Genomic DNA, 144,179 nt, shown 5'->3' on the forward strand with positions numbered 1-144,179 from the left:
ATAAGTGTAGGGTGTACAGAATAATGACTTAACAGACACATATTGCAAAATGATTACTACGGGTAAGTTGAGTTAGCATCCATCACCTCTTACAGTCACTGCTTTTTTCCTTGTGATGAGAACTTTTAAGAGTTACATTCTTAGCCACTTTCAAATGTACCATGCAGCAGTGTTAACTACAGTCATCATGTTGTGCGTTACATTCCCAGCACTTATTTATCTTAGAACTGGAAGTCAAAAGGTACCAACTCCCATTACAAGGCAAGTAGTTTTGATGGGTTTCAATAAAAACATCATGGCATAAAGCCCAACAGACTCAGAACTGAAAACTAATTCCAAATGCCATATGATCCCACTCATATGTGGAATCCACTGAAGAAAATTAGCTGACGGACAAAATAAGTAGAGGCACGGGTGCATGGAACAGACTGACAGATGTCAGAGGGAGGGTGAGTAGGGGGGACTGGAAGGGATTCGCTAAAGAACACATGTGCATATGTGAGCATCCCAGGGACACAGACAACAATGTGGGGAAGGCCAAGGGGGCTGTGGGCTGTGTAGAGGGGCCCAAAGGGGGGAAGATGTGGACATCTGTAATAGTGTTAACAATAAAAACAAGAAAGAAAAACTAATTCCATCACTACCCAGCAGTGAAGTTTGAGCAAGTGTGTTAAGCCCTCGGTTTACTCGCCTTGTGAAGATCAGCTATCTTTAAACTACTAATTGGTAGGTGGCAAAACTTCCCTTTTTTTAGCAATACCTTACAAGGTTACAATATTCCCACAATCTGTGCAATGTTACAATGTCATCCAGCCCCGATGATGTTTCAGATCTAGAGTAGTGTGGTTAAGGGAAAAGATTCCTATTACTAGTATTTTATAAATGTGGAAGCCAGAGAGTAATGGCCAAGAGGCAGATGTGCTGTTGACATAGGGGGACAAGGGGGGACGTCATAACCCAGAATTCAGAAACAAGGGGAGTTAGGTTGCTCTCTAAGGTTATGCTACAATATCAGAGCAGAGATATCTAAAGTTATTTTCAGGAATAAGACTACTTCCCCCATCTGTAAAACATCTAGTTTTGACTAAAGGTATTATAAAAGCTACAGACAGCCCTGGCTGGTGTGGCTCAGTGGATTGAGCACCGGCCTGCGAACCAAAGGGTCTCAGGTTCAATTTCCAGTGAGAGCACATGCCTGGGTCGTGGGCCAGGTCCCCAGTAGGGTTGTGCGAGAGGCAACCACACAATGGTGTTTCTCTCCCTCTCTTTCTCCCTCCCTTCCCCTCTCTAAAAGCATAAATAAATAAAATCTTTAACAAAAAAGCTACAGATAGAATTTGTCAGTCTGATGGAGGACGGTTGGTCACTCCTGGAATACAACCTGGCTAATACTCGACCAAGCATTTTCAAGGGACGAGTAAACATAGGCCTAGGGATGTTGAATTTTGTACTTTCAGTGGTTAAGCTTTTTGGCCTGCTGCCATCAGACACGTTAAACGACATGTGAACCAGATGTTAGCTCTCCCCACCCTCATCCGTTTCTGTGTTACCACATGTGACCGAGTGTTTTTACTGTTGTCAGCCTGACTGTAGAAATGAACTCTCCTTCATATATGCACACATACCCCACAACACATTTTCTCACATGAGCGCCCTGTTTTGTGCAGTGGACAATGGGGTTGACGCCCCCATGTCCATGTCACTGCAGAGTCATTCACTGAAGCAAGTCAAGGTAATGCCATTCTTACTGTCAGTGACTAGTGCATGTCCGAATGACATTTAAAATGTTTTGTAGACGTTACCATGTTTCCACATCTTAAAAAGCCATTTGGCTGCCTCTCACGGGAAAACTGATCAATCCAGGGCCTATGCCTGACCCTCGTTCCCCAGGACAATATCCCTCTGCCTTAATCAATCCCAGAGCCAGGTGTCGGGCAAGTAAGGACCACCCCTATAACACAAAGCCCACAGAAACTATTCAAACTAGCCAGTCCCAAGCTGTGTACTTTCCTACAGGGAGCCGGTCCATGCGGCAGTGGCGAACGGAGCTCAGCCCTGGTTTGGAAAACCAACAGGCACACCGCAGCTCACGGGACCCACGCCCATGGATAGGTTCTCCCATGGGGAACCAGGCCTGCATTATACCTAGGCTGCTTTGAGGCTTGCTTTGGCTAAAACTCTCTCACCCCGAACGGAGGCGGCAAATGTTTACTGCATATCTTTAAAGTAGCTTCCTAAAGTCTGTGCTAATCCTCCCAAGGATGGAGTGTAACCAGTTTGACCGCCCTTCCCCCTGCATTTGTAACATCCTTTTCTTTGTTATCTGTAAGAAGTAAACAGCAGCATCCTTTTCTGTGCATAATGAGTGGGGACCTTCCTTGATGTGATGCTCCCAGGAAAACAAGAAAAGCCTGTCCAGGCAGGGGTCGGGGCGCTCCCTCACTCAGAGAGTGACCATGCCGTCCACGTTCTCCACAGGACTTCTGCAGTCCCTGTGAATTTGTTGGTCGCATCCACAACACCGCGGACACCCCTGGTCGAAGTCCACATCACTTCACCCTGCCTTTCCTTTTCCCCGAGAAACCCCCATAAAGGCTTTTGGCCTAAGCCTCTCTCCTTGTTCCCTCTGCTTCCTGACCGAAACTTGGAGTTCCTTGCGTGGTCCTGCATGGTGAGCCGTGCCTCTTGTTTCTAGGGGAACTCTGAGTAACATTAAATTTTTCTCCCAACGACATTGAGCCTTCCATGTTGTCACTCAGTCACTTTAACTTAAGTATAACTTAAGACCTGGCACAGAACAGTTCAGGAATGAGTGTGTGACCCATCACTGCCCAATGCGCCGATGGGTGGTATCTCCTTGAGGGGTTACTGCCGGAAAAGTTTCCTTCCCCACGAAAAAGAGAACCAGGAAGACATGGTCCTTTCTGTGCCTGAACATTACCTTACCTGGCCTGGATATGAAGGCTGGATCTGGGACAGCCACTTGGGGACCAGCCTGAAGAGGAGGCTACCACTGTGGATGGCAGGCAGAGCATGGAGACAGAGGAGACATGGGCCCTTGATACCATTCCTGATGCACTTTATAACCAACTTGCCTGGACCTCACCCTACCACTGGAATGCCTGGTATACAAGATTATGTTAGTTTGAATCAAAGTGTTGTGTTGTTTAGGGCCAAAAGCATCTTAGCAAATGCAATAAATGACGTAGATTTCTCTGAGGGAGGTAGCTGGTCTCTGGATCATAGGACAGACACTTTGCCACTTACAAGCTGTGTCATCTTGGAGAAAGGACTAATTCTCTCTACGTCTCAGTTTCCTCATCTGTGAAGCGAGGTCAGTACCTGTACTTCCCATTATTGCTCTTGAAAGCTATAAAGAAGGTAATGCATGTCCAGCTCTTGATGACTATAAAAGGTATTCTGGACACAAAAAACAGCATCAGGTCGGTTGTATATTTGTATCCTCTGTTATTTCCAAGTTTTTACCCTTCTACAGTGTCTCACACATGCAGCAACCCCCTCACCTGGCTCCCAACCCCTCCTTCCATAAGAATAAGGGTACTCTTTTCCATAACTACAGTGTAATTATAAAATTCAGAAACTTCCACAATGACACACTACCAGATATAAATCCCATACTCATATTTTGCCAATTGTCTTCCTGTTGTCCTTTGTATCACCTTTATTGTCCCATCCAAGATCACATATAGCATTGCGATATCACGTGCTTTTAGTCACCTTTAATCTGGAACAGTTTCTCAGCCTTTCCTAGCCTCCGATTCATTGAATTGTTTTAAAGAATATGGGCCCTTTATTTTGTAATGTGTCCATAAATTGGGATTTGTCTGATTCTTTTCCTCCCTCCCTCCCCTCTCCCATTGTATTGACAAAATACAATGTTTTGGTCGATTATGTCTTAATAAAACTGAAAACTTTCTGTCTTTTGTTTCTTTCTTTCTTTCTTTACGAAACCACAGAATTGTAGGCAAAGTTGGACAACAGCACAACAGCCAGGCCAGTGGCTGTGATCTGGTGGCGGAAGTGAGTAGGCGGCCCCCTGGAGCTCTGCTGAGGACATGACTCAGCTTCTCTATTTTTCTCCCTGTGACTTTCAGGAACCCAGTGGGCAATGGGGCTGGCTTCATGGGCATGCAACTATGCACTGAGAGCCCCCGACTTGTTTTAATGCACTACTCTTGCCATCCCTAAATTATTTTTTAAGAGTTTCATTGTATTGTCTATTGGAAAGTTGCTAAGAGCATAGATCTTACAAGTTCTCATCACCAGAAAAACAATGGTAACTATAGAAGGTGATGGGTGTTAACTTGTAGTGCTTATGCTCATATACCTATATCAATCATTATGTTGTATACCTTAAACTAATACAATGTTTTTGTCAATTGTGTCTTAATAAAACTAAAAACTTTTTCTTAATTTTCAAATTAAAAAACTGACTGCCACAAATGTACATTAAAAGGTGCTTAGTAAATGTTATCACTCTTTCAAATTAAGAAAACTGAAGGTAAAGTTACTTAAAAAGTAAATAAAGATTTTCATTTCATTTATTTTTAGACAGGGGGAAGGGAGGGACAAAGAGAGGGAGAGAAACATCACTGTGTGGTTGCCTCTCACACGCCCCCTACTGTGGACCCGGGGCACAACCCAGGCATGTGCCCTGACTGGGAATCGAGCTGGTGGCCCTTTGGTTCACAGGCCAGCCCTCAATCCACTGAGCCACACAGCCAGGGCTCAAAATTACTAGTAATCTTCAACCTTGCATTTTCATTTTACTAAGACTTTAGTTTGTTTTAGAGCTGTTTTAGGTTCACTGCAAAATGGAGGACCAAGTGCAGAGATTTCCCATATACCCCTGTCCCCACACATACATAGCCTACCTCTAAGTGGCACATTTTTGGAAGGAACACCAGGGAACTAATGATGTATCTCTCTTGGTGCATTTCCCCAAAAGACATGTGATATTAATTTGTTGTTATTGTGCATGTGAATGTTGATCATTTGATTAAGCCCACATGTTTTCCCTTGAAAGTCGACCTTCCCACTCTTGTAATTAGTAAGATTCTACAAGCGATATTTTGAGACTGAAACGGTTTCTCAAGAACTGTTCCCCAAGTTTTTATCCAATGGTTTTAGCATCCATTCATGAGTCATGTCTGAATTAAATATTGTTTGATAGTTGTACGATGATGACTTTCAAAATCTATTGTCATGTAGTTTTGCCTTGTTTTTCTTTTTTTAAAATATATTCTATTGATTATGCTATTATAGTTAACCTAATTTTTACTCCTTTCCCCCCCCTCCATCCAATACCCCCATTCCCTCCAGCAAACCCCCTCTTAGTTCATGTCCATGGGTCATGCATATAAGTTCTTTGACTACTCCATTTTTACACAGTTCTTAACACCACCCCATCTATTTTGTACCTATGAATTTGGGCTTCTGAATTCCTGCGCTTTCCCCCCATTTTCCTCCTCCCCCCTCCCAAATGATAGCCCTCCAAATGATCTCCATATCTATGATTCTTTCTCTGTTCTGCTTGTTTGCTTGTGTGTTATTTAGATTCAATTATTGATAGTTGTGAATTTATTGCCATTTTAATGTTTATCCTGTTGATCTTCTTTTTCTTACGTAAGTCCCTTTAACGTTTCATATAATAAGGGCTTCATGATGATGAACTCCTTTAACTTAACCTTGTCTGGGAAGCACTTTATTTGCCCTTCCATTCTAAATGATAGCGTTGCTGGCTAGAGTAATCTTGGGCGTAGGTCCTTGCCTTTCATCACTTTGAATACTTCTTGCCAGTCCCTTCTAGCCTGCAAGGTTTCTTTTGAGAAAGCACCTGAGTCTTATGGGAACTCCTTTGTAGGTCACTGTCTGCTTTTCTCTTGCTGCTTTTAAGATTCTTTCTTTTTAACCTTTGGCATTTTTAATTATGATGTGTCTTGGTGTGGTCCTCTTTGGGTCCATGTTGTTTGGGACGCTCTGTGCTTCCTGGACTTGCATGTCAGTTTCACTCACCAAATTAGGGCAGTTTCTTTTCATTATTTTCTCAAATAAGTTTTCTTTTTTCAAAAAAGATGGTATTCATTTACTTTTAGGGAGAGGAAGGGAGGGAAACAGAGAGGGAGAGAAACATCAATGTGTGGTTGCTTCTTGTACACCGCCCCCCCCGCTCCGCCACAACTGGGTTCCTAGTCTACAACCCAGGCGTGTGCCATTACTGGGTATTGAACTGGTGACCCTCTGGTTCGCAGGCCGGCACTCAATCCACTGAGCCACACCAGCCAGGGCTCAAATAAGTTTTCAGCCTCTTGCTGTTCCTTTTCTCCTTCTGGCACCCCTATGATTTGGATGTTGGTTGTTTAAAGATACCCCAGAGGTTCCTGAGGCTCTCCTTGTTTTTTTTTTTATAATTTTTTTTATCCTTGCTATTCTGATTGAATGCTTTTTCCTCCTTTGTGTTCCAAATCGATGATTTGACTCTTGGCTTTATCCTGTCCACTATTGGTTCCCTGTAGAGTTTTCTTTATTTCACTTAATGCAACCTTCATTTCTGCTTGGGTCTTTTTACGGCACTGAAGTACCCAATGAGTTTCTGATGGCTGTTGTTTTGAACTGTGCATATGACTGGTTGCTTATCTCCGTTTCATTTAGTTCGTTTTCTGCAGTTTTTTTCTGTTCTTTCATCGGGGCCATATTTCTTTGCTGCACATTTTGGCAGGCTCCCTGTGTTTGTTTCTGTCAATGAGGTGGAGCTGCTTTGACTCCCTGTCCTAGTGCACCTGTCAAGTTGTATGGGGCAGAGCCTTAGGATATTGCCAGGATGGGACAATCCATGCCACCTCTCTGTGTGTGTGTGGAGGAGGGCTTACAGAGGGGACAATACCACCGCCTGGCCTCTGGAGTTTTCCTCGGAGGAAGCTGTCTCCCCACTTGCACTTCACTTTCTCCCCAGATGCCACTGGTGCCCTCCCCACTGTTGCCCTGGTGCTGCATCCCAGAGGGGGGGTGCCTATGGGAATCTTAAGTGTGTTGGAGGCCCTTTAAGAGGACGCAGTTTCTTCCACTGCCCCAACCCCCACTGGTTTTTACAGCCAGAAGTTACAGGGACTTATCTTCCTGGTGCTGGGACCCCTCACCGGCGGTGTCCCTCCCATTTTTATCCACCCATGTGGATGTGGGGCCCCCGTTCCCATCTCCACACCTCCCTGCACCACTCCACGCCTCCACGCCTCTACGCATCTCCGCCCCTCCTATGCTTCTGGATGAATTAGGCTTCTTTAACTCCTTGGCTGTTGGACTTCCATACTGCTTGATTTTCTGACAATTCTGGCTGATATTTGTTTGTAGTGTAGCTTTATTTTTTGCTATAGTTGTGCACAGAGGCGAGGCGTGTTCACCTCCGCCTGCATCTATTGTTATGTATTCTTTTGTTAAGTATATCTTATTGATTTTTCTATTCCAGTTTTCCCAACTTTTCCCCCTTTGTCCCCTGTTATCATGTATTTCTAACCCTCCACTATTTTATTGTTATATTACACGTAAACATACAATAATTTTATGTGTTACATGCATTCATTTTATTTACATTCATTTATGTCTATAATGTTATATTTAGAACATATATAAACCTATACAACTTTATGTATTTATAAAATATAAACATATATAACTTTATATATAACTCTATTGTGTGATATATTGTTTATTGTTATACATAACAAGCATTAGAAAGTCATTTTGCAACTATCAAAATATATTACATATATCTACTTCTACCTCAACATCTAGATCCGTATCTACTTTTCCGCACCTCCACTCCCATTTGAGTTACAGTCCATCACTGTTATTCGTGTTGATTTTCAAATTGCCCCACGTTTGGCCAGTGAGAGCCTCTTTAAACTGTTCCTGTGCCATTTTGATATATTCTCCTTCAGCTTTCTGTACTTCATAACTTTCTAGCACAGCAATCTGTTCCAGGCTCATCTTACAGTTTCCCTCTCTCAGTCCTGGAATCAGCTTTTCTCCAAGAAGTTCTGGTTCTTTTTATTGGGACGAGGTATTTGGAAATGACAATCTGGGTGCTCTATTTGATTATTTGTGCCAAGATGGCACTGATTTCTAGACCCTCTTTAGTGGACAGACCTACGACGCAGACTTTTGCTGATAATACTGGAAGAGGGTTTCTTGTTGCGTCTCACCTGCTTCCATACTCCTCTCCAGCACCTCAATGTTCACACGAAGTTACACTGACATGAATTCACTGTGTAGCTGTCATGCCTTGTCTTTGTCACCAATGCTCCTGCGTGGAATTCCCTTACTTCACGGCAAACACATAACTGGGTTTCAAATCTCAGTTTCAGCATCACCTACTCTGTGAAGTTGGTTGCAATTCTCTAATTCAAATTGAGTATGTCCTTCTGCGATCTCCTTATTGTACCTAAAAAAGACACTGCCACGGCATATAGGAAACTTTATTGCACTCATTCATTTACATGCCTATCTCCTCCAGTAAACTGAGGGCAGGAATCAAATATTACCATTTTATGAAAGCCAACAGTTAGTGAAGGAAAGAAGAGTGGAAAGAATAACTAAACAAGTGATAATTTTACGATTGTGTTTTCTTTACCTGCTTGCTGGTGCTTGATGTCACCCAGCTTATAGAACACACACACACTCACAACCCGCAAGAAGGCCATACTACAACTTTCCAGGACACACCCAGCCCCCAAAACTTTTCTCCAAGTACTGGGCCACAGCCAGGGTCAGGTGGTCATTAAAGGGTCCAGCCACGACCTGGATCCCTAGAGGAAGTCCTTTGGCATTCAGACCCAAGGGGCACTGGGTCACAGGCAAACCCAGGGCATTGAAGACACCTGAATGAAACAAACGAGAATAATGTGAGAAGCCAAGACATGTTCTTTAAAACTTATTTTCTCCCCTCAATTGTACCATGGTGATGATAATACTTGCACACCTGTAGAGTTTCCTATCTGCTAAAGACTCCTCTAGGGACTTGACGTGTTTCATAAACATTTGAATTATCACAACAAAACCCTTGAGACAGAAACTGCTAATTATTCCTACTGTACAGATCAAGTAACTGAAGAACAGAGGGAGTTAGACAACATACCTACAGTTGCTGGGCAAGTAAAGTTCAAATTAGGATCTAAATGCAGAAAATGGGAGCGAGAGCTAGCACTGTTTTCTGATATGGTACTCCTAATTTGCCCTGTGTAATACTTTCAGAAAAAAAAAATAGAGTAAATGCTTAGTGGGGGCAATATCTTCTTGCATTATGAATTTTCTTTTCACGTATGAGCCTTTGTAATAGAACTGTGTGGTAGTCTAGATTTGTAAATTTTAATTCTTTGCCATATTCATAGAGTATGTTTATAGTTCATGTGTGAAAAGAGTATGATTTAATTCTTTTGCATGCAGGCATCCACTTATCACAGCCCTATCCATGGCAGAGCCTGTTATTTCCCCATCGAATTGTCTTTGAAACTTGGTAAAAAGTCAATTGAACATAAGTATAAATATAGGGACTTGTATTTGCACTCTGAATTCTCTTCCACTGATTATATATATATATATATATTATATATATATATGGATATTCATATATCCTTATACCAGTACCACAATTTATTGAATACTGTAGCTTTGTTAACTGAGAAGTGTGTGTACTCCAACTTTTTCCCTGTTTAAAAAGGCCTTATACTCTCTGATCTTGTTGATTTACTGGTTTCGGGTTTTTTGAAAAATTTCTTAAGATTTTTAATACTAATTATGTATTTAGTGAATAAAGATAATTTTACTTGCTCTTTTAAAACCTGGATGCCTTTTATTTCTTTTTCCTTGGTTACATGTACTCACAGTGTTGAACACATGTGGTAAAAGTGAAAATCCTTGTCTTGTTCCAGATCTTAGGGAGGAAACCTGTCTTTCACTAATATGTATGAAGTTATCTGTGGGTTTTTTGCATATTGCATATCTTGAGGAAGTCCCATCTATTCTTTAATTTGTTGAAAGCTTTTTAAAGATTTTATTTATTTATCTTCAAAGAGAGGGGAAGGGAGGGAGAAAGATGGAGAGAAACATCAATGTATGGTTGCCTCTCACGTGTGTGTCCCCCTACTGGGGACCTGGCCTGCAACCCAGGCATGTGCCCTGACTGGGAATCGAACCAGCGACCCTTTGGTTCTCAGGCCAGTGCTCAATCTGTTGAGCCACACCAGCCAGGGCTGTTGAAAGTTTTTGGTTCTGGTTTTGTTTGCCATGAATGGGTTTTCAATGTTCTCCAAAGCTTTTTTTTTTTTTTTTTGCATCTGTTGTGATTTTAATGTGTTTTTCCAATTCCTAGAATAAATCCCACTTGTTGGTGGTGCATAATAGTTACTTTCACACTGAATTTGATTCACTAATTTTTTTTAGGATTTTTACATCTATATCAATGATGGATATTGATTTATAGTTTTCTTTTCTTGTGATGTCTTCATGAGTTTTGGTATAACAGGTACTGGCCTCACAAAATGAATTAATGAATGAATAGACAAACAAAGGCCCTACCAATCAAAACAATGTGGTACTGACATAAAAGCAGACACATAGATCAATGGAACAGATAGACAACCCAGGAATAAGCTCGTGGCTTTGTAGTAAATTAACATGTGACGAATGAGGCAAGAATATACAATGGGGTAAACATAGTTCATCCAGTAAATGGTGTCGGGAAAATAGAACAGATATTGTGCAAAAAGTGAAAGTAGACCACCTTCTTACATCATACACAAGAATAAACTCAAAAAAAGAGTAGAGACTTAAATGTTACACTTGATCCCACAAAATTACTAGAAGAAAATATAGGCAGTAAAACCTCGAACATTCCTGGTAGCAGTATTTTTGCCGATACATCTATGGCAAGGGAAACAAAGGAAAAACAAATGGGACTGCCTCAAACTAAAAAGTTTTTGCACAGCAAGGGAAACCATCGACAAAATGAAAAGACAACCCACCGAATGCACTGAATGGGAGGACATATTGGCAAATGATATATCTGAGAAGCGGTTAATATCCAAAATATATAAAGAACATATACAACTAACACAACACCAGAAAGGGAAAAAAAAAAGAACCCCACCAACAGTGCAATTAAAAAATGGACAAAGAACCTGAACACACACTTCTCCAAGGAGGACATACAGATGCCAATAGGCATATGAAAAGATGCTCAAGAACACTAATCATCAAAGAATTGCAAATTAAACAACATGAAACCTCATGGCTGTGAGAATGACAATTAAACCTCATGCCTGTGAACATAGGTATCATCGATAATTCGACAAACAACAAGTGCTGGGAGGATGTGGGACAGGAGAACCATAGTGCACTGTTGGTGGGAATGCAGACTGGTGCAGCCACTGTGGAAAGCAGTGTGGAAAGTCCTCAAAAAATTAAAAATGGAACTGCCTTCTCACCCAGTGATTGCACTTCTGGGAATTTATCCGAAGAAACCCAAAATACTAATTGAAAAGAATAGATGCACCCTTTTGTTCATAGCAGTATGATTTACAATACCTGAGATTTAGAAGCTGCCCAAGTGCCCATCAGTAGATGAGTGGATAAAAATGCTGTGGTATATTTACACAGTAGAATACCACTATGCCATATAAAGAAGGGGCGAATGGTACCCTTTGCAACGATGGCATGGTTGGACCTGGAGAACACTGTGCTAAGTGAAATAAGCCAGCCAGAGAAAAACAAGCATCACATGGCTTCACTCATACGTGGAGTCTAATGAAGAAAATGGGCTAACAAGCAAAACAGAGACAGACTCATAGACAGAGAGCAGGCTGACAGCTCTTGGGGGGTGCTGGGTGGAGATATTGAACTGAAAATAAAAAAGAGAAAGAACTCATGGACATGGGCACCAGTGTGGTGCTTGCTGGAGAAAGGGGGTTGTGGGGGACATGGGGGGGATAAATGGTGATGAACAGAGACTTGGCTTCAGGTGGCGAGCACACAACACAACCTACAGAAGTTTGTAGAATTGTGCACCTAGAGCCTGCACAATTTTGTTAGGCAGTGTCACCCCAATAAATTTAATAAAAAAGGAAATAAAGATGCTGGATCTCATAGTCTTTTCTGTCTGCTCACAATAGAACTTTTGCAAGACGGGGCTGGGATGGATGGGAGCTGTCCATCTTTAGGTTCTGTCCTGCCTATGCAGAGTGGAATCTGGGCGACTCGGAGCTGGAGCTTAAGAGGAAAGGATGGGAACAGCCTCCAGCTTAAACGCCACAGACAGCAACCATTCCAATCAAGAATCAGTAGATTTTTTCCATATATGCTTCTCAAATGGCACTATGCCCTTTGATCAAATTTCAAACTTGCAACACTTTTATTGGGTTATTTTGTCCAGTTTCATTGCTGCGTTTTTTGAAGAGAGGTTTTGCCAAGCTTTTCACACCGTCCTTTTGGAAAGCCCATTGTTACTAATTTATATTTGTTTATATGTTCAGAACTGCAATGTGCTAGTCAGTAGGGATTGCATAGGTGGACAGGAAGGTTGCACAAACTGCAGCCTCCATAGAGCTTGTAATACAGCAGCAGGGTTATGTAGAATCTATGTTCAGAGTGCACGAAAGTTTCATCTCTGTGCTTAGCTTACCAATGAGTGAAATGACCAAGCTCACTGTATGGAAACGTCCTGAGACCAAATTTGTTCTGAGAGGGAAGAATGTCATGATCGATTATTGTGGCTGCTGTGAGTACACGAAGGGCCCCGGATGATGGTGCACTACGCTTTTGCCAAAACTGATGCATGAAATCTTGAGGTTTAGCCTGATGTCAGATGCTGTGAAAGTCAGAGAATCTCTGGGAAGAATCAAAAGGCAAAAGCAGTGGTCTTCCTACAGGAGGTCTGTAAATGCTGACTGCCCAATGCTGCTCATCTGGAGATGTAAATGGCCCTAGAGGTACATGAGGACAGACACCTAAAGTCAACTGGGGTGCAGGGGGAAAGCCAGTAGAAGGCCACTTCTGTAAGCTGTTTCCTCCCCTCTCTCCTGGTCATCGCCTCTCCCGCTTAATATGGCATGTAGGTGTTGCGGTAAGTGTGGTGAAGCTTAAGTGGGAGATGTGTAAATGAATCTATTGAGATAAGACTTAAACTGTAACATCATCGATCCTTATTGTCACCAGAGAATACAATAAGGATAACAAAACATTCCAAGATTCTGCAGACTACATTATCTTTTATGACTGTTACTGCACTGGCACCATAGAAAGAATGAGGGATATGGGTATGGTTCCAGGACAGGTAGCATGATCTATGTTTGATGCAGTTTTTGGCATGACTCTTGAGGTTCTCCATGACAGGCTTACGTCTCCAAACTCATGTCCACTCTCCACCCTCATTACCAATTCACGCGCTGCAGACAGTATACTGTTTCACTTTCCCATTCTCACGGTTCCCAATGTACTTTTTCTGTACCATTTCTCATGGGGTTTCTACTGCCTGGATTACTTTCTTCCTTTCCCTACTCCGCTACCTGGATAATTACTAATCCTCTCTCAGGACCCAGGTCCCATTTCAATTTCCCCCGAAATTCTTTCTTTGCCTTAGTATTTGGTGCCTTTCTTTTGAACCCTCTGGTCTTATTCGTATCTCCTACTAGGCCAGGCATGAAGTATCGGAATCATCTCTCTAACCCCGGTGCATGCAGTCTGGTCTCGGCGAATGGTTAATAAAGATCTGGTTATTCTGGAGTGTCAGTGAAACATAGTAGTAAAGGTGCTACCATTTCCTGAACAGCAAGTGGGGCTGGAGAACAGGGAAGGAGGGCAGCTGCAGTCAAGCAGACCTGTGTTTGAACCATTACCCTCTTTCCTGCACAGCTGAGGAGCCCTGGCAAGCCTCTTTTTCCTCCTCTGTGTAGTGAACTAACGTACAAACTCTGAGAGGTGGGGGCCTGGGTTCCATTTCCATTTCCAATACCACCTTAGCTATGTGCCTGTGGAAGTGTGTTTGAAGTTCTTTGTGTTTGAATTCTTTCATCTCTGAAATGAGGGTGATGATAGTTTCTTGTTTTCAGAACTGCTGTGAGTATGATATTGGACGAGGCCTATACAGCTATTGGTACAATGCATGGAACAGATAAATCAAGGGGAAAATATATAGCGATTGTTATGAAGTAAAACAGAAATATTAATATTGCCTAAAGTCAACATATACGTATGCATGGGTTCAATAGATTGTAATATTACCATTATTATTAAAACTTGTAAAGCATTTGATACACATGCTCACATTTAAGCATTCTTCCAATGGTGCTGCAAAATACATGGGGCGTCTTCATCATCACCATAAAAAAATCACAGTGCAGAAATTAAATATCTGACTGAATTTACCCATCCTGGAAGTATCAGGCAAGTATAAAAATCTTCTACTTGCTTGTGTAGAAACTAACAAGAGTATTGCCTCATAGAAAAAAATAAAAACACAGCTAAACACTCAAGCTATTTGGCGTCCGACAATTCTATGTCATTGACGGAAGGCCTCCCAAACTGGTCAGTTTTCAGCTTCAGTGGCGGAAATAAAAGCAAAACAATACTAAGTATCATCGACCCATGTGTGGGGTGGAAATCACACTGGCTTTGAAGTCAGACAATTCACAGTTGGATTCCAGTCCTGACTCTGACCCTGAAGTCACTGTTTCTTTGTCTCTTTCACAGGCCTACCTGTACCTGCTGTGGAGGGTTTCTGGGAGCCTTAAATGACAAAATGGATAGCATTCCTAGCTCCTAGTACCTGGCACATAATAGATACTTAATCAATACTGCTCTTATCTATCATGGATCTCGTATCCACATTACCTGGTTCACAAGACTTAATTAACTACAGGGAAAAGTTCCCAGCGGTGGCTAACTTCAATCAGAGGAAGATCCCTCCAAAAAGCTGTAAGTTTGTTGTTCCACATAAAAATTAAATGCAGTGGCCTATGTGGTAGTTAATTTCACATTCTTGGGGTGTCCAAGCAGAAATGAATGAACACTCCATCAGCAAATTATAGAAAGGGATTTAAACAACATATGAATAGATGACTTCTAATGTATAACCTTGGCATTCAGTATACAATGGATAGGATATGAAAACACAGAAGAAATCTTTAGACGGAATAGTTTGAGGCTAATTTTGTACAAAATCATCCTTCACGTGGTTTCAGCTTACTGAATAACCCCTGAATGGTCCAATATTGGCTGGTCCATGAACTGAGACTGACAAAGCCGTTATAGGAGGTAGGGTAAGTTTTTTAGGTAACTCTAGTTAGGACACAAGAGGAGTTCTGGAATAAAAACTGGGAAGTGGGGCTGTGATTTTTGGTGTGAGAATTGACCTTACAGTGTCCTTAACTATAGAACAGGAGTCAACTTCTTGTATTCATTCTTGGAAGCTTTGCGTTACACGTTGTGCTTCAAACAGCCCCCGGGCACAGATAAAGTAAACTATAGAAACACTTTGTGGAACTGTGATGTGTATTATCAAGGAGGAGTTCCTTCTGAGCTTGAGTTCCTTAGTTGAACAGATTTCTGGATGAATACAAATAATTGTTATTAGATAGGAGGCTGCCAGTCGCCTTGCCTCACCAAGAAAACACACTCCTCCCACATCCCCTTATTTTCTTCCTGGGAATTTTGCCAGAAGGGCCGGGAGCAAGTGTTCAGGTTAGCAAGTAGATAGCAAGTGTTATCTACTTCGGTAAGGCCCTGCAGCATGTTTCGGTTCTCTGACATCTGTAACATCAAACGAGCGTGAGTCGAACAGACCGAACAGACCGAGATAAATAAACTATGCAGTGCCACGTCTCCTGAGCTGTCTCTGTGGGTGGGGAGGCCAATGAGATTAAATAGGCAAGAGCATTCGCACCATCAAGAGTGGGAGGTTTCTGGGACTCCTGCCTGTGGAGGCTGTCGGAAGGGGCAAACATCAAAGCGAGGAACACATGGGAGACCACAGTCTGTCCTTTTCTGTTCTTATGCTATTAGACACATACCCAGGGATCTCTGCCACTGCCATGATTTCGGCTATCGCCTAGGAGCAAAGGACCTTCCCATCTACAGTCCCTGACCCACGTTTCGGACCTACATAACCAAATTCCTATTTGACATCTCCATATGGATATCACAGGGAAACCTCAAGGTACAAAAAAAAAAAGTAAGAAATAAAATGGCCTGGCAAAATGACCTCTTTCCTCATGGAATGCAGTCTAGACAGAGTTAAGACACACACATGAAAAGATTGCTAGTAAAACAAGAAGTGTTCTCAGGAACAACAAAATAGTGATTTAGATAAAAAGTGGTAGAGAATCTCAAAAGATGGATCTTTCACTGTGGGCTGAATAAGGGAGTGGTCAGAGTTGAGATATGAACCAGGTTTCCAAAGGTGAGCTGGTCTTGGTCTAAAATGCAGGCTGAGTCACCCTTGTTAATCTCAGGGAACATCGGACTAGACTCATCTCTGCTGTTAATAATTAAAAATTAGTGAGCAAGCTAATAAATGACATATAAATCTTTATAAAGGCATATTACATAAAAATGAAAAGAAAAGCAGAACAAAACAAAATCAAAAAGCTTTAAGTAGCCACTTTCTCTTTCGGTTCTTTCCTGTAGACAACTACATTTCCTTGCCTTCACAACTTGAGTAGCTAGGTGAGAGAAACTTAGGCAGGAACGTGTTTCAAAGATTCAAGGAATTGGGAGTAACTGACCAAAGACAAGAATTAGAGTAAAGATGAGAAAATGATGGATAAAAACTATTATTTGTACCCTCTCCCCCTCATCCTCCACAACCCTAATGCCAAGTACTTTACATGCATTATTCAATTTAACCTTTTCTTGACTGTTGAAAACAATTATTATTTTTTTTTTGGTTAAAAACATTCAAAGGTAATATATGCTCCTAATATTCTGAAAAGAAAAAATAAATCAATATGAAATTATAGAAAATAAAAAAACCAAAATCCCTTACCCTCCCTCCCAATCCTATTCTCAGGCAGTAACCAGATTTAACAATTTGCTGTGTTGTGAACATGACTTTCCTTAAAAAGTTTTTAAAAGATTTTATTTATTTATTTTTAGAGAGAGGGGAAAGGAGGGATAAAGAGAGGGAGAGAAACATCAATGTGTGGTTTCCTGCCACGTGCCTCCCACGATCCCCCCCACGTGGACCTGGCCCGCAACCCAGGCATGTGCCCTGACTAGAATCGATCCTTTGGTTCACAGGCCAGCACTCAATCCACTGAGCCACACCAGCCAGGGCTGAACGTGCCTTTTGACAGCAAAAGAGCAAGATACAGATTACCCTTTATTCCTAGAGGAGGAACAAGATTCAGAAACATTCAATATCTTGCTCCAGGAAACACAGGTAGAAAATAATAGAGACAAGTATTTGAACTCAAATAAACCAAGCTCCAAATTCTAAGTTAAAGTGGACCACGGGATTATAGAGCAAGAAAATATACAGTAACCCTGGAGAAACTATAGAAACTGACCTAGTATTAATACATTTCCAGGGGCCTTTGACCTCACCTGACCATGGCCCAGACACAGCTCCCAAACCCGCTGAAACTGAAACAAATTAATTGGGTGAATACTAGGCTGAACGGAACGCAGGAAAGATGACAGCTAAGGCAAAGAAATGGGTATCCTGGAGAATTATATTTTGTACTAGCATTTTGGGGGAAGCCACACACCCTGGGGAAAAAGCTGACTTGGCTTTAGCGTGATCAGAACAGCCAAGGCAGCCTTTGGATTCAGTTAGTTCACACTGTGTTACTGAAGACGTCACGGAACCTCCCTGAAGCTCAGTGCTCTAAAATGTGATACTCATGCTCACCTGCAGGGTTCTAGGGCAGGATGCAGATACTAGCAAATTATCATCCACATGTGACAATAGAAACTGCTTTCTGGAATTTTCTTAAAGTACACATTATTTTTGGACATGCATATATCAAACTTGTCCAACAGCAAAAGGAAATTACACTTTTCTTGGAAAATACCTCTATTTCTTTAAGATTAAAGACTAAAAGAAGTACAGTTAGTTACCTGTGTAAGCAAAGTTGAAAGGCCTTGTCAGAGGAACATGATGCTTGGGAGCCACTGTGGGATGGGAGGGGTATAAGAAGACACCATCATCACCGAGCATCTCCACCAATTCTTTATGCAGGCTTTCTTTCACTGCTGTAAACTTTCTGTATTTCTCACTGCTGTATTTGAGTTTTTCTTCCAATAAGGCCAGTCCTACAGAATGATAACAGGCAACAAGTTAAGGTATGACATTTCATTTCCAGTTTTAGTGTTCTAAAAAAGTAAATAAATTCTAGTGCTCTTTAATTTATCTTTTCTTACTGTAGAACATCGAGGAAGTAAGAAAGTGGTGAAGAAACCTTATCACCTTGCCACCCATACATGAATATTGTTGACCATTCAGTGCCGAGTCTTAGTCTTTTCCGACAATGCTGCCCATGGAGTTCTTGCTTCTCCCACAGAGCGTTACCTCATAAGGGTTTACGACTGTGAAATGTATCATAGCTTTTTCTTGAACTAGCCCATGACTGTCGGGCATATGAACTTTTCCAAAAAAAAATTTTTTTTAAGATTTTATTTATTTATTTTTAGAGAGGGAAGGGAGGGAGAAAGAGAGAGAGAGAGAAACATCAATGTGCGGTTGCTGGGGGTCATGGCCTACAACCTAGGCATGTACCCTGACTGGGAATCGAACCTGTGGCACTTTGGTTCGCAGCCTGCGCTCAATCCACTGAGCTACGCCAGCCAGGGCCCTTTTCCAAAATTTTAATGTCGTCATAAACACCTTCGTGCATGGAATTCTTAGAAAAACTTTGTAATAGAGTTATAGTTTTAGAGGATTCTATCCAATGTATCTTCCAGTTTTAAATTGTTTTAGGAAAAGATCATTAACACATGCACATGTACACATATTTTGCACATCAGTCAACTATGCATCATATGTGCTTACTAGATCATAGTCAGTATTTAATACTAGTATTTATTTTAGTAGAGTTTACTGACTTATTTAAAAATAAGTTTATTGCTCCTATTATGAAAGGAGCACATAAGTCTAATAGAAAATAAAAAAAAAATTCAAAAGATTACAATGGAATAAACTACTCACCCCAAAATATCGTGCCCCAGGGGAAATAGTTGCAAATGTGTTAGTACACTTAGTTCATGTACTTTTCTGTGCAAATATTATGTCTTTGCTCACCCTGTATGTAAAACTTTCCACATTTTCCACTCACCATTTTAACTACATTGATACACACGTTATAAATATATCTTTGTTAACTTGGCCTTAAGTGCCAGCATAAAATTTATCCTATATGTGAATGTGAATTCACTACCTATCCCTCTGTTGTTAAACCTTTAGGATGCTGATAATTTGTTGTAAAACATACTGCAATGTACATCTCTATAATTTTTGTACTATGGTTTCATATATTTTTATCTGAAGAGTCTAGCTTCTGGCCAAAATCCACTTGAAGTTCCCAGTATGTGCATGGTTAGGTTCTATCTCACGTGCTTTAGATGCATAATTCATTTGACTAGTCAAACAATGCAAGGCAGCACATAATCCACTCAATCACACAGTCAATACATACTTTCATTAATTCCTTTTTATAGAGGAGAAAAATGAATCACTGACAGGATAAACAACTGAATGAAGGTTAAGCAAGTAGTATCTATAAAAGTGAAGACTGGACTCCAGTTTGAAACAAATAACCAATCTCTATTTGCCTCAGTTTCTCACTATAAAGAGGTAACAGTACTTATATATACTATCAGACTGTCTTAAATGCTTAAAGGGACAACACATACAAAATACCAAAAACCTAATATTTGGCACGTAGGTACTCAATGAGCATTTGTTTGTAGTAACAGCAATGTCCAACTCTGCAACAAGGGTACACAGCTGCATTAACTTCTTTGGAGAGGTGCTTCAACTAAACTTACTCTACAGGACCAATAATTAACATTTTATCAGGTTAATTCACCAGAATAGTCCTGTACGGGCCAACACCTGAAGTCAAATATTTTGCCCAAATGTTCCATTTTGTATTTAAATACAATACATGACACGAGAAAGCATCCTAGGTATTTGAGTCTGTGAGATAAACATTTCAAGAGCACCCTTTAACTTGGTACCCATCCAACCTTTATGAATTGAGGTTTCTAAGCCTATAAAATGGGCATTGTAACAGACACACTGCAAATCAATGAGATAAAATGCACAGGACTCACTAAGCGCTTGGCACATAGTGAGATGTCAGCAAATGATGAGCGCTAATTCATTATTAATATTTCCGCTTTCCCAAAGTGTTGCGAGTGGTTCTTATATTCTTGGTAAGATGTTCTTCCCTCCCCTAAAGACATCAAAACAGAGAAAAGATGATTTCTATACCAATGGCAGGGATGGTGTGCACTGATAGGCCCAGGCACCATTTGACCAATTCCCACAGAGGGTTGATAGGCTTCCCACGGTCACTAAGCAGATCCACAAATTTCAGAGGTTCCTGAGATGAAACAAAACTTTATTAACCGATGTCACATCAATAAGTCTGATTTTTAAAAAGAGCTGGGAAAGGAAGAGATTAAATGTAAATGTGAAAATAAACATCTCAAACTGCTAAAACAAGAGATACAAGTATTCTCTCAAAAAGGTATGTTTAGGACAATATGAATGAGAATGTTCACAGCAGCACAGTAAATAATAGCCACATAACAATCAGCTGATGAACAGATAAACAAATTATATCAATTCAATAGAATATTGTTCAGCCATAAAAAGAAATAAGGTACTGACATAAGGTACAACATGGATGAAATGCAAGAAATATTAAGGTAAGTGAAAGAAGACCATAACAAAACACCACACAATGTACAATCTCACCTATTTGAAATGTCCAGAATCAGCAAATCAAGAGATACAGAAAGCAGGTTAGTTTTTGCTAAGGCTGTGGATCGGGGCAGTGAGGATATTGAACGTGACTGATCATGAGTATGGGTCTCTTTTTGTGGTGATCTCAGGAAAATGTTCCAAAATTGATTGCCATGATGACTGCACAATTCTGTGTTTTAAAAACCATTTAATTGTATGCTTTAGATGAGTGATATGCATGATGTATAAATTATAATTCAAGAAATCTCTTATAATAAAGCAACAAAATGACCATAAACAAGTATGGCTGAGGAAATGGCCACATCCTTTTTCCATAGTAAAAGCTTCAAGTACCAACCATATAATGTACTTGTTCCGAAGAGATGAACCATTACTGAGCTACACGGTAGAGCCTATGAATACTAGATCTGAGTCAGGCTTCACAATTCAAGCTGAGAGGACACCAGTTCTTTTCACCCTCTTTGTCTTCTTTCCAGTTTTTAAATTTAGGACCAACTTTCAAAATCAGCACCTATGTTAGGAGTTTCTCCAAGTTACTCAGTATAAGAGACTATCTCCTGCAAGTGCTAAGAATAAAAGGTTTGTTACTGATCTTTGATTTAGCATTGTTCTCACACTCTGATTAGGAACCTATATCTCAGAGTCTAACATCTAAGCTTGTGGATTTACATGGACTTCCTAGTCTGAGATATTTCCAAGGTGCTTATATAAAAGAAAAAGTGTATGTGTTTCTTAAACATGGGTATAGTGGCTGGTAATTTATTTTCCTGGAGGTAGAAAGGGATTGTGAAAGTGCTCCTTTATTGAAGGGCTACTAAATGTCACATACTTTACTACATATATTCTGAATCCAGAAAATAATCTTGTAACGCAGGTATCAATAGCTTCATTTCACAGATGAGTAGAGCGATGAATAAACAAGAACTCTCTCACCGAAAAGAAAAAAGAGCTGAAAGTGGCTTGCAACTTGTATTTGGGTCTATCATACTCCAACATACACATTCTTAATGGCCACCATATGTACAAAAGTTAAAAGACTTGAAAAGGGCTGCCTATTTCTTCATAATGTCAAATGCAACTTATTATTCTTAAATAATTCATATTTAAAACTTTCAGTGAGCCTGAAGAAATCATAAGTAAAGTATCTTTCACAAGTACCCACATCAACTTCTAAACTTAGCCAATAACACCAGGGTGAAATACATTGCAGAAAAGCGGATAATTGTGTGTGTATCTGTAAACACCTCTGATGGGGGAGGCAAGCTGTGATCTTGACCACTGGAATTACCTGAACACTTCATGCTTTACTGAAGCCTAAATGCTCTGATACCCAGCACACGCTTTACCGGGATAAACCTCATGCCACTGTACCCGTGTTCATAATGTCACCTCTGCTTGGAACACCTTGTATAACTTCTTTACTTAGTGAAGGCCTCCAAATTATTCAAGCATTGGTAAAGAGCAATCTTACACCAGGAAGCTTTTCCTGACTTCCACCTAGAGATGGGTCCTCCCTCTGTGATCACACAATCATATATGCTTATACCACTAGAGCACTCACCAAACTGTATAATCCCGAAGTATTTAACTATGTCAACTATTTGCTCATGAACTTCATTCCTACATATCTAGAACATATGGCCCACAATAGAGGGCCAATAAATCTTTGCAAAAGGAAAGAAGAAAGGAGGAAAAGTACTGAACATACCTTCCCATCATATGCTCTTGCTGACATCATTGTGACCCATAACTGAAAAGAATACTTCATTTGCTTCAGTTTAACGTGTTGAACGGAGGCTCCTAGCGTATTTTCCAGGTGAGTCACAACCTTAGGAAATGAAGATAGAATGACAGATAAACATGTGTAGGAAAAAGAGAAATCATTGGAGAGTGCTGTCAGCAAGATGGCTTACAAGGAAGCTCCAGGCCCTCATTGCTTCATGGAAATACCAACATACAGACCAAGTAGCTCGGTGAGACCTCTGAAAACCAGTTAAGAAACTGCAGCAATAAAACAAATGACCAAAAAAGAAAAGCTGCCCTCAAAATGCTAAGAAATCTCATGGGACCTTTGCTCATTCTTGTCCCACCCCCTTCCTGGCACAGCGCAGAAAGATTGGGAGGAAGCCACCTACCTAACTACTAACTTCTACCTTAGGGTGGAAGGAAAAGAGTGGAATTTGCTTGCAGAGTTCTGGCTAATACAGGGGCAGCCTGGAGCACTGGTTTATCTCTTGCTTGTCAGGGAACACTGATGGGCGGAATTGAGTTATAGTTTGTCTATCAGGTCGGAAACCATCAAAAGCAGTGGTTGGAGCTGTGGCATGAGAGAGTTGCATGGTTACTGTAGACCTGCGGGTACCTGGATATAAGATATTACAGACAGAGCTACCATATAGAACAACTAAGGGTTTGAGAAGAAACAGGATGAGACACTTAAGGAAATGAAGACATTAAGGAGTGGTTATATGTACAGAGGAAATGGAATTTTAAAATGTGCAGGCTCAAAAAAGACCCAACTCCAAAGGTTTTGACAGAACACTAAATCTTTAGGCTAGGTTAATTAGTAAAGGACTTCCTCTGCACAAAGGCAGTCCACAAAGATGAGGAGAGGTTGATATGATTTTAAATACCTAATTTTTAAAAAGATAACAAGGCATACTTGTTTCCCTGTAAAGAAGGCCCTCTTTCTTTAAAAAGAAACAGGGAAACATAGCCATTCAAAGGAACAAAATAAGTCTCTAGATACCAACCCCCTTGGCTTACTTTACAAAGCTTTTAAAACAACAGTCTTAAAAATGTTAGTGGGTTAAAAGACATCATGGACAAACAAAAATCAAAAAACGATATGAACGAAATTACAATATAAACACAAAGATGTAAATTGTAATAAAGACACAACCAGAAAATCCTGGAACGAAAAATATAATGAGTGAACTGAAATGTTCACCGAAAGGGTTCTGCAGAAGGCGGAGACCTGCAGAATAATAAATCAACGAAACAAGCCTATAAACAGATCATCGGAAAATATTGGGTCTCGGGGCAAAAAGAAATAATGAAAACATGTGAAAAGAGAGCAAGGTATTCATAGGATGCCATCAAGTGGAATAATACATACATTATAAGAATCCCAGGAAAAGAGAGAGAAAAGGAGACATAGATGTTATTTGAAGAAATAGTGGCTGAAAACCCCCCAACTTGAAAAAAGGAACTTGATACACAAATACAAAAGGGTGAACAAACTCCAAATAAGCTAAACCCAAAGAACCCCATAGTGAGAACTATTTTTACCACAATCTTGAAAATCAAACACAGCCCTGGCTGGTGTGCCTCAGTGGATTAAGCACCGTTCTGTGAACCAAAGGGTCACAGGTGCGATTCCCAGACAGGGTACATGCCCGGGTTGTGGGCCACATCCCCAGCAGGGGGCGGGTGAGAGGCAACCACACATTGATGTTCCTCTCCTCTTTCTCCCTCTCTTTTACTCTGTTAATAGATAAATAAAATTTTTTTTTAAAGAATCAAACACAAAAGAAGAGTTTTCAAAGCAAGGGAAAAGTGACATATCATATACACGAGAGCTTCTACAAGGATGAATGGTTTTCTTAGCTGAAATCTTACAGAACCAAAGGAAAAAAATAACTGTGAACCAAGAATAAATGTGTGGCAAAACTGTCCTTCAAAAATGAAGGCCGTGAGTGACATCAGCATTATGCAATGTAAGTAATTGCTCTTTTTCTGAATTTATAAAACAAATTTGACATCCATAGCTGAACAAATGTGGCTCTGCCCATTACACCAAGGGATCCAAGAGGCTGCCAATATGCTGGTGCATTCAAAACCAACAAATGGAACTTAGGTAGGGCCTTCAGATCCAAGGGAGTCCACAGAGTTGCCACATACCCACTCTCAAGTATTGGGAAGAAGAAACCCGGAAAGTGCAAAACTGGGTAGATATATGTGAGTGAGATTATTCACTCACCTGGAGATTATTCACTCCAGCCTGCCTGAAGGGAGATTCAAGCATGGCATTGGAGAGACAGACAAATTAGAAAGCAGAGGAGAAGGAGGAATTTACCAAGGCAGTCCTGCTCCCCAGGGGGACACTGCAAGTGCTGAGGCTTTTGACAGCAGCAACAGCAACCTCCTGGTATGTTGGAATTGAGCCATAGTCTTTATCAAATGCACTTAACAGACACACATAGAACATTCCATCCATCAACAGCAGAGTACACATTCTTTCTAGTGCACATGCAGCATTCTCTGGCAGAGATCGTATGATAAGATACAAAACAAGTCTGAGCAAACTTAAGAAGACTGAAATGTTAGCTGTCTTTTCTGAACACAGTGGTATGAAGCTAGAAAACAAGAACATAAAGAAAGCTGGGGAAATTTACAAATATGTATAAACAACACATATGTGAAGAACAAATGTATCAAAGAGAAATTAAAAGGAAAATAAAAATTGTCTCAAAACAAATAAAGAATCCCACAACATATAAAATTCCATGGGATGCTGCTAAAGCTTACTTAAACAACGTTATAGACCACAAAAACCCGAGCCAAATTCAGAACATTCTAACAGCAGTATATGCATCTTCTCGGTGCATATGGAACATTTTCCAGTATAGATTATTTGTTAGACCACAGAATAAAGCTTGAGAACTTCAACAGGGTAAAAAGCATGCCAAATATCTTCTCTGATCACAATGCTATAAAACTGGAAATCAACAACAGAAGAAAAACTAAAATACAAATACATGGAATTAATAGCCAGTAGATTAAAGAAAAATTTAAAGAGCAAATAAAAAAATCATGTGATAAACAAAAGGGAAACATATTACACCAAAAGTAATGGGACGCAGCAAAAAGAGTTCTAAAAGGTAAGTTCATAGCAATGAAAACATATACTAATAAATAAAAAGATCTAAAATAAACAACCAAATTATAACCCTAAAATAACCAGAAAAAGAAAACAAAGTGACCTCAAAGTTAGGAAAAAAAGGAAATAAAGATTGGAAACATACAATTCACCAAGACTGAATCAAGAAAAAAGAAAATCTGAACAGATGAATGCTCCTAAGAAGACTTAACTGGTGGTCAAAAATCTCCCAGCAACACCGAGAAATACAGAAGATTGTAAACAAATATAATTAGCAAATATATACCAACAAATTGGACAACCTGGGTGAAATAGATACATTTTTAGAAACATACAATCTTCCAAAACAGAATCAGGAAAAATAAAATCTGAAAACACCAACAACATGACAGAAAAACAATAATTAAAGAAGTCCCAGAAAACAAAAGTCCTGGACTGGAAGGCTTCACAGGCAAATTTTACCAAACACTGAAAGTAGAACTAACACATATTCTTCTCAAACTATTCCCCAAAATGCAAGAGAATGGAATACTTCCAAGCTATTTTTATGAAGCCAGAATTATTCTAATTCCAAAACCAAGTAAAGACACCATAAAGAGAAAATTATAGGTCAATGTCCTTGATGAACATAGATGTTAAAAATCTCCACAAAATATCAGCAAAACAGATCCAGCAATACATTAAAAAGATCCTACGCCATGATCAAGTGGGATTTCTTCTGGGGATGCAGGGTTGGTACAATATATGCAAATCAATAAGCATGGTATATCACATAAGCATGGTATATCACATAAACAGAATGAAGGAAAAAAATCACATGATCATGTCAATACATGCGGAAAAAGCATTTGATAAAACTAGCATTTATGATAAAAAACTTTAAACAAAGTAGGAATAGGGGGATTATACCTCAACATAATAAAGGCCATATATGACAAATCCACAGCCAGTATCATACTGAATGGGCAAAAAACTGGAAGCGTTCCCCTTAAGACCAAGAACAAGACAGAGATGCCTGCATTCACCACTCTTATTCGATGTAGTCTGGGAAGTTCTAGCCACAACGATCAGACAAAAAGAATATAAAGCATCCAAATTGGAAAGGAGGAAGTAAAACTGTCACTGTTTGCAGACAACATGATACTGTCTATACAACCCCCCCCCCAAAAAAAAACTACTAGAACTGATAAATAAATTCAGTAATGTAGCAGGATACAAAATAAATATTCAGGAATTGGTGGCATTTTTATACACCAATAATGAACTATCAGAAAAAGAAAGTAAGAAAATTATCCCATTTACTATTGTAACAAAAAGTAAAATATCTAGAAATAAATTTAATCAAGGAGGTAAAAGACCTGTACTCAGAAAATTATAGGATACGCAAGAAAGAAACTGAAGAAGATTCAAATAAGTGGGGGCATATATCATGTTCATAAATAGCAAGAATTAACATCATTAAAACATACATACTACCTAAAGCAACCTATAGCTTCAACACAATTTCTATTAAAATATAAATGGCATATCTCACAGTTCTAGAGAAAAATATTCCAACAATTTATATGAAACCACAAAAGACCCCCAATAGCTAGAGCAATCTTGCGAAAGAAGAACAAAGTTGGGGGTATCACCCTACCTGACAGCAAAGTATACAACAAGTCTAGAGTAAACGAAACACAACCGTACTGACGTAAGAACCTGCATACAGATCAAAGGAATAGAATAGAGAGCCCCAAAATAGACCCATGCCTCTATATTAAATTAATACTTGACAAAGGAGGAAAGAACATATAAGAGGGAAAGAACATATAAGAACAAAAAGACTGTCTTTTTTGAAGACAGTCTCTTCAAAAAATGGTGTTGGGAAAATTGGGACAGATACATGCAAGAAAAAAAAAAAAAAAACTAGACCATCAACTTATACCATACACAAGGATAAACTCAAAATTGATTAAAGAGTTAAAAGTATAAGTCATAAGCCCTGGTTGGTGTGGCTCAGTAGATTGAGTGTCGGTCTGTGAACTGAAAGGTCATTGGTTCAATTCCCAGTCAGGGCACATGCCTGGGTTGTGGGCCAGGTTCCCTACTGGTGGCATGCAAGAGGCAACTGATCGATGTGCAAGATGTTTCTCTCCTTCTCTTTCTCCCTCATTTCCCATCTCTCTCAAAAAATAAACAAAATATTTTTAAAAATAAACCCTGGCTGGCGTAGCTCAGTGGATTGAGCGCAGGCTGGGAACCAAAGTGTCCCAGGTTCGATTCCCAGCCAGGGTACATTCCTGGGTTGCAGGCCATAACCCCCAGCAACCGCACATTGATGCCTCTCCCTGTCTCTCTCTCCCTCCCTCCCTCCCTCCCTCCCTTCCCTCTCTAAAAATAAATAAATAAAATCCTTTAAAATATTTTTAAAAATATAAGTTGTGAAACCATAAAAGTCATAGAAGAAAACATAGGCTGTAAAATCTAAGACATTACGCATAGCAATATTTCTGCTGATATATGTCCTAAAACAAGGGAAACAAAGGAAAAAATAAACAAATGGGGCTACAAGAAACTAAAAAGCTTTTGCACAGCAAAAGAAACCATCAACAGAATGAAAAGGAAACACACTGAATGGGAGAACATGTTCATTAATGATACATTTGATAAAAGGTTAATATCCAAAATATATAAAGAACTTGTAGAACTCAACACCAAGAAAACAAACAATCCAATTAAAAAATGGGCAAAGGATTGGAATAGACATTTCTCCAAAGAGGACATATAAATGTCCAATAGACTTACAAGAAGATGTTTGATATCACTAATGATTATTAATGATAACCATTCTCAGAGGCATGAGGAAATACCTAATTGTAGTATTTTCTTTTTTAAAAAATTTAATCTTTGTAGCTCAGTGGATTGAGTGCGGACTGTGAACCAGTGTCACACGTTCGATTCCCAGTCAGGGCACATGCCTAGGTTGCAGGCCATGACCCCCAGCAACCACACATTGATGTTTCTGTCTCTCTCTCTATCTCCCTCCCTTCCCTCTCTAAAAATAAATAAATAAAGTCTTAAAAAAATTTAATCTTTATTGCATTTTTCTGGGAATATATCTGAAGGTACCCAAAACACCACTTTGAAAGAATATAAGCACCCCTATGTTCATTGCAGCATTATTTACATTGCCAAGATATGGAAGCATCCCCCCCACCCCCCAAAAAGCCTGGGGCAGAGAGGCTGGGCCTGCCTGTTCACCATGCCACCTCCGCCTCAATGAGGACAGGGACCAGACACGGCAACCCCGCCCCAGATCTCATTCATCCACACTGCACCGCTGTGCATTCAGTTTCCGGATGCCAGCATTCCCCCTCCAGAGTTTGTAGTCATCTCATAATGACAGAAATGCCCAGAGGGGCCAAGCGTAAGAAATGGCGTAGGGTTAGTGGTTTGGTGGCTACCACTGTGGGGCACCGCGGTGCGCCAGGGACAGCTGAGCACCCCAGCCTGTCGGTCGCCACCCACCGAAGCTGGCCAGGCACTGACACCCAGGACACTCTCGTGGGCTGTGACCTTCACGCCCTAGTTTGCTCTGAGTTGAAGTGGGAGCCAGATTTCCAGGCGATGCTTCTTGGGTGGTAAACCACTCATTTCCCTTCTGGCTACTCTAAACCAGTGTGGTTCAGTATTCATGGACTTGGGGGATCAGAATGGACACTCTGGGACCTGGGTTTGCCATTGACCTATGAGGATGAGCAGCTCATGTACTCACAGCCTCCCCGAGGGTATGGCTATGAGGAGTCACCAAGAGCTTTAATGGGAATAAAACCCAAGCCTGGTGTCACCTCAGAGGCCCCACCCCAATGCCACCTCCACCGGCCATTTCTCTGTGCCATCTCCTGGACTGACGGCAGCCCTACACTGCACTCCCTTGGCCACCTGTCCTCCTTAGCCTCGTCATCACCTGCCCAGAACCCATCAGGGCCCTTGCCACTCGCAGAGGCTTTGCCTATGTGGCCTTGTCCCAGATTCTCAGAGCTCATCAGCTCCTCCGTTTCAGGAAACACAAGTAGCTGTTTGAAGATAAGCAGGTGCCATTTCCAGTTATTTCAGGGAAACCATTTGCCTCAACATAATTAAAAATCCAGTTCTCTTCTGGGTAAATTGCTGAAGAGCCTTGAATTCAAATTATCTTATTTTCATTGATTAAATTTTGAATATTATGCTGGGAAATTTTCTCTGGAGTCCTGTGAGGTTTTCTGTGTTCACCATGATATAAATTTCACATCCTTTCCTTTGAGGAAATGCTGAACTCGAAGTGGAAACTTACCTCCAGGAAAAATACTTTCCCTTACTGAACATAATCACTATTGCTACATGATTTTTATTTAGGCAATAAAAATGTTTTAAGAATAAAAAAAAGATATGGAAGCATCCCAAGTGTGCATCAATAGATAAGTGGGTAAAAAGATTATGACACATTTACACAAGGGAATACTACTCAACCTGAAAAAAGAAAAAAATTTACCCTTTGAAACAGAATGGATGGATCTGGAGAACATTATGCTAAGAGAAATAAGCCAATCAGAGAAAGACAAATATCATATTATTTCACTCATCTGTGGAATCTAATGAACAACCTGAACTAACGAGCAAAAAAGAGACAGACTCATAGATGGAGAGCAGATGACAGCTAGTGTGGGAGCAAGGTTAGGAAGTATAGGGATTGAGCAAAAAGGAAAGACAATCATGGACATGGATGACAGTGTGGCAATTGCTGGGGGAGGGGTATAAGGAAACTAAATGGTAATGGAAAAAATACAATAAAGATTAAATTTTTTAAAAGGGGAAAAATCCCACAATTAGATATCTCCTCACGCCTGTGAGAATGTCTATCATCAATAAATCAAAAAAAACAACAAGTGCTAGTGAGCTTGTAGAGAAAAGGGAACCCTGGTGCACTGTTGGTGGAAATGCAGACTGGTACAGACACTGTGGAAAACAGTATGGAGTCACCTCAAAAAATGAAAAATGGAACTACCTTTTGACTCAGTAATTCCAATTCTGGGAATTTATCCAAAGAAACCCAAAACACTAGTTCCAAGTAATATATGTACCTTTAAGTTCATAGCAGTGTTATTTACAATAGCCAAGTGCTAGAAACAGCCCAAGCGCTTGACAGTAGATGAGTGGATAAAAAAAGCTGTGGTACAGTCACACAGTGGAATACTATTTGGCTGTAAAAAAGAAGGAATTCTTACCTTCTGAAACAGGACCTGGACATTATTATGCTAAGTGGAATAAGCCAGCAGAAGATAAATACCATATGATCTCAGTTATATATGGAATCTAATAAATAAAATAATTTAACACAAAAAAAGCCAAAAGCATAGATTCATAGAACAGACTGACAGCTGTCAGTGGAAAGGAGGTTAGGGGGCTGGGTGAATAAAAGCTGAAAGAATTAAGCAAAAAAGAATATATGTAATACATAGGCACAGACAACAAACACTTTTCTTTGGGTGATGAGTACACGATGCAGTATATATTACACTTTGATGTTGGATAGGGAGTACCTGGAACCAGAAGGTCAGTATAAGATAGAGGATGGATCAGGAGAGTTTAGTTAGTGTGGCATCCAGGAAGCAGAGAATTTCAAGAAGAGGGGATCAGCCATAACTAGTACAGAGAGACGAGGACAAGTAGCCTCTGGAGGTTCTGCCATAGTGTGGTTTTAGTTGAATGACAGGTACACATGATGGCTTACAGAATTAATAAGAAAATAAATGCTGAAGAAATGGAAGATAACAGCAGGGTAATTTCTAAAGTGGGAAATCTGGTGGTGGAAAAAAGGAAAAGGAAAAGATGGCCAAAAGAAAGACACTACTTTTGTTAGTGACAGGTGAACATATTGTAAACACAAGGAAAAGAACCAGTACTGAATACACATGTGAAGATATGATGATTGATTGGCTGAAGTACTTTTGGAAAGAAAGACAATTAAGAGCTAAACCTGAAACTCGACTGTGAATTCCAAAGAGAAAATAGTGGAATGAAGTAGGAGTTCAGCTTATCTTCCAACAAAAGAAAATAAACCATGAACAACCCTCTCTTCACACCAACATGCGTTCGCTCCTGTCAGGGTAATGTCAACAGACTCTATAGGAAGAAAAAAGAGTATCTAAAAAGAAAAAAAAATGATACTGAGTTCTGGTTTCTCTTTAAGATATTATTCATTTGCATTATTACCAATTATTTTTGCAACAGCCTGATAATATTCTAGACAAATACATTTAACTAAATTAAGATTAGAGTACATTTTGCAGTGTAAGAATGAATTACATTGTTTTCTAAATGCAGTAATTAAGTCAATGAAGTAAAAAAAAAACCCAAACCTATCAAAAGTTAGACAAAATCCAACTATTGAAACCTCATACTTTTGTTACAACAAACCCACAGGCTAAATCACAGATCATATTCAATCTTAATCATCTTAATTTAGCCCCAATAACTTTGGCCAAGGATGTTAGGAAATCCTTTTGCATGTGAAACATCAAATTTCCAAGAGGTCTCCTTGTCTTTTTTCAATTTTTTCTTTCTCTATTATTTAAGAAGAATGAACCTTGAGTACAAAATGTCCATGCATTATTTACTAAGGTTTTTCCCCCTTTAATGAAAGTTGATATTGGTGGTGATATGGGCAGTTCAAATGTCTAAAGGAACATGATAGAGTATAAGTGTTATTGTACACATCACAAAAACCAGGAAGGTAAGCTTTTTCTACTGTGGGACACATAATTGCCTTATTAAATGCTCTTTAGGAAAGTAATGAATATGCACTAGAAACTGAATCACGAGTATAGATGAGCTCTCTCTGCTGACTACCCATGGCCAGACTTTGGCTTTAAAATTGAATGTCTTCTTTACTCTGGCTAGGTGGCTCAGTTAATTTAAGTGTTGTCCCATGCTCCAAATGGTTGTGGGCCCAACCTACTATCTTCCGTCCTACAGACAGAATGTCAGATAAAAATGATAAAAAATGCTTCCATAGTCAAAAGACTATCAATACCAGAAAGTGACCAAATTAGGGAAGCTTTGACTTGGTGCTTCTTTAAATATTTCACAAGATTATAATGAAAAGGTGACACCTATTTGAAAGATATGGTTTAATATCTATCCAGTAGGAAAGACTGGAAGTTATTTGCATATCTCTTTATTATTTTAAACGTTTATTTTTTCTCATTTTAATGTAACCAAAGAATTACTGCCTGTGATACCTAATATACATAAATTATAGGGCAGAATGCATAGGGTCGACTGGTCCCAAACCACTAACTGATTTTAGCCTGAGCCCTTCAAGTTGACACTTGGAGACTGTGTTGATGGTCATGCATTCCTCTGCAGCTCAATCCTATCCTATCCAGGTACCTGGCTCCACTCTCCTCCCAAGACAGGCCCTGGAAGACCCTAGTGGCCAGAGAGCAGAGTAGAGGATGAGGAAACTGATTAAAAGTGTAAACTGTACCACCACAGTGACAGGGAAGCCACTATGGTAGTGGCAGGGATGACAAAAAAAGCTGATTCCAGTGGAAGATCCAGGAATGACAGACACCCAAAGCATCCATGCAGAGGTGGACCACAATGGCAAAAGCTAAAGAAATAAACGGTCAGAGGTTGACAGAGAAAAAGGCCATAGGTGCTGTGAAGAGCCCAGTATAATCAGAGAATGTCAGAAAGAGACCAACATTAAGGAAGGGTAAGGAGGGTCAACAAAAAGTGCCAAAGCTGGTGGTGTTGAAGAGGGGTGAGGAATGGCACGAAGCAAATATTGAATAAAAGAGTGAAGAAGTGATAGGGAGGAAGTGGGTTGACTAGGAATAGGAGCTCAGCTTTGTCAGAGAGTGAAGATGTGGAATGAAAAGAGGGAACCTTAAACCTCATTTGTGGAAACAGACATTGACTGAGAGTTTTGGAGACTGCCACATGGTGATGGAAAATGACAAAAGTTGATGGAGATGATCTGACAGAAAGGGAAATAATGAAGAATGTAGGGTGTGAAGTGTTGAGCTGTTCCCAGCTTATGGTTGTTGACTGTCTGGCTGCCCTAGGGGTTTGGGATCTCTTGGGGGGGTCTTAGCTGAATCTTCACTGTTTTCCCAGGGTTTCCATATACCCCTTTATCCCTTACCCCACCATCAGAGCCTGACATTCCCACACCAGGACATCCCTCTGAACCTGGGAATGGCTGCAGCCTTGAGCAAGACACCCTCTGACAGGGCAAAGCTGATGGACTCTACCCCAACCTTCCAGACAGGTCCAGCTACCACAGCTGTGCTGGAAGGGGAGTGGGGACTCTTTCAGAAAAGCTGCCTAAGGAGCTTGATGTTCAGCTCCTCTTGAAAATGCTATACCTGGAGTTCAGTCCCCAGTGTCCCTTCAGTCTCCTGTGTCCCTCCAGCCCCACATCCTAAGCCAGAATCCAGGGTTCCTCCACAGCCTACCTCTCCAGCTCTTTCTAGGGACTGCAGTCTGGCTTGTGAAGGCCTCTCTGTGCTCTTTTCATACCCAAGCTTTCTGTTATCACATCTGGGTTCCGTTTGATTAGGTCCTCATGGGCTGCTTCTTTTTCATGCAAAATAAATCTTTTCTTTTCACCTCACTGCCCCCAGATGCCATGACTGACTTACACAGGCTTTATAAACACACTATTAGTTCAAAAACTGCCTTAGGGGAGGGTGGCATAAGGCATGCATAGGTAAGAAGGCAGTTGACTCAGGGTGTGCCAAGCCCTGTGCCAGGTTTCACCTAGAGGACTCCACATTCCAGTGGGAAGCTTCCAGGGCACAAATTACTGAATCCGGGGCATGGCCCAACGTCTGACATTCTTTGTTGGCTCAGGAACCTTCTTACTCCAGTGTTATTCCCATGGTGCACACTAGATGACAGAAGAGAATAACTTTTCCTGGTTACGTCCACTCTGGTGTTATTTCCAAGATGTACATGAGATGGCAGCAGAGAAGAGCATTTCCCTGCCTTATGGGCTCTAACAACTTAGCTTTAAAATGGGAATCTATTTTTGTGGATATCTCCATACTGCTTTCCACAGTGGCTGCACCAGTCTGCATTCCCACCAACAGTGCAAAAGAGTTTTCCCTTTTCTTCAAAACCTCCCCAGAACTTGTTGTTTGTTGATCGTTTACAATGACCATTCTGACCAGTGTGAAGTGATATCTCATTGCGGTTTTAATTTGCTTTTCTCTGCTGATTAGTGACGTTGAGCATTTCTTCATCTATGAACCATCTATACGTCCGCTTTGGAGAAGTGTCCATTCAGAGTCTTTGCCAATTTTTTAGTTGGGTTGTTTGTTTTTTGGTGTTGAGTTTTGTTATTCTTTATAAATTTTGGATACTAACACCTTTTCAGATGTATCAGTGAATATGTTCTCCCATTCCATGGGTTGTCTTTTCTTTTGTTGATGGTTTCCTTTGCTGTGCAAAAACTTTTTAGTTTGATGTAGTCCCATTTGCTTATTTTTTCTTTTGTTCCCCTTGCCTGAGGATATATATCAGATAAAATATTGCTATGAGAAATGTCCAAAATTTTACTGCTTATGTTTTCTTATAGGAATTTTATGGTTTCACGTCTAACATTTAAGTCTTTAATCCATTTTGAATTTATTCTTGATTTTATTCTTTATTCAAAAGAAGGATCTGCATTTTGACCCAATGATCCCACTTCTGGGAATATATCTGAAAGAACCCAAAAACACTAATTCAAAAGAACATAAACACCCCTACCTTCACTGCAGCATTACTTACAATTGCCAAGATATGAAAGCAGCAAAAGTATCCATCAGTAGATGAGTGGATAAAACAACTATGGTTCATTTACACAATGGAATGCTACTTGGCTGTAAAAAAGAAGACAATTTTACCCTTTCCAACAGCATGGATGGACCTAGAGAACATTGTGCTAAGTGAAATAAGTCAGTCAGAGAAAGACAAATACCATATGATTTCATGCACACGTGGAATCTAATGAACAAACTGAACTAACAAGCAAAGTAGTGACAGACTCATAGAGAACAGGATGACATCTAAGGGGGTGAGGGTGTAGAAGAATTGAGCAGAAAGAAAAAAGGACTCATGGACTTGGACAACAGGATACTGATAGTGGCAGGGAGGGTAATACCATTTCCATTATACCAGCGGGTAATGGAAAAATACAATAAAATGTTTTTTGTTGTTTTAAAGTGTATTATTATTGCTTTTCAAGTAGAGTTATCTCCATTTTCTCCTATCCCTCCCCCCCACCCCACCCAGCCCCACCTCCCACCCTCAATCCTTTTGGTTTTGTCCATGTGCCTTTTACATATGTTCCTTGATGTCCCTTTCCCTTCTCAGCCCCACTATCACCCTCCCCTCTCCCCTCTGGTCATTGTCAGTTTGTCCTTAATTTCAATGTCTCTGGTTATATTTTGCTTGCTTGTTTGTTTTGTTGATCAGATTCCATTTATAGGTGAAATCATATGGTATTTGTCTTTCACCACCTGGCTTATTTCACCTAACATAATGCTTTCCAGTTCCATCCATGCTGTTGCAAAGGACAGGAGCTCCTTCTTTCTTTCTGCTGTGCAGTATTCCATGGTGTAAATGTACCACAGTATTTTGATCCATTCATTTACTGATGGGCACTTAGGTTGCTTCCAGCGCTTGGCTATTGTAAATTGTGCTGCTATGAACATTGTGGTGCATAGGTTCTTCTGGATTGGTATTTCAGAGTTCTTAGGGTATAATCCCAGCAGTGGAATGGCCAGGTCAAAAGGCAGCTCTGTGTTTAGTTTTCTGAGGAAATTCCATACTGTCTTCTATGGTGGGTGTGCCAGTCTGCATTCCCACCAACAGTGCACAAGGGTCCCCTTTTCTCCTCATCCTCTCCAACACTTGCTGTTTGTTGATTTGTTCATGATGGCTCTTATGACTGGCATGAAGTGATATCTCACTGTGGTTTTAACTGCATCTCTCTGATGGCTAGTGATGCTGAGCATCCTTCATATGTCCCTGGGCTCTGTGTATGTCCTCCTTGGAGAAGTGTTTGTTCAGTTCCTTTGCCTATTTCTTAATTGGGTTGTTTGTCTTCCTGGAGTAGAGTCATGTGAGTTCTATATATATTCTGGAGATCAAACCCTTGTCTGAGGTATCATTGGCAAATATATTTTCCCATATTGTTGGTTCTCTTTTCATTTTGCTGATGTTTTCTTTAGTCATTTAGGAGCTTTTTATTTTGATGAAGCCCCATTTGTTTATTCTTTCCTTTTTGTCCCTTGCTCTAGGGAACATATCAGTGAAAATATTTCTGTGTGGAATATCTGAGATTTTCATGCCTATGTTCTCCTGTAGGACTTTAATGATGTCACAACTTATGTTTAAGTCTTTTATTCACCTTGAGTTTATTTTTTATATGGTGTAAGTTGGTGCTCGATTTTCACTTTTTTACATGTAGCTGTCCAGCTCTCCCAACACCATTTGTTGAAGAGGCTATTTTTACTCCACTTAATGCTCCTGCCCCCTTTGTTGAATATTAATTGACCATAGATACATGGGTTTATTTCTGGGCTCTCTATTCTGTCCCATTGATCTATGTGTGTGTTCTTATGTCAGTACCAGATTATTTTAATTACAGTAACCTTGTAATATAGTTTGATACAAGGTATTGTGATTCATTCTACTTTGTTCTTCTTTCTCAAAATTGCTGAGGTTATTCAGGGTCATTTATGATTCCATATAAATGTTTGAAATGTTCATTCTATATCTGTGAAATATGTCATTTGTATTTTAATAGGGATTGTGTTGAATCTGTAAATTGCTTCGGGTAGTTATGAACACTTTGATGATGTTAATTCTTCCAATCTATGAACAGGGTATATGCCTCCATTTATTTGTGTCTTCCTTAATTTCTTTTTTTAGTGTTGTGTAGTTTTCTGAGTAAAGGTCTTTTGCCTCCTTGATTAGCTTTATTCCTAGGTACTTTATTTTTCTTGTTGGTATAGCAAATGAGATATTTTTTCCTGAGTTGTTTCTGATATTTTGTTGTTGATGTACAAAAATGCCTTCAATTTCTGAATATTGTATCCTGCTAGTTTGCCAGATTCATTTATTAGGTTGAATAGTTTTTGGTGGAGTGTATAGGATTTTCTATGTATACTAGCATGCCATCTGCAAATAATGACAGTTTGCTTCCTCTTTTCCAATTTTGATGCCTTTTATTTCTTTTTGTTGTCTGATTGCTGTGGCTAGGACTTCCAATACTATATTGAATAGAAGTGGTGAAAGTGGACATCCTTGTCTTGTTCCTGATCTTAGTGGGAAAGTTTTTAGTTTTTGCTCATTGAGTATGATGTTGGCTGTATGTCTCTCAAATATGGCCTTTATTATGTTGAGGAATGCTCCCTCTATTCCCACTTTGCTGAGTGTTTTTATCATGAATGGGTAGTGTACCTTATCAAATGCTTTTTCTGCATCTATTGACATGATCATGTGATTTTTGTCTTTCCTTTTGTTTATGTGAGGTATTACATTATTGACTTGCAAATATTAATAAAATGTTTAAAATTTTGTTTAAATAAGAATCTAGCCCTTGCTGGGTGGCTCAGTTAGTTGGAACATCATTGGGTACACCGAAATGTTGTGGGTTGTATCCCTGGTCGGGGTGCGTATGGGAGGCAACTGATAGATGTGTCTCTCTCACATCAATGTGTTTTTTCTCTCCTCTCCCCTCTGTAAAATCACTAAATATATCCTCGGTGAGAATTTTTTTAAAAAATGAGAACCCAGAACCTCTGTATTAAGCTCACTTTGAGATACATATGGCTTTAGGCCTTTCACATGCCTTATTTCACCTACTGCCACCATTTCTCATTTTACAGATATAATATTTAATCTGAAGACTGATTCTAACACAGTTCAAAGTCCAGGTCCGAACCTAAATGGGCCAAGGTGGGCCACAAGAACATGCGCACATAGTATCCTGGACAAATAGAATAATCCAAATAGTACTTGAAGGTTTGGATTGAATTTTGGTCATTGTACTTTAAGAAAATCTGCCAGTTCAGTTTATCTTGGACTCAAGCTGATTTATGGGGTGGGACTAGGGCAGGAGGCTGGGGATGGGGACAGATTCAGATTCCTGCAACAATGAGTTCCCAAATTCTACACCCTGCCTGTCCTCTGGCCCTTTAAGATGTGTTCTTCAGTCCAGAGCACTAGGCTGCTTCTGTGCATGATCCCTTCCTTTGAGGTCTCAACTAATAAGAGCTTTCTAGGTGCACGAAATGGAGTCTAGGGTGGAGGTTTCCTTATGGAGTAGTGCCTGAGCCACAGACAAACATAGAGTTGACTACTGGCCCTACCACCCACTAGTTGTGTGACTTCAGGCAAAGAAATGGAGACTCAGTCTCCTCATCTGGCATATGGGATAACTGCTCCCTCTCAAGATGGCTGAGAAGATTCAGTGAAGTAGTGTATGTTAGCTCCTGCCCAACATGTGATCAGCACTCACTGTCCCTCCCTCTTCTTTGTCCTTTTTTTACCTTTCACAGGCTGGATAAATTAAATAAAAAAAGCATTTACTCTCCTTTTAGCAGAATAAGCTCTCCTATTGGTGTCCAAATATTCAAAGTTCCCCTAAGCACTCTCTTGCATCTGTGCTAGCTTTATCCTCAGGATAATATTAACCAGTCTCTCCCTACTCTTCATACCCCTGCTCCTCTCCAAAGCCATGGTCCCTGTCTCAGCCCAAGCCAGCATCACCTGTAACCAGTCTTCTCAAGGTCTTTGTTTCCTGTCCCTCTCTCATCCAGTCCAACCTCTATACTGTGACCAGCTTGATCTTTCTAAATTAGGAATCTAATCCTGTCACTTCCTTTGTACAGAACAACTAACAGCCTCCACCCACTCCCCAAACCTAGACAATAAAGTCTCATCACCAGCACAGTGTTGAGACTCTTATAAGGCCAGTTTCTTCTGGTCTCATTTCCTATCATAACACCACAATTCAATGATCCACCAGGTACCCCAGCTGTCAGCATTAACCTCTCTGGTTGGATGATCGGTAAGGACTTTAACACATAGAGGTACCAGCACTGAGATTGTGTGAATGCAGGAACCTGAATAAAATGTAGAATTTAGTGAATAATAATGAATCGATACTTGTTCATGAATTGTAACAATTCTATTTAAAAACTGGAAAGAAAGAAGTTAAAAGTGAGATAAGATAAACCCATTGAATCAAACTGGAAACCTAGAAGAAATGGGTGATTTCCTAGTAAAAATAAAGATTAATAACATGGACACCAAAATAAGGAAAATATGAACAGATAAATTATCCATCCAGGGACCTCTTTCCCCTGTAGGTTCTCCTCTCATTATTCTGGGGTTCCCCTGTCACAGGGGAAGAATAGTGACAGGGGAGGAATAGTGACAGAGCTGTTCAGCAGCTCCCCTAAGATCTGACCCTATGCAGGTCTTCATCTCTCCCAGCTGTGGCCTGCCTAGTGACAATACCATACTGGAAGGAGTCTCAGGGATTAGTTGGCTAGGACTTTCTTGATTGCTAAGAACTGGACACATTTACTGAAGTAAAATAATAATTTTCTATTGTTGACCCTATTACGGATGTCCCCCATTTCCCCCCACTTTGCCTCCCTCCAAGCCCCACCTTGACCTTCATCATTGTTGTCTGTTCACAGACTATTCATACATGCATATATGTTTTTTGGATGATTTATTACAGTCTGCCCAAACCCCTTCCCCTCTGAGTTGTCTGTTCTATATATCTAATGCCTCTGGTTTTATTCATATTAGATCCTACGTATATTAATACTTGCAAGAGGCAAGTTTAAGAATAAGTTTAGACCTGGCAGGTCCAGCTTCTCACACTGTTGCAGTGGGACCTGGTCCCTTTCCACACTCCATCCTGCTAAGTGCCCTTGGGTGGTGCCAGTCACAGGCACAGTCTCTCTCCCTGCATCCAGAGCCTCCAGCAACTCGGGCTGACACCCACTCACCCATCATTCTAAATGGGTGGGATTTTCCTTCCCTTGGGTTCCATGAAAATTTACAGCTTAAAAATGCTAGCTGGACACTGAAACTATCAGGGAGAACACTTTGTAAAATATGATTGTCTAACCACTGTGCTGTACACCTGAAACCAATACAAAGTAATATTAAATGAGAAACATAAATAAAAATATCAAAAATGCCTTTGGCCTGGCTCGGTCATTCTCATCCTTGAACCCATCAGAGCACCCAGAGGATGGAACATGTTATTGGCTAGACATAGGGTCAGCCCTTTGGAGCTGTTTGGACTGGGAAGAGGTGAGACGAATTCACAAAGGAAAGCTGAGGTGCTGGATTTGGGTAGACCAGATGCTGGGCTGGGGAAAACAGCAGATACCCATCACTGACGGCCCACTGCACAGCTGTGGGATCTGAAGCACACGGAAGGAAGGGGTTCACTTAGGGTCAGCAGCTGCAGCCACCCGTTCGGTTGGTTATCTTGCTGTGAAGCAATTCCACTTGCTGAAAGAGCAACATTGTTGTTAGTGGTAAATTCACAGCTTCTTCTTGTCTTTGGAAAAGAGATATAAAAAATCACAACATATTTTGGATTTAGATAATGCTTTTGTTTATTGAACAGCATGAATCCAAAATAATTTTGTACACTGTATCCTGACCAAAAGAATGCTTTAATAGCCTTTCTTGATAAGATAAAGCAGTTAAACTGATCTAATGAGTAATCTGGGAACAACGTGGCTTTCCTGGACTGACACCATAGCTCTCATCAGAAGCTGGGAATTTTATAGAAACCCATTTCCCTACATGCTTTTAGGATTGTTTTGCCAGCAAAATGAACTCGTGTTGCGACTTGGAAAGCAGCAGAGGGAAGTGGAGGCCAATATCCTGATGGTCAGGGCAGTCAGACACAAAGATGCAAAGGTGCCTGGTGTACCCCAGCTTTTCCTCAGTCTCCACTCCACAGCCAGCCCATCCTCCTGATTACTGGCCCTGCTCACCAATTCAGGCACAAGTTAGGTCCTTGGCATCAGGTCCATCGAGGCTGTGGCTTCAACAAACCTTTCCACATGGCAATCCTCACACCCACTTTGGCAAAGAGATACATAGGGATTGTCAGGTTTTTCAGCAAGCTCCATCCTGTCCGCAGTGCCAGTTCTTCAAGTGCACGTGCTTAGTTCTTCAAGTGCATGTGCTTAGGATAGTTCCTCTTATACCTTGGTGCCTCCCTTCTACACCTTCCTGTCCCAGTTTGTCATATACCTGTGTAAGCTTGAATCTTGTATTAAGCTTGTTGTTTCCTCACTGAATTCAAACTGAATCATAGGTCAACTACCACCACCATTCCACCCCATTTATTATTCTTCAAAAGAGAGCTGTCAGAAAGAGACCTGCTTGTAATGTTGAATAGTGGTGGGGAGTGGGGGTCTTAGTGCTGCTATTATTTGTTGTTACACCTATTTCCATCAAGATACCCTGGGAAGCAACCCAATTTAGCAGAGCTAAACAAGGAGAAACTACTATGTGATGTAAGCCATATCCATTCATTCTGAGGGAAATTTATGGATTGTGACACTATGTAACCTTGTGGTCATGCATCTGAGGAAAAGAGGTAAATACCTACAATCTCTGGGGTTCTTTATTTGTTGTCTCAACCATGGTCTCAGGATGATAGTTGTGGAGGCTGTGTCGTCATTTCAGGATCTTCCACTGCTTTCAGTATGACCTATATATTTTATTAAGTTCTTTCGTGTCTTTTGGTTTTGAAGAAATTTTATAAACCTAAGACAATGCTATTGCTCTTTACTGAAGGCTGCTGTAAGTTACACTTCTGAAGTCTTTTCAGCATAAATACTTTTGTTCTGTAAACTATGGCAAAATGTCATTGGAAGAAATTAGATTCCAGGAAGAAATTCTAAAACAAGTAACCCACTGTGTTACTCTTAAATTTTATTAATGCCTTCAGTTTGTGCATCACTTAAAACAAGATTATATGATTTAAAAGAGCATTCTTATACATAAACAGATCAAAGGATCATTAAGTAATCCATCCCTAAAACATGCACATCATTTTTTACAGTTGTGTACAAGAAAGGAAATACACTTTAAGTCTCTTTCTTTGGATTAAAGACATTTAGAAATTATTATTCAGGAATGCCAAGTGTTTTCCTGGAACAAATATGTTTTCCAACAGGAAATGCTGATGTACTTAAAAGGCATTAGTGTTGATAAACAAAACTGGAAAAACATTTGCACTATGCATGGTCACCAGGAAAAGAGTTCCACTGCACATGTCAAATAAACGAGTCTGGTAGCATGAATCGAAAGGCTTCTACTGAAAAACAGGTAGCATGAGCCAGACTGTGACATATATATTCAAGGCACATGACTAGGCTAAACAGGTGACTAGTTTTTATTGACTAATTTTTTTTTCTTTCATTGGGAAAAATAGTCAAATGTAATTTAATTTCCACTTACTGGCACTTATTGATAAATAAATGTAATCAGATCTCAGGCTGCAAATGCCCTTTCAGATACACACTAAAACTACATACTAGCTGACAGATGCCGGAGTAGCCAAAGCAGTATGATTACGCTCCAGTTTTCTTACAGTGCATTTAAATGAATGTTAAACTGTCTTGTATTGTTTCTATACATCACACTGCCTACTCTTCTTTCACAAAAGAATTATTCAAAACTAGGCAGTTAAAGAACTTATTAAACCACAAAGGATTCTCAGACTACTATTCAACAACAGTCAAACCCAAACCCCGGAGTTAACTGTTGACTATATTCTGTTTGGGCTTTTCCCAGATGGGCAAAAAAATTCCCGTGCTACCTCCCTTCATACAGCTAAACTGCCAGCACATTCACTGTGATTCTCTCCTTTTTCTTTGGTGACCCAGAGGAATTTGCCTCCTCACTCCCTCCAATACATATTCTATTAACTATATAATTGTCCTAATATCAACTGAAGAATATCAACTGAAGAAAAGTATATATTAAAAAACATAACCTTCTAATAAACCAGCCTCTTCTCAAATTAACTGCAATGGGGAAATAGAAGATACCAAACTCTGCGAGGTTTATAAATGGTCAAAATGTTCTTCTTGAAAGTGAACACTAGGAGGTCAAAGATAACTCCATGTGCTTCTAATGGGCTAGCAAAATGTTCTCCTTCTGACTGAGAGAAAATGTCTAATACTTGTTCTGCTTCAGCTCCTAGAAGCGAGCAGCACCAACAATAACAATTTCCCAAATAACAATGATTCTCCACTTATATTGTTTTCAAGCACCTAGAACTCTTTGAGAACAAAAAACAAAATGAGATGTTACCTATACTATCTGCTTCTTGAATACTTTTGTGTGCACATACAAAATTCACCTCTAGTTATAGTAGATAGCTCAGAAGACTGGTGCGTTCTGCCTTGGTGACAACTTTGTGCAATCACAAGCAAAAATGTTTCTCTAAGTAAATGACAGGAGTAGTTAACCAAACAGACAAACAAAAAGCTTAGTAAAGCTACTGCTGCAACGAATGGTTCAATCTGAAGTGTACTGGAATAAACTGGTTGACAGGACAAAGATCAATATGGATGCACAGCATAAGATTAAAAACAGAAAAAGAAAGAAGGTTGAAGAGACTGGCAGAAACCATCTGTCAGTATTAAAAGGCTTAAATCACATGGAGTTTTCAACCCCTTGTTCTCTCATATCCTTGGTTACTGACAACTTTTTCTTGTTTATTTCTTCACACAGCCTGGCCATGTAAATCCACCACAGAGAGGTGACACGATGATATAGATGAACACCTGGAAAGAGGAGAAAAGCAATCTTATTTTCTTGAATCTATCATAGGCTCCGAAATAACACGTAAAGCAGTGTAAAGACCTAGTAACAAATACTGGTTCCATCAGAGTAGCAGTTGTGTAATACACTAATTTAGTATTTTCAAAGATATCAGTTGAATTAAAGTGATCCTTTCTGATATAATTCTCATGGATTTGCATAAATTCTCACAGAAAGCATAATTCTACTGTGCTTTTTCTAGTGGGAAAGAAAGCAGTGGGGTTGCTTCTCTTCACTGGAAACTAGAAGGAATTCAGCTATGTGAGAAACTCTTATTGATATATCATTAATAGTCATAAACATTACAAATTATAATTCATTTGAAGTATTGTTTTATTATTAAGTACATTCTTAAGTTTTATGCATGGATTAATTTATCATTATTAGGATAAAAATTTAAAATGTACAGTAGATACTCTATATTTATATTAACTGTGAGTAAGAATGTTGCTATTAACCTTTCAGTAGGTAATGACACACTAATTATAATTACCAAATCAAAGGAAAGCTGATGGTAAAAGAAAGACAGCAAGGATAGAGTACATTTGTTAACAAGTACACAAGTTCCATGAAAAAAAGGTTAAACTATGTATAATAAGAGTTCTTAAAAATTTAAAACATGGTTATAATAAACAAACAAACAAATAAATAAATAAAAGAGCTGGACAGTAGAATAAACAGAGCTGAAAATAAATTTACTTTGCTGGAACAGTTAGTAGAATGAGTCTCCCAGAATGAAATGCAAAATGGAGTTTAAACATGCTGAAAAGGTTGCTAGACATGCAGAATAGTTCAAAGAGGTCCAGTATTTGTTTACACGTGGGTACCAAAAGAACAGCATATAAACTAATTCATATTTACAGATAAGAAAACTACTAAATCGATAATAGGAAATTATACTTATCATGTATTAAAAAGTACTGCATAATAACCTCTAAGTATTTATCCCAGAAATCATAGTTAATAATAGTTATCCCAGAAAGAAGTTATTGCAATAGTCAATTATAAAAGCAGTTATTAATATAATTCAATACATTAATATGAAATATAAATAGTCACATTATCAATTCATTGAGTAGAGAAATTTCATTTCCTAAAATTAAATGCTTATTCCTGATAAAATGTTTTAGCAAACTAGAAATAAAACTTCCCGGGTTGGATAGCTCAGGTGGTTAGGGCATCATCCTGATACACTAAGGTTGTGGGTTCAATCTACAGTCACGGCACATACAAAAATCAACCAATAAATGCATAAAAAAACCAAACTGATGTCCCCCCTCAAATCAATACAAATTGAAAAAACAAAAAATACAGAAATAAAAGTTGTTTAACTTGACAATAAAAATCCAACAAGAATTCAGAGTAAATATCACTCTTTAAAATTTTTTTTAAACATTCTCTTTTTTAAAAGATTACTTATTTATTTATTTTTAGAGAGGGGATGGCAGGAAGAAAGAGAGGGAAACATCAAAGTTTGGTTGCCTCTTGAGTGCCCCCTACCAGGGTCCTGGCCTACAACCTAGGCATGTACCCTAGACTGTGAATCGAACTGGTGACCCTTTGGTTCACAGGCCAGCACTGAATCTACTGAGCCACACCAGCCAGGGCTAAATGTCACTCTTAAAAATGAAATATTAGAAGCATTTCAATTAAAAATGGGAACTAAATAAAGATGCCCATTGACATCATAATTACTTAATACTGCTAGTAAATACAAGAAAAAATATATACTTATATAAAATTACATATAAAGTGTGTGTGTGTGTAAATTTGATGAAGTTAAAATTTTTAACAGATGGTATTATAAATTTACCACTATACCAGGGGTCAGTAAAATATAGCCCATGGCCTATAAGCTAAGAATGGTAAATGATTGCTTAAAAATAAGAATAGCCCTGGGTGGTGTAGCTCAGTGGATTGAGTGCAGATCTGCAAACCAAAGAATCACCGGTTTGATTCCCAGTCAGGGCACATGCCTGGGTTGCCGGCCAGGTCCCCAGTAGGAGGCACTTGAGAGGCAACCACACATTGATGTTTCCCTCCCTCTCTTTCTCCTTCCCTTCCCCTCTCTCTAAAAATAAATAAATAAAATCATTAAAAAGAAATTAAAAGAATACGTGATAGACTGTATATAGCCCACAAAGCCTAAAATATTTATCATCCAGCACTTTCAGAATGTTTGCTGACTCCTGACCTATAGCATACAGAAGAATCAACTATTCCAGCTAATAAAAGTTATGCAAATTTTCCAGACACAAAATACATCAATTAGAGAAAAGAAACCAGCAATAAATAGAAAATGACATAAACTAGAAAAGAGAAATATAATTAGAAACTATGGAATCAATTTAAAAAATGCGATATTAAAAGAATCCCATTTCAGTAGCAACAAAAACATTACATATCCAGGAATATTTGGAATGGCTTGCACAGCTCCTTACATATAAGGATTCTAAATAGGGATATGGGGTTTAAGTAGAGATAATATTTCAATGTGACTTCATGGGAAAGCCACTGTTTGGTCATGTGTTTCACCATTAAAAGTTATACATAGCTCATTGTAGAGTGCTAATTATTAGAAAGTATTCTAAGCCCTAGTTGGTGTGGCTCAGTAGACTGAGTGCCAGCCTGCAAACAAAGGGTCACTGGTTCAATTCCCAGACAGGGCACACACCTAGGCTGTGGGCCAGGTCCCCAATAAGGGGCGCACTAGAGGCAACCACACATTAATGTTTCTCTGCCTCTCTTTCTCCCTTCCTTCCCCTCTGTATAAAAATAAATAAGATCTTTGAAAAAAAAAAAAGAATTCCAGCCCCTAAAATCTTAGAGATTAAAACATAAAACCACATTAAAGGATAAAAACTTACAATTGATACGATGATGATGATGATAGTAAGTTTGAGATTCTTCATACACATGGCTCGGGCAAGATTTCTGCTGGTTGTTTTGAAGGTGACAGACTAGGGAAAAAACACAAATTTGCTTGATTTCTGGCACTGACTACATGACTGATTTGCAGCACTACCTGCAAAACTTTTACCTTCATTAATTCTGTTAAGTTCCAGTGTTCTTTACCCCTTTTCTCTCTTCCCTGTAGAAACGGCCATTCATAATCCCTAGTCCCCAAAAGCAGAACTCTGCCAGATCTATGGCAAGCAATATTAGCCCATTGGAAAGGCTTCCCTCCTTTTTCTTCTCCACCATAGCCATGCACATAATGTAAAGCACCAGAAGTGATTCTTCCTGCTAGTAGAAAAGCCTTATCCTCTTTATGCTTCCAATAAGAAAGGCTTCTTCTAAGCCAGCTGGCTGCAAACACATTTGCCTACTCTGCCCAGTATAATTCTGGGATTTTGCATAATGCCCATTCAATTTCCATATGAAGATGTGTATTGACTTGCAGTTCTTCGGTTATCCATTTTCTTTTGAAATATCAATTTCTCAGTATCTACTGAACCATTCCCAGCAGGACAGAAGCAGTTCAAAACAAGCAAACAACAAAATTCCCTAATTGCCCAGCACTTCTACTCCTAGGTATATACCCAAAAGAGATGTATGCACAAGTTCACCAAAAGACATGTACAAAAATATTTCCAACTGTACTATATGACTTATCTCAAAAGTGGAAATGATCCAAATGCCTATGAACTGTACTATGTAGTGAAGAACTTAAACTTGTCCCAAAGGGGTGTGACCTTTGCCCGTAGCTCCTGGGAGGTAAAATCTTTGCTTGCCTGGGGTATATTGGGCTAGCCAAGTGTGATTTAAGGTGGGGCTTATTCACTACAGAGACCAACTGTATGATTTAGGGTAGAGGCTTTGGGTCACACATAGAGAAGGTGGAGTCTGCAGACAAATCAAGCAAGTAGGCAATCAGTCAATTGTGCCTACATAATAAAACATCGATGAAAACTGAATACCATGGCTTGAGCAAGTTTCCCTGCTTGATAATACTCTATGCATGCTGTAACACATGTATGCTGGGAGGCTGACATGTTCTAACTCCATGCAGATATGACAACACAGGCTCTGGGTTTGGTACTGTCCCAAACTCCCCCGTATGTGCTTCTTTGCCTTGGCTGAGCTTAATCTGTATCCTTCGCCTGTAATAAACCATAACAGTGAGTATGACAGCTTTCATGGAGGTCTGTGAGTCCCTCTAGTAAATGATCAAACCTGAGGGTGGTTTTGGGAACAAATAAACTTGCAGTTGGTGTCAGAACTGAGGGTGGTCTTCAAGTATGTGCCCTCTAAACTGTATAGTTTGTAAATTTCTCAGCTGTCTGAACTCTTTGAAATTACTTACAAACTAAATCACAATAAAGAATTCCAGAAATAAGAAGATAATGTAGATAAGAAAAAGCAGTGAGCAATGAAACTAATAAAACTGAAAAGAGTTATGTCATTCAGTTGGTTGGGGTGGAGATTCCTCCACAACCCTCAAGTCAATATTTGAACATTGACAAATTATCTACTTATCTTATTTTACATTTTTTTTAATTAAATTTATTGGGGTGACATTAGTTAATAAGATTATGTACGTTTCAAGTGAATGATACATGAACTGTTTATTGCATTGTGTGCCCACCACCCAAATCAAATCATTTTCCATCACCATATATTTGTCCCCATTACCCTTTACTACCCTCCCACACCCCTTCCCTCTGGTAACCACCATACTCTTGCCTGTGCCTATGAATTTCAGTTTTATTCCCCACATATGAATGAAATCATGTTTCTTAGCTTTTTCTGACTGACTTGTTTTGCTTACAGTAATAGTCTCAAGGACCATCCATGTTGTTGCAAATGGCAGTATTTCATCTTTTCTTATGGCTGAGTAATATTCCATTGAATATACGTACCACACTTTCTTTATCCATTCATCTATTGAAAGATACTGTGGTTGATTCCATGTCTTGGCCACCATGAATAATGCTGCAATGAACATAAGGCTACACAGATCTTTGTGAATAAATGTGTTCAACTTTTTGGGGTCGATACCCAAAGGAGGGGTTGCTGGGTCATATGGTAACTGCAGCCTTAATTTTTTGAGGAACCTCCATACTATTTTCCATAGTGGCTGTACCAGTCTACATTCCCACCAGCAGTGAATGAGGGTTCCTTTTTCTCTACAAACTCTTCCTCGCTTGTCATTACTTGTCTTGTTGATAATAGCCATTCTAACAGATGTGAGGTGATATCTCATTGTTTTGACTTGCATTTCCTTAATTGCTAGTGAAGTTGAGCATCATTTCATATATCTGTTGACCATTTGTATGCCCTCTCCGGAGAAGAATCTATTCAGGTCCTCTGCCCATTTTTAATTGGATTGTTTGGTGTTGAGTTGTAAAAGTTCTTTAATATAGTTTGGATATTAAACCTTTGTCTTTGTTGTTGGTTTCTTTCATTGTGCAGAAGTATTTTAGTTTGTTATAGTCTCATTCATTTATTTTTTTTCCTTTACTTCCCTTGCTGTTGGGATCAAATTCATAAAATGCCCTGTAAGACCAAGGCCCCTAAATTTAGTACCTATGGCTTCTTCTATGTAATATACTGTTTCAGATTTTGTATTTAGGTCTTTGATCCATTCTTAATTCATTTTTGTACATGGGGACAAACAGTAGTCTAGTTTCATTCTTTTCATGTGGCTTTCCAATTTTCCCAGCACCATTTATTGAAGAAGCTTTCTTTTCTTTGTTGTAAGTTTTTGGCTCCTTTGTCAGAAGTTATTTGCCTATATGTTTGTGGTTTTATTTCTGGGCTCTCAATTCTGTTCCATTGGTCTGTGTGTCTGTTTTTCTGCCAATACCACGCTGTTTTGATTTTCATTTGCTCTGTAGTATAATTGGAACTCAGGTAGTGTGATACCTCTGGCTTTGTTATTTTTTCTGAGGATTGCTTTGGCTATTTGGGGTCATTTGTGGTTCCATACAAATCTGATTATATTTTTGTTATATTTCTTTAAAAATATCCTTGAAATTTTGATGAAGACTGCATTAAAATCTGTATATTGCTTTGGGCAATATGGACATTTTAACTATATTTATTCTTCCAATCCATGAACACAGAATATCCTTCCATTTCATTGTGTCTTTTTCAATCTCTTTTAATAATACTTTGTAGTTTTCTGTATACAGGTCCTTCACATCCTTTGTTAATTTATTCCTAGGTAATTTATCCATTTTGTTGTGATTGCAAAAGAATTGCTGTTTTCATTTCCTTTTCCAAAATATCATTGTGAATATAAAGGGATACAGTGGATTTTCTGTACACTGATTTTGTATCCTGCAACTTTGCTGTATTTGTTTATTGTTTCTAATAGTTTTTTGGTGGAGTCTTTAGGGTTTTCTATATAAATCATGTAATCTGCAAAAAGTGACACTTTTACTTTTTCATTCCCAATTTGGATGCCTTTTATTGCTTTCTCTTGCCTGATTTCTCTGGCCTGGACTTCTAACACTATGTTGAATAAGAGTGGTGAAAATGGTCATCTTTGTCTTGTTCCTGGTTTTAGAAGAAAAGCTTTTAGTTTTTCACCATTAAGTATATTAGCTTGGGTTTGTCAAATATGGTCTTTATTATGTTGAGGTACTTTTCTTCTATATCCATTTTATTGAGTGTCTTAATCATAAATAGATCTTATTGAATGCTTTTCTACATCTATTGATAAAATCATAGGATGTTTATCCTTTGTTCTGTTAATGTGGTGTATCGCACTGGTCAATTTGTGTCTGTTGAACCATCATGGTGCCCTTGGAATGATCCCTACTTGATTGTGATGTATTTTTAAATGTATTGTTATATTCAATTTCTTAATTTTTTAAAGGATTTTTGCATCTATATTCAGAGATATGGGTCTGTAGTTTATTTTTTTGTTTTATCCTTGCCAAGTTTTTGGTATCAGGGTTACGTTGGCCTCATAAAATGTGTTAGGAATTATTGCATCTTCTTCAATTTTTTTGGAAGAGTTTGAGAAGGACAGGTATCAAATATTCTTTGAATGTCTAGTAGAATTCACTTACAAGGCCATCTGGTCCTGAACTTTTATTTTGGGGGGAGGTTTTTGATGGTTGTTTCAATTTCCTCACTGCTGATCAGTCTATTTAGATTTTCCAATTTTTCATGATTCAGTCTAGGAAGGTTATATATGTCTAGGAACTTATTCATTTCTTCTACACTATTAAATTGGTGGCATATAGTCTTTCATAGTATTCCAGTGTGATCCTTTGTATACTGCAATGTCTGTGGAACTTCTCTTTCATTTCTCATTTTATTTCTATGAGTATTTTCTCTATCTTTTTAAAAAAGATTTTACTCATTTTTAGACAGAGGGGAAGGGAGGAAGAAAGAGAGGGAGAGAAACATCAATGTGTGGTTGCCTCTCGCATGCCCCCTACTGGAGATCTGGCCTACAACCCAGGCATGTGCCCTGACTGGGAATCAAACCGGCAACCCTTTGGTTCGTAGGTCAGTGTTCAATCCACTGAGCTACACCAGACAGCACTCTATGAGTCTTTTCCCTTATATTAGCAATATTAGAAAATGAAACTTAATAGTTTACAATAGGATAGAAAAGCATGAAATTCTCAAGGGTAAATTTGAGAAAATATGTGTATGACCTATACACTAAAAACTACAAAACATTGTTCAGAAAAATTGAAGAAATTCTACACAAAAGCAGAAATGTGCCATGTTTACGGGAAGGAAGACTTAGTGCTGTCAAGATACCAATGCTCCCTAACCTGACCTACAGAGTAAATGCAATCACAATCAAAGATACATGGTGTTTTTAAAGATGGAAAATAACAAGCTTATTTTGACATATAAATGGAAATGCAAAGGACCTAAAATAGTGAAGACAATCCTGGGGACGAACATAGTTGGAGGACTTAGTGAATTCTATAAAGCTATAGTTATCAATACAGTGTGCTATTGGCATAAAGGTAGATAAACAGATCAATGAAATAAAATAGAGAATCCAAAATTGGAGCCCTACAGAGGAGAATGTATAAACAAATTTTGGTAGATGGATTTATACAATGAAAGAGAAGAAAACAATAAAAAGAATAAGCTTTACTACAATGTGGATGAATCTCACAGGTATAATGATGAGCAAAAGAGGCCAGACACAGCAGAGTACATGACATATGGTTTCATTTCTATACATTTTAAGAATAGGCAAAATATTGTCCAGGGTGGTACAAATTAGGAAAACAGTTTATTGGGGATTATTGACTGGAAGGGGCATGAGACAGCCTTCTGAGGTGTTCAAAATGTTTTATATCTTGATCTAGGTGGTGGTTACATGGGCATAGACATGTAAAAAAATAACTGAACTTTACAGTAATTAAAAGTAATATACTTGCTGTACTTTATTGTATGCATGTTATTCCTCTGGAAAAAGAGACACCTGTTAGCTCATGAGCCCCTTTTGTTGTGCTGGGAAATGTAGTCAACTAAATTAAGAAGACTTTTATTTGGAAAGTACAAACTATATTAGTATATCAAACACAACCATTCCCATCTTAATTTTAGGATTAAGAATATCTAAGATATGGGCCTGGATGAGTAGCTCAGTGCATTGGAGCACTGTCCCATACACCAAAAGCTTGTGGGTTTGATTCCTGGTCAGGGCACATACCTAGGTTGTGGGTTTGATCCCCAGTTGGAACACATATGGGAGGCAACTGATCAATGTTTCTCTCACCCTCTCACCCTCCCCTTCTTTTACCTCTAAAATCAATAGACATATTCAGGTGAGGATTTTTTTAAAAAGCTAAGAGATGGACTGGAAGTACCAAAGAAATTAATCAGCCTGCATGTCCAGGATCAGATGCTTCTTCATCCTCTTCACATCCTAGCAGTGGGTTATAGAGTGATTCATTACAGAACCCTGGGGTTTTGACTCCCTGTATGGTGCCACCCTTCCTCCAATTACCACATGTTTTGATGAAAACACTGCTATTCTTCTAAGACCTACTGTTAACAAATGTCCCTGTAAAACTAACAATGACAATAAACATTTAAATAACTCTCACTATGTATCAGACATTGTGTTAGGCACTTTGCATGCATTATCTGATTTAAGCCTCAAACCACTAATGAAGTAGATACATCTCCATTTCACAGATAATGACTGAGGTACAGTTAAGTAACTTTCCTGAGGTCACACAACTAATAAGTGGCAGAGATGAGATTTAATCCTAGGTAACCCAACTCTAGAGCTTGTGCTATTAACTACTGCAATCTAGCTGCCAGTAAAAATGAACATGAGCACTCACTGATCTATTTCTAAGTGCAAAATTCCACTCTGCATTAAAATTTGTGATTGTGCAGACTCAAGGTGGAACCAATCTCTGCCCTGTTTCTATTCACCATCATCTTTCCTCAAAACTTTCATCTACTAACCAGATGGAGAATGCAATGACACACTTAACTGTAGCAGAAGTACGTGACAGGGACACACTGATTCCTTTAAGTCTCAGAGGCCCTTCCCTATCCGTGCCTCTTGCTTGATATAAGGAAAGCTCAAGCTGTCACGGTAAGCAACAAAATGATTGAATTGTCCAGGTTTCAGGATTCATACTGGGTCACAGTGGCCTGAAAATTTCTTTTTCTCATGTTTTACAAAATGTACAGAGAAAAACAGACTGGTATGTGCAGCTGAGGTGCTAAATTAATAGGCATCAATCCAAAGCTTTAAAAAAATTGTTTCTGTACTATGTTTTCCAAACCAAAGCTTCCTTAATGGGTCATGGCTTTTTGTCTACGCCTCACTGTTGTGCTCATAATCAGAATGCAATCACATAATGGAGGTCAGAAGAAAAAAGACTACAGTATTGAATTTAAGACATTTCCCTATTAAGTTAGCCATCAACCAGTTTTTCTACTTTATATCTTGAAAAATATCATCATATTCTGTACTTACCGAATCCACGAGATTTTCTGTTTTATCTATCAATAATTCCAATCTTTCTCCTCGTTGAGCTACCAGATCTAAAAATGTTGGAAAAACAGAAAATATCATGTTTATATTTAAAATTTGATACTTGTCTTTATTTTAAGCCAAATCTGATTTTAATTGTATTTGGTACTCTTGACAACATAGAGAAGCATCTCTATGTTTAAGTAATAAAAGACATTAGTAAAGCTTATCAACTGATCTAGGGGTTGGCAGTTTGTTTGTTTGTTTGTTTTTTTCTGTAAAGGGCCAGATACTAAATATTTTAGGCTTTGTAGGTCAATCTCAGTTGTAATCACACAACTCTGTCAGACACAGACAATATGCAAACAAATGGACATGACTATATTCCAAGGAATTTTTATGTAGAAAAATAGGCCAGATTTGATCCAAGGGATGTAGTCTCCAAACCCTGAAATTAAGGGGATAATCTGAGAGTGACAAAAAGGAACCGTCAAAATGAGTGCGAGTTAGAAACTCCAAGAATTGTGGTGTGAAGAGCTCCACAGACCCTCTCTGTCAAAACAACTCTAACAGGTGAAAATGATAAAAACAAGCAACCAACCAACCATTACCATTTAAAAGTCTCTGAAAACTGTGACTGTCCTAAAGACATAGAGCAAATAAGAAACATTTATACAATAAAATCAACTAATTCTCAGTAAGAATAGTGAGAGTCTATGGCATTTAATCCATGACTACTCCATACTTCAGCTCAGTGAGATGGAAGCTCTACTCCTGGCAAGTAAAGCCAGGTCCCCTCTTTCCCCTCAGGTCCCAGTCAAAGACTATGCTTTCTCCCTAGGAGGGGCAAGTTGGGGCAAGTCATTACCATTTCATGTCCCACCCATCCCATCTGAGGCTACATGATGCAGAAATTCTAGGCAAAGCATCATTGAAAGGTATGGGGCTCCCTTTCTATACCCTAGCCCTAACACATAGGGCAGAAGCTTTACCTCAGGTGGCAAGCCAAGAATTCTGGGCCCCAAGTGCCCTTGTCCTGACTTACTTATCAAGCAGAAGTCCCATGCTGGAAGAGGCAAGCCAAGAAGGCCACAGTTACCCAGCAGTCCTTACGTAGAGCAATCATGTCACTCAAAGAGAAGCAGTTCATTGTCGCTATCCATTGCTCTAGAGCAGTGGCTGAGAGATAGTTCACAGGGGAAGAAGGCCTTAAGAACAGAGATTTCTGCCCTGGCTGGTATAGCTCAATGGATTGAGTGTGGGCTGTGAACCAAAAGGTCACTGGTTCGATTCCCAGTCAGGGCACATGCCTGGGTTGTGGGCCAGGTCCCCAGTTGGGGGTGCACAGGAGGCAACCACACATTGATGTTTCCCTCCCTCTTTTTCTCTGAAAATAAATAAATAAATAAATAAATAAATAAATAAATAAATCTAAAAAAAAAAAAAAGAATAGAGATTTCCCTAACAAACTTCATTTGGAACAGAACAGAGTATGGGGAAGTTTAAGCCTAAGAGTGTTGTCAAAAACAATAGAGATTTTGGAGGCAGGCAATTAAGATGAGGGTGGTAGCTCCATGAGAACTGCAAGTTAAACAATAGGCAAGCTAGAAATTTAACAGAATACCAGGGAAAGAGACAGCTAAGAAGAATCCTCCTGAGGTCAGAACAAATATCTAAGACTGGCCACAAAGACAAAGGGAACTCAAATCTAATTAGATCAGACTGGAGACATTTATGTCTGGGGAACTACTGGAAAAAATAGAGCAATTAGCCTACAATGAGTGATGGCTAACAGCTGGGTGAGATGCCAACAGGGGCAGACCAGCTAGAAGCATAACACAGAGAACAAGAGACAAAATGAGACATGTCGTTTCAGAGTGACTGGGTGCATACCCAAGGTTTTCTGAGAAGTGACATTAGAAGCTGAACCCTCTGGGAAAAAGACTTAAAAAATAAAGCCCAGCAGAATCACTAAACAAATAAACAAGCAAGCAACAAACTCTGGGTGTTGGGAGTCAGTGCCCAGAGTTCCTAAAATATATTATGTAAAATGTCCAGTTTTCAACAAAAAAATTGAGATATGAACGCAAACAGGAAAGTGTGAGTCATGCAGAAGAAAAAGAGCAGAGATTAAAAATTTACTTTTGAGGGGGCTTCAACTAAGGAAAGGAAATAATATGCACTAGAGCAGAAAGAATTAAATGCAGAACAAAAAAAGAGAGAAAAATCAATAAAACCAAAAGTAGATTTTTTTAAAAGATCAACAAAATTGACAAATATGCAAAAACTAACCAAGAAAAAAGAGAAAAGACTCAAATCACTAAATCACTATCAACTTCACATAAATTAGAAGGATTCTAAGAGACTACTATGAACAAAAGTATGTGAATACATTAGGTAACTTATATGAAACAGATATAAGAAAGACACAAACCACCAGACTCAAGAAGAAACAGAAAATCTGAATTATATCTACAACAAATTAAATACAGAACAGAGGTTGAGTCAATTATTAAATTTTGCACAAAGAAAAGCCCAGGCCCAGATGACTTTAAATGTGAATTCTACCAAACATTTCAAGAAGAATTAATACTATGTTTTTCACAAACTTCTCCAAAAATAGAAGAGGGGGGAACATTTTTCAATTCATCCTATGAAGCCATGATTACTTTGGTATCAAAATCAGACAAAGACTTCACAAGAAAACAACAGATCAATATCTGTTATGAATAGAAACATAAAAAAAAATCTCCAATAAAATACTAGCACAATGAACCCAGCAATATATAAAAAGAATTGCAGGCCAGGTCCCCATTAAGGGGCGCACAAGAGGCAACCACACATTGATATTTCTCTCCTACCTTCCTCCCTCCCTTCCCCTCTCTCAAAATAAATTTAAAACAAATTTTAAATAAGTAAAATGTTAAAAAGAAAAAAAGAATTTCAGACCATGATGAAATGGCATTTATTTTAGAAATGCAAGTTACTGTAATATACTGTGTTAACAGAAGAAAGGACAAACATGTTTGATCATTTCAATACATGGAAAAAAGTCCTTGATAAAATCCAACACCTTTTCATTATAAAATCACTTAACAAGAAGGAAATAGAAGGGGACTCCCTAAACTTAATAAAGGGCACCTATAAAAGTACCACAGCTAACCATACTTAATTGTGAAAGACTCCCTAAGATCAGGAATAAGACAAGGATGTCCACTATTGCCATTTTTATTTGATGTTGTACTGGAGGTTCTAGAAAGGGCAACTGGGTAGGAGAAAGAAATGAAAGGCTTCCAGATTATAAAGGAAGAATTAAACCTATCTTTATTTTCAGAATATATGATCCCGTATACAGACAATCACAAGTTGTATACAAATTAATAAGTTCTACAAAGTTATACAAGATAAAATCAGTATACAAAAATCTACTGTATTTCTAGATATAAGTAATTAACAATCCAAAAATGGAGGAGAAAAACTCTATTTACAATAGCATGAAAAATAAAATCCTTGAAAACAAGGCAAGAAAAATGTTGGAAGAGAGATACTGTTCGAGAGATTATTCTGACACTTGTTAAAATGGCAAGGGAGATGTTATTCAAGACTATAGCCATAGGGGAACTATCACAAGAGGGGAAAAAAGAGACTGAGCTCAACTCTGAATATAACAAGTGGGTGAAGTCAGTATGATGGTGGCCCTGCAATAGAATGGCACCTCATCCAGGGTGGGTTCCTGCCTTGCACCCTGAGCTGGCAGGATAGGCTCCAACCACATGCAATTCTGAACTGGAATAGTGGGTTGGAAAATAACTTTACTTGTTTTCATTAATCTTTCTTAAATATATGTACAGCTTACATTTATCTCAGAGTTTAATATTAGAAGTCTTTGGGGTCTTTATCTCGAAGTTTGGTGATGCTTTTGTGACAAGAAACATACCGTAGGAACTTAACTCTTGTTTATATTGAATAGCCTATGGTAAAAACTGGTTTCATTATACGTCGTTTCTCTTCAAGTAACAGTTTCCAAGAATCTACTGATGACATGAAATGAGAACTTACTGTGGTATACCACTCAACGAATTAACTCAAAATGGATTAAAGACTTAAATTTCAGACCTGAAACCATAAAATTCCTAGAAAAAAAAAACATGGGAAAAAGATCCTGGATGTTGGTATTTGCAATGTTGTTTTAGGATATGACAACAGAAGCACAAGCAACAAAAGCAAAAATCAACAAGTGGGACTACATCAAACTAAAAAGCTTCTGAACAGCAAAAGAAACAATCAACAGACTAAAAAGATGACACAGAACTGGAGAAAATATTTACAAACCACATATGGGATAAGGGGTTAATATCTAAAATATATAAAGAATTTGTACAACCCAGTAGCAGAAAACCAAACAAGCCAATAAAAAAATGGGCAGAGGAACTGAACAGACATTTTTCCAAACACATACAAAATACTAACAGGTACATCAAAGACACTCGACATCACAATCATCAGAGCCAAGCAAATTAAAACCACAAGGAGGGGAGGGAGAGGGAGGCTACAGGTGGAGCTGGAATGCGGTGTAGCTTCAGGCTATCACAGGCTAAGCTCAGACTGATCAGCTGGAATGTGTTCAGTGCAGGCTTTGTGCCACAAGCCACGTACGCCCCTCCTTGTTTCCCTCACTGCTTGCTACTCCCTTGTGCTCTGGGCCCCTCTGCTCTCCAGGTCTCATCTCACACAGCTCAGGGGCAGGCAATGATATTTGCAGACACAAAGCACAGTCAATAAAACCACCTCTAGCCTGGAAAGAAAGAAAAGAAAAAAAGGGAAAAAAAAGAGAAAAGAAAAGGGGGAAGGGAAGGGAAGGGAAAGGAAAAGGGAAAGGGAAGGGGGAAAGAAAAGAAACAAAACTCATACCTATTACAATGGCTATCAGCTAGAAGACAAGACATAACAAGTGTTGTCAAGCATGTGGGGGGGAAAGGAACCTTTTTACTCTGTTGGTGGAAATGTAAATTGGTTCAGTCAGGTTTCTCAAACAATTAAAAATACAACTACCATATGATCTAGCAAATCAACTTCTGGGTATATATCCAAAGAAAATAAAAACAGGATTTTTAAGAGATATTTGTGCTCCCATGTTTACTGCAGCACTATCCACAATAGCCAAGACATGTAAACAACCAAGTGTCCATCAATGGAATGAGTGGATAACAATGTGATACACACACACACACACGCACACACACACACACAGGAATATTATTGAGCCACGAGAAAGAGGGAAATCCTGCCATTTGCAACAACATGGATGGATCCTGAGGGCACTATGCTTAGGGAGATAAATCAGACAGAGAAAGGGAAATATTGTATATTAGTTATATATGGAATCTAAAAATGCCAAACTTGTAGAAACAGAGAGTAGAATGGTGGTTACCAACGGATGGGAACTGGAAAAGTTGGGGAGATGTTGTTAAAGGCTACAAACTTGCAACTAGAAGATGAATGAGTTGTGGAGATCTACTGCACAACACATACATTATAATCAACAATCCTGTATAACATAGTTCAAAATTGCTAAGAGACTAGATCTTAAATGTTCTCACCACAAAAAAATAATATATGTGATATATGTTACCTAAAGCTAAGGTGGTAGTCATATTGCAATATATAAATGTATCAAATCAACATATTGTACACCTAAAACTCAGAGGATTTTCTATGTAAATTATATCTCAATAATGAAAAAAAGGACAAGTGGGGACTTATAGCCAATGAGCAGAATGAGGGAGTGGTCAGTGGATGGAAAATTACTAGAAGAAAGGAATCAAAAGTAGGAGAATGTTGCTGAACTGGCCTAAAGGATCTCTGGAAAAGCAGGCCAAACATTTACACATCAAAGGCAGGGGATGAGGAACTTGATCAACTATCAGGGGTGATTAGATAGCAAGGGCAGGGGATTGACTGAGCAGGATTCTTTGCTAAGACTGGCTTAGGCAGGCCAAGGACAGAGCCCAAGGATAAACCCTTATCAAACAGAGGGTTCAGAGGAGTCTGTTTAACCTTTGGTCAAGCATAGAGTCTTTGTCACATGAGGCTTGTACACTGAAAACTACAAAACATTGTTGAAAAAACTTAAAAGAAGACCTCAATAGATGAAAAAGCATCTTATGTTCCTGGATCAGAGTTTAATATTGTAAAAACTGGTAATACTACCCAAACTGATCTACAGATTCAACACGATCCCTATCAAAATCCTAGCTATTTGTTTTCAGAAACTCACAAGCTTACCTTAAAATTCTTATAGAAATGACAGGTACTCAGAATAGCCAAAGCAATCTTTAAAAAAAGGACAAGGTTGGAAGACTCATACTTCCTGATTAAAACTTAACTACAAATCTACAAAACTCATGACAGTTTGGTAACTGCCATGATGACAAACACAGCACTGGCCAAAACTGAGAGCACAGATAAACCCATTCATCTATGGAAATTTAATTTTTGATAAGGTACTAAGGCCATTAAATGGGAAAATAAGAATCTTTTCAACAACTGGTATTAGGACAACTGGATATACATTTAAGAGAATTAAGTTGGATCCCTTCCTTTATACACAAATAATAAAATAGATCACAGACCAAATGTAATAGCTAAAATTACAAAACTCTTAGAAGAAAAAGAGGTAAATGTTTGTGACCTTGGCTTTGGCAATGGTCTCTTAAATATGACATCCAAACAACAAGCAACAAAAGAAAAAATAAATTGGACTTCATCAAAACTAAAAACTCCTGTGCTTCAAAGATTACTGTCAAAAAATTGAAAACACAACCCATAGAATGTGTGAAAATATTTGTAAATCATGTCTCATAAGAGTATAGTATGCAGAGTAAACAATGAACTCTTATACCTCAACAATAAAAAGACAACCCACTTAAAAATGACAATGGATTTTGAATAGACATTTCTCCAAAGATATACAACTGGCCAATTCACACATAAAAAAATGCTCAACATCATTAGTCACCAGGGAAATACAAATCAAAACCACAATAACATACTATTGCACACATACTAAATTGGTTCAAATAAAAAAGACATCATAATTTTTGCAAAGATGTGGAGAAACTGGAATTCTCATGCATTGCTATTGGGAATGTACTATGGTGCAGCCACTTCGGGAAAGTTTGATCTTACTCAAAATGATAAACTAGGAGTTTCTATGTGACCTAGCAATTCTACTCCTAGGTATATACCCAAGAGAACTGAAAACATGTGCTCACACAAAAACTTGTATACTAATGTTCACAGAAGCATTATTCATAACCAAAAAGTAGAAACCATCAAAATGCCCATCAACTAATAGATAAAGCGAATGTATCAATACAATGGAATATTCAGCCATAACAAGGAATAAAGTACTGATACATGCTACAATAAGAAATTCAAAATCATTATGTTAAGTGAAACAAGCAAAGATAAAAAAAAAAGGCCACCAGACTAGGCAACTCTATACAGTCAGAAAGGAGGTTAATTGTTGCATAGGGCTGCAGTTTGAGGGGAAAAGAGGAGTGACGATAAGTGGGTGCAGGACTTCATCCAGGTGGTGATGAAAATGTTCTAAAATTGATTGTGGTGATGGCTGTACAACTCTGATAGTAAAAACCACTGGACTGTATACTTTAAATAGGTTAATAGCATAGAATGTGAACTGTATCTCAATAAAGCTGTTTAAAAAATCAGAGGGAGATGATTAGAAGTGCTACATTTTTAATTTTCTGTTTCTGTTATTCTAAAAATAAATATGACATTAAAAGCAGTTGATTAAAAAGTTTCATTTTCTGTAAACATTACGAATGTGCAGTCAATAATACTGTAGTAGTTGGCTGCTTTTACTTTCAGGCAAAATGAATACATTTGGTGACCAAAAAAAGATGAAAAACAGGAAACTATTTTTTCAATAGGTTCTCTCATCTGCATCTAGACATATAATTAAAACTAATAGCCAATGAAAGGAAATCACTTCAAATAGCCAAGACACACACAAACAAATGTTTCTGCCTTTTGATTATTAATCCCATTCCTAAGAATTAATCTTAAGAAAATAAGACAACTATAATAGCCAAAACACATTTATAACACAACTGTTACTGTAACACAAAGCTCTAAATCAGTGCTACCTAAGAGTGCACTACTGCTTTAAGTCTCTAAACACACTGTTCAGTCCAACTGAGATTTTCACAGTAAGACATTCTTGATGAAGGAAGCACAGCACTGACTTACATTCTGAAGCAAGCTCCTTATCTGTTGCAAGCTGTTGTAAAACAGCACGCTGAGTGCCACTGCTGTACAGAATCAAAGTCTCCAAAATAAGAACATGATTGGTAACCTATGATATAACTCAATCCATTACTGTATGAACATGGAGCAGACTAACAACAGCTAACAATCATTAGGCTTTTACTATGTGCCAGCCACTGTACAAAGTGCTTTACATACATTATTACCTCTTTTATACTATTTGCAGATTCGGAAATAAAGCCCAGAGAGGTAAGAGAATTGATCAAGGGGTAACAGCAAGTAGGAAGTGAAACCAGGACTTATTCTCAGGCATATACAACTTCAAGTTTAATCACTATATTATACTGTCTCCATGAAACTGAATATAAACTATGATTACAAATATGTATACATATGGATAAAAATTTAAAGGAAAGAAAATGGCAATAAATCTTTAGTATGGTGAAACCAAGAATAAATTTTTTAAAATGTCTGTTCTCGAGCCCTGACTGGCGTAGCTCAGTGGATTGAGCATGGGCTGCGAACCAAAGCGTCGCAGGTTCTATTCCCAGTCAGGGTACATGCCTGGGTTGCAGGCCATGACCCCCAGCAACTGCACATTGATGTTTCTCTCTCTCTCTCTTTCTCCCTCCCTTCCCTCTCTAAAAATAAATAAATAAAATCTTAAAAAAGCCTGTTCTCAATGTGTTAACTATTCTAATATAAAAAATAATTCACATAGTAAATCCAAGATTTTAAGTGACTAGACATTTATGTAATTTGACAATGTCTCAATTATTATCTTATAAAGCAATTATAAAATCCTTTTTGTTCAATTTTATGGAAGTGATTGTCTGTGAGATATTGCCCTTAAAAGATATATTTAAAAGAGTGGTTCAAAAACTGAAGTGTGCACTGGAATCCTCCAGGGGCTTGTGAGAACACAGATTTCTGGGCTCTAGTCCCAGAGTTTCAGATTCAGTAGGTCTGGAGTGGGACATGAAAAGTTGCATTTCTAACAGGATGCCAGGAGATGCTGATGCTGATGGTCCAAGGACTCCAACTGTGAGAGCCAGTGCTTTAAAAAAAAATTAGCATCATCCCAAATCTAAATACCATTGAATAATCAATTTAAAAATAAACTTTAGGAATTTCTCTGGATTATTTTAATGTATTAAACAGGTTCTTGACAACATATGGGCTGATAAAATCTATATATGAGGTCTGTCCGGAAAATGTCCAGCCATTGTTAATATAAAGAGGATGTTTTGCGTGACATTGATGTGACCTGGCAGCAAAGGTGAGTGGACTGGAATACACATGTGTGAACAATGATGACTTCACTGTACTAATCACTGGGGGCAGTAGATGCCATTGAATGAGCATGTGTACTGTGTGGCTGTCACATTCAAAATGACCAAGTGAGTACAGCAACGAATCTGCATCAAATTTTGCATTAAGCCTGAACATTCCTCCACAGAACTATTCAGTTGATTCAGAAGGCCACAGCTATGGGCAACTGGTGATTGACAGTTTCATCATGACAATATGCCTACTCATACATCACATCTCATGCAGAGCTTTTTGGCAAAACATCAAATCACCCAGGTGACTCAGCCCCACTACAGCCCAGATTTGGTGCCCTGCAACTTCTTGCTTTTCCCAAAACTGAAATCACCTTTGAAAGGAAAGAGATTTCAGACCATCAATCACATTTGGGGCAGCTGATGGCAATTGGAAGAACTGTGTGAAGTCCCAAGGTGCCTACTTTGAAGGGGACTGAGGCATCATTGTCCTGTGAACGATGTTTCTTGTATCTTGTATCTTCTTCAATAAATGTCTCTATTTTTCATATTACATGGCTGGATACCTCCTGGACAGACCTCGTATATCACAGTTCATACTGCTGAAGAATACAATAGTTTTGGGTCCAATCGTTTCTGTCTATCAAGAGCTACAAACATTCTAAGGAGGTTAAATTGTTATACTTTAAGTTATCTACTGATAATATCAGCTGCATACCTCCAGCCAAAATTGACTAAATTATGCTAAATTGCTGAACTATTGTGAGGGTCTCAGGATTTTTTAATTTTTTTTATTGTTGTTCAAGTACAGTGGTCTCCATTTTGCCCCCCAACCACTGCTCCCTAGTCCCACCCACCCCCACATCCCACCATTGATCCTACCCGCCTTTGGCTTTGTCCATGTGTCCTTTATATATGTTCCTTGACAAGGGTCTTGGAAATTAGTCTGGCTAAGTCAATCAACAATTTTATAATATAGACCAGTCATAAGTACTAAAAAGAAACCATTCATACAGTAGACACTACCATAGGTAAGTAATCTCCGTATCTTAGCTGACAATTAACTTCCATTAGTAAGAATAATGAGGTTCTATTTCAGTCTCTCTAGAATAATTTGACCTCTGGTAATCTATCAAAATTTTTGCCCATATTCATGTGGACTATGCCATCAAACGTACCTATGTTTCTGACCATGATTCCTTTCAGTTCATCCACTTGGGCTTGAGTCTCCATCACTTTGTCAAGGCCCTTATTCTCAGAGTGATGCTTCTGTAAGAAAATAATACTTAACTTATGATACCTAGACACTATTCACAATAGGAAAACAAAAAGAAATGACATTGACAAATGCTATAAAATTAGGTCTCTATTGATAAAAAAAATGTCACTTCATCAAAAATTGTTACCAGACCTAGGAAAAATGTAGACAGCATAAAAATTCTACCATATAAAATATAAGTTATAGTATAAAAATACCACTTTATTTTAAATTAAGTAGAACTAAATGTATTATATCAAATATACATCTGAGACTTTTGGAGCAGAAGTAGGGAGTTCAGACAAAGAAGAACAGAAGACTGCAGTAGCGGGGGAACAGGACTGGGAAAGGGTATGCTAAATTGTTCCCCACTTTTTGGGTATGATGGGGTAGGAAGTGGCCCAGCTTCCAGGCATTGGTTCTTATACCCTTGGGATCAGGATATGTGTCCTATTTTCATTGGCTTTTTACAGGACCTAGAAATGTAATACACTGATAATATGTATTTTGAAATTACTATCCATAGCTAACAATTATGGAGTGCTTAATACACAATGTTCCAGTCATTTCACTGTGCTAAATGCTTCAAAAAGGGGATGTTATTTAATTCACCCAAAAATTCTATGATGAAGATGCCATAATTATTATCTCCATTTAGAGATGAGGAAACTATTCAGAGGGTCACACACAGAACTGGAACTAATGACATAACCAACTAAGTTGCAAGTTTGCTGCCATCTAACTGTTTACTTTTGACTGTGTAGTGGTGTATTTTTGTTGGTGATATTTTATATAGTTTCACATATGAGGGAGGACCCCCCAAAACCCCAGAAAATATTTATTAAAAAATGTGTATTTATGATGCCTTTTAGAGCTTCTGCTGTTTTTTGTTTTACCTCTTCCACATTGGCAAAACATTTCCCTTTGAAGACTTTTTCATTCAGGGAAACAAAAAAAAAGTTGCTTGGGGCAAGATGGGGTGAATATGGAGGGTGGGGCACAGGGATCATGCCGTTTTTAGTCAAAAACTGAACACTCAACACAGTGTGGGCAACTGCAGTCATAAATCACTCATCATGGCATCAAAATTACAACTAAATTATAGAACAACCATCACTCAGATCTGCCAGAAATCGAGTTGAATGGAAGTCTGACCACTACAGAATTGAAGAAATCACATCCATCCAGGGTGGTAGGAGGCACAGAGGCACAGAACAGGTTGGTCCCAAATCCATGTGTGATGGATAAGTTTGGGAGGGATCTTTTGGGAGCAAAGAGTCCCAGCCTCACACCAGGCCCCCCAGCCCAGGGTTCCAGTACCAGGAAGATAAGTCCCCATAACTTCTGGCTGCAAAAATCAGCAGGGAATAAGTTGGCAGAAGAAACTTCTGTAGTGTTAGGCAGTTCCTCTTAAAGATCCCACACACACATGTCATGGCTTGTGGGGCTCACTGGATTGAGTGCCAGCTTGTGAACCAAAGGGTCGCCAGTTCGATTCTCAGTCAGGGCACATGACTGGGTTGCGGGCCAAGTTCCCAGTAGGGGGCACATGAGAGGCAACCACACATTAATATTTCTCTTCCTCTCTTTCTCCCTCCCTTCCCCCTCTCTAAAAATAAATAAATAAAATTCTTTTTTTAAATGATCCCACACAAGGACTCACCTACTCAGACTCACTCCAAGCTCCAGCACCAGGTAGCCACTTGAAAGGTACCAGTGACATACATGGAGGAACCAAAGTATCTGGCCCAGAGGGGAGTGCAGGGGGACAGATTTCCCCCAGAGAGAAAGCTGGGCAGAGGCCACTGTCCCTTTTCTGAACCCTCTTGTCACAGAGCCACAGAACCCTCTTGGCAGCAGGTGCTGTATTGGAGACTCTATCAATCTGGTTTTTCCTGTGCTGGAGATTCCCTGAGACTCTGCCCACCCAACTTATAGACCCACCCAAGCTTTTCCATACGAACACAACTCATGCTTCACAACTTCCTAAATCCTCTCAAACAAGTAGCAGCTGGCCTCAGTGAGCCCCCAGACCCATACCTTTTGTTAAGTGCCCTCCGCCATGCCTGGCACTAGTCACAGCCAGACTAGATTCATACCTTGGCTTTGCCTGGGAATCCCCAAGCCCAGTATAAGTAGCATCCATCTCAGATTGCTTTATAGTCCAGGCAGGGTGACCCTGGGAAAAACACAGGTGGGGGCTGACCTTGGCCTAGACCACCTGGGAAACCTCAGAGCCTGTGCACCCAGTGGACAGGTATAAGCCATGTTGGAGCATCACCACCCTGCCAACTGCACAGCTGATCCTACACAGAGGGCAGAGGTTGGTGGTCAGTCCTTGCAGCTGACTGGTCTGGGTAAGTTCCTTCCAATGACCTGCCAACAGCAACCAAGGCTCAACTACAAGAGGAGGGTGTACTCAGCACACACAAATGGCACACCTCGAGTACACAGCTTGGATGTTAAGGGAGGCCATGACACTGAACACTACAGGACACCTACTACATCATACATTAGGCCATGCTACCAAGACAGGGAGTCACAGCAGCTCTGCGTAATACATAGAAACAAACACAGGGAGGCTGCCAAAATGAAGAGACAAAGAGCCATGGCCCAAATGAAAGAACAGATTAAAACTCCAGAAAAAGAACTAAACAAAATGCAGGTAAGCAATCTATCATAGGCAGAGTACAAAACACTGGTTATAAGGATGCTCAAGGAAATTAGTGAGGACCTCAACAGCATAAAAAAGATCCAATCAGAAACAAAGAATTCACTCATTGAAATGAAGAACAATTTACAGTGAAACAACAGTAGAGTGGATAAAGTCTACAATCAAATCAATGAGCTGGAACATAAGGAAGCAAAAACAAGCAATCAGAACAATTAGAAGAAAAAGGAATCCATAAATATGAGGATAATGTAAGCAACCTCTGGGCAACTTCAAGCATACCAACATTCACATCATAGGGGTGCCAGAAGGAGAAGAGAAAGAGCAGGAAATTGGAAATCCATCTAAAAAAATAGTGAAAAAAACTTCCCTAATTTGGTGAAGGAAATAGACATGTAAGCCCAGGAAGCACAGAGAGTCCCAAACAAGATGCATGCAAAGAGGCCCCCTGCAAGACACATCCTAATTAAAATGCCAAAGGTTAAAGATAAAGATAGACTCTTAAAAGCAGCAAAAGAAAAGATATCAGTTACCTACAGGGGAGTTCCCATAAGTCTGTCAGCTGATTTCTCAAAAGTAACTTTGTAGGCTAGAAGGGATTGGCAAGAAATATTCAAAGTCATGAAAAGCAGAGACCTACAGCCAAGACTGCTCTACCCAAAGAAGCTATCATTTAGAATCAAGGGTAGATAAAGAGCTTCCCAGACAAGAGAAAACTAAAGGAGTTCATCATCACCAAACCATTATTATATGAAATGTTACAGGGACTTATTTAAGAAAAAGAGTATCAAAACTATGAACAATAAAATTGCAATAAATACATATCTATCAACAACTGAATCTAAAAAACACACTAAGCAACAAGAACAGAAACACAATCTTGGATATGAAGAGAGTTTTGATAGTTGCCAGATGGGATTTGGTTGTAAGGAATGGGTAAAGAGGTGAGAGGATTAAGAATTACAAATAGTACCCTGAGTGGTGTGCCTCAGTGAATTGAGTGTTGGCCTGTGAACTAAAGGGCCACTAGTTCAATTCCCAGTCAGGGCACATCCCTGGGTTGTGGGCCAGGTCGCCAGTAGGGGGTGCATGAAAGACAACCACATGTTGATGTTTCTCTCCCTCTCTTTCTCCCTCCCTTCCCCTCTCTAAAAAGAAATAAATGAAATCTTTTTAAAAATTACAAATAGTTACAGAATAGCCATGAAGATGTAAAGTACAGTATAGGAAATGGAGTGGCCAAAGAACTTATATACATCACCCACGGACATGAACAATGGTGTGGGGATTGCTAGAGGGAGTGGGGGGTACTGGGTGGAGGGGGGCAAAGGGGTAAATATTAGAACTGTAATAGGATAATCAATAAAATATAATTAAAAAATAAATCACCCATGATGAAAAGGGCAAATGCATGGAGTCTTAAAAAAAATTCACTGAAACCAAATGCAGCCTCTCACAACAACGCCAGCTGGTACACTGATATAGACGGGTTCCTAGAACACTCACCTGCTGGGGGAAGTCTGTACTACAAGGGGCCTGCCCTCCCAAAGATAATTCCAGTTATTTTAGTGTACCCCCTCACATATGAATGTTTCCTAGGGGGAAGTACAAATCAACTAATGTATAATAAAAATTTATAACTATTTAAAGAAACTTCATCACCCAAAGTAATGCATTTTTAGAAGTATAATACTCAAAAAGAATATTAAAAAGAACACTTACGGGAGAAGTGAAAAGGAAAATATTCAATTATAGTAAGTTTTTTCTCATTCACGACACACTCAGAACTTGTGTCATTGCACTCAGAAAGGTGCATGAATAAAAGGTAAGCATTTTTAAGGTTTCAACACCATTAGTCCTTGGGGAAATGCTGATTAAAAGCATAATAAAATATCACTAGATACCTACCAGAATGACTAAAAGTAAAAAGATGGACCATAACAAGTGTTGGCAAGGAAGCAGAAACACTGAAACTGTTGGTGGGAATGTAAATGGTGCAAGTACTTTGGAAAAAGTTGGTGACTTATTATAAAATTAAATAACACTCATCATATGACCCAGAAATTCCATTCCTAGGCACTGTATTTTGCCGTGTGTAATGCACACCCACATTTTTGGTGCATAAGCATAAGTAAAAGAATTAAGAACATTTATATAGATAAGGAATTAGTGCTACCCATGTACAATGCACATCCTCATCTTCCCCTCAAAAATTTGGGCAAAAAAGTGCACATTATACTTGGAAAAATATAGTATTTACCAAAGACAAATAAAAACACATCCACACAAAGACTAATACATGGATATTCATAAGAGCTTTATTCGTGATAGCTAAAAACAGACAGTACCTCAAATATCCAGCAACAGGGAATGGATAAGCCAGTTGTGGTATATGCATACAATACTGCTAGGCAAAAGAAGGGAACTATTGATTTATATGACATGGATGAATATTAAAAGCCTTATAATGAACAAAACAAGCAAGAAACACAGGAGTCCATAATTTGTGATTCCACTTACATGAAGTTATAGAAAAGACAAAACTACAGTGAAAGAAAATAGCAGTGATTACCTGATGCACAGTGTGAGGGACAGGACTGACTGCAAAGGGACCTGAGGGAACTTTTAGTGTCATGGCGATGTTTGGTATCTTGTAGAGGGTAATATTTCATAGGAGTATACGTGTGTGAAACTTCACTGAGCCAACAACTAGGCATGTATACAGATAAACAGACTTTCAAATGACTACTTTGAGCTGTTCAAAAATTAAATTTGTCTCATGGAACAGAAGGTCAATGAATAGGTTAAGAGGCCATTTGGCATGTGGAATGGATGTGTGCTAATGGACAGTTTAGGTAGATAATCTTTAATGTCTTTCCCAATCCTGAGATACTCTATTATTAATAGTGAATATCACCAACTATTATCTTTCTACCTTAAAATGGCCCCTTCAACTTTTTTATCAGGGAAATTTATTGTGTTGGAATATAATAACACAATCAGCAAACTATATTGCAGTTCAGGGACCTCTATATTCATGGCGCTTTAAGGTAATAAAGACAACAGGAATAAAAATACTATATCCGGAGAAAGATCTTACCAGCTGTGCAGCCAAGACACTTGAGAATTCACTATTCATGGCATATGGGAGTGCTGTCTGTGCTCTTGAACCGTATGTAGTCTGGAACCTCTTCTTTATCTCATTCAGAAAATTAAAGGCTCGGGAACGTTCAAAATCCTCAAGAGAGACCAACACAGAGTTCAAAAGCAAACAAAAGATGACATGGATGATTAACAACAACCATAAGAAAAGCTAACATTTACTGAGCAATGATTCCATGAGAAGAAACTAACACTGACCTCATTTTACAGATAAGTAAACAAAGTCCCTGAAAAGGTAACTAACTAGCTAAAGGTCAGATAACTAGTAAATGAGTGAGCTCAGAGTCCAATCCAAACATGTTTGACCACTGCCAACTGAAGACAGCAGAATGTAGGTTAGTTTCTTAAGAGCAGGAATTGGGTTTTACTTCCCCCATATCCTTCACAGGATCTATTAGATAGCCCAGCACAAAATGTCCAACAAACTCTAATAACAGTATAGTGTTTCATACACAAAGATAACACTACTGACACAAATTTAGAACTGATTTTTTTCAATAGTGGTGATACATTTGAAAAAAAATCAAGTGATGTACTCTTGTCTGGTTCCAGCTAGTCAAAAAGTATTTTTAAACACACATACACACACACACACAATTACAGATCAATAAATAAGACTCAACTCTGACCAGCCCAAAGTTAGTGGGATTTATTTCTCATCTACTCCAAGCCCTTTCACTTCAGTTGCTGTAGATATAGCTGGCTTTAAAAAATAATTTGTAAAAAATCCTGTGAAACCAGAGACAAAAATCACCATGTGGATCACTGTGGCTGACATTCATCTCCATTCACCTGAGGTGGCTGTCTAAGCCAGGGGCTCTCAAACTGGGGTCAATGGTCCAAACTCAAGGGGCTGATGTACTTAGATGGAAAAAAAACTACATTGTTATTTTTACCATTTTTTTCCCACAGTTGTTTTTAACAGGTTTATTGAAATATAATTTATAATGATTACCCATTCTAAATGCATAATTTTATTTTATTGCTGTTCAAGTACAGTTTTCTGCCTTTTTCCCTCACCTCTCCCCACAACCCCATCCATCCCCACCTCCTTCCCCTGTTTCCACCCCTCTTTGGTTTTGTCTATGTGTCCTTTATAGTTGTTCCTGAAAACCCTTCACCCTTTTAAACTTACACTTCAATTGTGAATGTAGGTAGCAAACCAGAGTAGTATTAGAGCATACCTAAAAGTCTGTCACCAATAGAAATATTTTTTTCATATGCCACCAGTGATAGACATTTCAAAATGTGATTTATTCTCACCACTTCAAAATTATTATTATTAGTTATTAGATCCATGACTAGATCTTATTAATGAATTCATAAAGAAGCATATATACATTACTATGTCAATTTTTAAAATACTGTGAATACTATCTTTCAATATACTTGGTTTGGTTTATAGTCATGTACTTTACTTCATATTTTATAATGTGTCTTCACAGGACTTTTCTTTCCTCTAGGAAAAAAGTTGAATTTGTACTGATACTGTTTAACTCATGATTCTCCCTGACCCTGTTAAAACAAATGATGGACCAGTGCTCAATAAAGTTCTACATCATAAAAAAAAAACATTCTGGGAGGGGACCATGAGTGTCAAAGGGGTCTGTGACACAATAAAAGCCAATACCTGGCCTGGCTGGTATAGCTCAGTGAATTGACCACTGGCCTATGAACTAAAGGGTTGCTGGTTCAAATCCTAGTCAGGCCACATGCCCGGGTTGCTGGCCAGGCCCCCGGTGAGGAGGGGCATGCAAGAAGCAACCACACATTAATGTTTCTCTCTCTTTCTCTCTCCCTTTCCCTCTCTCTAAAAATAAATAAATAAAATCTTTTAAAAATTAAAAATAAATGAAAAATAAAAATAAAAAAGCCAATAACTCATACCTATGGTAATCATATCAATTCCATATCTCTTGTCAGTAATCAACTTAGAAATAAAAATGCAGCCTTGTCCTAGCCAATATGACATGAAAGGAAGTCCACTTTGAAAGCAGAGGTAGGGGAGAATGTGCGCCTGGGAAAAGTTTCCTCATTCCTACAATAACAGACTCGAGCAGACATAGTCAGTCTTCTCTGGACACAAGCATAAATAAGGGTGTGGCTGCATGCAGCCATAGGGGAATGGGGAATGTGTCTGGGAAGAAGCTGACACTACAGATAGCAGAGGAGAGAAAGGATCATGGTGACATTGTTAAGTCAGTGAGTATTTTCAGTGTAGAATCTACAAATATTTAAAGCCAACCTACCAATGTGAACTACAAGTCTACAAAGCTGATCATAGTGTACTGTGATTTCCCCAACGTTCATATACATTAGACAATTCACTAATTACTGACTAGAGGAATGAAATAATTTAGTATTTCAGGTACATTTTGAGAGGGCTTGATGCCAAAGTATGATAATTATGAACACCAATTCTTACTATACAATAGGATAAATGTAGAAGTTGCAAGAAGTTAAGCTAAAACTCTACCGAAACCAAGCTGATTTGCATATACTCAGATAACGACTCTTGTCATTTGTTGCTCTATATGATAAATGGGAAGTATAGAAAAACATTTCCAGCTGTGGACAGTGATATACATGTCACCTTTACCCACCACAGACACAGATAGTTAAGGACTGACTCTATTATTAATAGTACACTTAGTTAAATAGCAAATGTCTCCAAGTTACTTACATCATCAGTGATACAAAGGTATACAATCCTGTCTTGGCAGATGTAATGAAACAAGTAACTGTAGGATAAAACGCATACAAATTATGTGGTTATGAATAATACGTCTTTCACTTCTATCTTCTACATATAAGCAAATTCATACTGCTAATGTGACCATATTTTTACAGATACTGTCTGTTGTTTCTCTTTACCTCCAGTACACATACCTGTTTCTCTCAAACTGATAGGAATGAATAAAAAATTAAAAGAATGTCTCTACCCTAGCTATATAGCACAACAGTGTGCACATTACCAATTAAAATGATAGCTGCATAAACGTATCATTTGGACTCTTACGGCCTGGACACAAGATGACATCTTAGGAGGGTCATGTAAGTAAAATTAAACCCCAATGAGCCGTGTGGTCTTCCTTGCATTCTCCTAAGATCTCAAAGCAAATACTCTTTGCCTACCAAATACTTAACGATAACATTTGTTTTTTGGTATCTGCTTTGAATTGGTAGCTGGTCTGAGTGCTGAGGATACAAATGAGCAAAATCATCAGTCCCTGCTTTCACAGAGATCACAGTGAAGGTAATTACAGAGCAGCATGGTAAGCAGGATGAGGAATTAAAGTCAGTACATGGTACTCTGGGGACCTACAGGAGGTACCTAACAGAGTTGGGCTAAAGGTAACAGGAAGGATATCCTGGAGCAAATGATGTCTAAACTGAGACCCAAGGATTGAGTAAGAGAAGGCAAGGTAACGAGCGAGCAAAGTATTCCAGAGTGAGAGACCTAGAAACTTAAGGTCTTTGAGCAAATAATGGGTTTAGGAAAGTAAAATTAGTTCATATGATTAGAGTATAAAATGTGAGGGAAAAAATTGACTGTAGAGATGAAGCTGCAGAAGTAAGCAAATAGCAGGTTATACAAAGCTTTAAAACCTCACTAGACATTGGCCTAAGAACAGTGAACAAGGGGAGTGTGTGATCAGATTTGCAATATAGTAAGATGCTTTGGCTAGAGTGTGGAGAACCGACTGCAATGAGGACCAGACAGGAGACTCCTGCATGTAAAAAGCAATGAGGGAAATAAAGTACTATAAGCAGAAGAAGAAGGGACAAAGAAGAAATAGAACAGAATCTGATGATTGGCTACTGGGGGTGAGGCACAGGGATAATTTGACTTTGCCTCCCAGATTTTTACCTTGGGAGTACCTGTTGAATTACATTATTAATGTTCACATAAAGCACAGGTGGCAAACACAAGGCCCTCCCTCGCCTTGTTTTATCCCGCCTGACACCTTGTTTCTACCAGGTGGCAGCGCCAAGTTCTCGCTTAACTGTTAAGGAGTAGTTACATTTATACAGTCCTAAAATTACATCTAGCCCTTTGAGAGCAACTGCGAGGCTGATGTGGCCTCCAGTGAAAATGAGTTTGACACCCTTGACATAAAGGCTTGCTGTGAATTACAAGGAGGTATGGGAACCCAGATGTCTTCCTCCACTACTTTGAAACAGTTCACATCCATCCAACAATGACTTCCACCTTGCCATATCCGGTGGTTCTCTCTGAGACATTTAACAGTGTTGACCACTTCCTTTTTTCAGGGAAGTGTTTTCTCTCCACTAGATTTCTTGATACCACACTTGCCTAGTTTATGTTGTTGTCTCTTTCCTCCTTTGTTGATGTCTTCCAGCATCTTTAGCCCCCTGCTTTCTTCACAAACACTCCCTTAAGGGCGGCATCTACTCTCACATTCTGTTGTTGATATTTGTTTTCAGCTACCACAATTACAATGACGATTCCTAAACCTAGATCTGACCTATGTCCTGAGTTCTTGGCCTGCATATGCTACTGTCTACCAGACCTTCCAACTGGATATACCATAGACCACTTGAACACATGTCCAAAATGGAAGTCATGCTTTTCCCTACCAAATTTATTTCTCCTAAATCACGCTTGGGAGTAACTTGGTGCAAAGGTGACCAAAGTTAATTAATGAGGCCTGCTATCAAGGAGCCTACAGTCAGGGGACAGAGACAAAAATAAAGTGCAATAATACAGTGCAATAAGTGCTATAATATGAATAAACCAAGGTTCCTAGGGAGACACACAAAAAGGGGGCATTCCATCTTGGAGTTCAGGGATTTCTACAGGAGGAAACATCTCAGCTCAAGAAGACAAATTTAGATTTGTTAAAAGTAAGACAAACACATTCCAGTAAAAGATACTAGCTATTGCAAAGGTTAGGAAGAGAGAAAGAACAGGCACTGAAATGAAAATAGCTAAGTGCGGCTGAGAATAAAACTTAGGGCTAAAGTAGTGAGAGATGACATCAGAGAAGGGAGAATCTTCCAAGTCATGTTAAGGAACGTTACCCTGAGGGGTAGGAGTGGCTCTGCAGGAAGGGACAGGAACAGAACTGCCCTTTTAGAAGGACTAAAATGATAATTAAGACAGTATTTCATTTGAGACCTGTAAAATGAGCAAAACTTTACCAGGGGGCCTAGGAGGGGAAGGATATTCCAAGATGCAAAAGCATGAAAAAAATATACTAAGGCTTGAAGTAATATGGCTGGGTCAGAGAATGGCAAGGGATCCTACAAAAACAAGAATAGAAAGGTCAGGAACGAACAAAATTGTGAAGGCCAAGTTTGGGCTTTAGTCTAAAAGTCATGGGTTTTAAGCAAGGAAGTGTAATCAGAAATGTGAAATACTTCCTGGTCTTGCCTGTAAAAGGACTGCAAGTGCTTTCCCTGGGCATTTTCCTAGAAACTGACTAGAAACACACAGACAGTAAGTCTAATAAATTTTGGAAGAAATTATGAAGCCATAATCAGAAGAAGCTGGCTTTATTTTATCCCTCAGGCAACCTGTAGGCCTCTAAACTATACCAGCAAGCAGAAGACTACAAAACCTGCACAGGTGCCAAAGACGACATACTCTCTAACACCCATTTTGAATATGGCAAGAGAGAATGATGGACCAGGAAGAGCCTCCTAGAAAACAAAGCCAGGAATCAGGGAGAAAAGACAAGGAAATTTCTCTAATCCATTCCCTGGTTACAACACGGGATCTTTGAAATTGCCGTGCAGTAGTTATTTTAATATTGCTGGGCAGCAGGGACTTCTACATATTTCTTGTTCTTCCTCTTTCTAAAAGGGAGTTTGTAACTTCCACTGTGGTGGTGCTGTTCATATTTCACCATTGTCTGTTGGTGGGGCTGGAGGAACAGAGGGAACATATGACTTGTCTTTAAGCTTATGGTCATTGGGTCACAGGAACCAGCCCTGGGCCTGATGGAGAGGACTGTATATCACCCAGACTCTCTCTGGACTTGGAGCTGGACACAGTAACCAGATTAGTCTTTGGGGATACCTCCTACAAAGAGGAGGTGTGTTTTATCTTGGGAAGAAGAGTATACCCAGACATTTGGGTAGCCCAGAACAGTACACTGCAAGATTGCAGGTTGTCTCCTGATCTCCTAGAGCTTCCTGCAGAGTAACAGAGTTTTAGCTGAGCATATGGCTGCACAGCTAGAAATGACACATCCTAGCCTCCCTTCCACATAGATTAGCTACTTAACTACACAGCATATAATAAAATGTAAGCAAAAGCTTCTGAACAGTAAAGTATCAGGCCACTTCTGGGCTTTGCTTTTAAAAATACTGGGCAACCATAGGGAGGTAACAGGAACTGAAGAAGCTGCCTTAGCCAAAGTTGGAAAGCTCTAATTAAAAATGGTTGAGCCACCCCACCCACCCCGACATACTCACCTCTGGGCTATCTAATTTAAGTTAACACTGTATTTTGGGGTCTCTCTCTTACAGTAGCTTAGACTAGATCCTAAATTATAGGAATTAGCCCTAGTAAGCAATGAGGATCTCCTTTTGAGATACGAACTAAGAAAATGAGAGCATGGGTTAGGTAACAAAAGTTTTTTAAGTATTAATGAGGAAGGTTAAGGTACTTTTAAACTGATTACTAAGACTGCCCATCCATGCCCTGTCCACTCCCTTCTCCAACCAATCACCACAGTGATCTTTCTAAAGCAAAGCCTAACCATGTCAACTCTGGCTGAAAGCCTTCAGTGCCTGTCCACTGTCCAGGGTGTGTGTATAGTCCAATCTCTTTACATGGCCTATAAGCCCCGACATGACTTCTCTTCTATCCATCTCTCTAGTTTTATTTTCATCATTCTGGGCACCAGTCACCAAAAAAAAAAAAAAAAAAAAAAAAAAAAAAACAAACAAACAAAAAAACAAAAAAACCACACACCTGCATTTCCCTAAACATATCCTTTGATGTGATGCCTCCATACTTCTTTACTAGCTGTTCCTTCTACCTGAGATGCCCTCCACCTACCCACCACCTCTCACACTCTACTACAACTATCTATGCATTTGACTGTCTCCTGCATTAAACTGAAACCTCCACGAGGGCAAATACTGAATTTCTTATTGTATCTCCAGCACCACACAAAGCAGTTGGCAACAGTCAAGTGCTCAGTAAATATTTACTAAAAGAATGAAGAAATATTATGCATTTTATCTGTTTCAAGTCTCACATATCACAGAGCTCTATAGCAAAATCAGTTTCACATCTCACATTTCCATATCTTTCTTTAAAAAGGTTAATATCACTTCAAATGATAGAACAAAATAATTACAAGTTAAATTTATAGTTACTAGAACTAGACACATTCTAAGCTGGCAAAGGTTACTGTTCTGTCAGCTTATTCAAATTATCTACCAATGAATTTCTTTTCTAGTTTTATACTGTCCTGATTATAATAATAGAATTCATTTCTTTTACCCTCTACCCATGCAAAGCAGAACTCACTTGCCATGTGAGTACGTTAGTTTGTTATTTTCAGAAGGTATCTTAGCCAGAATCTGCTCTGTCACCTCCAGGAAGTTTCCTCCACACCAAGCATGTTTGGCAAGGATAGTGGTTCCCCTGGCAACAACAGCAAAAAGAATGGCCATGGCTTCAATCTATCAAAAGGAAAAGAGACACACAAGACTTAGAATATTTCTTTGACATGATCTTTCAAAAGTAACTGACTATCATTTAGCGACATCTACCTGGAGACAGTACTGACCAAGACACTCTAACATCAAATGTAACACGTAATTACAGGTTTGACAAGTACATCACAGTATTGTATAAGCTTACAACCTAAATTATGCTGATATGTATACATATAGAGAGATATACCAAACACACACACATATATTTATATATATACACATATATGTGTGTGTGTACAATGATAGACAGGTTGCATTTATAAATTATACAGCACAAACTCATGTCACCCTTTAAAAAGCAGTGATGTAAAGATGTCTTCATCCTTTAGTGCAGTAATGCCATCCTGAAAATTTATTCTTGGGAAATAATTCAACAGAAGTTAGACTCTAGATTCGTAAAGATACCTATGAACAATAATAATATGCCATATTTACTAAGTGCTTACTATGTGTCAGGCATCATTTTAAGCATTTTTCAAATATTAGCTGATTTAGCTCTCATATCAATAAAAGTATACACTATTATGATACTTATGTTAAAATGAAGAAACTGAAGTATAAACAACTTATATAATTTGCCCAAAATTACACAGCTAGTAAGTGATAAAAGCTGGGGTTTAAACCCAGGCAGTATGGTTCTAAAATCCACAATTTTATCCTTATATGTATACTGCCTCTACCAGAAAGGCATTAATTATCCAAAATAGAAATGAAGTGAAAATAACCCAAACCTTCCACAAGAGAGGGATGATTCTACAAATGATGGCAAGATCCTTCATAAAACATTTCTAAAACAACGCAGCATGAGTTTAAGATTATTTTTGTCATGTTTATGAATCTGTACCATTGTTTTCCTACATATCAGCCCAGTCTGTCTTATCTAATGATATACATTGATGAAACAAATGCCTTCCTAGTCTTCCACTAACTCTTCAACTTAATGTTATTTGTTAACATGTCTCCTTTTATCCTATAAGTCAGTGGTTCTCAAACTGCAGTGTGAATGAGTCATGTTAGGTGGCAGAGTCAGAGCCACTTATTAAAATTTCATTCTTGGCATCATCCCCTGAACTTCTGATTCAGTAGGGCTGAGGTGGGGCCTTGAATATATATTTAAGACAAGCCTGCCTGGATGCAGATGATTCACACAACCATATTTTGTGAAACACAGCAACAGATATAAAGTGTTTGAGGTCAGGGGATGCACCAATTCCCTTTTGGAATGCTAGCACTGAAGGACAGTGCACAGAGAAGTGCTCGTCTGTCTCTGGAGCTGAACTCCTCTCATTCCATTCTCTAAATGAGCATGTTCCCCAGAGTTATGTCCTCAGCCATCCTCTTTCTGGATTTCTCCTTACACATTTGTAGCAAGTTATAATTTCCAAATCACTTTTCATACATTACAATCCTTGATTCTAAACCTTCAACTGACCATGTAACATGCTCCACGTACTGCTCCATTTCTTAAAATCATCATCTGGAAACACTCTCTGCTTCTCTATCTCCTTTTAACTCAAGTTACTATCATCTGGCTTTTGTCCCGAACACTCCACAAAACCATGCTTGCTGAGATCACCAACAGCCTCTCTGTTGCGAAATTAAGTGGTAACTTCTCTATTCTCACCTTACTTGACTTCTCAGAACAGTCAGCACTGCCAACTAAACCTTCTTTCTTGAAATCCTCCTGCATGCCTAGCTCTCCTGTCTTCTTGCTGAGTCTTCCTCCTCTAGTTTACCTCTGAACGTTGAATTTCCACAGGGATTGGTTCTGCACTCTTATCCCTAGATTAGCTCATCTAGACCTGCCCTTTTAAACATGATTTATTTGCTGAAGATACATTGCATGCAAAGATCCAAAACAAAGCAAAAAAGAAACAAAGGCACATCATAACTGAGGGAAAACCAAAGGTAAAACCTAATGTGCAACCAACAGTTGAGGGAAAAGGAGATGAATAGGGAAGCACAAAGACGGGAAAGTGAAAGGAAAGCCAGAAGAGTATGGTGGCCTGGAAGCCAAAGGGAAAGAAAGCTTCAAGGAGGAACAAGTGTCAGGGCCAGGCTGTGTTCACTGATGCACGGTATGATGATTCGAAAACAGTCACTGAAATTTTATAAGGAAGGAGGTCATTGGTTAGGGTCAAACAGACATGAAGTGGAGTGGAACAAACACACAAAGAGAAACAGAGCTGAAAAATCATGTGGTTCCTGACACAGAGATGAAAAAGTAGTAGCCTCAGTCCCTTAGCAACGTGAAGAATAAAACTGAGTTTGGCAACAGTACAAAAACATCTAGTGTCTTAGTGTACCATAAGTTCATTATGAACTGACTTGAGGTAATTACTTAAAAAGCTTATGTAATTTTAAATTACATTAAGAAACAGGGTATCTTGATCTCTGTAAGAACTACTGCCATTATACTCTGTGGTGGTTAGAATACAACTGGAACACTGACTTCAACTCTGGGTATAGTATTTCAAGAATGCACACAAGGGCAACAGTATGGGTGAGAGGCCTGGAGATTGTATTGTTTGAAGACTGTCTAGAGGAACTAGAAACATTTAACGTAAAAAAAGAGAAGACTTAGAATGTCTTAAAGAAGACAGCAGTCTTCAAGTTTATATAAAACAGTCACCTGGAACAGGGTACATCATTTGGAATATAATTAGGAACAATGAAGATAAATTATAGGGAAGCAACTTACTGTTCAATTAAAGCAGTCCCCAATTGGAAAACACCTGACTGTTAAACATCAAATACATAGCAACAAAAACTTTACTTTCCTCTCAGATGTCACTAATAAGAATTAATTAAAAATCCCACCTATAATCAAGTCTCACCTGACCCCACTGTAGATCTCTTGCAATAGAATCTGTAATTTTTTTTATTTTAATTGTTGTTCAAGTACAGTTTTCTGTCTTTTATTCCCATCCCAGCCCACCCACCCATCCCTCCCCACCTCCCTCCCATTTCCACGCCCCCTAGTTTTTGTCCATGTGTCCTTTATACTTGTTCCTGTAGACCTTTCCCCCTTTCCCCTGAAATTCCCCTGAAATTCCCTCCCCTCTCCCCTCTGGTCTCTGTCTGTAATGTCTTAATGAGTATCGGGGCAACAGAAACAACTGTGGCATAAACAACACTACAGTTGAAATCAGAAAACCTAGTTCTGCTAATGATTAGCAGTATATGAATGCCTAATAAACTATAGAGTGCTATACAAATATAATATTCAAGAAGAAAAAGAATGAAAAGATAAGTCAGAGAGAGAAGAAGAAAAAGAAGATAATGGAATAGAATAGAAAGCCTTGTCTCAACACTATTCTTCTCTGTCCTCTTGCTCACTGCTTGCTTGGTCCCAGAGCCATCATCCCAATTCTATTTCATTCCTGCTCAGAACTGTGTATGAGTTTCCTGTGGCTGACATTTTTGAAAAGTACCAATAGCTGCAAGGCTTAAAACAACAGAACTGTATTGTCTCATAGTTCTGGAGGCCAGGAGCCCCAAATCAAGATGTTGGAAGGGCCATGCTCCCTCTGAAATCTGTAGGGGAGAATCCTTCCTTGTCTCTTCCTAGCATCTGGTGGTTTGCTGGCAACCCATGGCATTCCTTGGCTTGCGGCTGAAGTACTTCAGTATCTGCTTCCAGTCAGTGTTCTCCATGTGTCTTTGTCTCCACATGGCATTTTCTGTGTCTCTTTTCATATAAGGACACCTACTGCAGTATGACCTCATTTTAACTTACATCTTAATTTATATCTTAATGAACACATCTGCAAAGACCCTATTTCCAAAAAAGGTCACATTCACAGGTACCAAGGGGAGAGGATTCAACATATCTTTCATGAGGACACAATAAGCCCCCATATTAGAAACTAACTGATCCTCTCAATTCACTCCTACTCTCCCTTCCATATATTCACATCACCCGAACTTGCCTCCCTCTACTTGCCAAAACCTCTATCCCAATTCTTTACTTACTCATTTAAGAGTCTTCAGTAATGGGCCAGAAGGGCAACCTCCAATAGCTTGGAGTTAATAAAGGCCTGTTTCTATTGCCTAGAAGTTTCCAAGGAAAGGACATTTTTGTTCCAGTTCTGAGGATTCCAAAAGAAAAGATATGCTATGGATGAATCCAAATGAGCAATCTGGATGCAGTTTCTTATAGAAGAATTATTATAAATTGTAGTGAAGGTCTTTAAGTCCTCAAATTAAAGGTTAAGTAAAATGCTACTGGTTGATGTAACCATCAAAAGGTCATAAATAGCATTACTTATAGAGGAAACTGCATCCAGAGTGTCAAACTATCATCTTAGGAAGGAACCTTTAGAATATATCTATTTGTAAGGAAAAGACTGCCTGTATTTAAAAAAAAAGTGTTAACAAAATAGCATAACAATGATGCAAATGTTCCTCAGTGGAAGCATCTTCAAGTACAGATTGAATAGTTTCAAGTAACTGATTGGGGCAAAAAGCCCAGTTAGTGTTTCTCACACTCCAGTCTATGTGTTCTGAAATTTTTTTAATGTGTTCTGTATTTTATTTTGATAAAATTATATAATGCACATCAGGGGTGTCCAACCTTTTGGCATCTCTGGGCCACACCAGAAGAAGAAGAGTTGTCTTGGGCCATGAACTAAATATGCAAACACTAACAAAAATTGATGAGCAAAAAAAGGTTTTAAGTAAATTTATGATTTTGTGTTAGGTCACCTTCATAGACACCCTGGGCCACATGTGGCCTTGGGCTGAGGCCTGGATACCCCTGACTGTGTATGAACATTCTGGATCACCCATGCATATAGGTTATAAATGAGGGATGACACACAATTCAGTGCTCCATTTGCATTATGAAAGCATAGGTACCAAGAAATTCCCTAAAATGACAATGCTTAATTTTTAATGTATTAGAAGCATGTCTGGCTGCTCTTATGTTGTCATATTCTAAAATCATAATGACAATCATAACTCAAGTACTCTGTATTTCTGTCATGTTTTTGCTCAGTTATAAAGATGAAATTTATGTTTTATAGTAACAACTTACAACTGAAAGATACCTTCATGGAAAAAAACTTTAATTTTAAGAATTGAGATTTTTATCTGACATTCTGAAAATGACAATGTGGCAGAATGACATGAGTACATACACTATCTCAGACTAAGGAGAAAATAATATCTAAAGATGTGTTTGTACCAAGTGGAAACCAATGATACCATAATGTGCTGTATAATAAATAAAGGCTGTGTGACAGTTCCAAAAGAAGAAACTGGACAAATTAACTCATTACATAACACATGGTAATAGACAATGCAAAATAAAAAGTATTCCATATCATTATTTATAATATTGTAAGGGAATGTATTATGCTAATCCTTGCAACAGTTCATCAGCAGAATGTTTCATTGGAAATCCACAATGGATATTAAATTTTTCCCACCCTTGCATCGTGCAGCATACTATTAAACTGGCCCATTACATTAAATGGTGGGGCATGCAAGGTACTGAGGAAAGAGATTAGAACTCATTTTAGGAGGAAGTTATGGAACAAGAGAGGACACAGAAGAGAGAACAAGTTAAAGAAGATAAATAAGCAAACCTGACAAAATGGAATGGTCCACATTTGGTTAATGAGAAGGTATAGGGATAAGCCCAATGGCCTTATATAAAAAAAGCGTTGAATAAATTAAGTAATTTGGATTGGATCAAATAGTTTTTCTATTTCAGTTCAACACATATTTTCTGAAGGTCTTCTATGTGGTAGTCAATACAGTAGACACTGGAATATGAAGACTAGTAAAAAGTAGACCTCTACACTCAAGGGAGCCATAGTACAATGGGGAAGACAGACACAAATAAATGCAATAAAATGTAATGAGTGAATAATCTAAGAATGCACACAACTCTTCAGGAGATTTGCGCTTATCTCACCTTGAATGAAGATAAAATATATGTGTCAGCGTATGTATTAGGAATTTTCTCAGTATATGTTACAACTATTTCTCCTTGGAAGAAAAATCAATGCATCTGTTTTATCCTCACTAGGTTCCCAGTGTCCAGTACAGTGCCTGGCATATACCATTCTCTCAAGTATTTGTTGAATAAATGAAAGGACATTGAGCACGGTTTGGTTTTAAATATACTATACATGACACATAACTTTATTAGTAGGACCTGGCAAAAATAATATTTCGATCACCAACTATCTACCTAAGCAAGATAAAGCAGCTGATCTGAGAATACTCCATTCCCCAACTCTTCTGTCTGGGTCTTAGGAGGAAATAAGCCAACAACAGATAAGTCACCGATTCTGATGTAATAACCTTGAGAGAGACAGAAGAATGAAGAACATTGATACGACAAAGGAAAAGAAGTATTTATGAAAAGCCGTAAGCCTGGTCATGATGCAGACCGTTCTTGCTGGTATTGCAAATATTCTTTCTGGGTGATCCTCTTAGGCCCAACCCAATCCCTCTGACTTTCTCAGAACAGTAACCTACTCTGTCAAGTCAGCCACTTGTTTTACTTTACATTAACTACCACTACCTCATATAACGTGATCTTGCATTCCTCTGTGTTCCCACACACACGCATGTAAGTTACAGGGAGCAGCGATTTCCTGTGTCTTGTTTCCTGCTACATCCCAGGCAGTTAGACAAGTGTTTAGCACATATTAGCTATTCAGTAAGTGCTCTCACACACAGCTATTCAAAGGGAAAGAATGTCCCAAACATGACAGTATCCTCTGGGATCAAGGATGGGACCATGGAAGTGCAGATAGTTGAGAACAATTAGTAAGACAGAAAAGTGTTTGATAACTGATTGTAGGTGTTACGGGAGAGGGAGATGTAAAGCATGTACCAAAGAATGTATTACATGGTCTGAGTTTGTTAAATTTTGGTCAATAATAATAACTTACATGTTTGACATTGAGAAAACAGGTCTGGGTGGAAATAGAGTTTCTATCCGAACGGAGGAAGAAGGATGTCAACAATGAGCGGTGGAGGAAGGGCACGCGGAGTACTAAAAACCCACGTAGGGGCTCAGAAGGAGGGGAGGCAGACAGTGACGTCATTAAAACGTGAGCGTACAGAAGAGTTTTCAAAAGACTCAAGCGATTTAAAAGCTGCAGAAAGGTCTTGCAGAATGCCAACTGAAGGAAAGTTATCATTTTTTCCCCTCCTGTGAGTGACGCATTCTGACACTCCTTAATTCCAGGCCTTTTCAGCGGCAAAAAACTCACTTGGCCAAAGTTGCACCTGTCCAACAATTAGGACTGTCGACAACAGAGAAAGCCCAAGTCATCCTTGCACTGCCTCCTCGTTCTACCCAACATGTTCAGGTCGACACCTCTGCCCTCCCTCCGCCGTCAGTTCCCCGCCTTCTGCCGACCGCGCCCCGCTCCATTTACCTGTGCGGGGACCCACTGAGAGCGCGGGGGCTCGGAACGGAGGGGCGTGGGTCAGCTGGGGTCGCTGATTGCCCACTCCCAGAGAAGGCTGGGGCCGGACGGCGCCAGCTTCCGGGTACAAGCCCCGCCCGCGCGGGGACTCCTGGGATTGTGAGCACTCCACCAATGGGTGCGGCAGGAGGGGCGGGACCTGTGCGTTCCCAGCCACCGCACTTCCCAGGAGCCGCATTGCATTCTGGGAGTGGTAGTTCCGACTGGCGTTCCGCGTAGTCTGTCACACTTTCAGGCAACAACTCCTGTAAACGTCAAGCACTAGTCCTGCGGGAAAACGAGAAGATGCAGGGTCACAAAGACTTTACCAGCACTAAGTTGGCGGGATAAAGGAAAAACCGATCTTGTCCCACCATCTCCCTTCTTAGTCTTAGCCGATAATATTGCCTGTTAACTTCACATACAAAATAGAATTCATCTGGAAGGAACTCCCTCTACTTTCACCACAAAATTTTCTAACCTCCTCGGACACCCCATAAATCTTTTCTCCCTATCTTTTGCAACAACAACAACTACTACTAATACTACTACCAATCTACTTTGATCTAAGCTCTCTCATCTGCTTTACAACCTCATTCCCTTTTGCCAACTGAGTCTAGCTCCACTGATGAACCCTCTGTCTCCTGACTTGTCAATGGCTCCCTGCTATTTTTCCTTTTTACTACCAGCACTTAAAGATCGTCAAAGATTCTCTCATGTAAAATATTCCAAAATCATCTTTCTCAGCCCCACACCCCCCAAACCGCTCACCACACACAGGCTTAACCTTGTGGTCTTTCTTCCACCTCTCCTTTCCAGTCAAAATTCTTCACAGTGTTGCTGAAACAAATAGATACTTCTCAAGCATTACCATATTTCAATTCTTCAGGATGTTACATTGATTATTCCCCTCCTTCTTGAAAACTTCTGTCTTAGTTTCAGCTGCTTTAACAAAATACCACAGATTGGATGGCTTAAACAACAGAAATTTATTTCTCACAGCTCTGGAGACTGGGAAGTTTCAGACCAGGGTGCCAATATGGTCTTGGTCTGTTGAGGACCTGCTTCCTGGCTTGCAGACTGCTGCGTTCTTTCTTTATCCTCACATGGCAGAGACATCATCTCTTCCACATCTTTTATAAGGGCACTGATCCCTTATAAAAAGGGATTCATGAGAGCTCCGTCATCATGGCCTAATTACTTCCCACAGACCCTACCTGTAAACACCATCATTTTAGGATCAGGGCTTAAACATATAAATTTCCGTGGGGAACACAAACATTCACGTCATAGCGTTGTTTAGTCTCAGCCCTTTTTAAGATGTTGCACTCTCCTGGTTCCTTTCTCACTTCTGTGGCAGCTTCTCATTTTCCTTTGAAATGTTCATGTTCCATAGGACTCTGCCCTAGACTCTTTTCTTTTCTTAGTCTTCACACTTTTGTGGGGTGGTCTTAGCCATTACCATTGCTTTAGTTGTCATCAGTATGCTGATTATTCCCACATATAGGAAGTCCAGATAGAATTCCTGTAACTGAGAGTGAAATATCTAGTGACAGCTGGACCTCTCTTTCAGGCACCTAAAATTTAACTTAGTATTCAGTTAGCCTAATACATTTTAACCCTCCTGTCTCTCATAACCTGCTCCTCCTCCTCTAATCCCATTTCAGTGACTGGCACAACCATGCAATCAACTGACCACACTAGAAAACGGGGTATCATTTTGAATGTGCTTACCCCTCAATGCTCACATCCAAACAATTACCAAGTCATTAATTCTACTCCTAAGTATTTCACTTTCAAGCTTCACTTTTCTCAACTTTAAAATTAGGATAATAATAATATCTGTATTTAAGGATTATTGCAATGATTAATAAGCAGTAGTACCAGGCAGAGAGTAAGCACTCGAGGATAATAAGTATTTATTGAACAAGCATTGTGTTCTTTAAAATATTTTATTGATTTACATATGTTTAGAGAGGGGAAGGGAAGGAGAAAGAGAGGGAGAAAAACACTAATGTGGTTGCCTCTCATGTACCCCTTACTGGGGACCCGGCCTGCAACCCAGGCATGTGTCCTGACTGGGAATCGAACCGGCAACCCTTTGGTTCACAGGTCGCCACTTAACCCACTGAGCCATACCATCCAGGGCAGCATTGTGTTTGTTATTAGTTCTCCTTCATTAGGCCTTAATAATTATAGCTAGCATATAGATGGTTCTGCTCTCGCATGTGCAGAATATACTCTGCCTTAGTTATTGTTACCAGGTCTGACTGGGCTATAGAGAAAGAAACTCAAATATACTCAGAGAATCATGACTAAAATGATCTGGGCACTAGAAATCAGAATTAATGTCTCTGTACCTGTTGTATGTTCTTCACCATCCCCTCTTCTCACTTGAGATTGTATCTAAAACACAATCTGATCACTTCAAACTCCTACTTAAAATGTTAATTGCCTCCCCATTATGGAGGGGATAAAGTCTAAGATTCAAAGCCTCCATTAACTGACCTCTCTCTATCTCTTCAGCTTTATACTCTGCTTCCCTCATCAACACAGCCTGTTTTCAAGCTTGATTCTGTATGGTGATATTCACCCACCCATCCATTCATCTATCCACCCATTCCTTCAACAAATGTGTACTATGTGCTTACCATGAGCCAAGCCTGTTCTGGATACTGAAGATATAGCATTGAACAAGAAAGACAATGTCCTTGCCTACATGGAGTTAGCACTTCAATACCATGCTCATCTGTGCCTCAGTGCCTTTGCACATGCTGCCTCCCCTGTCTAAATCTTATTTATTCTTCAAGACTTATCTCAAATATCACCTCTTCATTTTCTAGCAAAGTATATGCTTATTTTCTCAACTTTACCATCCTCTGCAAAGGTTTACTTTACATATTATTATTACTTTTATGCAGTACCTACTCTTTGAGAGATAACACAGTATCTTAAAAAGAGACTGAGTTTTGGAGAATAAATTACTCATTATTCTCTCCTAAAGTAGTATCATCTGAGCTCTACAATTTGTATATCTAGCATAAGCTTTTATATTGGGAAATCAGAGAAGGTCTCTTTGACAAAGTAACTTTTAAGCTGAAACCTAAATGTCAAGGAGGAACTAACCATAAGAAGATGAGAGGAAACAGAAATAAAACCAAGGTGACTGATGGTACAGGAGGAGAGGGAGAATTGTAGGAGAGATCACACTAGCCCTGTTTCTGTTCCTCAAATATGTTAAGTGCCTTCCTATCTTAGGATCTTTGCACCAGCTCTCTCTGCTTGAAGTTGTTCCATCTTTTCATCCTGTAGCCAGAGGGTCTTGCAAGGCTGTGTAAACTGGGATAAGGAGTTTGGATTTTATTCTAAGTGCAATGGGAAATAATTAGAGAGGTTCAAGCAAAGGAGTGATATGATCTGATGTATGTTTTTTTTTAATTTGTGACACTTTTTTGGCACGATAATACATTGTCTATTTTGGCAGTAAATTAATATGTACAGCTTTTGAGATATGTGGGTTGGTTTCCAAAAAAAATGCTTCTGGATATGTACACTAAAGTATATATGGAATTATTTAAATAGGTGGCTTTGCAATTTTATAATTTTCAAATTTAGGAGTTCTGTTGACATATCATCAAGTTACTAAAGCATGGCAACTCTTTCTTTGTAATCCATGATTTTAGACAGTTCGAGTTTAGGGAGTAAAGTTTCCAATTTCCACTTTAGCTCCTGCATCTACCAAGCCTAGAATTATAAAATTTATGGTTTATATAGCCCAATCCAGTTTCCTACTTGTACACATGAGAAATGTTCTGGTCTTTTAAAAAAATTATATTTTATTGATTACGCTCTTCTAGTTGTTCTGATTTTTCCGCTTTGTAGTAGTAGGTGTCCTGTAGGTTCCAGTGGCACAGACTCCCCTATCACCCAAGCTGGATATTACAGGTGTGTCATTTGTGTGTGCTGAGTACACCGTCCTCTTGTAGTTGAGCCTTGATTGATGTTGGTAAGCCAATGGGAGGAATTTACCCAGGCCAGTCAGCTGCAAGGACTGGCTGTGGCCACTGACCACCAACCTCTGCGCTCTGTGGAGGATCAGCTGTGTGGGGGCAGGGTGATGGTGCTGCAATATGGTTTGTAGCTGTCCACTGGAGCACAGGCTCTGGGGTTTCCTGGGTAGTGCAAGCCAAGGTCAGCCCCCGACCTGTGTGTTTGCCTGGAGCCACCCTTCCTGAGCTATAAAGCAATCTGAGCAGCAATGGCTGCTACTTGTGCTTGGTTTGGAGAATCCCAGGCAAAGCCAAATTGTGAATCTAGGCTGGCTGCTGCTAGTGCTAGGCCTGGGGATCAATGAAGCCAGATGTTGCTTGTTTGCAAGGATTTAGGAAGTTGTGCAGCTTGAGCCAAGAACAGCCATTCATATGGAAAAATAACTGGGGTGGGCCTGTAAATTGGGTTTGGCAGAACTTCTGGGATCTCCAAGTTGGGTCAGTGTTAGCCAGGTGATGGAGTGTCTCAGGCACCAGCTTCCTGGCTCACTGGCTTTGTGGGCAGGGGTGGGTGGGGTGGGGCAGGACGGTGCACAGAAAAGGGACAATGGCCTCTGCTCGCCCTGATGCCAGACACCCCAGTTTCTCCTAGTATGCCCTTGGTGCCTTTCATGCTGCTACCCTGGTGCTGGAGTTCAGAGGGAGTGAGTCTAAATAGGTGAGTCCGCGTGTGGGTTCTTTAAGAGAAACTACTTGTGGCTCCAGCAGTTTCTTTCACTGACTCAATCCCTGCTGGGTTTTGCAGCCAGAAATTGTGGGGAGTTAATCTTCCTGGCACTGGAACTCTGGGCTGGTGGGGGTGCCTGGTGTGAAGCTGGGACTCCTCATTCTGAGATATCCCTACCGAATTTTTATCCACCACACATGGGGGTGAGACCAGCCCATTCCACGTCTACACCCCTCTTACCAGTGTGGATGGATATGGTTTCTTTAATTCCGTAGTTGGCAGACTTCCATTCAACTTGATTTCTGATGGTTCCAAGTGATTACATTTTAGTTGTAATTTTGATGTGGTTGTGCAAAGGGACAAGCCATGTCTGCATACACTGCCATCTTGACCGGAAGAAATTTTCTGATCTTTTTTTTTTTTTTTTTTTTATTTCAATCATTGTTCAAGTACAGTTTTCTGCCCCCTACTCCCGTTTCAGCCCCTCCACCCAACCCTCCTCCCTTCCCCCCATTACCCCCCACCCTTAGTTTTTGTCCATGTGTCCTCCAAATTTGTTCCTGTAATCCCTACCCATTCCCCCCTGAAATTCCCTCTTCTCTCCCCTCTGGCCACTGTCAGACTATCCCCTATTTCAGTGTCTTTGGTTATATTTTGCTAGTTTTTTGTTTTGTTTTGTTTTGTTGTTTAGATTCCTGTTAAAGGTGATATCATGTGGTATTTGTCTTTCACTGCCTGGCTTGTTTCACTTAGCATAATGCTTTCCAGCTCCATCCATGCTGTTGCAAAGGGTATGAGCTCCTTCTTTCTTTCTGCTGTATAGAATTCCATTGTGTAAATGTACCATAGTTTTTTGATCCATTCATTTACTGATGGGCATCTAGGTTGCTTCCAGCACCTAGCTATTGTAAATTGTGCTGCTATGAACATCGGGGTGCAAAGGTTCTTTTGTATTGGTGTTTTAGTGTTCTTAGGATAGAGTCCCAGCAATGGAATTGCTGGGTCAAAAGGCAGATCCATTTTTAGTTTTCTGAGGAAGTTCCAGACTGCTTTCCATAATGGTTGTACCAGTCTGCAGTCCCACCAACAGTGCACTAGGGACCCCGTTTCTCCACATCCTCTCCAACACTTGTTATTTGTTGCTTTGTTTATGATGGCCATTCTGACTGGTGTGAAGTGGTATCTCATTGTGGTTTTAATCTGCATCTCTCTGATGGCTAGCGATATTGAACATCGCTTCATGTGTCTTTGGATTTTCTGTATGTCCTCCTTGGAGAATTGTCTGTTCAAGTCCTTTGCCCATTTTTTAATTGGGTTACTTGTCTTCTTAGAGTGGAGTCGCATAAGTTCTTTATATATTTTGGAGATTAAACCCTTGTCTGAGGTATCATTAGCAAATATGTTTTCCCATACAGTTGGTTCTCTTTTTATTTTGATACTGTTTTCCTTAGCTGTGCAAAAGCTTTTAATTTTGATGAGGTCCCATTTGTTTATTCTTTCCTTTATGTCCCTTGCTCTAGGAGACAAGTCAGTAAAAAAGTTTCTGCGTGAAATATCTGAGATTTTCCTACCTATGTTCTCTTCTAGGACTTTAATGGTGTCACGCTTTATATTTAAGTCTTTTATCCACCTTGAATCTATTTTGTATAAGGTGTAAGTTGGTGCTCGAGTTTCATTTTTTTGCACGTAGCTGTCCAGTTCTCCCAACACCATTTGTTGAAGAGGCTATTTTTATTCCATTTTATGTTGCTGCTTCCTTTGTCAAATATTAATTGACCGTAGAGGCTTGGGTTTATTTCTGGGCTCTCTGTTCTGTTCCATTGGTCCATGTGCCTGTTTTTATGCCAGTACCAGGCTGTTTTGATTACAGTGGCCTTGTAGTATAGTTTAATGTCAGGTATTGTGATTCCTCCTACTTTACTCTTCTTTCTCAAAATTGCAGCAGCTATTCGGGGTCGTTTATGGTTCCATATAAATTGTTGAAGTGTTTGTTCTATGTCTGTGAAATATGCCATTGGTACTTTAATCGGTATTGCATTGAATGTGTAGATTGCTTTTGGTAGTATGGACATTTTAATGATATTAATTCTTCCAATCCATGAACACGGTATATGTTTCCAATTGTTTGTGTCCTCTTTGATTTCTCTCCTCAGTGTTATGTAGTTTTCTGCATACAGGTCTTTTACCTCTTTGGTTAGGTTTATTCCTAGGTATTTTATTTTCCTTTTTGCTATTTCAAATGGGATTTTTTTCTTGATTTCTGCTTCTGCTGTTTCATTGTTGGTGTACAGAAATGCCTTTGATTTCTGGATATTGACTTTGTATCCCGCTGTTTTACCAAATTCGTTTATTAGGTCAAGCAGTTTTTTGGTGGAGTCTATAGGATTTTCTATGTACACTATCATGTCATCTGCAAACAGTGACAGTTTTGTTTCCTCCTTTCCGATTTGGATTCCTTTTATTTCTTTTTCTTGTCTGATTGCTGTGGCTAGAACCTCCAGTACTATATTGAATAGAAGTGGTGAAAGTGGACATCCTTGTCTTGTTCCTGTTCTTAGTGGAAAAGATTTTAATTTTTGCCCATTGAGTATAATGTTGGCTGTAGGTTTCTCATATATGGCCTTTATTAAATTTTCTGATCTTGACAAAGATTACAAAGCTAAGAAGAGATTAAACCTGTGTTACAAACCAGCTCACATGTACTAGATACTCTAGAAATGTCTGTTGGGCCCAAATAAGTTACATATATTACACAGAGCTCTGGTCACATCTGGGATACCCTGGTTTTATATTCTGTTTACCATGATTGGATCTTAATGTGTTATTTTATGGTTCACAAACAAATCTAGTGATTGTTGCTGTAGAATCAAAATCTTTGATTTTCTTGCAGTTTATCACTGATAACCAGTGCTGCTTATGCTTCTTTCTCCTTGATATTTGGACTTGGGCAAATTTTCTTCCTGTTTTCAATACTTAAAACAGACCTACCTCAAGAATGCCTGTTCTCCTTTAAAAATCACAATCAGCAGAGGAAGCTAACACGTTATCAAATATCTATATAATCATTGACATTTAATTATGGGACAGTTTGTTTCTCTTTGCAGCTCATTCCAGAGTCATCACATGTTCTGATCTGTTCATTTAAGCCATCAGTAGTTACAACACCAGTTTTGGCAAAGTAGTTGTGGATTAGTTCTGAGTTGCCTGTCCCACATAGCAATGAAATTTCTCATCATATCAAAACATACCATTTCTTTGCATCTGCAATAGAACAGTGCTCCTCATAATGTACCAAGCACTTACAGCATCCAATTTTTTTTGATTTACCTCTCAGTCTAATGGCTACACATAGCCATGGTGCTGGTAGGCAAAAACAAAACAAAACAAAATGAAAACAAAAACAAAAACAAAAAATCCCCACACATACACACACAAACTTGTTTTAATTTAAACCTCCAGTGTCTGTGTGGAGCTATCAGTAATAGAATGTTCACATTCTGGTAAACCATTTTTTTTCTCTAATTGCAGGAGGCATTTCCCAAACAAACTGCCAGATGTCAGTGCATTTTTTAACTTTATATACACAAAGGAAAGTTGTATATATAAAGCCAGTTTTCAAATTTCCATATAAGTGATTCTAATTTCTTGCTCCTCTTAGCATTGTAACAAAGGAAATCTGGTGATCCATCTCTCCATATATATTTATTTTTATCCAGGACATTTTTCTGTCAGAGTGTGCCTTAGAGTGGTGCACACATGTGCCCCTATGAGAGTGTCTATTCAGATTTGTCCTCCCATTTTCAAGATGATATGCAGCAAACAGAGTTTTTGTAGATGCTTCACTTTTTAGGCGAAGTGACATGATATTGTGATGATGTTGAAAGTATTGTTGCCAGTCATAAAGACTTGAGAGATAAACTCCCATCTGGAGAGCAATTTCATTAGCTTTTTCTAAATCCCAATGAGCATCGAGATATAGAAATATCTGCTCTGATGTAGCAGAATTATTCAAGTGTTTTATTTACTAAGTTGGCATATTTTGATCCTCTTATTTTATTATAAATTTTACTTCCCTTGGCTGCTTGACTTTTATCTTTCCTTAATTCTAAAGAAACATACACAAATTCATAAGGTGATTCCAAATTTTCTGACAATTTCTTTTTTTACTTTTCTTATGCACTAACTCTCATTCTAGAGAAATTGGGAGCTCACTATATTTTCTCTTTACTGGCATAACTTAGACTGGATGGAATGTAACAGAAAAGAGACCCTTCTTGTTTGCCTCTGCTTCTTACATTGATCTGTTTTGACTCCCTGAGTTTGTGGTGTGAACTTCTATGGTACGAGACCTGTGAGATTCGATGGTGCAGTCTCCTTGATCTCCTGAGCTTGATGCTGTTGGGATGCCCTTGATGCCATTTATGTTGGCTCTCTGGATGGAATTGTGTTTTGATTGTTGTTGGGTCTACCTTTGGTGGATCCTTCCCTCAGCTGGTTGACTGAGGGTCACTCTGCCTACCACTTCTTGAATGCTGTTGTACAGGTGCTACCAGAGCAAAACTACAAAGCCCAGGGAACAAACCCACATCTGCAAAAATATCTCCCAACAATCCCACTCTCAACAGCAAATGAACTAGTATTAATAAGGGTGTAAAGAGAGGCTTGTCACACTCATTTTCACCGTGGGCCACACCAGCCTCATGGTTACATCAGCCTTCAAATGGCCAAATGTAATTTCAACTCCTTAACTGTTAAGGAGTAGTTACATGTATACAGTCCTAAAATTATTTCAGCCCTTTGAAGGCAACTGCGAGGCTGATATGGCCTGTGGTGAAAATGAGTTTGACACCCCTGGTGTAAAGAAATTAAGACTATTATAAGAAAGGAGAGAAATAAACTATAGCATAAAATCTAGTGACTTAATATGCACAAACTTGATGGAGAAGGAATGAATGTTAAAAAGTTATGCAGGAAAGAAAATATCACAAATCATGGAGAAGACCACAGTGGCTTTTGTCTTGGTAGCATCTAGTATTTACCACTGTTTTTGCTTTCTGGATCCGCCTCTGGTGATGTCAGATGTTGACCCCATCTGACCTTAGGAAACTTCCTCTGAGACTGCCAGGGATCTTCTGTCTGTGTCTGTCTCCTTCAGTTGTAAATCTAGTCACGCTGCACTCAGCAATCAGGCTTAAGCACCACAGACCAGGGCAGAGTCCCTCCTGGGTATGGGGTTGTTGTTTCCCCTCAGGCTGCTACCACTTTGGAAGGGAGTGATCTGAGTGAGAAGAATGGCTGCTGCCATTGGGGAATAACTCAGCACTGAGGGCCTGGCAGCTACTCTCTCAACTCCACAAACCTGTCCCCAGTCCCTCCTCAGGCATCTCTATCCCACTCTGCCTCCACCTTTGCTGGAGTCCCAGGTAAGTGGCTGCACATGAAAATGTGTGCATTGGCCCTTTAAATGGCTCTTTGTGTCTCCCAGTGTCTGTCTCTGGCAGAGAGCAACCCTGCCATTTTTGCTGCTGGTTGTTATCTGTGTATTTTGGGGGCTCTTGAGCTCTAGGCTGGGGACCCCAGCTTAGGGTTTAGATCCCACACTTCTCAGGGGGATCCAGCCAGTTGCTTAATTATCCCTCTAGTGCTGCCACCTGTGGGTGCCCAGCCAGCCTTCTCAACTCTCCACTGCACTCCCTACCACCATTCAGTCATTTCTGAAGATGAGTCTTCTGTTTGTCCGAGGTTATATGGCTTCTCTCTTGCTATTGTTCAGTTATTTGTTCTGGGTAATTTCTCCACAATTTAGTAGTAATTCCAGACTGGTCCTGGGAGGAGGTTAGTGTAGCTTCCATTTACTGCTCTGTCATCTTGCCTCTCTTTGTGATTAGGTTTAAAACATAAAAATAGTGAAATAGAGGGAAAGAAAGCACTGATTTAAAATTATCCTCCTTTAAAATACTGATGGACTATTAAAAACACTTCCAGTTCAATGTTCTAAGCATAAAATCCAGGCAAGTCCCATCTGTTCTCTCACTTCTAATTTCACGTAAAGAATCCACATTCTAATATCAAACCACGAAGAACTGGTATCTGTGGGAGAGGCCTATAATTTACCATTTGTTTTTTCCCCCTACCTTGGCTCATTCCCAATTGTTCAGAATTTTGACTCCTCAAGAATTCAGCATTTAACAAATTATTTGTTTATGAAGGGGCTGAGGTTGACTCTCCACTCACTAACTGACCTTTGTCATCAATCACCTTTATAATTACATAACATCCAGGACACATAGCTCTATCTTCCCCACTCTCCAACTCTTCTTTCATGAGAATGCAGATGTGCATATAAGTTATCCCTACATGTGCAGTGTTAGAAATGCATCTCCGAGGCATGAACACATGCAAGTGCATAATTTCCACCTTGGAACAGACCAAGTATGCTCTCACCTTTGAGTTTTTACATCAGCTGTTTACTCAGCATTGAATGCTGAACCTCCAGATCTGCACATATGTCTTTCTTGTCATTCAGGTTCCAGTTCATACTACCCCTCCTCAGATGGACTCTCCCTGTCCACTGATCACTATACACTTTCATGTTTTATTTTCTTTACAAAATTTATGATAATCCAAATAATTTTTCACTGTTTACTTGCTTATTGTCTGTTTGCCACATTACTTTTCTTATTCAATAGTGAAAAATATTATTGCTCTTGTTCATCATTCTATCTCTTCAAGATGGCACAGAGTGGGTGCTCAATTACAGCTTGTTAAAAGAATGCACACTAATGAGAAGGGCTAACATTCTTCTGGTACCAAACAGTATTCTAAGATAAATACATATTACTGCATTTAATCATTGCTGTGGTGGTATAAAGTAATTATTATCATCAACCTCCTTTGCCTGGGTCTTGGCTTCCTGATCCAGCCCCTCTTGCATAAATTTCAGAAGCACCTTAGGAGGGAACACAAGGATTGGTGGGCAACCACTGTTGGTTTACTAAATCAAACAGTTCCAGACTCATACACACACTGTTTGCTTCTGTACTACTCCTATATTTCTGTTCCTGTCTCTTGGGCCATGTCTCTTTGAAAGCAGATGCTTAGCATGAAGGTGCCAAATTGGCGGGGCGGGGGGGAGCCAATGTCTGTCTCACAGCAAAATGATTATAAGGCAATGAGTGAATGCTAGCGAGGGATAAAGTATTTCTAAGTACACAGACAAGGGACCTTAGCAAAAATTCCCCCAGGGCCACCAGAGCTTGAATTGGAGCTCAGGATAGGATCAGGGGACTGGGAACAGGAAGGCCCAGTGGTCACTGCTAGAGGCAGCTGCTCTACAGGGAAGTGTGTGCTGGAGGGATGGGACAGGGTGTCCTCCTTGTAGTTCTCTTCCTTCCTGAGGACTATGGCTTCCCTTGGATATTGAACTTGGCCACCAAGTGTGAGCATGACCCAGATTTGGGAGATCAGTAGGAAACAGACCAAACCTGCAATCTCCTTCAAGGTGCAAGGGGATGTAACAGTTATGTAGACCAGGTTAGCTTTGGTTTTATTTTGTCTCTTTCATTGTTCCTTGAAAAGATACAGTGGACAGTGTTTCAGCTCCCTCCTTACTCATCTTGAGATGAGTGGAGCACATCTATGAAGGAAAGGAGACTGGGGTTAAAATGATGGGGTAAAACCATGGATGGAGTCCACCTGTATAGTCTTATACAGTAATGCTCAAAGGCAGGTGCTGTAAGTCACCCTGTACTTACAGACTGTGGAGCTGGGACTACAACCTGAGGCAGCTGCTTCCTGGGCACTTGCTCTCCCCAGCACATCTCAAGGTTTTTTTAAATTCCCATTCAGCCTTCAGTTTTATTTCAAATATGTGGCCATGGCAGTTCCCTGTAAGGAAAGGAACAAAAGCTTCAGATAGCTCACATTAAAAGGTAATGATTTTCATGTTATATTTTAAAGTATTTGAAACCTGTGAGTCCATATGTTACACAAAGGAAATCAAGAAATATATGTATATTTTTAATTTGTCCATCTTACTCCCTCTGGAAAGTAACTGTAGAGTGTTTTGGAAGCTCTGTAAAAAAATGGCGGGAATCCATTCACATCCTGTAGCTCACAGGATCACTAGGATACATTCAACTTTACATTGATGATTACTACAACTTCACACAGCTGTGCAGCTAGACCATTAACTTTGTTGAGGAGTTGGAATACTTTTTTGTAAGATAGTAAGTTGCTGAGTGTAACAGAAAGTCATATAGAAATTTTAAAAGAATTGAAGCACCGTACAAACTTAGCATTTATTGAAGCCTGCTGAACTGGGTAACTACAAACAAGGATAAAACCATGTGTTCACAATCTGGTTTGGGATGTAAAATAGAAAAATACATATGCATGGTACAATGATAATTGATATAATAGATATCTTATGCCAAAGTACCAAGAGGAAAGAAAGGAAACACATTCCATTTTATTTCTTGAACACATATTTGTTGAGTTCCCGATATGTCCAAGATACTAATACAACAGTACACAAAACACAGCTCCTGCCCTCTTGGAGATCATATTTGTTGAGTTCCTATTTAATGTTAGGCAAGTATCCTTACCTTCTTTTTTTAAAAAACATATTTCACTTCAGTTAATATCCTACTAATTCTGGATAACATCATCCTGAGGTATATCACTTGAAATTTCAGCAATAACTAGAACTGTAAAAATAATCCAAAGACATCTCCTTATATAGATATTGAGTGGGCCAAACAGTTCATTTGTTTTTTTCCATACCATGATTCTAGTAGGGCTTACTTGTCTTTAACTTCATTCAAAACAATTTTGTTAGATTGTATTGTGACAGCTGTCATATCAGTGTGCATTTAAAAAAACTTATCAAAATTGGTGAATTTTTGTGTAGCCATTTTATATTGATGGAAGAAAATATGCAACATTTTCAGCATATTATGCTTTATTTCTTCAAGAAAAGTAAAAAAGAAACTGAAATAAAAAAGAAAAAGAAAAAAGATTTATACAGTGTATGAGAAGGTGCTGTGACTGATTGAATGTGTCAAAAGTGGTTTGTGAAGTTTCTTAGTACCATTAATATTTTGGCAAAATTATTCTTTGCTGTGGGGATGTCCTATGCATTGGAAGATGTTTAGCAGCACACCTGGCCCCTACCCACTAGAAGCCAATAGTGACAGATAGCTGACATATTCAAAATATCCAAATCATTAAAGTTATTGGTGAAAAGGAAAAAAATGTATCTTATTTTACAAAAAAAAGCTATAGGGACTTTTTGGCCAACTCAATATATCAAAGGACCTGGTGAAAAATAGTGACAAAACTTAGGTTTAAAGGGGTTAAGTACCCTGTAGAAGTTTAAAAGCAAAACTGAAATTCAAATCCAATGTCTATTTTGACTCCAAAGTCCCCTATATACCTTTAAACAATGCAGCTTCTTGTGGGGCCAGCCCAAGCTGACTTCACAGTCAAACTGTGCCTAAAAGGATGACTGGGACAGGAATGTAATAGAGATAAAGGTTCCTTCTTATGTAATAAACACCACAGAAGGAATCTCTTTTTTTTTTTTTTCAGTCATTAGGGCAACATGTTTCAGTTGTCCAGACTTACTGAGTTATTCATACAACTATAACTTGCCAAATTAGAAAAGCCAACATTCTAGGAATTTTTTAGAAGTTATCACCACGACTTTAATTTTGAGTACCTGCAATCACACAGAAATTCAGTTCAACAAACTTTGACTGAAGCATCATGTGCCAAGAAGAAGTATGCTAAGTACTAGAGACACATGCTCTCAAGGAATTCAAATAATATACATAAGTGATTCATTAAAAAACTTGCAAGTGTAAGTCATTGTGTCCTGAATTTTGTTACACTTCCAGTTACAATATAATTCATATTACTTTACCTTTCTGACTGTCATCTGTAAAATTATAAGGTTGTTGTAGTAGCTGATTGTTAAGAAAAACTTTTTATGATCTAATTGTACTGGAATCTTGCAAAAAATGTTTGCTTTAAGTGAACTTTTTTCTCTTTAAATTTTTGCTGCATTTTATTGTTTGATATTTGATACTGAGCAATAACACTGTTATCCTTTGCTTTCTCTTGGTTGGCAGGTAATGGCAATTGATACAGATAGAAAACACAAACATTTCTATTGCCCAAGGAGGACCATACCCTAAGAAACTTTCCCATTATATGATTGTGGAGATGTAAGTTTAAATGTCTATCCACCATGAGTTTGCTGGTTTCTTTCTAGAACCATTGGACTAAAACACTGATTCCTTAACACCAGTATATGGATGGGCTACATCAGAATCACCTGAGGTGTAAGCTGTATTTTTTAGAGTGGAAATGGAGGTCTGTATTTGTAGCAAGGGACCCAGGTGATACTGATAAGCTTAGAAAATACTGGAAAAACAGGGGCTATAAAACCTATTTATTTAATTCCCCAATCTCAGGATAGGATCAGATTTAATCCTAAGCTGGGATCAGATTTTTCAATTTGTAGTAGTGCCTACCAGAGTTAACAACACAAATGGTCAGATTGCTATTTATTAGATATAACCTAAACCATTCATTCTGTGGTTTCAGGTTCATTTACTGTCCCTGGTAATTGGTACCTTGTAATTCTGGGCTCAATGCCTCTATGATATACTGACACCTAGGCCTAATTCAGTCACCAGTTTGTAAAACCAATGCAGACAAAATCTGCCACTAGCCCGATACTATAAGCCTCTTTGTTTTCAAACATTATTCAAAACCTACTTTCATTTGAAATATCATAAATTTTTATAGTTATATAAGTAATACATGATCTGTAATAGAACATTCATAAAATGAAAGTAGGTAATCAGAAAAATATAAAAACCAATGTTAATCCTGTCATTTAGGGTATATGCTTCAGAAGACTATATATACATACATAGACATGTATGTGTATATGTGTGTATAAAACTACTTTTTAATTATTTTTAAATGTATTGTTCAGTTACAGTTGTCCCACCTTTTCCCCCTTGCTTACCCCAACTCTATCCCCCTACTCCCACAGTCAATCCCACCCGATTGCCCATGAGTCCTCTATTCCTGTTTCTTTACTTGCCCCTTCCCCTTCTTTTCCCTGTTATCCCCCTCTCCTCTGGTTACTGTCAGTTTGTTCTATATTTCTTTTTCTTTTTTTGTTGTTTAGTTTTATTTCATAATCATAGACTTAAGTCTGCAAACCAGCTAGGCTTGGAAGGGGTAAGGAAAACATAGAACCCAATGAACTGCATGGAGAGCACAAAGATTATAGAACATTCCAAGCACATGGGGGTGAAGGGGTGCTCTCCTGAGCTACAGAAGGAATGGTCTGGTGGTTGAAATAAAACACAAGTCAAATTTATTAGAGTTGTCCACAGTCAGTAATGGTGATCTTATTGCTGGTCTTGTCATTCCTGGATCCGTAGCACTCCATGGCTGTCACAACATTCATGCCATCTTTCACCTGGCGGAAGAACTCATGCTTGCCATTCAGCCACTTGGTCTTGGCAGTGCACATGAAACTGTAAACTGTTTGTGTTGGGCCCAGCATTCACCATGGACAAGATGCCAAGACCTGTGTGCTTCAGGACGAAATTCTTATCATCAAATTTCTCCCTGTAGATGGACTTGCCAACTGTGCCATTGTGTCATGTGAAGTCACCACCCTGGCACATAAGTCCTGGAATAGTTCTGTGAAAGCAAGAACCTTTATAACCAAATTCTTTCTCTCAGTGCTCAGAGCAGGAAAGGTTTCTGCTGTCTTTGGAACTTTGTCTGCAAACAGCTCAAAGGAGACATGGAGCAAGGGCTCACCATCTGCAGCAATGTTGAAAAACACAGTGAGGTTGACCATGGTTGGGTGCGGGAAGGTCTGATGCGGTGGTGGTGTCTGCAAGGCCTGTATTTTCTTTAAATTTTTTTCTGAGCGCTTATAATTTGAGGGTGTGTAGGAAAGCAAAATTCATTATGACATGGAAAGCGTCACCAAAAAACTGATCATTTATACAATTAGTCCTCCTCAAAAATTCCTCCATGCTAAACAATAGCATCTATACCCTTCATCACATTGTTGGTCCTTGGTTGACTATTGAATGCTAACAGTGCAAAAATTACAAATAATGGCAAGTTAAAGTTATAAATCTTGCAAAAGATAAAAGATTTTATGAAGTTGAAAGTGGTATTGGATACCTGCTTCAACACACAAGCCACTGACACATTAATTAAATCAGTTACTAACTGAAATAAAATCTACATGGATTGATAAGTGATGGGTATTTTGATATCAAATTAATAAAGGGTCTTTACAAGAAGCAGTGAAGTGTTCAAAAGTTTTGGCAAAAATAACTCTTTTTGTGCTAGAATAATCACAAATGAGGTGTTATCATGTGATACTTTTATTGGAAAAATGTCTCAAATCCCCCAAACAATTCTTATTTCATTCTTTGTCCATTCTAAAAATTAGTACATAGTTGCAATTAAAACCTAAAATATTTTAAAATATGAGATTAAACAAGCTTAATTTCATAATTTTTGTTTCAGTTTTTCTAGATGAAGTTCCAAACAAACCTTGGTTCCATAATTTGAATGAAATTTTATTTCGCTTTTAGGTTGATTATCTTGATATGTCTAGTTAACATCCATCACTGCACACTGTTAAAATTTTTTTCTTGTGATGAAAACTTTTAAGATCACTCTCTTAGCAACTTTCAAATATATAATACAGTAGTATTAACTATAGTCACCATGAATATTTCATCTCCATTACTTATTTTTTTGTAATGAAGTTTATACATTTTGACCACCTTCACCTATCTTGTCCACCACCATCCCCCACTTCCAGCAACTACCAATCAGTTCTTTATATCTATGATTTTTCTTCAGATTCCACATATAAGTGAGATCATACAGTATTTGTCTTCCTCTGTCTGACTTATTTCCCTTAGCATAATGTTAAGTGACTTTGATTTTTTTGTGTGCTTTTGGTGTCATATCAAAAAAAAAAAAAAAAACATTGCCAAGTACTGGCCAGCATGGCTCAGTTGGTTGGAGTGTCATCCTGTAAACCAAAATGTTGCAAGTTCAATCCCCATCAGGGCAGCATACCTAGCTTGTAGGTTTGATCTCCTGGTTGGGGCATGTAGGGGAGGCAACCAATCAATGTTTGTCTCTCACATTGATATTTCTATCTCTCCTCCCCTCTCTCTTTCACTCCCTCCCTTTATCTCTCTCTAAAAGCCATAAAAAATGTCCTCAAGTGAGGATAGATAGATAGATAGATAGATAGATAGATAGATAGATAAAACATTGCCAGGACCAATGTCAAGGAGCTTTTTCCCTTTGCTTTCTTCCAAGAGTTTTATGATCATATCTTACATTTAAATCTTTAATACATTTTGAGTTAATTTTTGTGAATTGTATAAGATGGAATTCTAATTTTATTATTTTAAATGTGAATATCCAATTTTCCCAGCTCCATTTATTGAAATGGCACTGTCTTTTCTTCATTGAGTTTTATTAGTTGAATATGTAAACACATATACATGGGCTTTTTTCTAGGTTCTTTTTTTTTTTTCATTTTTACCAGTAACTTTATTGATTTGGATTTTTAAAAATATATTTTATTGATTATGCTATTACAGTTGTCCCATTTCCCCCCTTCACTCCCCTCCACCCTGCACACCCTCTCCCACCCACATTCCCCCATTTAGTTCATGTCCATGTGTCATACTTATACATTCTTTAGCTTCTACATTTCCCATACTATTCTTACCCTCCCCCTGTCTATTTTCTACCTACCATCTATGCTACTTATTCTCTGTACCTTTTCCCCCTCTCTCCTCCATGAACTCCCCTGTTGCTAACCTTCCATGTGATCTCCATTTCTGTGGTTCTGTTCCTGTTCTAGATGTTTGCTTAGTTTGTTTTTGTTTTTGTTTTAGGTGTGGTTGTTAATAATTGTGAGATTACTGTCATTTTACTGTACATGTTTTTATCTAATTTTTCTTAGATAAATCCCTTTAATATTTCATATAATAAGGGCTTGGTGATGATGAACTCCTTTCACTTGACCTTATCTGAGAAGTGTTTTATCTGCCCTTCCATTCTAAATGAAAGCTTTGCTGGATAGAGCAATCTTGGATGTAGGTCCTTGCCTTTCATGACTTGGAATACTTCTTTCCAGCCCCTTCTTGCCTGCAAGGTCTCTTTTGAGAAATCAGCTGACAGTCTGATGGGAACTCCTTTGTAGGTAACTGCCTCCTTATTTCTTGCTGATTCTAGGATTCTCTCCTTAATTTTAATCTTGAGTAATGTAATTATGATGTGTCTTGGTGTGTTTCTTCTTGGGTCCAACTTCTTTGGGACTCTCTGAGCTTCCTGGACTTCCTGGGAGTCTATTTCCTTTGCCAGATTCGGGAAGTTCTCCTTTATTATTTGTTCAAATATCTTTTCCACTTGTTGCTCTTCCTCTTCCCCTTCTGGTACCCATATAATTCAGATGTTGGAATGGTTGAAGATGTCTTGGAGGTTCCTAAGCCTCTCCTCATTTTTTTTAATTCTTGTTTCTTCATTCTGTTCTGACTGGATGTTTCTTCCTTCTGGTCCACACCGTTCATTTGAGTCCCGGTTTCCTTCCCATCACTATTGATTCCCTGTACATTTTCCTTTATTTCACTTAGTGTAGCCTTCATTTTTTCATCTAATTTGCGACCAAATTCAACCAATTCTGTGAGCATCCTGATTACCAGTGTTTTGAACTGTGCATCTGATAGGTTGGCTACCTCTTTGTCGCTTAGTTGTATTTTTTTTTGCAGCTCTGATCTGTTCTTTCATTTGGGCCATTTTTTTTTTGTCTTGACACATCTGTTATATAGTGAGGGACGGAGCCTTAGGTGTTCACCAGGGTAAACTTTGCTGAGTTGTGATGCTGTATGTGCGGAAGGGGTCTGAGAGGGAACAATGGTGTTTGCTCTGCTCTCTGCAGGATTTCATTCACTTCCCCTGCTTCCCACAAGCAAATTGGGCCTTTCTGGTGCTGATTCCCATGTGAGTGGGTTTGTGCATGTTCTAGGACCTTGTGGGTCTCTCTAATGAACTGTCCTGTGAGGCTGGGAGTTTCTCCCACTACCGCCTCAACCCCCAGAGGTGTTTTCAATCAGTGGTTTGAGCCTTTATCTCACTCCTCTGGGCCCCTGGGTTGTGTGGTCCATCCCGCTCCCCCTTTGTTTCACCTTGTTTATCTGAGCTTGAATGTGGGACTGTCTGGTCCACCAGCTACTACCTTGCTGGCCAGCTGTAGCCTTGCATGCCCCATTCCACAGTCCCCCACCTTGCTGGGTCCACCAGCTGCAGTCAGCCACCTTGTTGTGAGTCCTCTCTGCCCCAGCTGCCAGACTCCGCCCCTCCTACTGGTCTGGGTGAGTGTGTCTCCTTTCACTCCTTGGTTGTTGGGCTTCCATACAGTTTGATTTTCTGTCAGTTCTGGTTCTTTTTTGTTTTTAAATTGTTGTTGTCCTTCTTTTGGTTGTGTGAGGAGGCACAGTGTGTCTACCTACACCTCCATCTTGGTCAGAAGTCTATTTCTAGGTTCTTAATCCTATTCCATTGGTCTATGAGTCTGTTTTTTATGCCAGTACCATATTGTTTTTATTATGATAGCTTTGTAATATTATTTGATATCAAGAAGTGTGATGTCTCCAGCTTTGTTCTTCTTTCTCAGGATTTCTTTAGTTATTGGGATTTTTTGAGGTTCCAAATTTTAGGATCTTTAAATAGTCCTATAAAAAATGCCATTGGAATCTTGATAGAGACTTTTTTATCCAGCAAGTTTTTGGACCTCTTCATGGACTTCTGCACTCCCACAAAATTGTTGTTGTTTTAAGGGGTGGTTGTCAAGGTTTGTGTTTCTGTGGGGGCAAAGACCATACTTTCATTCCACCATCTTGTTGACATTACTTTCCTGACCTAGGATTTAAAACCATGTTTGTCTCCCTTTAGCTACATCCTTGCCAACACTAATTGTTCATTTCTTGATAATAGCCATTCTGCAGGTGTAAGGTGGCATCTCATTCTAGTTTGGATTTGCATTTCTCTGATGATTAGTGATATCAAGCAACTTTTCACATGTCTATTGGTGATCTGTATGTCCTCTTTGGAGAAGTGTCTATTCAGGTCCTCTGCCCAATTTTTAATTGGGTGGGTTTGTTTTTCTGGTGTTTTCTGGCTTCTTTATAAATTTTGGATGTTAACCCCTTATCAAATGAATCATTGAAAACTTTTTTTTTTGTTTTGTATGGTTTCTTAGTTTGATGTAGTCCCATTTTCTTTTCTTTTGTTTCCCTCACCTGAGGAGATATATCAGGAAAAAATATTGCTAATATTTTACTGCCTATGTTTTCTTCCAGAGGTTTTATAGTTTCAAGTCTTACACTTAACTCTTTAATCTATTTTGAATTTACTCTTGTATGTGGTGTAAGAAGCTGGTCTAGTTTCATTTTTTTTTTGCATGTATCTGTCCAATTGTATGTTTTTGCCTCCTTTGTCAAATATTAATTGACTATATAAGCATGGATTTATTTCTGGTCTGTCTATTCTGTTACATTGATCTATATCTCTGTTCTTATGCCAGTGCCATGCTGTCTTGATTACTGTGACCTTATAGTCTACTTTGATATCAGGTAGCATAATACCTGCAACTATGCTCATCTTTTTCAAAATCGCTGAGGCTATTCAGGGTCTTTTCTGGTTCTATATGAACTTTTGGGCTATTTGTTTTAGTTCTTTGAAGTATGCCATTGGTATATTGATAGGAATTTTGTTGAATCTGTTCATTGCTTTGGATCATGTGGACATTTTAATGATGTTATTTTTTTGTTGGTGGGAATGCAGATTGGAGCTAAATATAGTGTGGAGGATTCCCCCCAAAATTAAAAATGGAACTGCCTTATATCCCAGTGATTCCACTTCTTTTTTTTTAAGATTTTATGTATTCATTTTTAGAGAGATGGGAAAGGAAGGAGAGAGGGAGAGAAACATCATTGTGTGGTAGCCTCTCATGTGCCCCTACTGGGGACCTGGCCCACAACCCAGGCATGTGCCCTGACTGGGAATCAAAATAGTGACCCTTTGGTTCCCAGGCCCATGGTCAATCCACTGAGCTACACCAGCCAGGGCCCACTTCTTAGAATATATTATCCAAAGAATCCTGAAATATTAATTCAAAGGAATATATGCACCTGTATGTTCATTGCACCATTATCTACAATAGCCAAGATATGGAATCAATCCACATGCCCATCAGTAGATGAGTGAATAAGGAAAAGCTGTGGTATATTTACACAATAGATTACTACATGGCAATAGAAAAAAAAAGAAATTCTTACCTTTTGCAACAACAAAGATGGAACTGGAGACTACTATGCTAAGTGAAATAAGCTAGTCAGTGAAAGACAAATACCATATGATCTCACTTATGTGTGGAATCTAATGAACAAAATAGAAACAGACTTATAGATACAGTGAACAGACAGACAGTTGTCAGGGGGATAGGGAGTTGAGTGAAAAAGGTGAAGAGATTAAGCAGTACAAATTGGTAGTTACAGAACAGTCATAGAGATGTAAAGTACAGCACAGGGAATATAGTAAATAATATCACAATAACTATGTATGGGGCCAGGTGGGTACTTGAAACATTAGAGGGGGCACTTGGTTAAGTTCATGATTTTCTAACTACTATGCTATACATCTGAGACTAACACAGAATAATACATATCAAATGTAAACTATATAAAAATAAGTAAATAAAATCAGGTTTTTCTTAATTAAATGTTATATTCTTTGCACTGTACAATGCCACCTTCTTTTCTAATTATATCCATTTAGAATGTGCATATAAAATCAAACATTCCTTTTTATTTAGCAAGACCTATTAGTAGTTTTCAACACAATTGACTCATCCCTCCTCAAAGATTTTTCCTGCCTTGGTTTTTAGGAAGCTATTTTTCTGGTTTCCCCCCTATTTATATGGCTACTTCTCAGTCCCTTTTTCTAGGTCTTTTTCCTCTATCTGACCCTTTAGTGTTGGAGTATGCAGGATTCTTCCTGGGCCCTTTGCTTTTTAATTCTATACACTTTTTCTAAAAAATGTCACCCACTCCTATGACTTCAACAATCATCAGTAGTCTGATGACTCCCATACTTTTATCTCCAGCATACACAATTTCTATAAAGTCAAGACTATATCTGGACTTCCGGCAAGATGGAGGCATAGGTCGATGCACCGTACCTCCACGCACAACCAAGATTGGAACAACAACAATTTAGAGGGAGAATAACACCCAGAACTGATAGAGAATTTATCTGAATGGAAGTCAGAAAGACAAGAAGTTGAAGTAGACCCGTTCATCCAGACTGGTAGGAGGAACGGAGACAAGCAGCTGGGCACGGGTCGCAGCGTGTGGAGAACAGGGAGAGTAGGGTACATAAGGCAACCGGGAGCATGTAAGGCATCTGGGGCACACAAGATTGCAGTGGGTGGACCCTGAGTACGCAATCGGCAGCTGGTGGACCCAGTGAGGTGGCAATCGTGGACCAGGGCAGAGCGCGCAACCCAGGATCCCAGGGAAGGGACTGAGGTCCCAGGAGAACAGAGCTACCACCATTGTTCCCTCCCACCCCTGCCCCCCCCATACAATGTCACAATCTAGCAACTGGGGTGTCCAGCCCCGGTGAACACCTAAGGCTCTGCCCCTCACCGTAATGGGAGTGACCAGACCAAAAAAAAAAAAAAAAAAAAGGGAGAGAGAGAGAGAGAGAGATGTCTCAAACAGAAGAACAGATCAATGCCCCAGGACTCATCCTTTTGAGCGACCAAGAGATAGCCAATCTATCAGATGCACAGTTCTAAACACTGGTGATCAGGAAGCTCACAGAATTGGTTGATTTTAGGTGCAAATTAGATGAAAAAATGCAGATTACCATAAAAAAGATGAAGGAAGATGCATGGAGAACCAATAGTGATGGGAAGGAAACTGGGACTCAAAACAATAGAGTGGATCAGAAGAAAGAAAAAAACAACCAGACAGGAAAGAATGAAGAAATAAGAATTCAAAAAAAAAAAAAAAAAAAAAACAAGGAGAAGCTTAGGAACCTCCAGGGCATCTTTAAACGTTCCAACATCCGAATTATAGGGGTACCAGAAGGGGAAGAGAAAAAGCAACAGATTGAACATGTATTTGAACAAATAATAAAGAACTTCCCCGTTCTGGCAAAGGAAATAGACTTCCAGGAAATCCAGGAAGCTCAGAGAGCCCCAAAGAAGTTGGACCCAAGAAGAAACACACCAAGGCACATCATAATTACATTACCCAAGATAAAAATGAAGGAGAGAATCCTAGAAGCAGCAAGAGATAAGGGGACAGTAACCTACAAAGGAGTTCCCATCAGACTGTCAGCTGATTTCTCAAAAGAGACCTTGCAGTCAAGAAGGGGCTGGAAAGAAGTATTCCAAGTCATGAAAGACAAGGACCTATATCCCAGATTACTCTGTCCAGCAAAGCTTTCATTTAGAATGGAAGGGCAGATAAAGTGCTTCTCAGATAAGGTCAAGTTAAAGGAGTTCATCATCACCAAGTCCTTATTCTATGAAATGTTAAAGGGACTCATCTAAAAAAAGAAGATAAGGAAAAAACATGTATAGTAAAAGGAGGAGCAAACTCACATATATTAACAACCACACCTAAAGCAAAACCAAAACAAACTAAGCAAACATCTAGAACAGGAACAGAACCACAGGAATGGAGATCACATGGAGGGTTAGCAACAGGGGAGTGGGAGGAGGAGAGAGGGGGGAAAAGGTACAGAGAATAAGTAGCATAGATTATAGGTTGAAAATAGATTGGGGGAGGGTAAGAATAGTATGGGAAATGTAGAAGCTAAAGAACTTAAAAGTATGACACATGGACATGACTAAAGGGGGGATATGGGTGCGAGAGGGTGTACAGGGTGGAGGGGAGTGAAGGGGGGAAAATGGGACAACTGTAATAGCATAATCAATAAAATATATTTTTAAAAAGACTGTATCTAACTTCATATTCTACATTTGCATATATCATAGATACTTCAAATGCAATATGTTCAAATTGAACTAATTGTCTTTTTTCCCCTTAAACCTGATTATCTTTTGGGGTTCTCAAACTCAATAAATGATTATACTATCCACTCAACTGCTCAAGCCATAGGCTTAAATTTATCTTTTCCTTCTCCTTCACACAGTATACACAGTGAGTCAAAAAGTCCTGTCAATTCTATTTTCTTAAAAATATATCCAATTGATTAGCTTTTCTACATCTCCACAACTATAACTTACTAACCACAAAGCTATTAACAATGCCTATTTTATTGCTCCAATAGCTTCTTAACTAGTGTCATCATAAAACCTTTTGTGCCCATTCCAATACTTTCTCCACATAGCAAAGAGTAAGATTTTTAAGTGCAAATCTGATTATTTCATTGTTTTGATCTCATTTCTCTTTACAATTCCCTAATCAGTAAATCAAACTTATTAACATTACCAGGTCCCTGCTTACTTCTCTCCTGTCTCATATTCTACTTTTCTCCTCACTTTATTTCAGGTATACTGGCTTTCTCTCATTTCCTTAAACATACCATGTTTTATCCTGCCTCAAGCATTTGCCCCTGTTGGTTTATCAAACCAAATTCCTTAACATAGCTCATTCTTTAGATATCTTAACTATCACTTTTGAGTTTTGTCCCTTGAAAACTAGATTACGTTCTTCATTATACAATTCTATAGTATTCAGTGCTCTGTCACTAGTAATTATTTAATTATATGTTTCTTCTACTGTTGAAATATAAATGTTGTGAAGGAAGGAATAGTGATTATGTTGTTAATTTTTGTGTTCTCATTACCTGGCACATTGTAAACCTGTTGGAAATAAATTACACATATCAATGCACTACAGTCTATTCCACTGATAAATAAAAATAAGTTTCAGGTTATTGCTCATTATAGTTCATTAATGTCACTAGTCACTAAGGTGCAAAATTGAAAGATATATGCATGTCTATGACATAGCCTGTACTTCATCCTCTGTTGCAATCCTATTTTAAAATGTGCCTGAGTTGTTGATTCAAAAATTTTAATTTGTATTATATACTGCTTGAAAGTCATGCATTATTCATTTAATGTCAAAATGCCCAGAAGTACTTTTAATTCTTTATTTCCTACTGTGATTTTTCAAATCCTTCTGGGTCAGGCAGCATTGACTCATCTTAGAAAATATACTCATTTGACTTCATTATTTGACTTTCAAATAAGAGTTCTTTATAGTACAAAAAAGAAACATTTTCTCTTTTCTCTCTCAGATACAAAACCAGGAGCCAACTAAATGTTGTCTAAAAGAGACTCACTTTATTATAAAGACACAGATAGGTTAAAAGGAAGTATGTGGGAAGTGATATGCAATACAAAAAATAATCCAAAGAAAGCTGGAGTGGCTGTAATATCATATAAAATAGATTTCAGAATAAGAAATATTATTAAGAGTAAAGACAGACATTTCATAATGATAAACAGGTTAATTCTTAGGAAGACATAACAATCCTAAATGTATATGCACTTACAACAGGGACTGAATATACATGAAGCAAAAACTGAAAAAAAATGAAAGACAAAATATACAAAACATTATTATAGTTGAATATTTCAACCCACTCTTGTCAGTAATTGATAGAACAAGTAGACAGAACATCAATAAGATTATAAAAGATTTGAAGAACTCGATCAACCAACATGACTTCCTTGGCATTTATATAAAATTCCAATCAACAACAGCAAAATACATATTCTTTTCAACTTTACATAGAACATTCACCAAAATAGCCATATTTGGGGCCATAAGCTAGTATTAATAAATTTAAAAGAAGTGAAATCATACAAAGTATGATTTTCTGACCACAATGCAATTAAATTAGGAATCTGAAAGTTATGTCAAAAGTCCCTAAATATTTGGAACTTAAAACACATTTATATATAACACATGGGTTAAAGAAATCAAAAGTTAAATCAGAATATATTTTTTACTGCATGAAAATGAAAACATGGGATACTAAAATTTGTGTGTTATGGCTAAAGGCATGCTTGAGGGAAATTTGTGGTATTAAGTGCTTACTATATTAGAAAGGAAGAAAATATTAAATCAACAATCTAAGCTTCTATCTTAACTAGAAATAAAAGCAAATTCAACCCAAAATTTGGAGGGAAGAAAATAATAAAGAAAGGGAATTAATGAAATTGAAGACAGATAAACACTAGAGAAAATCAGTGAAATCAAAAGCTACTTATTTGAAAAGATTTATAAGCCTTAACTAATGTGATCAAGAAAAAAAGGGAGGAGAAACAAATTATAAATATCAGGAATTAAAGAGGGAACATCGCTAGAGATCCTACATATATTAAAAGGATAATAAGAAAACATGAAAATCTTCATGCCAAGAGATTTCACAACTTAAATTGACAAATTCCATGAAAAATCAAATTTTTTGAAATTGACTATAAAAAGGAAAATCTGAATAAAAGATATTTTATAAAGACTTTGAATTCATAATTTAAAATACTAAAGGAACAGATGGCTTAATTCTGTGATACATTCAAGGGTGAAATAATATCTATCTTACACAAACACTTTCAGAAATTAGGGAAGCATTTCTCAAGATATCTTTAGGCCATTATTACCCTGATATTAAAACCACACTAAGATATTACCAGAAGAGAAAGCTGCAGAGCAACATTCCTTATGAGTAAAGATACAAAAGCACTCAACAAAATATTAGCAAACTGGATTCAGCAATGTATATGAAGGATAATGAGTGCATCAAAACCAAGTAGGCTTTATTCTGAGAATACCAGGTTGTATTAACATTTGAAAATAAATTGTTGTAATACGATATCAACAGGATAAGAGAGAAAAACCACATGATCATCTTAACAGATGCAGGAAAATAATTTTTAAAAATCAAGACTAAGTCATGATTTTATTTATTTTTTTTATTAAAATGCTTTAAATCAGCAATTTTCAACTTTTTTCTTTTTCTTTTTTTAAAGATTTTATTTATTTATTTTTTAGAGAGGGAAGGGAGGGAGAAAGAGAGAGAGAGAAACATTAATGTGCGGTTGTGGGGGCCATGGCCTGCAACCCAGGCATGTGCTCTGACTGGGAATCAAACCTGTGATGCTTTCGCAGCCCACACTCAATCCACTGAGCTACACCAGCCAGGGCCTAAGTCATGATTTTAAAAACCTCTTAGAAAAAAGAAATTGAAGAGTACTTTCTTGATCTGATAAAGGGCATTTATGAAAAAAGTCCTGCTATTTTAAGATTGAGAACAAGGTAAGAATGTCCACTCTTGCCATTTCTTTACAACATTATACTGTGGCTCTTCGCCATTGCAGTAAGGTCAGTACAAGAAATACAAGACATAAAGATTGGAAAAGAAAAAGCAATACTATCTTTATTTACAAGTGACATTATCATGTATATAGAAAATATTTCTGAATCCCCCCAAAAGATAGTAATTACACAAGTAAGCAAAGTTCAAGGTAGAAGATCAATATACAGAAGTTAATTTTATTTCTATAAAATAGAAAATAAAAACTGGATATTAACATAAAAGGAATTAGACTTAAAACAGCATACAAAAACATGTAGTACTTAAAGTTAAATTTAACAAAACATGTGCAAACCTGTACATTTAAAACTTATTGACAAAAAATGAAAAATCTTTGGAGAAATATACTATATCATAGGTTAGAAAACCCAGTTCTGTCGAAGTGTCAATCTCCTCATATAAATTCATAGATTCAAGTCAAGCTCAATATCCTAACAGAGTTGTTTAAAAGATATTTATAAGTTGGTACTAAATTTTGTATGGAAATGCAAAGGATCCATATACCAAAAAGAAATTTCTAAAATAACAAAGTGTGAGTACTTGTACTACCTAATTCAAGACTTAACTAAAAGGATGCAGAAATCAAAATAATTTGCTGTTGGCAACAGAGAGCCATATACTTCAATGTAACACAGAATAAAGCATCCAGAAATAGACCCACAAAGTTATGGTCAATTGATCTATGACCAAGGTGTTAAAATAGTTAAATGGAGAAAAAATTATCTTTATAGCAGATGGTTCGAGAACAATTGGATATCCACATGCAAAAATATAAGAAAAGGAAAGAAAGAAACTTGATATTTACCTCATGCCACACAAAAATTCACTTGAAATGGACAATAGAAAAAAAATAAGAGAAAACATTTTCAATCTTGGGGTAAGTAAGAAAAGATTTCTTAGCATACAACTGTAAAGCATGAGGCATAAAAGAAAACAGACTGATAAAGTGGACTTTATCAAAATTTAAAACTTGTCCTATAAAATATACCATCAAAAAGACAACTCACAGATTGTGTGAAATGTTTACAAAACATATCTGACAAAGGACTTGTATCAAGTGTATACAAAGAATTCTCAAAAAATAATAATAATAAAGAAAACAACTTGTAAAATATGTGGCCAAAAATTTGAACAACAATTTTTATAAAAGATTCTCTACAAAACGAATCATTAGGAAAATACAAATAAAATCACAATGTGATATTATAGTACACCTAGTAGAATGACCAAAATTAAAGGATGTAACAATACCCCATATTGGTAAGGATGTGGCGAAACTGAAACTCACTTATTGGTGAGAACATTAAATGGTACAACCACTATGGAAAACAGTTCAGCAGTATCTTATGAAGCTAAATATATGCTTTCCATACAAACTGGTAATACCACTTGTAGGCATTTCTTCAATAAGTAGAAACATATTTCCACAAGAAGACTTGTGTTTGAATATTTACATCAACTTTATCCATACTAACCCTAACCTGGGAACAACCAAAGTTTCCATCAACTGAGGAATAAACACATTATATATTGCTACAGTGGAACACTAATAATAATAAAAAGAATAAACTGATGATATATAAAACAACATGGCTGAATCTCAGTAACAGTCTTCTAATTAAAAGAAGCCAGGCACAAAAGGGTACATTTTGTATACTTCCATTTTTGTGCAATTCAAATGCAAACTACAATAACAGAAATCAGATGGATCTGAGAGTTGGGGGAGTAGGGGGAAGGGCTTGAGAATACTTTCATGGGTGATGGAAATGTTCTACATCTTGATGTCAATGGTAGTTACATGATTATATACATTTGTCAAAACTACAATGGGTACATTTACTGTATATAAATTACATATCAATGATTAAATATGACTAAAAGCATGTCAAAAAGCCCTGGCTGGTGTGGCTCAGTGGATTGACTGCTGGCCTGTGAAGGGTTGCCAGTTTGATTCCTAGTTGGGGCACATGCCTGGGTTGCAGGCCAGGTCTCCAGTGGGAGGGTATGTGAGAGGCAACCACACATTGATATTTCTCTTCTGCTCTTTCTCTCTCCTTTCCTCTCTCTCTAAAAATAAATAAATAAAGTCTTATAATAATTTTTTTTCAAAAAAACATATTTTGTATGAAAAAGAGTTCAATATCTGGCATTAAGGAAACAGTATACTGTATCTGGGACAAAAAGGACAGTGGACACAGCTGATGAATAGATTAACAAATTATAAAAGCAGATTGAAGAAATTTCCCAATCAAAAAGAAAATATAAAAAAACCTTGGAGTTACATGCCATAAAAGATGGATATTGGGGTTCCAGAAAGGGAGGGAAAAAATAGAATAGAAAAGAGAAAAATTTAAAGAAATAATGTAGTTAAATTTTCCAGAATCAAAGATAAAAAATTTGTTACTGATAGTACTGTTAAAGAGAAATAAGGAAAAAACCATGCTTAGCAATAGTGAAATTTTAGAATATCTCAAAAAGAAAATTCTAATAGCTTATAAAGAGAATGAGCAATTGCCTAACAGTGGCATACCTAGTATATTTATCATCTGGGGCAGATCATTTCTATTCTTTTTTAAAAGATTTTATTTATTTTTAGAGAGAGGAGAAGGAAGGGAAAAAGAGAGGGAGAGAAACATCAATGTGTGGTTGCTTCTTGTCTGCTCCTTACTGGGGACCTGGCCTACAATCCAGGCATGTGCTCTGACTGGGAATTGAACTGGTGACCCTTTGGTTTGCAGGCTGGCACTCAATCCACTGAGCAACACCAGCCAGGGCTGGAGCAGATCATTTCTTAATGCTCCCTTCCTTCATATGACAAAATTAATATGCAGAATCATTATCTCTGTTTCTTCTTTAGTTTTAAAACAATAATTAATGTAAAAATATTAAATTTCAATTTAAAGGATATTATTCAAACAGTAAAATATTTCCTTTATGAACTAAAACTTTCACATTTGAAACAAAAATATTCTATCTTACAGTTCATATTCTATTACATTGCTTTGAATTTAAACAAATAAAAACTCCAAGTGGCCAAACAAAATATGGAGTCAAAGTAAATCAAGGTATTTTTTATTAATCTTTAAAACCACTATACTATCATTATTTCAAATTCACCATTTAAATGCAGGATTATGTAGTAACAGAGGGAGTGGTGACATTTAACTTCCTAAATGAATGTGTGTACTAAAGTCTGCATATATCATGAACCAACTTAATAATTGGGATTTCTCTGCATTAATTTCCATGTGGAATTAAAGGGTAAGTGATAAATATGTGCTAATTTGAAGGCTACACATAAATTGTTAAAACTAATTCTTACAAGTCAACAACAATAGTATTAAAAGACTTTATCAGCAAAAAATGAGAAAAGCATATCAGGCAAATATTAAGAAAAGGAAATGATGCATCTACATTAATTTCAGATAAAATAAACTTTTACAGAAAATATTAGACATAAAGAAGATTATTACCAAATGGTAAATGTTTAATTCAAATTTTAAATATATTTATAGTGGCAAAAATTCATAGAATTAGAAGTTTACAAATCTACCACATAGCAGGAGATTTCAACATATTTCTCACAATTAGTGTTATGTCAAGGAGACAAAAATATTTCAGAAGCATATAGAAGATATTAATATCACAATTAAATTTAACCAAAACCTTCTAGTACTGACCCAAGAAAATATAAAAATTTTGAATAGTTCTAGGATCATGAAACAAATTAAAACACTATGTTAAACTATTCCTCCAGATAAAACACCTGGTCCAGATAGTTTTACAGGCAAGTTGAACTAAATTTCAAGATCATGCTAACTTTAATCAAACTCTGCCAAGAAACTGATTAAAAAGAATTCTTCTTAGCTTATTCTTTGAAGACAGCATAATTATGATAGTAAAAACCAGACAAGGACATTATATGAAAGGAAAATGACATGATCATTTTATATGTGAATATAAATATTAAATCTTACATGAAATGTTAATAATTGAATCCAATGGTTGATTTTATACTAGAGAAGCATGAGTGGTTTAAAATTAGAAATGTATAAAAGTAACTTACCATATTAACAGATTAAAAAAGAAAACTGCATGATATAGAAATTTATTGTAGAAAAAGCCTTTAATAAAATTTTGACTCTAGGGAGGAATGCTGTCTATTTTCCACTAGATAGGAACAAGGAATAATGTAGTCCTGATGTGTGCCATCAGTCACCCTATGACTTTAGAGGGAGCCAGCCTTAGAATGTATCTAACACCATGGATGGCAGAATTCAAGGGAAAGAATTAAGAGGAGATATATATTGTATTATCAGCATATATACAGAGTGGGACAAAAGTAGATTTATACTTGTGAGTATGCAAACCACAGTTTATTCTTGTATTGTTATTTATTAATTATTGTATTATTTTCCATATGAACAAGTGTAAACCTACTTTCCCCACCCTGTGTGGTATTTACCACTACAAGTCTGGTTGAGGGAGCAGAGGATTGTAGATAGAGAAGAGATCCAAGGATGGGGTCCCAATGTTTGGAACAATCAGCTGAGACTTAACTTAAAGGGGCAGAGAAACAAAATCACTACAAATTCTGTGACCCTAATAAAAGAGAAAAATCTTGGGTTCTTTAAAAGTCAGGACATGATAATCAAAGGGTCTATAAGGACCTAAAAACACAGGCCCAGGCAGGCCAGTGTGACCTCCCTTGGATTTTCTGGTTTTGAATGAGAGTAGGTAAGATTTCCACCAGTTGTGGAAAATATCTGTCTCCTGGTTCAGAGGGGAAATGTGGGTAGGTCTGAGAATGGGATTAACCTAGGCCATGTCATTTTAAGGTTTAATTTTCAGTATTAACTACATAGGGTTAGAGATGGAAGAATAAAAAAGTATGAGAAAATCATCAGAGTATAACCAGAAGGACTGATTGAAAGTGCATTAAGGAAAAAAACTGAACTGCAAGTTCCTATCGTATGTGTTTCCAAAATTAACTGCCCTATGGTTATCTTATATAAAATAGTAGCCAGAGGACAAAGATGAATTAGAACAGTTCCACAGGGAAACATAGGGTCCCCAATATATGTTTATTTTTAATTAGACACCACAAGGGTTAATTATATGAGGTCATTAGAGGAACAACTGCTCCAGATTATCTCTCTGATATGTGCTAAAGTGGCAAGTTGCAATAGCAGATGTACTTCCCCAGCAACAAAAATACTAAGGCCTATACTTTAAGTAGAACACCACTGAACTAGAATTGATCCAGAGGATAAGGAGGGTGATAGGAAATAAGTTCAGGAATTTTTAACCTGAAAAAGAAATGATTTTAGGGTGACAGTATCACTATCTACAAATATTCAAAAGTTGCCATGTAGAAGGTGAAAGAACAGATTTGTGTAGCTCTATTTGAAAACAACAGCCAATTCTTAAAGCTAGAGTCCTTTAAGATACAGAGTTCATAAGGTGCATTTCTAGGTGTTCAACAGTTGAACAGTCTGCTTTATGAAATACTGAGTCCTCTGTCCAAAACAACATTCAAGAGATAAAATGATTCTTATTTTGCTTACTGGTGAGAGTACTATAGCATTGTGTGGCTGTTGGATAAGAGAAACTTTAAGGTTTAAGATTATTGTTACTTTATGAAAAACAATATTTCCACCTTATTGTATTCAACCCTGCATGTTTACCAATGGAATTGATATTCCCTTCAAGATTTATGTCATCTTAATTTTTCTTTTTTCTTTCTTTCTTCTCAAGTTTTTAACAAAACTGTTGAATAGTACCATGCTTTGGCTTTTCATGCAGACAGCAATCTATGAAAGAAAACACTTTGCACACAATTCCACATAATAAGTGTGCAAAATATTTAACAAATGAATTTGCTATGAATATCCTAACAATACCATTCAGCTCACACTTCATCTTATTCACTAGAATAGTATTCAGACACCCTTTATATTCCAAACCAGAGGACTATTAAGAAATAGAAATAATAACAGAATCTGGTGACATCCAAAGTTACAACTCCAGCGTGACCCCTTAGCAGAGCACCTGACTCTATTATCCAGTAATCTGCTTGACATTGCCACTTCTACATCTAATAGGAATTTTGAATCTAATGTATCAAAAACAGAACTGAACTGCCACTCCCCTTGTCCTGATCGAAACCTGTTTCCTTCCCTTTCTAGTTCCTCTATCTCACTAAGTGTTACCACAGTGCATCCAATTGCTCCAGCCCAAAACCTAGATTCCTAGCCAATCTTGTTTCATCTATACCCCCAAACCAATTCCCTTTATTTTGAAACAAGACTAATATGTCTCATTTCATCCATAAATATTCCAATATGTATCTCAAGAAGATAAGGACTCATTTATAAACATAATTACAGTACCATTTTTAAGATAACTATTCTTTTAAATCTTATCTTTTGTGACAGCAAGTATGGACCTGGAGATTATTATGTGAAGTGAAATAAGCCAGTCAGAGAAAGACAAATACCATATGATCTCACTTATATGTGGAATCTAATGAACAAAATAAACTGACAAATAAAACAGAAACAGAGGCATGCGTACATGGAACGGACTGACAGATCTCAGAGGGGGGGGATGGGGGGACTGGATGAAAGAAGGTGAAGGGATTAGCTAAAGAACATATGCATAACCCATAGACTCAGACAACAGTGTGGTGATGGCCAGAGGGATAGGGAGGAGGGGCTGGGTGGAGGTAGGCAAAAGGGGTAGGGGGGGAATGGAGATGTCTGTAATGGTGTTAACAATAAAAATAAAGTTAAAAAAGAAACTATGTAAAGATAAACACATAACTATTTATAAGGATAATATATAACTTCATATAACTAAATAAAGATAAATATATTACTATTCTTTAGTTGTATCAAAACTAGTATTGCATGTAAATATAACAACTATTCCTTAATATCATTAAATATTCATTCAGTGTCCAAATTTCCCTGGTTGTCTCCTACTTTTTTTTACAATTGGTTTGTTTAAATCAGGATCCAAACAATGCACATATGTTGCCATTGAGTGACATGTCTTTTCAATTTCTTTTAATCTATAGGTTTTATTTCTTTTCTCTTTCCTTTCAGTGTATTTGTGGGAGAAATCGGTTTTGTCCTATAAAATTTCTCACATTCTGGATTTTGCCAGAATGATCCTTCCCCGTGCTGTCATTTAACCTCTTCCAGGCTTCCCTAACTCATTAACTGGTGTGGTATCACTACTCACCAGTGCCTCTGACCCCTGCATTTCCTATAGTTAGGTATAGAGGTTTATCAGATTCAGATTCAAATTTTAGTAATAATAGGTGGCATTTTTGTACATACTATGGCATCACATCAAAAGACACATATTTTCTGGTTGTCTGTCTTTTGTGATGTTAATACTGATTAGTTTGTTCATGTGTTGTCAGCCTGATCTATCCATTATAAACTTATTCAACACTTTTCACCTAAAAGTGTTGGCAGTTTCTGATGATCTGCATAAACTGAATTAATATACTCACTAGGTACATGGCCAACCCTTAATTACTTCTTGATTTCAAATCTTCAATAACTTATCACTCTCTACTGCCTTCTAAGTGGAATCAAATCATCTTACTTTACCTTTTTCTAAGCAATTTCTCTTTACATTAAGCTTGTCTTCAACTTAAAGACCAGAGAAAAGGAAAAGGAGTTTTCTTTGTACATAAGACCTATCACTATTGTCCTTTTTATGATATTCTTATGTTCAAATACACAGTAAATTTGATAGGGTAACTCAAGAGGTAAAGATTTTAGCTTCAGCCATAGTTGATAGGCTTAAGTGATTAATGCACGTGGAATGCTGTGATTCCAGGAATTGCATGATTTATGTGACTCCAGGAGACTGAGGAGCAATTCAACCTTTGTGCCCCAGGTGGTCTGCAAGGGATCAAGATGGTATCTGAGCCATTGCGTTCCAGGAAGGGAATGTCTATGATGCAGATACAGAATTGTTGATCAGCAGGTAAAGAAATACTAGGAAAAATGCAGCCAGACTGGAACTCTTATCTGATTAACCTTTTCCTAATCCATTTAACTACCCTTTCCTTCTCCCTGTGAAAAAGGTCAGTTTTCAGTGTGTTTTTTGGGGTACATAACCTGCTGTCTTCTCAGATCATCAGCATCTGAATAAAGCACCCATAAAAATTCAATCCCTGTCTCTATTTATCAGTTCTTTTGGTGACAGGCAGCATGAATGCTGGCTGTTTTTTGGTTTCAAATAGAAGTTGGTTTCTATCTCAGCTATTTCACGTGGGTATTTTCTTTTAATCTGTGGACATTACTATAACCCTTGTTGTTACAGATGAAGCAATACTGTGTTGTTTTTTCTTTGGGTGGAGGGTGTAGTCTTGGGTGAAAAGGTATAGTGACAATGAGTCAGGAGCTTAAAAATGACCCACCATGCTGCCAGCATTGCTACAGAATCTGTTGGTGAATAGCCCAGATCCTTTCCAGTAAGCTGCTCAAAATGTTTGATTCCATTTTTTATTTGGTTGCCAATTTATTAAGTGGTTAACCTTGGACTGCATCTATCCAGCATTTAATTAATTAAGGCCAGTTTGAAATACCTTTAGAAATCTTAATAATTTCAATACACCAAGCTGGCACATTTATAAGCATCCAGCAATTGCTGAAATACTAAATCATCTTCACTAAGATGCAATAGTTGCCAAGAGAGCATTAATCAACTCAAGATCTAATTGTTAAGCTGAAAGAGTAAAAACAACCCAACATTTCTTTCCCCTTTCCTCATAGTTTAGAAGGAAAAAAGTGGTGAGAATTACAGGTCCATGGAATGTCAGAGCTAGAAAGGCCATCACAGACTGTTTAATTTATCATTTGTATTTTAAAATGGGGAAAGTGAGACATAGAACAATGAGTTAGTAGCAAAGTTAGGAATAGATCCCATGGTTCCAATACATAAATATTTCTCATTTCCAGAACACTTTTTATTATAGAAAAGATTCTAACTCATGACTCACTATCCTAACTCACTCTATACTTCTGTACAGAATAGTAGGAGGACACTGTGATGATGCTAAACAGCATTTTCATAGGCATTTTCTATATATCTCATGGAAAATTTCTGATCCACATTGTTGTTTCACTCTGCATCATATTAGTGCAGAAACCAAGGGCATAGTGTTGAAAGTGTAATTCTAAAGCCATTTCTTTATTCTAAAGTAAAAAGTAATAATTTACCTCATTGCCTTTACTTACCTACTAGGTGCATCCCTGACATCGAGAGTATCAGGCCATGGTGGTACCTATAGTCATTGGATTACAAACAATAGTTTAGACAAAAAGCATTTCTATTTGGCAATGAACTTCAGAACATGAGTTTGTGAGAGCACTGAACCTCATTAATATTATGCCAAGCCAAACACAATGACAATTTCCATTCTCTGAATCCATAACAGCTGAAAGTGTGGCTCTATGTGTGGTAACATCAGCAGAAAAATACAAATTGACTATCTGTGGATGCTGGGAAAACTAATTAATTCCCCTCAAACACATCAACAGACCATGAGAGAAAAAGAGAGAAAAGGGATCAGATGCAAAGTAACTCTGGGCCAGACAACAATAATACATATTTCAGTGGTGCTTAAAATGTAGTGTGTATAACAACCACCTGAGAAAAATTGCTAAAAATACATAGGTAGAGGTAGCAGTGGTTCCCAAACCATTATATGTATGGTAGTTACACAATTATATATAGTTACCAAAATTCTTTTGACTGTATATTTAAAACAGATAAATTTCACTGTACATAAATAATATCTTTATAAAAATTTTAATACCATTAGGCCATTTTGTAGAGAGGAAAAGGTCTTGTCTCCAAATCTATGTAGCCATAGAAATAAACTCAATGAAATTTTATTAAAAAAAGCAAAGCAAACAGTAGAGATGTTAACATTGTCCTGAGAACATACCAGGGACAAATATATTTAAAAGAGAAGAAGGCACACCTCTCAAAATGAGATCACCTTATTCTTCAAGAAGTCAATTGGAACCACAATTGGTTGTAACTTTATTTCTATAGCTATGAGAAATGAGGCTACAACTTAATAAATTGGTCAATGACTACACATACCACATGAGGTAAGATTGGTAGCAGAAGCCTAGATACACTCATTGACATAAGGTAAAGATTAAATGCAGATTCAATATACATGGTACAAGAAAGTTCAGTCAGGTAATTAGGCAAAGCCTGATATCTGGAAGCTGTTAAACTACAGAAATTGGTATATAGCCAATTTAGGTGGGGGTGTGGAATTTGGCAGCAGGGAGGGTGGAGGTAGGGATGTGACAACCACAGGGTTGAATTTTAAGGTTATCACTCTATTACTATAGAGGAAAGGTATATGAATACCAGGAAGGTTTTCAATATAAGAATATAAGCACGGGTTGGGATCAAGATAGAGACTGTCAAGAGATCTGTAATTTAAGTTGGTAGCTTGCCTGATCATGTAAGAAACCAAAATAAGGAGCTGTTAAGAGAGTCTGTTAAGAAGATATTTTGATAGGAAGTCCCAGGAATATATGAATTCTGACTTATCCCAAGTACTTCTCCTTTCTAAGAGGTCCATGAGGTAGATGTAGCCACAAACAAGCAAAAATTTTATTATTAGTTGAGAATTTGGACCCTAATCTTAAATAAAAATTCTAGTCTATCAGTCTGAGTCATATAGAAAACTTTATTTATTTATTTATTTATTTAAGCCTAAAATCCTAAGTGGCTTCCTTCTAAGCCCAAACATGAACCTCTGATATTATCTTCCAGCAACATGAAAGACCACATATTTCAATGCCAGAGAAATGGGTCAAAGAAGAAAAACATTACTCAGTACCTAGAGCTAAGCTGACCTAGATTACTTTCCCTAGGCCCAGGTATCATATATTAAAAGAGGAAAGGAGAGAAAGAAAAAGCTAAGGTTTCTCCTAAGGGTTGCAGGCTCCCAGCCATCTTACCATTAAAACCACTTATATACCTGCCTTCTGCTCTTTAACTGTCTACAATCTAAGGCAGATTCAACTGAATATTTCTTTATAGCTAAATTCAATGAACACTGTCCAATCCTCATCTTATTTGTTACCTCCATGCAGCATTTATCTAGTAAAACGCACTCTCTTTTTCTGCCTTCCATGACACCACACTCTTCTGGCTTACCTCCTACATCTTTGGATTCTCTTTTTCAATAATATTTGGAAATTTCTCTCCCTCTACCCACCATAAATGTTGAAAGCTCCTCAGAACTTGGGCTTGAAATCTCTTATCTTCTCATGCTACATTTCAACCCCAACTGATCTCATCTGCCTGCAGTTACCAACTATACAACTCTTAGTTTTCTATCTTTAGATCAGACCTTTCCTCTGAGCGTCATGTCTTACATACACAATTTTTTTTTAGATATTACTTAGATATTTCCTCACAAACATTTTAAACTTTACACATGCTAAACTGGACTATTGGTATTCTTCTTCCCAAATTGTTCCTCTTTCAGTCTTCCCCCAATTTAGTAAATGACACTGACCAAGCTGCTTTGGTCATATACATAAGAGTTATCTCTTCTTTTTCTTTTACCCGCTACATAAACTTTCACTAAGTATTGATAATTGCACCATGAAAGTGTCTCTGAAATCCATGTAGTTCTCTTAGTTTAGAGCCATAATTTGCCTTGGAGTTGTTAGTTCAGGAAAATTGAGCAGTAGGTTCCCCTGCTTCCACTCTTGTCCTCTATCTTTCATTTAACAGCTAGAATGATAGTTTAAAATGCAAAATTAGATCATGCTTCTCCCCTATCTAAATCATCCCAGTAAGCCTCTCAATTATCCCTAGAATAAAATCAAATTTCTTACCATGGTCCATAGAGGCTCTGCATAATGTGGTTCCTCCCAAATTTTCCAACTTAATCCCACACAGTTTTTCCCTCTTGCTCATGCAGCTTTAGCCACACTAACTTTATTCCTATTATGAGTAAAAACACCAACCTCTTTTCTGCCTCAAGGTTTTCACTCATATTGCTTCCTTTATCTGAAATACAACCTATAAAATCTTTCCTCCAATTACCTGTACCTAGAACAATGTCTAAAGAAAGTGGCTGCAAAACAAATATTTGTTGAGTGAATATAACTTAGGTTTTTCTTTATATTAATAATTATATTTTAACACATCTTTTAATACTCTTTTCCATTTCCTAATTATTAATTCTGAAGGAATATTGTTGTGATATTTAATTTGATTCTTGAGTTCTGCAGTCTTTTCATCTGTTGTTTTATCATTTGTTTTTGAGTCCTTGTTTTGTTGGGTTCACGTAGTGTATTCATTAGGACTCATGCTAAACTGCTGTAACAAAAAGACCCAAAATAAAGTAGTTTAAACAAGATAGATGCTTATTCTATTTTAGATTATAGTTCAGGGGCAGGGCAGTGTGGGGCTGGTAGGGCAAATTGGGTAGCTTCTATGTCTGTGTCTAAACAGGCTTCTCCAGTTACCACTATCATATCTATAGCCAATGAGAAGGGAGAAATGGTAAGGAAACACACTCATTCCTTTCAAGAGCAGGATCTGAAAGTGAAGATATCACCTATTCACACATCCCACTGGCCAGAACTTATTGATATGGCCACATTTAGCTGCAACAAAGGCTGAGAAATGTACTTTTGTAACTGCAACCATATACCCAGGTAAAATACAGGATTTTTATTATTCATGGGAGATGAGAAAATGTTTTTCAGTATTTGTCACATTTTTTCCTTCAGATTTACTTTTTCTGACTGCTTCTCCCCTACAGTGTGTTTGGATATTTGCCATACTATTTCTTTTCACTCTGCTTATGTCTTAACATGGATGATTCCACCTATTCTAGACCTTATTTTTGCACTAATATAATGTTGGCAACTTAAAGTTCTTTCCAATGATATATTATGTTCTTAATTAGTGCTCTCAAAATTTAACTTGCATGATAAGAGTCACCTGGGGGACCTGTTAACTACAAATTCCTGGATGTCATCCCAAGATTCTAATTCAACATTTCTGAGGCCCATGAATTTGCATTTCTGAGTTTCTGTGCAGGGTACAAGTGAAAATCTTAGCTGATATTTGTTCACAGCCTTAGTTGGAGCACCTGAATTCTTTCTTCTGAATATAACATTCCTAATTAGATTCTCTATGCCTCAATTAGTTCTTACAATTTGATGTGGATTTCTGCAAAGTGGCGAGTCCTGTTTGTTTTTCCTACCTTTGTGTAGCAGTAGACAAGGGTCACTATTATCAAGAGTTTTCCCTTGATTTCCCTCCCCGCAAACTTTCTCCTCACACCCTCAGTCTTCTCTCCAAGATTTTATGGACTCATCTTCTTATCCCAGAACTCACCATTGTCATCCCACAGCTTCTTTATATCATTTATAGCTATATGAAAGTACCTTTAAACTCTTTTTTCACAATAGAATGTAAACTTCATGAGAGTAGGGACCATATCTATAATCTTAGTCACTTAGAATAGAGCTTGGCACACAGTTGGTACTAAATATTTTTTTCAAATACTTTATTTATTTTCACAGAGAGGGGAAGGGAGGGAGAAAGACAGAGAGAGAAACATCAGTGTGCAGTTGCATCTTGCACACCCCCAAGTGGGGACCTGGCCTGCAATCCAGGCATGTGCCCTGATGAGGAATCGAACTGGCAACCTTTCAGCTTGCAGGTCAGTGCTAAATCCACTGAGCCATACCAGCCAGGGCCCCATTGTTTTTGAAATAATGAATAGAAAAATGAACAAAGAAAGAGATATAACTAGCTAAACCTCTTCTAAAGAAGAGCACACTTTATTTTTTTCAAGGTCTTCAGAGGAAGACTATAAAAGAAGTAGTAGGAGAGAAGGCCAGAGTTTCTAAGTATATCCAGCTGCAAGTACTCTTACCATTACAAACAAACATGAGGAAGAAACAGGAAAAATGAAAAATATGTTGTCTCTCCACACTTTGAGAAGAAAACATTGCTTCCTCAAATGAGCTGCCATTTAAACAAGTGAAAAGCCCCAACCCCCAAAGAGACAGATATCTGAACGAGGCTCACTTTCCCTCTACTAACAACTCTAAACTATCTACCTCACTTGGGTCAAATGGCACCTGTAGCCTGGGTTTTTTGATACTATAATTATAATGAAAAGTATTGGTGCTATACTTTTTACATTGTAGGTAGGCAAATACCTAGGGACCAATGTGTAAGAGCTCTATGATATGGATCTCCACTGATATACAGATGCAGGAGACCAAATATGTAAATAATTTCAGCACCAGTAGGAGAAAACAAAACATATGGAAAATAACCAAATTATTCAAAAAACAGAACAACTCCTGAGTTGAAAAACAAATGAACAAGTATGCATGTCAAATACGATAGTTAAATGTAAGTAGGTAATAGTAGATTGTATAGAAATGGATACAAAACTGTTAAATAAGGACTCTTGAAACCAAAGGTCCATATTTACAGGAAAACTTTAATGTCTAGTACTACAAGTAGTGCATCATCTATGAAAAATCAGAGTTGTGAACAACAAAGGAGTGAGAACAGAGAAGTAAAGACATTCTAAAAGTGTTATCTGGGAAGGCATAAATTTAGAAGAGGGAAAAAAGTGAAAGTATTCCAAATAAAGAATATTGGAGGAGCAGTGAATCTTAATATTGGATAGATCTTGAGAATATCATGCTAAGCAAAATAAGTCAGACAGAAAAAGTGAAGAACCATATGATTTCACTTATATGTGGGATATAAAATTGAAAGTAACAAACAAAAGAAAAACAAGAAAAACAAATTAAAAACTCATAGACAGTATGGTGGTTACCAGAAAGAAGGGGCATCGGGAAGGTAGTAAATGGGTCAAATGTATGGTGATGAAAGGAGATTTGACTCTGGGTGGTAAACACACAATGCAATATACAGATGATGTAGATTTATGCACTTGAAACCTATAGAATTTTAGTAATCAATATCACTCCAATAAATTTAATAAAAAATTTGAATAATAATCTAGGCATATACTGTTTGCAAAACATAAAAATAAGTAGAAAATAAAAAACTGTGCATATCCATTCATTTAAAAAATAACTTATAGAATCCTTACTATGAGCCAGGCTCTGCTCTGATTACTGAGGACATAGCACAAAATGTAATAAAAGTTTTGTTTTCACTGAACTTGAATTTTTATTACAGATATAGGCAATAACCAAGTGAATATACAACATATTAGGTGGCAGTAAGTGCTAAGAAGGAAACTAGAGCAAACGGACAGAATGAGAGTGAGAGTATGAGGAAAAGCCTCATTCATAAAGTGACATTTTTCATAGAAATCTGAAAGAAAAGCATAAGCAAAACATGCAGGTACTGGGGGTGAAGAGAGTATTCAAATCAGTGGGTACATCAAAAGCAAGGACCCAAGGCTAAAGTATTATTGGCAATTTTGAAGAATAGTAAGAAGGTCAATGTGACTAGAATGCAGGGCCAGGGCAAGGGTTAGACACTCATACAACCCTGAGAATAAATACATCCTTAAATTTTGTGTCAAGTGGGGATGACTGGGGTGGGGGAGAATGGAGACAACTGTACTTGAACAACAATAAAAAAATGTGAAAAACAATTTTGTGTCCTTGATGACTCTCTTGCTTTATTCTAGTCCTGGATCTGGTAAGGTGGGATGAGCAAGGAAAGAGAATGACCTGGGAAGCCATGTCAAATTCTGAGAAGAGATATGACATTATCTGACTTAAAGTTTATGACTTAGAAATTCTTACTTAAAGAATCACTGGCTTTTCTGAGAAGACAGAATATAAGGAGTTTAGGGATAGAAGCAAGAAGATCTGTTAGGAGGTTGTTAACATAATATAGGTAAAAGATAATGTGAGCTTGAACAGGATAGTAGCAATAGAGGTGAGAAAAGGGGTTCAAGACTATAAATAATGTGAGTGGTATTGCCAAAAGAACTTCCTGATAGATGAGATGTGAGATATTAGAGAAGGAATAGTGTTAAGGATGGACTAAACAACCAGAAGAATGGAGTTGTCACTTACCTAAATGGAGACTAGTGGACTATAAAAAGATTGCCCAGAACCAGTTACAGGCAGTGTCTGACATTAGTCTGCACCAGAGTCCCTCCCAAGAGGCTCCTGAGCCAACACACCCAGTGACTATCTTCGTAAGACAACAGGAGAGGAGAATCCAATCAACTTCACAAGTGGCACTTTTAAAGTGAGATCTCAGCAGGCACCACAATTTTGCTTCATGTGGTCAGCACCTGCACAGCACCTGGTACACTGTGATATGGGTCAGTCTTCACAGTCAGCCCACCAGAGTGTCAACCCCATGAATGAATGGGCAAATCAAGACTCAGAAACAACAGGAGGGCCCACATAACACACACAAGGGACATTGCTGGAGCACTCAGCTCAGGTGATCAAGAAGACCACACCACTAGGTCCCACAGGACACCTACTACATAATGCCAACCTACCAAGGCTGGAAGTCATAGCAGCTCTAACTAATGCATAGCAAAAATACAAAGAGGCAGCAAAAATGGGGAGACGAAGAAACATGCCACAAATGAAAGAATAGGGGAAATCTCCAAAGGGGAAAAAAATGAAGAGATAGAAGCACTGGAAACCTGTATAATTTTCTTAACCAGTGTCACCCCAATAAATTCAATGAAAAGGAAATAATTTTAAGGAGAGATAGAAAGCATAAAAAAGAATTTAAAAGAATTTAAAACCATTAAGAAATGAAGAATACACTAGAAGGAATAAACAGTAGGTTAGATGAAGCAAGGATCAAATCATCAATTTGGAAAATAAGCAAGCAGAAAACACCTTAACAGAGCAGCAAAAAGAAAAAAAGAATTAAAAAATGATAATACTTTAAAGGACCTTTGATTTGAACAGACACTTACCACATCACACCTGTCAGAATGGCCATCATAAACAAATCAACAAACAACGAGTGCTGGTGAGGATGTGGAGAAAAAGGAACCCTAGTGCACTGTAAATAAGGATGCAGATTGGTGCAGCCACTGTGGAAAACAGTATGCAATTTCCTCAGAAAACTAAAAATGGAACTGCTTTTTGACCCAGCAATTCCACTGCTAGGATTATACGCTAAGAAGCCTGAAACACCAATTCAAAAGAACCTGTGCACCTCCATGTTCATAGCAGCACAATTTACAATAGCCAAGTGCTGGAAGCAACCTAAATACCTATCAGTAAATGAGTGGATAAAAAACCATGGTACATTTACACAATGGAATACTATGCAGCAGAAAGAAAGAAGGAGCTCCTACCCTTTGCAACAGCATGGATGGAACTGGGGAACATTATGCTAACTGAAATAAGCCAGGCAGTGAAACAAAAATACCATAAGATCTCACCTAAAAGTGGAACCTAATCAACAAAACAAACAAGCAAGCAAAATATAACCAGAAACATTGAAATAAAGAACAAACTGACAGTAACCAGAGGGGAGGGGTGAGAAAGATAATGGGGGAAAATAGGGAAAAGTCCCTTGAGGAACATGCATAAAGGACACATGGACAAAGCCAAAGGGTGTAGGTTTGAGGGTGGCAGGTGGGGATGGCCGGGACATAGGGCTGTGATGGGTGAAAATGGAGACAATTGTACTTGAACAACAATTTTTAAAAATTAAAAAACCCTGTTATCCAAAATAAAAACAAAACAAGAAAACATCAACACCGCCAGCACATAAAAGCCCTGGACTGGGTGACTGCACAGGCAAATTTTGCCGAACTCTCAAAGAACTAACAGCAATTCTCAAACTATTCCAAAAAATGCAAGTAAAGGGAAGACTCCCAAACTCTTTTTATTATTCTAATTACAAAACCAGGTAAAGACACAACAAAGAAGAAATATTACAGGCCATTACCTCTAACAAAGATAGATGCTAAAATCCTCAACAAAATATTGGCAATCCTGATCCAGCAATTCATTAAACAGATCACACAGCACAGTGATGTGGGATTTATCCCAGGGATGCAAGTATGGTATAATATGTGCAAATCAGTAAATGGAATACATCATATAAACAAAATAAGGAACAAAGATTACATGATCATATCAGTAGATGCTGAAAAAAGCATTTGATGAAGTTCAGCACCTATTTATGATAAAAACACTTAGCAAATTGGAACAAAGGAAGCAAACATCAACAAAATAAAGGCCATATACAAGAAACCTACAGCCAACATCGTACTCAATGGGCAAAAACAGAAAGCTTTGCCTTTGAGATCAGGAACAAGACAAGGGTGCCTTGTTCCTGATCTCACTGCCTGCTTTCAGCATTCCTATTCAACACAGTATTGGAAGTCCTAGCCACAGCAATCAGACAGGCATCCAAATTGGAACAGAGGAAGTAAAACTCACTATTGACAGATGACATGATAGTGGACATGAAAAACTCTATACTCTCCATGAAAAAGCTACTGACCTAGTAAGTGAACTCAGCAATGTAGCAAGATACAAAGTCAATATTCAGAGATCGATGGCATTCTTGTATACCAACAATGAAGTATCAGAAAGAGAAACTAAGAAAAAAATCAATTTACTATAGCAACAAGAAAAATAAAGTACTTAGGAGTAAATTTAGCCAAGGATGTAAAAAAAAACTGTACTCAGAAAACTATAGAACAATCAATAAAGAAGTTCAGGAAGACACAAATAAATGTAAGCATATACCATGTTCATGGATTGGAAAAATTAACGTCATTAAAGTGTGCATACTACCCAAAGCAATCTATAGCTTCAACACAATTCTTATTCAAATACCAATGGCATATTTCACAGATCTCGAATAAATATTCCAAAAATGAATATGGAACCAAAAAAGATCCTGAATTGCCTCAGTAATATTGAGAAAGAACAAAATTGAAGGGTTCACAATAACTGATATTAAAATATACTACAAGGCTACTGCAATCAAGAGAGTCTGGTATTAGCACAAGAACAGACATGCATAAATCAATGGAACAAAATAGAGAGCTCAGAAATAAACCCATGTCTCTATGGTCAAGTAATATTCGACAAAGGGGGCAGGAGCATACCTTGGAGTGAAAACAGTCCCTTCAATAAGTGGTGTTGGGAGAACTGGATTGGTACATGCAAAAAATGAAACCAGATCACCAACTTACACCATACACCAGAATAAACTCAAAATGGATAAATAGCTTAAGTATAAGTGATGATACTGTAAAAGTCCTAGTGGAAAACACAGGCAGAAAAATTTCAGGCATCCCATCCAGCAATATTTTTGGTGATATATTTCCTATGGCAAGAGAAATTAAGGAAAAAATAAAAAATAAGACTACAGCAAATTAAGAAGTTTCTGCATAGCGAAAGACACCTTTATCAAAATGAAAAGGGAACTGACTGTGTGGTAGAAAATACTTGCCAATGATACATCAGATGACTCTTTAATCTCTGAAATATAGAAATAATTTATATGAACCAACACCAGGAAGACAAACAACCCGATTAAAAAAATGGGCAAAAGACCTGAGTGGACACTTCTCCAAGTGCCTATTCAGGACATACATATGGCCCATAGGCATATGAAAAAATGCTCAACATCACGAACCATCAGAGAGATGCAAATTAAAACCACAATGAGACATCACTTCACACCGGTCAGAGTGGGCATGATAAACAAAGCAACAAACAAGTGCTGGCGAGGTTGTGAAGAATAGGGAACCCTAGTACACCGTTGGTGGGAATTCAGACTGGTGCAGGCACTGTGGAAAAGAGTATGGAATTTCCTCAAAAAACTAAAAATGGAACTGCCTTTTTACCCAGCAATTTCACCTCTGGGATTATGCCCTAAGAATCCTGAATCGCCAATTCAAAACAACCTATGCACCCTTATGTTCATAGCAGCATTATTTACAGTAGCCAAGTGCTGGAAACAACCTAAGTGCCCATCAGTAAATGAGTGGTTCAAAAAATTGTGGTACATTTGCACAATGGAATACTACACAGTAGAAAGAAAGAAGGAGCTCCTACCCTTCATGACAGCATGGATGGAACTGGAGAATATTATGCTAAGTGAAATAAGCCACTCAGTGAAAGACAAATACTATATGATCTCACCTGTAAGGGTAATCTAATGAACAAAGTAAACTAATGAGTAAAATAGACACAGAGGTATAGAAACATGGAACAGACTGACAGTGACCAGAGGGGAGGGGGGTGGGGGACAGGTATAATAGTGGAAGGACAGGGAAAGGACTAGTTAAAGAATATGTATGAATGACCCATTGACATGAACAACAGTGTGGGGATTGACTGTGGGAGTGTGGGGTAGACTGGGCGGTGGAGGGAAAAGGGGGAAAAATTAGCCCTAGCTGGCATAGCTCAGTGGATTGAGCGCAGGCTGTGAACCAAAGTGTCGCAGGTTCAATTCCCAGTCAGGGCACATGCCTGGGTTGCAGGCCATGACCCCCAGCAACCACACATTGATGTTTCTCTCTCTTTCTCTCTCCCTTCCCCTCTAAAAAATAAATAAATAAAATTTTTTTAAAAAAGAAATCTTTAAAAAAAAAGAAAAGGGGGAAAATTGAGACCATAGCAATATAATAGCAATACAATTTTTTTTAAAGACTGTCAGCTGATTTCTTAACAGAAACATTTCAGGCCAAAAGGGATTGTCATGAAATATTCAAAGTGATGAAAAGCAAGGATCTACAATGAAGACCATTTGCCCAGCCAGGCTATCATTTAAAATTGAAGGAGAAATAAAGAGTTTCCTAGATAAGAAACAAACTAAAGGAGTCCATTACCACCAAACCAGTATTAAAGGAAATGTTAAACCATCTATTAGAAGGAGGAAGAGGAAAAGGAGATGACGAAGAAGAAGAGGAAGAAGAAGAAGGAGGAGGAGGAGAAGAAACAGAGGAACATAGTTATGAAGGATAAAGTGGCAATAAATACATACCTATCAATAATCAATTTGAACATAAATGGCTTAAATATTCTAATCAGAAGATATAGGGTAGCAGAACAGATCAGGAAACAAGACTCATATATATGCTGTCTATAAGAGACCCACCTCAGAAAGATACACACAGAATAGAAGTAAAGGGATGGAAAGAGATATTGTATGCAAAAGGAAATTTTTAAAAAGCTGAGGTAGCAATACTTCTGTCTGACAAAATAGACTTCAGAACAAAGGTTATAACAAGACAAAAGACACAGTAGAATGCTAAAGGGATCAATCTAACAGGAGGATATAATCCTTATAAATATTTATGCACCCCAAAAAGGAGCACCTAAATATATAAAGCAAATCTGAATGGACATCAATGGTGAGATGGACAGTAGTACAGTCATAGAAGGGGATTTTAACACCCCATGAACATCAATGGATAGAATTCCAGACAGAAAATCAATACGGAAACGGCAGCCTTAAATGACACACTAGATCAAATGGATTTAATTGATATTTTCAGAGCATTTCACCACAAAGCAGCAGAATATATAATACATTCTTTTCAAGTACAATGGAACATTTCTAGGTGAAACCACATGTTAGGACACTAAACATGTCTCAAATATCAGAAGCTTGAAATCATATCAAACCTCTTCTCTACTCATAATGGTATGAAACAAAAAAATCAATCACAGGAAAAAAACTGAACAATTCACAAAGACACAGAGGCTAAATAACATGTTACTAAACAATGAATGGGCCCTGGCCAGTGTGGCTCAGTGGACTGAGTGCCAGACTGTTAAGCAAAGGGTCACTGGTTCAATTCCCAGTCAGGGCACATGCCTGGGTTGCAGGCCAGGTCCCCAGTAGGGGACATGTGAGAGGCAACCACACATTGATGTTTCTCTCCCTTTCTTTCTCTCTCCCTCTCCCTCTCTCTAAAACTAAATTAAAATAAAAATAATGAATGGGTCAACAATGAGATCAAGGAAGAAATCAAAGATACCTGGAAACAAATAAAAATGAGAACAAAACAATCCTAAATCCACGAGACACAGAAAAAGCAATCCTAAGGGGAAAATTCATAGCATTACAAACTTACCTAAAATAATCGAGTCAGAACAGCAAGAAGAAATTAAGTTTTTTAAAAAACAAGGATAGGATAAGGAGCCTCTGGGGCATCCCCAAACGTACCGACATCTGAATCATAGGGGTGCCAGAAGGAGAAGAGGAAGAACAAGAAATTGAAAACTTATTTGAAAAACTAATGTAAGAAAACTTCCCTAATTTGGTGAAGGAAATTGACATACAAGTCCAGGAAGCACAGAGAGTGTCAAACAAGTTAGATCCAAAGAGGACCACACAAAGACACACCATAATTAAAATGCCAAAAGTTGAAGATAAAGAGAGAATCTTAAAAGAAGCAAGAGAATAGAAGTTAGTTACCTACAGAGGAGTTCCCATAAGACTGTCAGCTGATTTCTCAAATGAAACTTTGCAGGCTTGAAGGGACTGGCAAAAAGTATTCAAAGTGATGAAAATCAAGGACCTGCTACCTAGATTACTCTATCCAGCAAAGCTAACCTTTAGAATCCAAGGACAGAAAAAGTGCTTCCCAGACAAGGTAAAAGTAAAGGAGTTTATCATCACCAAGCCATTACTATATGAAATGTCAAAGGGAATTATATAAGAAAAAGAAGATAAAAACTATGAACATTAAAATGGCAATACATTCACAATTATCAACAATTCAATCTAAAAAACAAACTAAGCAAACAAGCAGAACAGAGACAGAATCATAAATATGGAGATCATTTGGAGGGTTATCAGTTTAGAGGGGGAGGAGGAGAATGGGGGAAAAGGTGCAGGGATTTAGAAGTACAAATTAGTAGGTACAAAATAGGCAAGGGGATGTTAAGAACAGTATAGGAAATGTAGTAACCAAAGAACTTATATGCGTGACCCATGGACATAAACTAAAGAGGGACTGCTGGAAGAAATGGGGTACTGGGTGCAAGTGAGTAAATGGGGAAAAATTGGGACAACTGTAATAGCATAATCAATAAAATATATTTTAAAACAGAAACAAAATAATCTCAAAGAAGCAATCTAACTTCCCATTTAAAATATCTAGAAGAAGAAAGACCAACAAAGCCTAAATGAGTAGAAGAAAGTAAATGATAAAGATCAGAGGAGAAATAAACAAAATAGATCAATAAAACCAAGAGTTGGTTCTTTGAAAAGATAAACAAGATTGACAAACCTTTATCCAAAATCATAAGAAATGAATTAGGAGAAGTAACAACTGACTCCACAGAAATACAAAGGATTGTAAGAAAATAATATAAACAACATGATGCCAACAAATTTGAACATCTGGTTCAATTGGATAAATTTCTAGAAACCTACAATCTTCCAAAACTGAATGAGGAAGAATCAGAGAAACGGAGTAGACTTACAACTAATGAAATTGAAACAGTAATAAAAAAAACACCCAACAAACAGAAGTCCTGGACAAGATAGCTTCATAGGTAAATATCACCAAACATTCTGAGAAGAACTAACACCTCTCCTTAAACTATTCCAAAAAATTCAAGAGGAGGGAAGGCTCCCAAAGTCATTTTATGAGGCCAGCATTATCCTAATTCCAAAACCAGTTGAAGACACTACAAATAAATAAAATTATAGGGCAATATCCCAGATAAATATAGATGCTAAAGTCTTCAACAAAATATTATCAAACCAGATCCAGCAATACATTAAAAAGTTCATATACCATGATCAAGTGGGATTTATACCAGGAATGCAAGGTTAGTAAAACATTCCACAAAACAATAAATGTGATCCACCACATAAACAAAGTGAAGGATAAAAACCATATGATCATATCAATACATGCAGAAAAAGCATTTGATGAAATCTAGCACCCATTTATAATAAAAACTCTCAGCAAAGTGGGAATAAAGAGGACATACTTCAATGTAATGAAGGCCATATATGACAAACCCACAGCCAACATCATACTCAATGAGTAAAAACTAAGAGCATTTTCCTTAAGATCAGGAACAAGAAAGTGATGTCTACTTTCACCACTCTGGCATTCTTAGCCACAGCAAACAGAAAAGAAGAAGAAATAAAGGCATCAAAATTGGAAAGGAAAATGTAAAACTCATTATTTGCAGATGGCATGATGCTGTATGGAGAGAACCCTAAAGTTCCCACCAAGAAACTACTAGAATTGATCAAGAAACTCACTAAAGTACCAGGATATAAAATATATAACCAGAAATCAATTACACTTTTATACAGCAATAATGAAGTATCAGAAAGGGCAGCTAAGAAAACAATCCCAGTTACAATTGCATTAAAATGAAATAAAATGCCTAGGAATAAATTTAACCAAGGATGTAAAATATGTGTACTCAGAAAGGTATAAGGCACTGAAAAAATTGAAGAAGATACAATTAAGTGGAAACATATACTGTGTTCATGGATATGAATAATTAACATTGAAATATTCATACTACCCAAAGCAATCTATAAATACTATGCAATTCCTATCAAGATACCAACAGCATATTTCACAGAACTAGAACAAATATTTCAAAAATGTATGTGGAATCCCAAAAGACCCTGAAGAGTAACAGAAATCTTAAGAAAGAACAAAGTTGGAGGAATCACACTACCCGGTATCAAAATATACTAAAAAGTACATAGTAATCAAACAGTATGATATTAGCATAAAAAGAGACATATGAATCAATGGAACAAAATAGAGAGCCCAGAAATAAACTAATACCTTTATGGTCAATTAATATTTGACAAAGGAGGCAAGAATATACAATGGAGTAAAGATGGTATAGTTAATAAATGCTGTTGGGAAAATGACAGATATGTGCAAAAAAAATGAAACTAGACCACCAACTTACACCATAAACAAGAATAAACTCGAAATGGATTAAAGACTTAAATGTTAGACTCAAAGCCATAAAAAAACATAGAGGAAAACATAAGCAGTAAGATATAGTCATTTCTTGTAGCCATATTTTTTCCGATATTTGTCCTCAGACAATGGAAACAGAAGAAAAAAAAATAGACAAATGAGACTACATCAAACTAAAAAGTTTTGCACAGCAAAGGAAACCAACAACAAAATGAAAAGGCAACCCACTGAATGGCAGAAAATATTTGCCAATGAGACAACTGATAAGGGGTTGATATACAGAATTTATAAAGAACTTAGACAACTTAACACTAAAAAAACAAACAATCCAACTTAAAAATGGGCAAAAGACCTGAATAGACACTGTTCCAAAGAGGACATACAGATGGCCAATAGACAAATGAAAAGATGCTCCACTAATCATCAGAGGAATGGGTATTAAAACCATAATGAGATATCATCTCACACCTTTCAGAATGGCTGTCATCAATAAATCAAAAAACAGCAAGTGTTGCCAAGATTATGGAGAAAAGGAACCCTCATTACTGTTGGTGGGGAAGCAGACTGGTGCAGTCACTGTAGAAAACAGTATAAAGATTCATCAAAATATTAAAAATGGAACTGCCATTTTAAATTTTTGATCAACCTTTATACTGTTCCACTTCTGGGAATATATATGAAAGAACATATACACCCTTATGTTCATTGTAGCATTATTTACAATAGCCAAGATTTAGAAGCAGCCCAAGTGCCCATCAGCAGATGAGTGCATAAAAAAAAAATTGTTGTACACTTATACAATGGAATACTAGCTGGCTGTAAAAAAAAAGAAGGAAATTTTATCTTTTTCGACAGTATGGAATGACCTAGAGATTATTATGCTAAGTGAAATAAGACACTCAGAGAAGGAAAATACCACATGCTTTCACTTATATATGGAATCTAACAAACAAAATAAACAAACAAAATAGAAAGACTCATAGAGAATAGCAACAGCTGTCAGGGGAGGAGTGTTAGGAGACTGGGTGAAAAAAGTGAAGGTATTAAGCAAAAGAAAAATACTCATAGATACAAACAACAGTATGGTGATTACCAGAGGGAAGCAAGTAGGAGAAGATAGATGAGGGTAAAGGGGGGATAAATGGCGATGGAATGAAATGTGACTTGGGGTGGTAAACACAATACAATCTATATGTGATATATTATGCAATTGTGCACCTGAAACCTATATAATTTTTATTTTCCAATGTCACTCCAAAAATTCAATAAAAACTACAAAAAACTTTGTCTCACATTTAAAAGGAGATGACTGAATGAATTCAAGAGCTAATCTTGTACTCTGACAGACTGAATCATGAAAAATCCAGGATTATTATCCTGCTTTAAACATAATGTGATTCAGTTGAAAGCCAGAACAAAAAAGAGCTATCAGATGTATGCAAATATCCATATACACATATGTACAGTGTAGCCATACTTATAGAGGACAACATTAAATTAAATAAATAACCTTTCTTTAAAAAAGCACAAAACTTTTAGAATCATTGTTCCTGAGTTCAAAACCAGACACAGTAAGCCTAAGTAACTTACTAAAGATGAGTAGCACATGGTAGATCGAACTATAATCCTTTGGATGAAACTCATCAAGGCTGGATCCTCCTATTTTATAGTCTGTGTTCTATTACATTTATTTCCTAATTTTAAATTCAGTGCTGCTTCTGGATTTTAGGTTATGCTCTAGCCTGCTACATATGCAGTAATTGCCCTTTACTGTCCCAGTTCCACTCTCCATTCTGTTTATTTGAAGTTTTCTTGAAATAGATTTCAATGTCCCTACTATTAATGCTTGTGCTGATACCACAACCAAGTTTGATCCTTCTTGTAGAACCATAGACAGTCTGATTTTCCCTTATGTTCACATGCTATTTTATGCAGCTCATCCTAGGCTCTTGTGCCAGTTGTTGAGCAAAGAACAAGCACTTCATTGGCAGAATAGCTGTTAAGAAGGAGCTTTTTGAGTTATATTTTCTAGAAATTCATAGACTTCTGAAACATGGCCTCTAACAACCCAATTTTTTCATTGTTTCTTAATTGTTACTTGAAAGGTAGCCCCTGCCTGAGGCAGATCTGGATTATAAGTGCCCATCCCTATATTTTTAGGCTTCTTGCTTCCCACAAATTCCTTGTCTCTGCCCCCCCTTACAAAAGCAGGTATTGCAAGATGAAATTATTACTAAACAGATTTTTAACCAGCTTGCAATGTGACATATAGAAATACCTAGCTTATTCATGGCTTGTTCTTAATTTATTAACATGGCTCAGATAAGAGGATAAAGGAGTGCTTTGTTAAATAAATATATTTTTGTATTTAAAAATAACTTTCAAATAAATACTTAGAAATTTCTGGCAAAAATGAATGATGAATTAGGAATGTGTATTATACTTTCAAAATAAGGAAGACACAAGAGGTTCATTTTCTAAATGGTACAGAATTCCATTTTTACCAAATAAACAAGTAGCCAGATGTATGACTCTTAGGGGAATAGAAGTGGCCCCTTCTGGAAATTTCTAATATCTGGGATGGATAGCACAGGAATGGGTCTGGATACTCTGTCATGGGGCCCTGGAGTTCAGGAAATGTGTTTCTTGTGGTTACAGATCATTCTAAGGATACTAGATGTCCAAATAACCCACTTCCTCAGATTAGCTAAGTCAGAAAGCCCCTTTCTTCCTTTCTGGCTTCTATAGTATTAGCTTTTCCTAAGGTCAGCAGAACCCCTGGATTCCTGTGCATCCTGCCTTTGAGAAGAGAAATCTGTTTTTGACTCCTTCCCTCTGACCTCTGACAGCCTCAAGAATGGGATCTATGAGTCCCAGAGAAACCCTGGGCTAGTTCAGTCCTAAGGCCATGTTATAATTGAGCATAAGCACAGGTATCTCATTGCTTTTATATATCTTTTAAGCCTTATCTCAGTAAGGGAAAGAGAAAAAATGATCTCTGTCCTCAACTCCTAATTTCTTTGATTGTCACTCAGGCCAACTGCAGTTTAAAGGTACATACAAACCCACACAATCTTAATGCATGTTATTAGGTAGACACAACACTCAAATGATTGCCTTATTAAAAAGAAACAACTTTTATTATGTTGTTTTAGACACTCAGCCTCACATATGTGTTGTACATTAATTCCCTCAAGTATAATGTTCCTTCGAATTTTGTAGAGAACCTTGTACATTAAAAAAATGCATCATTTTTAATGATGCTCACAAATTCTCTAGCCTTTATTATCTTCATTTTACATATGAGGAAAGCAAAGTTCCAGGGACAGCACAAGGTAAAGAGAGAAGCAGCATAGTATAAAGTCAAGAACTTTGGCCTAGGAGTTAGCAGACCTGGATTCTCATACTACTAACTGTGTGCCTAACTCACTGTGTGGTTACGAGCAACTCACTCCCTTCTCTGAGCCTCGGTATATGCATTTATAGAATAAGGTGATTGGGCTTTCTCATCCTTGTTTATATATTACAATCACCCAGGAGCTTAAAAAAAATCCATTCCTTGGTTCCACCTCCAAAGATTCTGATTTAACTGTTCCTAGGATCCTGTGATTTGTATACCACTACATTGACTCAAAGGAAGCCAATCCAAGGAAAGTCACAAATCCAGTCTGGTATTTCTCTCCGAAGGAAAGAAACCTTCTTGTTTAGTGTAAGATCCAAGTACTATTGGGGCATGTCCTAGGAGGGAGTTCGAAATGCTGGGAGTGTTAGCAGGCATACTATAACTTTGAACCTCTAAGGGTGAGCTCAAAGGTTCCATTCTCTCTCTCTCTCTCTCTCTCTCTCTCTCTCATCTCATGCACACACAGACACAGAGAACCAATCCAGCAGAAGTGCTGTAGGAGCCTGGAAAAAAAAAAAGAGTGCTGATAAAAAAAAGTCAAGGACAAAATCGAGTTCAAGGATACAACTAAATCACAAGTTTAGTGACATGCAGGTTTAGGTGAGAGAAATGCACTGATTATAGAGCTTTTTTCTTTCACATAGCTATCTTTTCTTAACTTTTGTTTTTCTTTCGGCCCCATGTTTATACACTACTTGTTTCTCTCTTCCCTTCAATATAACTTTTTATTAAGATGGGCCTGGAGCCTTCTCCTTCTTGGGTGGCCCTCACCTGCATTAGAAAGGGATTTTTTACAAGAAAATTCACAGTAAAATTGTTTAAGTCAACTAATCTTTGGTATTATAAAAATAATGTTCTTTTCTTTCTAGTTCCCTTTTAGTGTTGCTTTTTGTCATCAGAGTGGTATAACTTTGAAAGCTAAGATTAAAGTGTGGGCCTAGGATAAAAAGGCCAAGAGAGTTATTTGGTCTCCCTTCAGTTTAAACCTTGGGACATGGCTTCAAAATGAACTGATAGGATGCATGTATGGTTTACCTCACCTTATCATAATAGGAGAACATAGAGGTGATTTGAGGTTTA

The 144,179-nt window shown here is 38.1% G+C and overlaps 2 protein-coding genes and 1 pseudogene across 3 annotated transcripts; all 3 read right to left on the bottom strand.

Annotated features, from left to right (window-relative positions):
* Positions 1-8,474: 8,474 nt before the first annotated feature.
* LOC114505718 (fatty-acid amide hydrolase 2-like) lies at positions 8,475-22,854 on the bottom strand. The gene is made up of 4 exons (XM_028523471.2): positions 22,707-22,854; positions 20,501-20,612; positions 18,127-18,321; positions 8,475-8,894 (listed from the first exon to the last, which is right to left on the bottom strand). Exons 1-4 carry the CDS (start codon positions 22,764-22,766, stop codon positions 8,719-8,721), a joined length of 543 nt encoding a protein of 180 aa, XP_028379272.2. The 5' UTR covers positions 22,767-22,854; the 3' UTR covers positions 8,475-8,718.
* A 19,996-nt stretch (positions 22,855-42,850) lies between these two features.
* Positions 42,851-86,625, bottom strand: VAMP7 (vesicle associated membrane protein 7). Of its 2 annotated transcripts, XM_028522631.2 has the most exons (8): positions 86,482-86,625; positions 78,888-79,042; positions 74,061-74,118; positions 71,316-71,453; positions 65,465-65,555; positions 54,715-54,782; positions 47,654-47,746; positions 42,851-44,749 (listed from the first exon to the last, which is right to left on the bottom strand). In XM_028522631.2, the coding sequence occupies exons 2-8, from the start codon at positions 79,031-79,033 to the stop codon at positions 44,681-44,683; spliced, it is 663 nt and encodes a 220-aa protein (XP_028378432.1). In that variant the 5' UTR covers positions 79,034-79,042; positions 86,482-86,625; the 3' UTR covers positions 42,851-44,680. The 2 variants fall into 2 exon arrangements, with proteins under 2 accessions (XP_028378432.1, XP_035872969.1); XM_036017076.1 differs by lacking the exon at positions 54,715-54,782.
* A 15,819-nt stretch (positions 86,626-102,444) lies between these two features.
* Positions 102,445-103,120, bottom strand: LOC114505238 (annotated as a pseudogene).
* Positions 103,121-144,179: the final 41,059 nt, after the last annotated feature.

This window comes from Phyllostomus discolor, chromosome X (genome assembly GCF_004126475.2).
Source record: "Phyllostomus discolor isolate MPI-MPIP mPhyDis1 chromosome X, mPhyDis1.pri.v3, whole genome shotgun sequence".
In the NCBI taxonomy this organism is placed as follows: Eukaryota; Metazoa; Chordata; class Mammalia; order Chiroptera; family Phyllostomidae; genus Phyllostomus; species Phyllostomus discolor.

Excerpts from the sequence above, each read along its gene's own strand:
- LOC114505718 (XM_028523471.2), bottom strand. The coding sequence starts at position 22,766 with ATGAAGTATTCTTTTCAGTTATGGGTCACAATGATGTCAGCAAGAGCA. Across the intron at positions 20,613-22,706 it reads CAAGAGCATATGATGGGAAG|GAACCTCTGAAATTTGTGGA; the intron begins GTATGTTCAGTA and ends GTTTCATCTCAG. Across the intron at positions 8,895-18,126 it reads TTTCAACTTTGCTTACACAG|GTGTCTTCAATGCCCTGGGT; the intron begins GTAACTAACTGT and ends TGTTTCATTCAG.
- VAMP7 (XM_028522631.2), bottom strand. The coding sequence starts at position 79,033 with ATGGCCATTCTTTTTGCTGTTGTTGCCAGGGGAACCACTATCCTTGCC. Across the intron at positions 54,783-65,464 it reads AATCATGGTCAGAAACATAG|ATCTGGTAGCTCAACGAGGA; the intron begins GTACGTTTGATG and ends CAACATTTTTAG. Across the intron at positions 47,747-54,714 it reads CAGAAAATCTCGTGGATTCG|TCTGTCACCTTCAAAACAAC; the intron begins GTAAGTACAGAA and ends TTTTTTCCCTAG.